General features: G+C 40.8%; 1 protein-coding gene across 1 annotated transcript; it reads right to left on the reverse strand.

Moving 5' to 3' along the window:
- Window positions 1–8,579: 8,579 nt before the first annotated feature.
- On the reverse strand, window positions 8,580–74,642 carry MAP1B (microtubule associated protein 1B; the record flags this gene model as incomplete). The annotated part of the gene is made up of 7 exons (XM_082075596.1): window positions 8,580–9,731; window positions 10,439–10,677; window positions 12,831–19,374; window positions 24,021–24,161; window positions 27,757–27,839; window positions 69,479–69,580; window positions 74,465–74,642. The coding sequence occupies 7 exons, from the start codon at window positions 74,640–74,642 to the stop codon at window positions 9,576–9,578; spliced, it is 7,443 nt and encodes a 2,480-aa protein (XP_081931722.1). The 3' UTR covers window positions 8,580–9,575.
- Window positions 74,643–143,107: the final 68,465 nt, after the last annotated feature.

The following is a 143,107-nucleotide window of genomic DNA, read 5'->3' on the forward strand; positions in this document are numbered from 1 at the left end:
GCAAGGAGGGGTGAACAGAACAGGTGGCTAAAATTGACCAACTGAGTGTTCCATCCCATCCACATCATAAACCCTATAAAAGTGGGAAATCACGAGGGTCTCGCCCTCTTTGACCATGCCAGCATCTGAAGAGGACCCTGCCTGTCGTCCCTGCGATCCGAGGCCTGGTTCCACACCCTGCATCCCTGAATCCAGTTCCAGTTTGCTGCGGAGTCCAGCCCAGCACTGCTGGGTGCCTGCCCTGCAGCCACTGGACTAACGCCAGCTCCTGTGCTGCCCCGGGAAATTCAAGATTGGGTTTTGTATATTTTGTGTTATTTTCTCTATTTACTAATAGCATTAGTAAAGCATTTTTAACTTTTCCAGCTTGCAAGTCTCTCTCCCTTTTCCTCCTATTACCTCTCCTTAGTGGGGAGGGCAGGGGGGTTAACAGGGAGCATCTGCCACAGTTCATTGTCACCCTGCAGTAAACGGTGACACTTTATGAAAGTTTTTGAAAAATTTCCCTACTCATTATCCTGGACTCTCTATAGCTAAAGACAGAGGAAAATCTCCCAGTGCTAGAAGCAATACATTTGCTTGCAATCACTGAGCTGTGCATGCAAACAAGGTGACCAGCTGCCTAAATAATACTTGCCTACACTGGCACTTACGGTACAGCATTGCCAGACTTGCATATGCTAAGCAATGTTAATAGCTCCCCTGTTTCTCCCCAGGTGTGGGAGAGACCCTTCTCACAACAATACTAGCCAAAAGACACAGAAACCAGTACAAATGCAAAGTCTGTTTGGTATGTTAGCTCTAATTGGGCTGCTGTTAGGAAAAAAAAAAACAAACTGGCACTTTAAAAGTTAAACCTCTTCCTTTTAATTCAAAAAGCAGCTTCCCAATTCAAATCCATGTCAGTCACCAGATATGCTGCTGATTAGGTAAGCAAATATGTAACTCTTCCTCCCACAAGTGTCGCTGGCAGAACACTTCCAGTGAAGCACTGAAGGTCATTATGCATTATTCACAAGAGGAAAATTACAAATTTATTCCCTTGCAGCTCAAATAAGTGTTGCCCAAAGCCTTACACAGATGGACCCTATTTATGGTAACACCCAGCTTTATCAAGATAAGGTTACTGGATGCTCTCAGGCCTCCTCAGATGCTTTGTCCTACACACAGCACTGGTATTGAGCCCCTTCCCGCAGCTTCAAGCATCTTCTCCCTCCCACACAGACCTGTCCCAGCTGCCTGCCTGCGAGTCCCCAGTGCTCTCTGAACACCCTAAAACTGTGGGGCAAGCATGATGACCTGCCCTAGATGCAGATGAAGTTTGGCTGGTACAAGGGGGTTTCTGAGCTGAGCAGCTGTCACTGTGCCACTGAGACAGGCAGAAGAGAGCCTGGGACACAGGTTAGCCAGTGTCATCTTTTCTCCCATCTCCTCAGGAAGCTGGGAGTCATAGTTACAACAGGGAATTTGCACCCTTGACTTTGAGGGAGGCAAGATGTGGGTCACTGAACAGCATTTGATTCTGCAAATACTGCTGCTGGTTTTGCTGGGGTTGTTTCTGTAGAAATGACAACTGAATGCAGAAAAATGTGTTTCTACTGAGTATTTAAGCACTTCTGTGGAAAGTAAACTTAAATTTACCTTCCTTCAAATTTAATGATAGCAACAATTGTGATAAGGACAAGGCTCTTTGATTGTAGAAAAGAGACTACTGCTGACATAAGTGACAAACAACCTGAACTTGGGACAGTGACTCTTTCAAAATGAAACTGTGAAGAATGAAGTATACATCAGGCATTAGCGACAAAAAATTAATTTAAGAGTACCTTAAGATACTAAACATGTGATGGAAGAATGTGCCATGTACTCTGGGTCAGTCTGTCCCCATGAAAAAAAATATCTTTCAGTATTCACAAACTTGTCGCTGAACTCAGCTAGTAATTGCATAGTATTAACTCTGTTGCTGCTTTCTGATAAACTCAAGCCCACTCAACCCATTCTAAGTTGCAGATGCCCCAGGCACAGAAATAGCATTAGAGCCCCATTGACAAGGACATTAGATTATCTGGACACATTAGATTATCAGGACAAAATTTAGCTTTCAATATATCTTGTTTATTGCATATTCTGACAAATCCTACCTTAAATGAACTGGGAAAGAACTTAAAAGCCTGTTCTGGTCCTTACACATGCTCATATAATTACATCTTTGGAAACTGTAAACTCTTATTGGAAATACTGACTTGTGCTATAGGGGGTTCATATTAAGTATTTAAGTGGCTCAGTGGTTCAGTTTACCTTCAACTCTTCAAGCTATGAAAGCAACACACCTGGGCTGAGACAAGATGAGGTTTACAAAAGCCCAGTCAAAATTAATTTCCAGACCTCAATAGCTATACAGGGTGTAACCTCAGTGTATATAGACATTGTTATGAATATTTAGTTTTCTTTGTATTAGAATGTAAGTCTCATATGTTTCACCTATCTTTTCTGTGTAACTCAGGCCAAGTTGCAGTATGATGCATAAATCATGGCATATGCTATTGTTTTGGCAGTGAAGCTGGCAGCAGATGCGCAGTCACCCTCCACCCCCACCTTGCTGGCTATTCACACTGAGCCCAGTAACGCTGGAGGTGTTGAACTGCATAGAAGCATCTACATCAAGTGGGAAGGATCCATGAGAACCAGTGAAAAGAGCTCGTGCAGACTACAGCACCTGCTGATTTAGTTCTTTATTTCTCCTTAGTATTTCATTTCTGGTGGAAATGATGCTGAGCATGCAGTGAAAATCCAGCAAATCACCTGGCAAACTGAGGGCATTCAGCATCACTCAGCCTCTGGTGGTTTTGGACTGAATCTGAAGAACACTCATGCAGCACAACGGAGGACAATGCCCTGAGGCCTTCATGCTGCTGTTTGCTGGTCATGTCTGTGGGGGTTGAAAGCAGTGACCACAGCAGTAAGGAGCGCTAAAAAACTGTTCGCTGAATGAAGGACCTGGACAATACTCGTGTAGCAGAAGTACCACATGCTCAGAGATACCTTCTAGAAAGCCAATGAGCTCTGCTGCAATGCTAGGAATGAGCTGTATCTATGAGGTATCACCATGGCTATTGCTCAAGAGACCCCTGGACGTTCCTTTTCACCCTGTTCTAGGAATCATGAAAAGCTCCCAACTACAGGGCACTAGAAATCATTATTAAAGAGTGTCCAGGGCTAGGATTCCACAAGATAGATCCCTCATTTTAGACAGACCAAAAAGGTCTGAGGGACTATCGTTTTCCCATGCCATCTGAAATATTTTGTAAGCAGATTGAATTTGTTCATTAGCAACACTAGCGGAAATAAAATTTCTTCTCCTCAGCAGCTGTGCTGAAGAAAGCTTTCTTCTGGCATCTGGAAGCAGCAAGCCAAACACTATGGACTAGGCTGGGCTGCCTCTATCCACGGAAACCATGGGTGTTCCCACCTGTGCAAATCCAGAACTTCACCCTGAAACTGCAGGTGAATAACGGGTTGAAACCTGACCTGGTCTGATTTGCGCAATCATTTTATTCTATTTTAAGTTGCATCTCGCTACTCTACCACCACAGCTCGAAAAACCTTGATGGAAACGTATGTAGGATTACACTTGAGATATAAGATTTGCAGCAGTTGACTCCTGTCATCTGGTCTTCATTTTTCTCTACTTTGCCATGCTTAGCTCAATTCAAGCCAAGCATAGTATTTCTTACTAATGTCATTAGAAGTTACAAATGAACTGTTTACAACTACCTGAAAGGAGGTTGTAGCATGGAGGGTGCTGGGCTCTTCTCCCAAGTAGTAAGTGGTAGGACAAAAAGAAATTGCCTCAAGTTGCACAAAGGGAGGTTTAGATTGGATATTAGTTTGTCAGGCATTGGAACAGGCTGTCCAGAGAAGTAGTAGAGTCACCATCCATGGAGGTGTTTGTGAGATGTGTAGACGAGGTTCTTAGGGACATGGTTTAGTGCCAGTGTTAGGTTAATGATGGGACTTGATGATTTTTGGGTCCTTTCCAACCAAAATTATTCTATGATTCTATGAAACCTTAGATGTTGGAAATGGATAAGGGCCCACAAAAAAGAAAGACTGCTGTCTGAAGGTGAAGGAAATCCAGCAGGGCCACTGCTTCTCCTGGGAGCAAACACACCTTGCTCCCTGCTGCCCCAGCCTTTACCTGCTTTAATGTCATTACCACCTCCCCACGCTAAAGAGTGTAAGCATTGCCTGCTGCCCTTCATCACGGCAGGCATCACAGTGTCAAGCAAAACTAAAAGGCAGAAAGTCTGATCTTACAGTGTCCCTTTAACACCAGCAGAGTAAAAGTCTGATATTCATAAAGTCAAAAACTAAACTGAGAGCTCATCTTCCCTAAATGCTCTGTCCACTCTCACTGGGATTAATGGGCAGCACTGGTGGTCAGGAAAGGTCCATGTCCACTGGAGACAAGATGTGCAGCCATTAAACAGCAACAACTTCAGGGAAGACCTCTTTTCCAAACTAGGATGGGCACAGTTTGATGTAACTTCATTGGGTATCATCTCTGAAACAGCCCCTTGAATGCATGTTTTCTCATGCTGCTGAGGCATACAAAAATGAGAACAATGAAAAGCCACATCATGGTAGATTGAGGTAATGTTTTATGCCACAAGAAGTAAAAGTAATGCTCCACATTTGTTTTCCAGTTTCTAAATAGAGATTGGTTCTTATCTAGCATTTAAATAGTAATTGATCTTTTGAGAAAAAACTCATATAGTAGGCAATCATGATTGAAGGGAAGGGAAAACTTAAAATTACATGCATACACAAAGACAAGAAACATGTCAACACCACTTTGCCACTTTTGTATTTTATTGTGGAACCAAGTTTGTTTCCTTTACATCAAATATCCTCAATGGAAGAGGGGATATTGCACACAAATATCATAAAAGCACTACATATTACTTTCACTGGAAACTAATTTTCTACATTAGATATGACTGGATAGAATAGAAGTGATGCAGGATTATAAGACATAATACCATACACAGCTGCAGACTGACACAAACACCATTCAGAACAAGAGAGAGGAGGTGTGTGAGGTGCTTCTCAGCCAGCAACAAGACTGTTTCTTTCCATAGTTTGGAAGATAATGGCTGCATGCAAATGCGTGAAAGCATATTTCAGATTTCTTCTTTTACAGTTGTGATTACAGCCCAGTCTTGAAGAGGTAGCTCCTGCTCTCTGGAGCTCCTCGCTAGTCTAGTGCAGAGAAGCTGCTTTTTTTTTTTTTTTTTTTTTTTTTTCCTCTTTTTTTTGCCTTTTATTTTTCCTTTTTTTTTTCTTTTTTTTTCCCCTTTCTATATTTTTATGACATTGTTTTACTTAGTTACTTAATTTTTTTAGATTTTTTTGTAAAGTCACAACAAACAGACTTTTCTCTTTTTTATTTTAAATAGCAAACATTTTTAAACCTGGTGAATAATATAATTGCGTCCTAAGAAATGCTTACCTCTAGTTGCTTTTAGTGTTTGTTCAAATTATTAAGTGAAAAGATGAAAGCTTACAGTTTCTTTCAAGTGTAAACATTATACTTTTTTCTTTTCTAATAAATCCAGACCAAGAAAATTACTATTTCTCTCAAAACATCATTACTGAGCAAGAACCTCTGGCGACAGATGAACAAAGAGAAGCATATGACAGAAATGTCCCCAATACACAGTAAGAGCTCTTTGGAGCTGACTTGCTTGTGGTGGGAAGGATTGAAAATTGGATTAACAAATAGATTAAATCTTAGTAAATGAGCATTGGAACTCTTCTAAAATGCATCAGCTATCATAGACAATTAAAAAAACCCCATTCATCTACACAGTTATCTCAATTCACCACAGTATGTAAAATAAGTAAAAAGAAAATAAATGAAGAGTGATATCTGTGAAAGATGGGGTGAAAATAGAAGTCAATGAAGTCAGGCCCACCCCAGGACTTTGAAAAGGCATGCAAGAGGAGCCCTGTGCAAGTTCAGGAATGGGGTGGGATCCCCAAAGTTGAGCCTTCATTGAATCATATGAAGCAGTATAGTAACAGCATAAAGATCATGACTGGGGATGCTGTTATGGGTAACAGCATCATTTAAATTGAGTGTCTTTTACACTCAAGTATTGAGTCTTTATAATTAGAGTAATCAATAACAAACCATGCTCCTAGAAATCTATGCTGATCAACAGCACTCATCGTTAATGTACATGGTACATTTTGATGACTGTTACACTAAACTAATTGTGTAGTAGTAGGACTAGCACAGTTAGATTAGTTCCACAGGCAGGAAAGACATCAAGGGCAAGAGGAGCTAATGGAGGAGTTCATCGTTTTGTTGCACCCAGGTGATGCTGCCGTTTGAAAGGGAATGGATGGAACAGGCATTACCATACCTCAGAATAGCCAGACCAGGGTTTTGATATTCTTGTAGCCACAAAAAAAGTGAATGTACATTTTAAGATCAGCTGTAATTGTCTAATTATCATTATTATTTTAAAAGAAAAACAAATACTTGAGCCATCACAAACTCATGTGGGGAGACTTAAGGCTTGATTCCAGTTTCATTTACAGTAGGATCAAATAACTGTAACTTCCCTAACTGTAGTGAAATTGCTCCTGATTCGCAGGAATAAGTGGCATGAGATTAGTCTCAGGACCACTGCTGTACCTAACACAGATTTTCTACCAAAGCAGAGATAACACCCATTTCAGACATTTTCAGAAAATCTGTTCCCACCCACTCAAAAAGTTTGAAATCTGACCTATAGAAGAAAGTAGACAAAGCAGAGAGAGTTGTAGAAGTAGTACAACTATTCTGCCAAACATTTTGCCTATAACTTTGTAGACTATGTATTACAAAAGCAATTTTAAGTGAATGATTATGAGCCCAGCAAACGTGTTTGTTTTCACAATACATTTCCATCTGCCTTTTGTGCCATAGTCATTCTAAGTTATTCTTCACGACTTAAAAGGTATAGCAATAAATAAAACAGCATTGCTAGAGATACCTAAAAAAAGATAAGATATTAAAAATAAATCAAAAACCCCCAACAACAGATAAACAGTAATTCACAGCATTAAATGGGCCTCAGGAGCCCACATTTAAAGGACCCCAAAGCAGTATTAAAAAAACCCTCATAAAAATCAAGAGTGCAAACATATACCTGTTAAACAGAAATAACCTAACAATGTAGAATTGAAATAAATTATAAAAAAATAAAATGAGGTCATAGTTCACTACATTGTGAAACTTAATATCAACCATAATGGTAAATCATGCTGACCAGCACATATATGCATTCTGGAGGCCTTTACACTGTCTTTAAATTCAGATTTGCAAAACTCTACAGTGTAACATGATTTTTTTTAACTGGGGTAAAACTTCTGAGACTGAAAAATCTAAACTGTCTTAAATCACAGAACAGTGATGCTGTTCCTCTGCAAGCAGCCTAGAGGAGGAAAGGAAGGGGGAGAGGAAGGAAGAAAGGAAGAGTAAAAGAAAAGGTGAGGAAAGAAGAAGGGAAAGAAGAAAGGAAGAGTAAAAGAAGAGGAAATTAGAGGAGGGAAGGGAAGGGAAGGGAAGGGAAGGGAAGGGAAGGGAAGGGAAGGGAAGGGAAGGGAAGGGAAGGGAAGGGAAGGGAAGGGAAGGGAAGGGAAGGGAAGGGAAGGGAAGGGAAGGGAAGGGAAGGGAAGGGAAGGGAAGGGAAGGAAAGGAAAGGAAAGGAAAGGAAAGGAAAGGAAAGGAAAGGAAAGGAAAGGAAAGGAAAGGAAAGGAAAGGAAAGGAAAGGAAAGGAAAGGAAAGGAAAGGAAAGGAAAGGAAAGGAAAGGAAAGGAAAGGAAAGGAAAGGAAAGGAAAGGAAAGGAAAGGAAAGGAAAGGAAAGGAAAGGAAAGGAAAGGAAAGGAGAAAGGAGAAAGGAAAGGGGGACTTATTTTAGCTTATTGCTTATTCTATCTTATTTTAAGATCTTGTGAGGGTACAAGGTGTAGATTACACCCTTGTAAGTATTAGGAAAGCAACATTTCAAATCCCATTTTCTGTTGTGGTCAATCCATTTTACTACCAGGGTGCCTTTCCACCCCTCCCACACCCCAAAAAAAGGTATTGGCAGTTGACTATTTTCAATAAATTTTACCTCAATATCCATTCTCACTAGAACCTTAAACAACATTAATCATTTATCTTACAAAACTACTAAAAAAATTGCCTTCATCTGAAAAATTTTTCTTTGTATTTTCCTGTAAATTAAAACATTTGTTAAAAATTCATCTATTAAAAGTTCACACAACACTAAAAAAAAGGTTTCTGTACATTTATCCCCATCTTAAATTAAACAAAAAAGGTAAGACAAAGGAAGTTTGAATACTGTACAGGCTTGCAGGTAACCTTTTTCATCACTCTGAATGTTTCACTAAGCATTGTAACTCTGATACTGGACACCATTTCAATCTTGCTTCCGCAGTACAAAAGAAGCTCTCAAAAAAATGCTCATCTTGCCTTACTGAGCTGTCCAGGTGCATCACTGAAGCTTTCACATGACTAACATAAGGAATTCATAGCACCAAGCCACTAGACCAGTCAGATAGGTTTCTAGTACCACACGTGCACACTCACACATCTTTACTGGTGTAACTATGATCCTACACAGATGTTTTATAAATTTGCTGTCTCAACATTAAAAAATAAGTGCATCAAGTTTCTTTGTACATTCAAGTCACTTTCTAAGGCAAATTGTCTACTGTATGTACTCCTGACCGCTTTGGTATTTTGCTTCAGTTAATCAGCAGTGGACATGGGTTTCACACATGTGGACTGGTCATTTCTGGCTGGAGTGAGTGGACTTTCACTGGGAGCATGCCTTAGACCAACAATTCTGCATGTTGAAAGAAAGATTTTAGACTTCGTGCATATTTGGCCTATGATTGTTATGGTATGTCAGTATGCAGAGTTCAAAGTAAAGTGGAAAACTGCTGATGAACATTTAGGTTGTGTGTCCCTTCCTAGCCACATTCTATTTCTTTTTATTTTCCAGCTATTAGTGCTGCAAAATAAGGATCCCCTTGGGACAGCTCAGATTGATAAAAATTTCATTTTTATTTTCATGTAAGAGCATAAACAGACTGCAGGAAGCGATACATCTATTGCCATGAGACTAATGCAGATCTAATTATTTATTACTTTCTCCTCCTACCCATCCCTTTCTCTCTCTTTTTGTTTCTTTAGAGGGCAAATGCCTCTACCTGGTAGAAGTCAGCTGGGGTTGCTAGTGCATGGTTTCCAAATGTTCAGCGGAGATGAAACTGGATCTGTATTTTCACAGTAATTTGAACCATACTATGGGAATACTGTTAATTTCCCTTAGCAATCAGCAAAGACTGAAAAAATATTAGTGACTTGCATCACCATGACACAGTATAACATTTGGCAGGTATATAGTTCAGCAGTTGAAATAGATGGGTCAAATTTTTAGAAAAGGTGTTTGCAAACTGAACAATTTCTGGAAACAAAGTTTTATCTTGTAGAGCATGGTCTCATTTTTACAGCTCAATCTTGCATGCGGGAAAAGATTCATCTTGCATAACAACAGTGCTGCTGCTTGCCAGAACCATGATGTTGAGGTCCTGCTGTTTCTCATGGGTCTCTTGGTACCATTCCCTCATTACTTCAGAGTCATGGGTCGGGATTAAGGTCACCTGCAACAAAAAACAGAAGAAGTCCTGAGGAATGGACAACAGAAACAGCTGATAAGGAAAAACATGTTTGTAAGAAGACCCAGCCAACAAGAATGTTACTGTTTGGAAAACAGTGGGTCTTTATGCAGTAAATACTTGAATATATGGGTGGATTAAAAATAAATAAATAATCACATAGCTAAAATAAAATTACTGCAAAGAATAATTTTATCAAAATAAAACCATGATTTTGTAAGGTGTTGAGATGCAGCTTTCCAGAGAAGCAGTAGTCTCTAATCTGCACTGTTACTATTCAGATTATGACCAAATATTTTGTTTACTTATTGATCATGATGGAACGGCACATGAAGGTTTCCAAGTGTACATGATTAGCATACAATCCATTAAACATTCACACTCTTTCCTACTTACAAACGGCAATGTTTCCAAACTTGGATCGTATACGGTATAGTAACAAGATGAAACAGCCAAGTGGCCCTGTAAATCAGCTCCCAAGTGTTCTATTCACCAGGAACATGTCAGAAAGGCCAGAAATGTGGGAGCAGCTGAGTGCTGATGTCCTCTCACATCATCAGTGAAACAAGGTGCCCAGCTTGGTGACCCCATTCCTGGGCAGCTCTCGCCCACTCCAGAGGCATTCTCGCTTCCTGTAATTGTTTCCCAGAGAAGGTTACCTCTCCAGGTAGGGATACAACTGAAGAGCCTACCTGCAGGTTACTCTCCCACTGTGCCTTGCCCTCCAGCAGGGAGTCCAGAACAGCCCTGCTCGGCTCCTCAGCTGCAGCATCGTTCCCGCTCACCACGTAGTAGGATGACCGCACCCTCTTGAAAAACTCAACATCGACATTCTTGCTGTTGCTGTGGTTGGGAATGTACACCAGATCCAAATACACCGGAGGTCCTGGAGGGACTGCGGTAGATTTTGCCACCTTAGTATTCCCAGGTCCTTCGGAAATCAAACAACAAAAGAAAATATCACAGTCTGGTTAAAAACATGCATTTATTAATTACCGTTATAAACGCTGAGGTGAGATGTGTCAAATTGTGGTGTTACCATTATACATCTAATGACAGGTTCCAGCTTTGTTGTGTCCCAATTAGAATAGTAATGGGAGGAAAAACCTGAAGAACTGTAACTATAGAATACAGTAAAAACTCACTACCACATAACCAACAATTGACTAAACCTTTCCCGGTAATATACTACTATCACCCAACAATTACTGTGTAGGGCTGTTATTACTGAATTACCATTTAAGAAATGGTGGTATTATTTTCCAAGTTAAGAAGTACAGCCTTTCAAAAGTCTCAGGTATGCATGATTATAAAAACTAGGGCCACACAGCGAGCCATACAGATTAGAAGCAGTCCTGAGATTCGGAGTATCACCACATAGCAAGTCATGGTAGCTGTTGTGCTCAGACTGCTTCACGTGTGCAACACGAAGATACTACACATGAGCAGAAAGAGGGGCAAAGAGGAACCTGGGAGGACAGGTTGTAAAGCAATTACTTCAGGGAACTGAGAACAAGTGTTTGTTTGCCTGCTGGATCCTTATTTGCATACACAATTTAGCCACTTATCACAAAAAGTAGAGGGAAGCATGCTTTTGCTGTGGTACATAGTAGAGTACTTGTTGTAAGAAAAGCTTCAGTCAAAAGGGAGTTCAAAATTCAAACAACTTAAAATACTACCTGAAAAAAAGTGGCTTTTGCTATACACTGGATCATGGTGTGAACTGAAAATCAGAATTCAACCAATAATTTTATCTAGATGATCGCCATTTATGTTCTATTAGCCTTCTCATGTTGTTACAGAGGGTGAAGTTAGGTAAAAAAATTATCTGACCAATACGCTCTATTTAGGGTCACATACTGTAAGGTCAGCAAAGTCCATTACAGTTGTCTAGCATGCCCTGCCATTCATCACAGGGCAATGTGCCAAATAAGCATCATGATATAATATTTCCTGAATTAGAGAGTTTTTACTATGGATTATATTACAAAATATTTTAACATCAAAACATCTGTGGTGGATCTTTCTGCATTGTGGATACCAAGGCTGGATACAATATTAGACCTTACATTTCACACTTACATGTCATTATAAAACAGAGGCTTGTCTTCTGCTCTAGTGCATACCTTAGAAGTATGCTTTAAAGAATCAGCATCTCATATAGAGCTAAAGTGATGAAGAAATGTACAGCATGAGGAATTACACTGCTGCTTTGAAATGTATCTGCTAACAGAGATATGAAAACAATGTTCGAGAAAGGGACAATGGACCAATCAAAATGGGGAAGCTAAAAACAGTCGAATGCTGGTTTGTTTGTACTGAATCCTAGACCTGGTCCTTGTAGAAAAGCTTACAACAGAACAACAGTCCTGACAACAGCAGAATCGAAGTATCCCCCAAACACTCTCTAACAATATCTGCCAGAAAAGAGTGGTACAATGCCTCTTTCAGTAATCTAATTAATATTTTATTACTATTTAGAATACACAACAGTCATTCAAAATGACATTAACTTTCTCGATGTTCAGTCATCATTGATGGCCTAAGACTTTAACTGGATTATGTGATGAACATGGTTAGTTCACTGAAAATACCTTTTCTACTGTTATAATTTTTTAAATACTCCTTTTAAAAATTAATGCAGCAAAGTAATAAAAGCATCCCATGGCCGATAGTACTTTTGCCTTCCACAATATTAAACTGCATTAATTTTGTTAAGAGAATTACACCTACTTATTTCTTAGGATGAATATATTGGTTCACTTTGCTACCGATTTCAATTAATCTAAAGTGATACTTTTAATTCTATTAGCTGATTAACAGTTTAGACAGCTAGTGTTAAGTCCTTTTTACTTTGTATGCTCTCTGAGCAAACTGACACATCAAGCTTCTTAGATTACAAAAGTTAATTTAATTAATTTCATGCATTTAAATATGGCCTTTACAGGCTGGATTTATATTTAAAGCCTGGACTTTCTTCAGGGGTTTGCTACAAACCACATTCTCAGCTGCTATAAAGGCAAACTAACTTCACTGCCTCAACTGAGAAAATCCTAACACAACGGAACTGCTATCTGTCTTTACCTGGGGTTGCAGTCTTTGCTGACTTGGATGTTGTTGTGTTTGCTGCATTCTTAGTGTCCTTATCTTTCTCTTCCACTCGGGACTTTACTTCTGGAGTAGAGATATTTTTGGTTGCCTTCTCCACAGACTCCTTCTTTTTTGAAGAAACTGTTTTGGAAATTTTGTCTAAAGATTCTTTTGTAGCTGGCTTTGGTGAAGCCCCTTGTTTTGATTTACCATCACTTTTTTTAACAGGAGAAGATGACTTGGTCTTAGTACCCTGCTTTTTCGTCTTTGTCTTTTCTTTGAGGTCCTTCTTCAAAGGTTTACCCAAATTCTGATCAACAGGCAGAGCCTCTGGATCAACCATGGAAACATCAGGGTGCCTAGGGGAAGGGCTGCGATCCTGCATTGGGACAGGTGGTGGGTCAATGTGTTTGTACGTAATTGTCTTGTCTGTCGGAATGGTTTCTGACTCATCTTCAGAGTCAATGTTAGCATCTGCAGTGATGGAAGGACATTCCTCAGTCTCAGGGGGAACATCTGAATCAGTCTGAGATGGGGCGGACTCGCTCACAGATGTGGGAGGGGTTTCATCACATTGCCGCCCTTGCTGCTTTCCCCCAGAAGGTGGCTGGGCTCCTCCAGATTGAGTTAATGGCTTCTCTTGATCTTGAGACTGTTCTTCACTTGCAAACCACTCAAGAGGGTTTGGGTTGATAAATGAGGGTGAAAGTTCAGTTTTGGGATGTTTATATTCACAAGAGGACACAAGGCACAAGTCAACATCTTGACGGGATTCTGCTAACGATTTTCCCGGAGTGAAATGTGCAGTTGCTTCATAGGAATAGCTAGTAGCTTTGGGTGACCTGGTGGCTCTCCCAGTTGTCTCAAATGAGTAATCTGTGGCTTCAGGTGAACTGGAGACTTTCCCAGCTGTCTCATAGGAGTAAGCTACTGCCTCTGGTGACATGGTGGTTCTCCCAGTTGTCTCATAGCAGGGGCTAATGGCTTCTGGTGACTTAGTAGTTTTCCCTGTTGTTTCATAGGAGTAATCCATAGTATCAGGTGATCTGGTAGCTTTTCCAATTCTCTCATAGGAATAATCTGCGGCCTCAGGTGATTTGGTGCTTTTCCCAGTTATCTCATAGGCATAATCTGTGACCTCAGATGATTTGATAGTTTTCCCTGTTGTCTCGTAGGAATAATCCTTGGCTTCAGGTGACCTCGTGGTTTTCCCGGTCATCTCATAGGAATAATCCATGGCCTCCGGTGACCTGGTGGTTTTCCCTGTCATCTCATAAGAATAATCTGTGGTCTCAGATGTCCTCATATCTTTTGTAATTTTTTCATAGGAATAATCTGTGACCTCAGGCGACCTGGTAGTTTTCCTAGTTGTCTCATAGGAATAAACTGTGGTCTGAAGTGACCTAGGAGACTTTCCATCTGCCTCATAGGAGTAGCTAATATCCTCTGGTGATCTAGTAGTTTTCTCTGTGGCCTCATACGAATAGCTAAGATCTTCCGGTGACCTGCTACTTTTCTCTGAATCTTCTTTTTCTGGGCTGAGTACAGGTTCTGGACTGTGCTTTGTTAGGGGTTCCTGGTAACCAAATGCTTTGACAGAGGACATTTGCAGTGACAATGAAGGTGTGTGACTAGCTGATACTGCTCCTGTGATTTCAGGAGGTGAATCTGGAAAACTAGGAGAGTACAGAGGAGAAGATTCCCTTGGAGTTAATGGAGATAGGTCAGACTTTGGCGACAGCTTTTCTCCTAGGCTCTGAACCTTTTCTGAGGTAAAAGAATGTAGTGACATATCCGTGGGAGGAACAGCACCTGCAAAAGTTTCCTCTGGCAGTGGTGAGGTTACCTGGGAAGGTGTATGAGCTGATGATGTTGAGGATGAAGCTTCAATTTGAGAAACTGAAATAATTTCTGAAATATCTTTCTCCTGAGAGTAAGATGACTGCTCCACAGGGGAAATCTTCCGTGCATAAGTAGGCTCCTGTATATCTGAAGGACTATAATCTACTTCTGTTGGTCCATTTTCAGATATATGTTGCATACTAGTGCCTAAAGTAGGATATTCTGGAGATTGCCTGCTAAAGTCCATTGCTAAAGACTGCTCAGGGGACTCCTGACCAAATTCTACTGACATAGCTGACTGCTCAGGAGATCTGTGGTCATGCACCAGTGTTCTTGATTTTGCAGTTTTAGGTGAGAAATCTGGTGGAGAAATTGACATGGGCCTTGGGCACTCTTCCTTAGATGGAGACATTTCTGTTTCCTGGAAAGTTGTTGGTGTTTGTACAACTGACACTGAAAGGGAATCATCAACTTCTGTAGAGTGTGGAGATCCAACCTCAGCATGCAAGGAAGGAGATACATCATCAGTAGTTGGCTCTGGAAATGAACTAGTAGCGACAGATGCTGTAGAGACAGAAGCTACCCCTTCTATATGGGAATATGTGTCTTCAGCTACAACCTCATCAACAGGAGTTGCAGACTTGTCAGAAACAGTGCCTTCAGAAATGGACATTTTGGTATCTTCTTTTAAAGAACCAAACTGACTGATATCTATTTGAGTAGGTGAGAGATCACCTGCAAACTTCCTTTCATCCAAGGCCAGTGAAGACTGCGAGCTGCTGGGCTCTGTATCCTCCATTTTCCTCTCTAGGCTGAAGCCTTCCTTAATTACCATAAACTCCATGCTTTTTTCATCTTGTTTTTCTTGAAAAAGGCCCACGGAGCTGGCTTCAGAAGATGGGCTCATCTGAACAGGTGATTTTTCTTTTTCAGGTTTGCCCTCAGAAGGACTTTCATAATCTCTGGTGGGAGACTTTAAGTCAGCACTCAAAAATGTGTCATAAGCAGTCTCTGAACCGATGAGTGGTGGACTCCGTAGAGGCGAGAGAACCTTTTCAATAGGAGATTCTGAATCTGGCACAGGCTCATCCATAGGGCTTACTCTGGATTTTGCAGATTCATCTTTGACTTCAGTGAATTCAAAGCTAACAGGAGCTTCTGTTGACTTTTCACTGGTTTCAGAGGGAAGTTGACTGGACTTTTCATCAGTGGGAGACTGATAATAAGGTGTGTGGCCAGCACTACCAGCAGCAGATTGAGAAGGAGATGCTACCTCTAGGGTTTTATCTTCAGGGCTTGCACAGTGCTCTTCAGCAACTTCTTGATGTACATCAGGCAATGTAGAAATGGGGACAGGCTCAGATGAGACCTTGATCTCATTGGGAGTGAGTGAAAAGTTCACGCTACGTTCACTCAGTGGTGTTTTAGCAACAGGTGATGGAGGGGACAAGCTGTCAGCTGGACTCTTGGCTGGACTACGTTTTCCACCAACATCTTCTTGATAGGGTTCTTTGATTTCTAGTTTAGCAGTGCTTTGGATTTCGCTTTCTTTCTGCCGGTATACATCTTGGAATGCAGATTTGCAGAATTTGTCTTCCTCTAATGAAGAGGGTGGTGAGATGGTAGAAGCTGAAGCATTATAATCTTTACCTTCTGTGGCTTCTGTTTTAGATCCTTCAGATAATCCATTAAAAGCATCTGGAAGTGGAGAAAGTTTAGGTCTGCCAAACTCTTGAGAGTACAGTGTTGTCTCATACTTGGTAATGTTCACATACTCCTGAGAGGGTGACTCGCTTTCCTCATTGTTAGTTTCATCACTCATGACATCCCGGGGTGTTGACATCTCATCCATTGGAGTTGGTTCACTGGATATTTCAATGGTAGACTGTGTGTATCCTGAAGTAGCAGTGAATTCCTCGGGTTGATCTTCCCTATTTTCTTCATCAGAAACAGTGGCTTCACTTTCTGAGCCACCAGGTAATGTCTCATCATGGATAGAAGAGGCTGGTTCAACTGCTGGAGATTGAGGTTCTGAGCGTTTTGCTGGTGTAATTATAAGTAGGCCATATTTATCTTCAACTTCACCAGCTTCTGCAGCTTTGTCTACCACAGCCATCACATAATCTTCTTCAGCTTCTACTTTTTCAGTTTCCTCTTCATCTCTGACATCTTCTGCTTTGTTTTCCTCCTCTTCTTCAGTTCCTTCAGTTTCTGCCTTTTCTATTGCTTCTTCCCTGTCTTCCTCAGCCCGTTCATCTGATGCCTCATAATATGCCTTTTCATCTTTAATGTTACCATCTGCTTCAGCCATTATTTCTTCAGACTTCTCATCGGCTTTTCTTGCTTTCTCCATATATGTCTTTGTGCTGTCCAGTGGTGTCTTTTCTTCTTCATCTTCACCATGTTCTTCAGCTTCTTCTGTCTCTGCCTTTTCCTCATAATCTCCTGCTTCAGATGATTCTTCTAAGCCAGTTCCTTCATCTTCAAACTTTTCATTGTCATCAGCCCTGTGCTTCTCCACAGGTTCCAATTCTTCAGGTGTCTGTTCACACTCACCCTCAGCTTCTGTGGTAGTTATGCCTTCATCGGAGGACTCAGCAGGTCCTTCGTTGTCAATTTTTCCTTTTTGTACTGTGCCAGTGAGTTTCAGTTCATCCTCTATAAGTGTAACTTGAGGCTTTGTTTCCTTTATTGTTTCTATTTCTTCAGCTTTTAATTCCTCAAAATCCTTGGTTAAATCTTCTGGTGAAGACATAAGGGATCTCTCTGCTTCAAGTTCCTTTCCACTGGCTGCAATTTCTGCAGCTGCTACAGCTGCTACAGTTGTGGCAGCGACTCCAGCTGCTGCAAGAGCAGCTTGTGCTCCACTGACTTTGATCTCTTTCTTCACAGTCTTAACTTTTCCTTTTTCCTTTGGCTTTCCTGCAGGTACTGCTTCTTTTTTAGCAGGTTCCTCCTTCTTTTGTGGTTTAGGTTTTGCTGCTGGCTTTTTGGCTTCAGTCAAAGGAGAAGGTGTCTTCTTTGTTTCTTTAGGAACCTTTTTGATATCCTTTTTGGTTTCTTTTTCCTCCTTCTTGATTTCCTTCTTCTCTTCTTTTTTAACTTCTTTTGGTGAAGCTTCTTTCTTTACTTCCTTCTTGGTTTCCTTCTTCTCCTCTTTTTTCACCTCTTTTTTAACATCTTTCTTGATCTCTTCTTTTTTGGGCTTTTCTTCTTTTTTGATGGGTACTTTCTCCTCTTTTTTAGAAATCTCTTTTTTTGTTTTCTCTTTGTCCTCTTTCTTTTCTTCAGGTTTTGCTTTGACTTCCTTTTTCACTGGCTTCTCCTTTGACACTTTTGGTTTTACATCTGTACCTTGTTTTTCAGGAGTTTCAGATTTTGCTATTTGTTCTTCTTTACTTATTACATCTTTTTCTGCCACTATGGGTTTGGTCTCAACTTTTGTTGGTTTCTCTTTTTTAACTGGAACTTTTTCTTTGCTTTCCACCTTCTGAGGCTTCACAGGCTCTGTTATTTCTTCTTTAGATTCTTTTCTTACAAGCTTGTTTGGTGTTGTCTTTGCAGCAGGTTTGAGGCTTTCCTTGCTGTCTGCTCGTTGTTTCAGCTTCGTTTGTTTCACAGCAGGACTAGCAGTGGTCCCGGTTAGGTCTTTTTGCGTAACCATTGGTTGTTTAAGAAAGTCTAAGTGTTTGAGTTTTTCTAGTCCTTCTAGGATATTATATTGGGTGCTGTTTCCAGGAAACAGAACTCGGATTATTTTTTCTGCAGGATTAGCTGGGTGCCACACAATCAGAGATGAGACAGAGGTGAAGTAGGATAATGGAATGTCTAATTCTTGGCCATTTGGTAGCAGGAATTCAGCTTTATTTTTGTTAGTACCGCTCCACTGCTGCATAAAATATTGCATCTCTTTGCTATTTTTGACAGGATTAAGAACATACATCTCGAGCTTGCCAACTCCCAATTTCTGAAATAAAATGATGGGGTCAATAGTATTCCCCGCGTTTCTTAAAAGAGGTTCTGGTTTCAAAGACAATTTATTTAAATACTGGAGAGTAAAACAGGCTTCTTCTACACTCCTTTTTACTTTAAGGCTAGGATCCAGATTCTTCAGGTTCTCAGGTACATTAAGGAATACAACTCCTAAATCAGGTGAGATCAGATTTTTCATCCAGTCACTGTTGGTAGTAGACCCTTGGGACTGCTCCTCTTCTAGTTCAGCTATCTTTCGCTGAAGCATGCTATTGATTCCTGGCAGGTTGTCATCTCCGATGTGAGTGAGCAGAATGGAATCTACCCTATCCAAGTGACGAATAAGTTTCCAAAAGCAAGACTTTCTTTCAGATCCTCCATTGATAAGAATGTTGAATCCATTCACTGCAAACAATGCAGAGTCCCCTCTTCCCCCTGGGAAAATATAACAGCAGGGTTTGGAGAGTTTCAAGAAGCCTCCTGAGGTTGGAGGTTCCAAAATGTCGAAGGGTGATGGCACTTCTACTGATTCTGAAAGATACTCTGTGAATTCGGAGAGTCCTTCCATTTCAGGCAATATGGAGGCTGAGTTGAGTTTAATGTTAATAAAATCTTGAAGGTTGTGTCGGTCAAGGTTGGAATTTTTCCAGTCCCCTTCCTCAGGGCAGAAAAGAGTTAGGCTGGCTTTGTTGGCAGGGTGTGTGGTGCTCAATAATTCACCAATCTAGAGTTGTAAAACAAAAACACAAGAAGATGCACGTAAATTCATTTTTTAATGACAATTAGTGTTAGGACATAATCTCTCCTGATCAGATTGATAAAAACTTTTTTGCATTTGCCTCTGCATTGTTTACTATCCATCCTAGAAACTAAAGGAATCTGTTACCACAATTAGTTTGTTGTTTTGTTGGTTTTTTTAATACAAAGAATGACCTTATTTCTGCTCCCTATTGCCTGAAGAACGACAGTAACCCAAGGTTCCCCCTTCCCTCATCCTTCCTTTACAGGAGGGTGGTACAAGCTTTTATACCGAGAATGAATGAGGACTACAAGGCTAATGCTGTCAAAGCTCCCACTATCCCTACCATTCGCTCCTGAGTCTCCCTGCTGTCTCAATCCATCCAGAAAATGCCAGCCAAGTATCTAAGGGACAAAGCACATTCTCTTAATGGGCAGAGAGTAACTGCGACCCAGAAGAGGCCAGCATCCTCCCAGGAGCAGCTGCCTTCCTCTTCTCTCATGGGATATATTCCACCACGCCATCGTTACTGCAGTTTTTTCTGCAGGCTGGCTCCTGATATGCCAGCACAGCTCCCAGATTAACATGACTGACTGCAGGACTGTTTTCCAGAACACTAAAAAATGAGTTATTGCTTCATAAATGCAAACAGCTACAGGTTTTGCATTTCTGAGGCCATGAAGTACATGGCTAAATAAAGAGCCAGAAAAATAAGTGTTAGGGTTAAAGGCTGAGGGAGCTGGGTCTCCTTAGTTTGGAGAAGAGGAGACTAAGGGGAGCCTTATTAATGTCTGTAAGTATATAAAAGGTGACTGCCATGAGGATGGAGCCAGGCTCTTCTCAGTGGCAAACAATGATAGGACAAGGGGTAATGGGATCAAGCTGGAACACAAGAGGTTCCACTTAAATTTGAGAAGAAACTTCTTCTCAGTGAGGGTGACAGACACTGGAACAGGCTGCCCAGGGGGGTTGTGGAGTCTCCTTCTCTGGAGACATTCAAAACCCACCTGGACATGTACCTGTGTGACCTCATCTAGGTGTTCCTGCTCTGGCAGGGAGATTGGACTAGATGATATTCTGAGGTCCCTTCCAATCCCAAACATACTGTGACTGTGAAATGGTCTTGCCATTACTTTGATTTAAAACTATGGACCACAATAGTTGAAGTCTAGAATAACTCCATCAATTTTGACAGTATTTGATAACATACTAATACCAAAACCAGCTTCTGAAATAAAGGCACAGAGAACAAGAAGTTCTATGCCACAGTATGAAGAGTTGTTGTTCTATTCCTGTCTGAACTAAAAAAAAAAAATATTTGATGGTCCCAGATTAGTAGACAAACAAACATAAAAAGGTATGTCGTATTTTATAGCTTGCCCCAGTTCTACAGATACTTTCATTTGATTTTTTTTACTAACAGTTAGGTTACATGTAGCCCATTTCTGTTCTATTTGCGCTTAACAAAGAGACACCAAATGACATAAACTATTTCTTTAAAGGAGTAATTCAGACACAAAATGTCAGAACAAACCATGCCAGCACATCATCATGCAAAATACCTCAACATTCTTTGCAGACACTCAATTGTCAGTTCAAGCTGTAAGAAGAGTTTTCATAAAGATAATATAGATTATGCTACAGCTGAATAATTCTGAGCTGAATCAGCAAAAGAAATGAATATATAAAAAATTAATGATGTTTGATTGTGGTACACTTCATAGGACCTTCACATGCGTATATCTCACTCCCTTTCTTGGTGTTACATAATTTATTTTCAGCATTTACCAAAAATAAAACTCAACAAAGATGCATTGGCTGTTATGCAAAAAAAAAAAAAAAAAAAAAAAAAAAAAAAATCCAACCAATACCTAAATAAAGCAGAAAATAAATTTTTTCTATCTTCTTTTGTCAGCCCTACTTAGTATAAAAAACATCTGACAGGAGTACAAATAAATCTCACCCATATATCAGACATGGCTTTGTCTGAAAAGGAGCGAAGGAGAAAAGAAAAAGGAAAAAATATAAGGAGAAAAGGCAGGAAAGGATGAAAGATAATGAAAATAAGAGAACCATTCCTGTTGTTTATTGCAGAAATAATAAAAGAGGGGCAACACAGACCACAGTTCTGAAATGGATTTAGGATCTCAAGTATATTTCTTATTCTGTGTCCCTGGTTAGGGTTGAAAACACATTATTAGAGAAAGAAAAAGTAGTGAAAGATCACTTCCTCCAGATGAATAAATCCAAGTCTGTTGCATAAATAAGGATATAACTTGAGTTATAGACTATTTCTCACTTAGGGCAAATTTTCTGGCTAGATAAAAACATCATATGGTAATACACTGGGCTAATTAATATACTGGGCCTAGTTTGGGGGTTAGTCCTCTCCAGTTTATACTCTACCATATTTGGATTTCTGCTTAAAACTCCTAAATTCTTTCTTTTCTACTAGAATTTGGCACTCCCAATGCAGATAGTGTTAAGCCACTGGCAGCACAGGCCAATGAAAAGTTGGAGAAAAATTATTGCAGACATAGATCACATCTGTTAGGACTAGCAAGTTCAGGAATACCCCAGAAAAGGCCTCAATGTATTTCCATTTCAAATTCAAAGTCACTCTGGGAGTGAAGAAATGTATCTGCAAACCTGATTGTCTTTTCAAGCACTGGGAGATATCCATTGAGGAATCCTCAAGTGTTAAAGGTGTCACAGCTGGTAAAGGCAAAGAGCAAGCTGGCTGCTCAGAGAAAACACAATATTTTTTTTCCTATCCTGGATCAGAAAGGCTGAAAGAAAGGTTTTCCTCTGCTAGCTGTTGTTGCAGAGGCAGTGGAATGGTACATCTTCAGTCTTATGGCATGGAAGAAGTTGAAAACACCAATTTGAAGCACTACCTGCAGGGAGTTCTTCAGGGTAGAGGTGGATTTCTGAATTAGACTTCATAATACAACCCCACAAAGAGTATTTACTGATTTGTAAGTACGTACCATGATCATAGTTCAGGTTTGATCCAGTGAAGTAAAAAGTGGCAGATGCCAAAAATATCAACTCTACGGAGTGCCTACATGTTTATGGAATTTAGGTTGGAAAAGACCTTTAAGATCATCAAGTCCAACCATAAACCTAACACTGTCAAGTCCCCCAAGGTCAGGACAGGACAGGAATTATTTCCTGTGATCTCTGCTTACAAGACCACTAACCACCCTTTTCTAGCCTTTTTTCTATTTTTTTTACCAGTTTATAGACCACCTACAAATTTCTTGGTCACGAGACCCTTTAAACAATGTCACATACACAGACTGCAGTACACAGACTGCAGTATGGCATATGTGATTTTCCTTTGTTTTTGTGAAATCTTGTAGAAGCAGTGAGAGCCCAAGGCTTCAGAAACAAGAAGCTGGAAGCCAACATCTCCCAAGAGCCAGGCTGGCTGGTGACCCTGGTGCCAGCCGCAGAGACGAGCCAAGTGAGCCTTACTCATCACCCACGGGAGTACGTCCTGCACACCCACCACTGCGGCAATACCTTGTCAGATGTAACTCATGGCCAACCACCACCCCCGGCTGCTTTCCAGCCAACAGTTTTGTTTCCTAATGATAATGGCAGAGTTGGCCCCTAGTTTTGCATGTAGGCATAAATGTGTCACTCATTAGCCAGAGCTGCAAGGAACGTGGGTTTGCAATTCCATAGAAAAGTAGCTTTGCAAACTGCCAGTGAGTTTTAGACATTGTACGTGTATCAGTGAGCAGGAATCTAGCTCCTTTCCCAACCCTACAACCATAGGCTGAAAAAGAGGCTTTGAGAAAAGGATCAAATGGATACAATAAGGTCAGGCTGGAGCTCATGCAAACTTTGTTTTTTCAGTGCTGAACTTTAAGATCTCACTCCACTGACATGCTCCTAAATGATTTTAGAAACAAAATTCCTAGGGATGCAGCCATACAGTTTATTTAAATATATACCATGTACAGCCGCCAAATTAAGTGTGACAGCTTGTTTACTATGGGTTCCTGCCCTATGGGAGCTTTCAGACACAGTACATTAAGCAAGACAGCAAAATAACAAGTCACAAAACAAATGGCATTAAATACTGGTATACTTCATACTTATCTCTTTGGTACATAAAAATCACAGGATTTACAGATTTCACTGGCCAAATTTTAAGCACTACAATAAAGAAACATATCAGGTAGGAGGTGCAAAAACACACAGCTATTCCAACAGGCAGCCTCTGTCTTATTTTATGTCACCTATTCCTTAGCTGCCACCAGGCAAGAACCTGATGTCAAGATCAATTTGACTGCTTTCTATGTGCACCTTAGATTAACAGCTTGTATATTTTAAACACAGCATTATTTCCTTCCACTGTAAAAAAGTTCTCTGATTTTCTGTTTCTGGAAGTAACAATTTAATTGCTCAAATTAATATTCAATACTTTAGTTAGGTAGCTAAAATCAGATCTAAATTAAATTAAATAAATGTTCCAAAAGAAAGCCTAAAATGAAGAGAAAAAACCATCAGCATCTAGCTGCCAGCCCTAAATCTGACAACACAGAGGCCCTTTTTAAGTCTTGTAGAAGCCTATGCCATCACATGACAATGGATGGAAGAAACTTTTCTGAACTCACCTCTTGATCTGTGAAAATCTCAATGAAGTTCTGAAAGGAGAATGACCCTGACTGAAGAATGAGTTCGCCTGTGTTTTCAAAGCATTGTCCAGTTAGTACAAGGAGCTTGTGTCTTGCAGCATCTGTGATCATTAAACGCACCTAGAATGAAGGAGAGAAACACATTAATAATGGAAGTAACCATGTGTTTCTGTATTCCACTGAGAATGTGTAGTTTATCTCTCCTAATTTAAAACATATTTTGCACCAGAGTCTCCAAGGACTGTCAAAACATTATCAAGTTTTAGTGTTGTTTACAAAAGACAATGAGAAAGGGTAAAAAGGAGGGACAAGAAGCAATTAGAGAGAAGGTCCGATGAATAAACCAAACTAATGACAAGGAAAACAGAGCAAGAAACAGAGCAGAGTAAAATTTGAATGCAAAAAAAAAAAAAAAAATTTCAATGAACAAATACATTCGTTGTACAACTCTTGACGAATTTTAATATCACTGTATCAGGACAGCTTTGGAGAACTGTGTCCCATGTGCTAATGAGGGGCAAATGCATGTGTCAGACTCAGTTTTTGGAATGGTGATCTTCTTTTTCTAGAGTTCAGCATTATTTGCCATTCAGTTGCAAAAACATCACTGAAACATAACAGCCACAAATCACAGACAGAAGTGTCATATTTGAGCTGTCGTTCTTTTGTAACCTGGATCATCTACAAAGTTAAGGGACAATTCTGCCTTACAATAACCGTAAGCTTGAACTTCGAGTACTCAGTAAGTCACATGCACCATTTAAATCTAATGATGTCCCTAACTATGGACACCATAAGTTTTTAAGGTGTATGAGCCCGAGACCATTTTCAATATACAGTAGTAAGTAAAGTGGATGCCTGATGGCACAAAAGAACTTGCTACTGAGAAATAACCTTCCACATTATGAAATAAGTCTTAACTACTTTAAAGTAGAAGCTCACTACTTTAATTGACCCTCACTACAGCTACAAATAATCCAGGGGGAGATTTACTTGCATACTAAGAGAAATCCATATACTCAGAATACTTGTGTTGCCTGAATTCAACTTAAATTTAAGAACAAAACAAAACTAAAAACCTTTGTAAGATTCTGTACTGTTGCGTAAGTTTTTTGCAAATACTTCTAAAATCTTGTCCAACAATAAAAAATCAATTCAGCCTCAGCTAAAGTGTAAATTTCAAGCACACTAATTTCTCTGTTTAAGGAGCAACTAAGCTAAATCAGAATAGTGATTCCAGAACAAGCCTATCCACACACATATTAAACTAAAAGAGTAGAGTCCATCTGGAACAACTCCACGTGATACTGCATATAAGCTCTATCTCCATGGAGATGACATAATCACCTCAGCTCTCCTAGCAAGCTATTCTTTCCATTTTTTATATTGATTGTTAAGCAATCAGTTGTTCTAAAGAGCTCCTGCTCATGCCAGGGAGGCTGAGCCAGGGAGGCTCGACCTGAATCTCTGCTTAACAGCTCATGTTTTCAGTACAAGTAGAAAAGAGGCACTGAATAGTATGTATCTGGAAAAAAAAAATCCCAATTCTACCACATTTTCATTGTTATTTTATTGAATAAGCGACCCTGATGCTGAGCAGCAGAAAGCTCCTTTAACTAAACACTAATGCTGGTCTGTCACTAATTGCGCTAAATAATTATAAATACAGCAATATCCTTGCTGGATCAAGTATATCTATTTCTGTTTCAGACAAAAATATAGATAAGTGTAGCCAGCTGTCTGATGTGTGTCACTGAAATCTTGTCTCTCTTAGCTGTATTAAAACCATAAAAGAACTGGCTTCCTCTTCTATGTTTTCTCTCATTGTTGGCAGCAGTGCTGGGCAGTCTGCCAGCTTATGTGTAAATTCACCAGGTTTTCCAGCACTAAAATTATTTCCTGACTTGTGAATCACTGATATGTGACTGTCACATAGTTTCCCTTCAACCTATTTTATTAATCAATGATGAAATAGGTTCTGCAGAGCTAGCAAACTATGGCAAGAAGAAAAGTAAAAAAATGCTTGCGGATTACAGAGCATAATATATGATACACATCAAAGACCTTTGAGAGACACATAAATTCTATGTCTGGGTATAATCAAGGCTTCCTGGAGGACTACCAGAAATTCATCTCCCGATTTCAAGACCACTCAGTTTCAGAAGAAATACTGCAAGGTGATGATTCTGTTCAGCTTTGCCCTTGGCTGAAGTCCCAGACTGTTTGGATGAAGTGAACAGAAAGATGTGGCCTCAGTCAAAATGGAGGTAAAGATGGAGTGTGAGCAGAAACAGAAGCATCAGCAGATACACAGTTCTCTAGACTTCTGGATAGGTTCAAATTCCTCTTCTGCTGCAGTCAGGACTCCATGGTATATCACTGTCTCCCCAGATGCAACCTGGAAATCTCCTGATCTGTGAAACTAAGTTTTCTATTTGCCATAATGAGTAGAGCACATCTATTCCAACCTCTGATTTCATTTTCTTGCCTCTTTCTTATCATCTTTTTCTGGCTTGTGTCCAGTCAGAGTCTTGCTTAGCCAGTCAATTTAAATCTCAGCTTGTAACTCTGGCCATGACCAGTTTGGCAAGATGAAAGCAAATAAAAGATTGCCTCCCACTGTCTAGCGAGAGGAAATTAACAGTAACCTAGCTAAACATTTTCCAGAGCCAAAGGAGTAAAGCCAGTGTTCAAAAGTCATTAATGGACCTCAGACTCTGTTCTTCCATGTGGTCATCCATCAAAGGTATGACAAGCAACAGCAACAGAAACAGCATTTCCCTACTTTTGGAAGGTTTTTTGGCTCTTCTCCTCCTCCACACACGAACACACTTTATAGCTTTTTAGCCTGAATGACTGAGTGTATTAACAGCTACTACCCAGCTGGCCCCTTTGCTCCATACCAAGTACTTCTAATGCATTGTAAGAGATTTTCATACACATTATTTTAGTGAATGAGCTGCCATTAACTAAGGTGACTTATTTAAACTTTCACAACTTCAGAAATTTCATTTGTTTCAGTGTGCTTCCTCCTGTTTCTGTTTAATATCACTTAAGGCTGGTAACAAAACAGATTTTTCACAATGTACTACAAAGAGAGATGCTTCATTTCCCAACAGAGATCATACTATGTCAGTGCTCCCCAGCACTGGCTGGCAATGCAATTATCCCTACTTTTTCAACCCTCAGTCTCACTAGTGAAATATGTCAGAATTGTCTTTGAGCTACACGCTCAGCTCTTTGACTCTATGGAGTTCATGAGGAATTGTCACCCCTCTTTTGGGGCACTGTCCAGAGTCCATTGATCATGTCACATGCTTTTTGAAGAACAGATAGAGCCACCTAGAGTCACCACCACACATATGACAATTCTTCTTGAAGACCTAAATTTGTCTCACAGCACCTGGTTTCTTTTCAGGCCCTTTTTCATGTGTAAAATAGTAAATAATGAAGGAGCAGAAGGCAAGCATGTGCAATTTCATCACAGCAGCTTCCACTTCATCAAGAAAGAAATTTGGTGCACTTTGGGGAAAGGAATGCTTTTATCAGAGGTGTGTTTCCATCCTATGCCTCTGAGGTTTTATTAGGAGTCTGGGAAACTAGGGAGAAAATCAAGGGATGGCTGATGTTTCTGATGATATTTGCTCCTAACATGTCCTTTCATCCACAGTTATGACCTGCTTTCATCCTGCTTTTATGACAGGTCCAGACTTACCTCAGTACTAACTGCTTCATCTGAGGGGTTGATCAGGACTACAGTTTCTAAGACATCACTTCTGTGGTGAAGAATCTTCTGACCTGCAAGCACAGAGAGAAAAAAGAGAAAATAAATTAAATTCAACCATAGTGTTTTAAAACAGCACTTTCCATCAGCTGGTTCTACATCCCGCTGTGTGACAGCTCTCTGGTTACCCAGAGAAGCACACACCAGCCAAAGCAACCACTGCACGGCTCATCTCTTTAGAAACACCAGCGGCACATGATTATGCAGGCCAGGAACACCACTCCAGAAAGCTCAAGGCAAGGAAAACATACTAGCTACAGCACTGGGTCCTGTTTCTTCCCCTGGCAGCATGAGTTCCTGTAGCTCACCTTGGTCTCACAGAGCTGGTGCGCATCGGGGACTGGAGTAACTGTCATCAGGTGAGCATCTGGACCTGTATTTCATGGGTGTATCTACACCACAGAGCTGAGATTACTCCATCCTGTAACATGCCCAGGTGGTTTTAAATAAGCTTTTCCAGGAACTATCAGTGGATAATTGCAGCAGCAGGGAAGTCAGCACGTGCTGCAAACCTCCCCTGCAAGAGCGCAGTGAATACTTGGGCTGCACAGCGATGTTGCCCATCACGCTAACAAGCACAGTTTGTGAGACCAGCTCCCCACCATCACCAGCACCATCCTGCATGACATGAGTGTGCTCCCCATCACGCATCATGGGAGTGCTCTGGAGCCAGGCAGCCCCTGTGCAGAACACAGGTCTCTGGTTGCACCAAACCAACCAGGTGAAAGCTGGGACCTACACAGCCAAAACTCCCTTTTCAACCTTCTGCTAATAATGATTAACACCAGGACACTGCGAGAAAATCCCTAGTGGGATGGTCAGACACTTGCCACTCTGCCCTGCTTCATCTTTCTCCTTATTACAAAAGCTATAGCGAGCAATGTTAGGCAACAAGAGTGAATGGACATACAAAGTACAGCTGCCTCCTACATAAATAACATCTGGGCAATTTTGGAGAAGCCTCACAGCCAGCTTTCATACTTAGCATGTAGTCTGTCTCTTTACTTAATAGCGATATTCATGTGACTGGGAGTGGATGCCAGAAAAACACAACAGGACTCTTGACATTTTTGTCTTCTTATGGTAATTGGCAAGTTCTTATCAGGGTCTTTTTCTGTGAGAACTGCAGTGAGATTAATTAGCAGCCGTATTGTCATTCAGAAATCCAGACTGGTAATTAGTCCAAAAAAAACAGAAGAGCTGTCTCTTCTGAGCAAACTGCTCGTTTCAATATTAATCAATTAAAATAATTAATTAGACTTAAAAGGAACTACGAGGGACACAGAACAAGTCACCTATTTGCGAACTGAGGAAAAACTCCTGTAAAGAGACGCAAAATAAGGAGGCTGGGAATGGCCAGGCTAAAAGGAGCTCTGCATTCTTGGGAGAGGCAGACAGGCGGGGGCAGGCTGAGAGGGTGGGCAGCCAGCCTTTCCCACCACCCCGGGGCTCCCTCCCTGCTGCCCCTGGCCCCCCCAAAGGCAGCCCCCCACCAGGCAGCCAGCCCTGCCTGCGCCAGTGACGCCCTCCTCCTCCTGACCCACCAGGCTCGCAGCGTGCTTCATCTTTTGCTGTCGTTCTGGGGAAGCTCTGCATTTATAAGCGTAAGAGTTTGCAATCAAATAGTAGAAAGTGAATGAGAAGGAAAACATTTTCTCAAGTAAAATGTGAGATCAGGTTGTAGTTTATTGTCTTGTGTATGACGGTGCCTAGACTTGTGGATAATAATGTAATTTGTTTGAGGAAACCTGGTTTTCTTAACGTATATTCTTTTTGCTATACTTGAAAGGAGACAGACTGTATATTAGGAAAGGGGAGGAGGGCAGGCCCCTGTCTGCAGCATTACCCTTTGTAAATCAATTTATTCTAATAGTGCTGCTTTCTTGCCTAACAAGAATGCATATATAAGGATACATTCGATAAAACATCCAGATGGCTCTGTTAATGCAGACTCCTTCAGAAGATGCTACGTGATCTGATGTTTTAGTTATTTCCCTCAAATGAAGAGGTTAGGCAGTTCATCGAGTTGGGAAGGAAACAAAATAAATCATCACCTTCAGTTCCCACAGAAATTTCTCACTTAATAGTTGGTGACACGGAGCACAGACTGCTTCAGGCCAGACTAAGCCTCATATAAGATTAGATATTAACACATTAAATTCGGGTAGAAAATAAATGCAATTAACCACATGCAAAGTTAGACAAAGATGCATAGTGTCCACCTGACTCAGGGCACCCACTTTGGACTTCACTGAAGCTGCTCCCAGTCATGTATCTGAGTAGCTGGGAGGGATGTGACCTGAGGAGTCACAACTCTTGCTGACCAATAGGGTTTTTACTTACACCCTATGCTCCCATGGGCCAGATGCCCATCTCCAGTGGTTGCATTGTTTCATGCACCTTGAGATTGATCTTGAGAGGCAAGCATAGAGGTCTGCACCATGTTCATGTTGCCTGTTTAGAGCTGTATGGGTGACTGCCTCCCTCTTGGACTTCCCAGTATCAACATGTGTTATGGCTTATCAGAGGCTTGGGACCAAGCACTGGTAGGGTGTGGGTCACTACAAGGACTCCCATCCCATGTAAAACTTTGTACATTGGTGGCAATTTATTGCCATCTGTAACATGGTCCTGTGTCACTCCTCAAGAAACAAAAAAATATGTCTTTTATTAAAACTGTTTACAATTTTGTAAAAGCAGCACAGGCTTACCTAGAGTTCTTTCTTCAACTCTGAGAAAGGGTCTTTAACAAATGCAATCACTAAGGAAATGGTATTTTCCCAACAGGACATTGTGTTGCAGAGCAGTAGTGTGCAACCTTTTTGCTCAACATTTCTGGGTATAGATGGCAGGGAAGGCTTGATATATTTTAATTCCTACTCAGGACAATAGCCTGTTTATTGATAAAAACACATAGTCCCCACTGCCTTTGCATCTGTGGCAAGCAAGAGATGGATGACTGAAAATATTACCAGCTAAGGATTTCATATATGTCAGCATATAGGAGGTCTTGGGAGCAAAGTGAGAGAAGAGAAAAGGAGTTTTACATTCTATTTCTATGCATCTAATCACTAAAGGTCAAGGCATGGGCTAATCAGTCAATCTTTTACATTTAATTAAATTGGTAGAAGAAAATAAACCTTTTGCAAAAACCAGAAGTAATAAATAGCCTAAGGAACACAACAAAAGTCTTGACCACTGAACAAGAAATCAGATGGAGCATGGTCCTTGAGCTGCTAAGACTCTGAAAGACAGTATTGGGGTTTGTCAGCCACTATGCTGGAAAGCAATAACAGATGTTCAAGAATTGTTTCAACTACATCTGTTTCAGATTTATTAACACCATGTCTGATGAAGGTTATCAGAAGTTATCACATCCCTTGCACATGATATATTTAAAGCAATACATTCCTTTGGAATAAAAGGAGCTTTTCGCCTGCCCAAGATAAGTGCAGTAATCCATACTCTTTAAATAAGTTCAAACTGCTCATTATTTTGCCTTATTTTTCTAGTGGGAACTTCAAATTTGTCCTCCAAAAAAGACATGTTAACCTTGTGTTCAGCATGGTTGTTCTATGTTATCAACAGAGTATTCAGAGTTCTAGATGACTGGTCATCTGATGGTTGCTATTTCTTGTACTAGCAGAATAAATCTATATTTCCTTATTTTCAATAGAAAGATCAATGGGCATAAATTGTCAAATAATGATATAAGTGTGACCTGTCCCAAACCTCCTCACTGTCAACCTAGAGGCACTACATTGCAACAAGTCCTCCAGACCAAGGAGAAAGAATCAAGATCCCCCTCTACAGTAGATTACTACTTATGTGAAGAAATTATATGGAGCACTCCATCCCTTTCACCTTCTCTGTTGAGACTGGACCACCAGAACATCTTAAGTTTCCTGCTGACCTAAACTGCATGCTGGAGAAACAGGTACGTGTACAGCATTAAGCAAGGTAGTGGGTTTTACAGAGAGTTGTCAAAGCAAATTCTGACATTTAAAAACTTGGAGTTCTCTATCTATAAGTAAGAAGAAAATGTTTTGCAGACTTGATGAAGAAATGGCCACACAATGCCCAGGCACTGGACTGTGAGAGCAGAACTTCACAAAGCCCCTTCCAGACATGGTCTGAAATCCCTGCAGGTGATGCTGGCGGTGCAGAAGATAATCAGTCAGTCTGGTAACCAGCTGACACGATGGGGAGTGCATAACACAAGCATAACTCCATTTATGTCAGAGAAGATAGATTCACTGCCTCTAGGGTTCAGTTCAGCCCAATGACTTTCTAAATTTAAGCAGGGTGCAAGGAAGGTATAGTCGTTTTTTCCAACCAGAACTCATACATGTACAAATATTGGAATACTTTACATATTTCTGGGTGAAAATAAAATCCATACCTTCTAGGATGATGAGTTGGTGTGACAGCTGTTAACAAAAAGTCAGCTCTATTAACACTGCTGAGCCATCTGATGGTGACCAAAATTTGCAAGAGTGACACTGACTGCAAAGTGACTGTTTTCTTTGTAATTATTTAAACCTGCTTGCTCTAAACACAATGGTTAATTCAGATTCATATCTAATGTAACATGTTTTTTATAGAGAATGATGTGTCATCTCTGCAAATTCATGTTACTCTTTCTTGCATCTGATCTGCTGGAATGCTGAACTTTGTTGTGACTCTGCAGAAAGTATAAATCCTTGTTTCATCTTCTCCCTCTCCCTACATAAATGGAATTCATATTCAAGTTTCATATGGTTCAGCTGCAACCCGGTGACAGTCAAATGTTTTTCGCACTCACATCTGACTTGCAACAATCTATTAACTACAAATCCTGAGAGGCAATGTCCTGCAGCATATTGTAATTTAGGATTTTTAAGCTCACATTTATTTAATGAAATAAGGTTAGTTGTATATAATTTCATTTTAGTTCTTGGATACATCCTTATCTGTCAGATCTCATTTGGTTTTATACTTCTAGGTAATAACAGAGCCCTGAAAATAGAAGGCTAGACAGATGATGATGATGCAGCCTGAACAGTAACTTCAAGATTCAGCCTCCAGTTACTGTACATGAACTCAGTCTGCCAGCCCTTGGTCAGGACTCTTCTAAAGCAGAGAGGGAAAGAAAGCTGACCTGTTTGCACTATTATTCATCGTTGGATTCACACCTTCCCCCTCAGACTTTAATACTTGCAGACTTATGAACTGAGCTGTGCTAGGAGCTGCTGCAAGAACTCAAATGATTGCAGGAGACTCCACTGCTTTGAGACCCCTTCCCACTGAAATGTCCCGAAGTATATTCAAGGCATTAAATCGTGTTTTCACATAGCCTGCTTGATCAACATACTAATTGTATCGACTTCTGACACTAAACAGTGATTTCTTGCAGTATTTGCCAACTTTGTGTGACATCTAATTTGTTCTCAAAACACAGCCATTGATCAAGCAGAAGCAAACTGCTGGCCTTTCACTCCTATCTGCTCCTGACAGGGCAAATTGTTACCCTCAACTGTCATTCCTGACCTTCAGAAACAGTATTTTTTACATAATTCTCGATGCTTTACTATCCCAGGGCTCTATGAAGGACTGCTAAAGCACTAAAAATCTCTTCTGAACAAAGGAGTACTATGAAAAGTACCCTGAAAAAAAAAAAAAAAGTTGAAGCAAATTAGTCTAAAGAACAACATCAATAAAAATTTATAGATTATATTTTAAATGCCAACTCAGATAGGTATATCTGCCAAAAAGGGGATAGGCCACAAAAGCTGAACCAGGTTCCCTAGGGATTTCATTATTGATTTCACTGTGACTCTGGACAGGAGCGAAGTATAAAACCATGATTGCTGAAGACCTCAGTAAAATCAGAGTAAAATGGATCAAGAAAGGACCTCCTGTTTGTATACTGAACTTGCAACAGTAGTAGAATCTGATACTCCTGATAAATGGGTCCACCTTTGACTTTGCTTAAGGAAAAATACATCCACTGGTCATTCAACAGCACCAATCTTTTCGTCACTCGTCCTAGGATAACCAATTATTCCCAATACCTAAGATTTCATATTTCTACTCAATACCCCAGTCAGCTGTTGTAGAGACAGTGGGTCCCTGGAAGCATCTTTGCTTTCTCATTTGCTGCACAGTTGTCACTGTAATCAGACACAGGTGTCTCTGAACTCTGCCACTTCTATTTTGTCATCTACTATTCACATGGTGAATAAAGCTCTAATCCCAGAAGCCATGTCCACTACTATTTGACAGCACTGTAATTTCAGTGAGAGGATGGCAAGCAAAGGACATAAATCTGAAATGGCATAGCTGGAATTACACTTTGCAGACAGGTGAGTGCAGCTTTATGACCCTACTCCAAGAAATAATCTCCTGTAATTGTAGGATGAGGCGTGGGCAAGGAAGAGTTTAGAGAGCAGGGCGGTTCAATATCTGGGCAGAAAAACAAAGAACAATGGTGGCTGTTTACCAGAGGGTCATGCAATGTCCCAATGAGAACTGCCTTGTTCGATAGCCTGGCTGCAGTCAGCATGGCTTTGAGAAGCCAACACCCCATCCCACCCCATCCCATCCCTAGTGTCTGACACAGGTTCTCACAATTCCTTTACCTGAAGTCACCACCTCACCCAGGAATCACCCTTTGAACCTTGAAATGACAGGTTTCAGAGACAGCTAGAAGACTGCCACACTAATCAACATGGAATCTTCATATACAATGTTATGTCTTATTCTTCAACTGTTTTGCCCTTAAAGTCTTTTTGCATAAATTATGTAGTCTTTTCCACTATATTCAAGGCAATACATAGCACTTATTTATGCTCCATATAGCCAAACTTAAGAATATTCACTGTTCAGAGTGTCCTCCTGAATTGCATATTTTAGTCTTGTTTAGGAATATTTCCACATATTGATTTTGTAGATTAAAACACTAGAGACACTGTGATTTCTGAACAACTACTTTAACAACTAGTATTATTTTTAGAACACATCTGATAGGTGTGAAAGGATTTTAACCCATAGATATAAGGAAACGATTTCCAAAGTCATACAAAACCAGAAATCTGAAACTTTGGAAGCCAAGCAGAGCTCTAGACACACAGCCCTTTTGCTTCGGCAAGGCACATCACTACGTTGTGCATTAGAAAATACTAAATAATTAAAAAGCTATGCAAAATGGATTATATTTTTAGAAGGACATCCTAATGCACTTTTAACTACTTTTCACAACTGAAATTCTTCCACAAACTGCTTGCCTGGCTATTAAGTTATCTATATTATTTAACAAATAATAATGTTATCACTCCAGATCTTGAAACTCTAGCTACAGGTGGCAACAGAAAATGGAAACCAACACCCACTGAAATTCATGAGAAATCTGTCTAGTACTATCTAACAAAAGCAAAGCGTTTAATCTTTTCCTGTCTTAGTTTTTATATTTCATTAGCTTGATGTAGGCAAGTAGTCAGATGTGAGATTCTTTGTAAGCAGTTGTCTTGTGTTACACTTCTCCAATACTAGTAATAATCTTAAAAAAAACAGTTAACAGCAAATTAATAAATTAATGGCTTGCATACTGTGGTCAAACCTATATTTTTTGGCTCTAATCCTTTCATTGTCTCATTGTAGCTGCTCTCCTATCCTTAAGTTTCAAATGCATAGACAATGGCAAGGGCAGCTCCATGGTACGCTGCAGAACTAAACTGAGGATCTGGAGCTTTATTTTTCAGCTGCACAGCGTGTTACTCTTATACTGCATAGAAATTGGCAGCCAACACACGCCACGATGGGAGACTGCAGTGATGCAGAGCTGACTCATCGGTCCTGAAGGTCAGTGGAAGTCCTCATCTGAGCCTGCATTTGGGACAATTACTAACCAGGGACGAGAAACAGAACTGCGCAACATCAGACATCTTCCAGAAATGACCTTCTCTGTATAGAAATAACTAAATTTCTTCTTTTACTACTTGAAAACATCTCAGCCCCAGAAACTAAAATAATCCTGAACAAAGATGACCATTTCCCAATATAACTTATTTGCAGTAGTCCCGACAATGTGATGTTTTAAGTTTGCTTAGTTACTCACAAAAAGAGTCTCTCTTTCCCTTCTCAACATGGTGTTAACTGTTAAACAGCCAAACTAAATCTTCTTTGGAAAAACAAAACTTCTTTTTCAATACCTCTGTGGCTCATTACCTCACACTCCACTGTTTATCAAACAGCACCATATATCATAATTCACAGGACTGGTTAGAAGGTTAAGTGTTCTTTTGTTTATCAAGTGCCCAGTATACTCACATTACAAACAAAACCATTTACGGTGCTGTTGAAGATGCTACGCAAATTTGTGAATCAAAGAAAAAAGGCTTGGGATGTTTTCCAAGGGCTGCATTTTTTGGAAAAAAAAAAAAATATCAGATTTATTTTAATGATTGCTTATGACTGAGCATGATTTTTCCAACCTGCATTAAATAACATTGTATCTAATTCAAATCCAAGTGCACTCCATGGGAAAATTGCCACTGACCTCAATGAGGAGTGGAAAAGGTTCTCTGATTGTAAATATCAGCTGTTGAAAACAAGATAGGGAATGTCAGCATTATGGAATTTAAGCAAGTAGCCAAAATCCTTCCTGTATTTAAAGAAAACACGAGCTTAGTTCAACATACCTTATCTCCTTTCAAATGTTACCATTGCTTAAACCTCCTTTTAAGATCCTTCCATTTTACCTCCCTGTGTTGCAGTGCCTGGCTGTATCATCCTGTCCTCACCATCTCAGCTGCCAGGGGAGGGAAGTTTGCTCATAGTTTTCCCCTTTCCTCTGCAGCACTTTCTGCAGATGCTTCCTTCCACTGCACTGCAACTCCCACCTTCTTACGGAAAATGCAGCACAGCAGCATCAGGGAAAAGCTGATGTAAATGCAAAATGTGCAGCAAAGGGATAAATACTGAAGAGAATATTTCAGAAAAAAGTAGTCAGAAGCCTGACTTTCCTCTTTTCAGACGTCTCTACCTGAATACATTTTTATCTTGCTCCCTCCATTCATGGAGAAGTCTCTGAATTTTCATCACTTCAGAAGATCTGTGTTAATGTTTCCAAATTGCCACAGACTACTTACTAATGGGTTTTCATCACCATAGCAGCTGAAGCCAAATGCAAAGCTCCAATTAAAACCCTCTGGGGGATATTGCTGGTCTTGGGGTCATTGCTACATACACAATTTAGTATTAAGCTCGTCTGCCATCTCTGTCAAAAGTCGGACAAATCGATACAATCTAGAGGGGTTTCACACATAAGAAAATCATTCTTTCCTTCAAGCAGATCTTCTTTGACATGTACTTATTAAAATATTACCATTTCTTAGTTTATATATATAATTTCTGTCATTTCTTCTAGTTCAATTCAGAGAATAATTTCATTGCCTTTGCAGCCCATGAATAATGAATGACAGATCTGTTCCCAAGCACTAAGGGCTGTTTCAGGGAGAATAGACACTTAACTTTGCAGTACATAAAATAATTTATGGCTGAATCTTCCTGCAGTTTGGCAATCAATAAGTATTCTTGGGGAAAAAAAAAAAACAACACATTACATAGCCTACCCTTGATATTTGTACTGTAACATTTGTTACGTACAATAAAAATTCCAGATTTTTGCCAAAATACCTCCTTAAACATAATTTGGCTAGTTCTGGTATTTGGAGAACTGTGAAGCTCTTCTTTCACAAGTAACATCACAGCTATATTGCTGTTTTATGAACAAATCACACAATTATAATAGCTGTGTTACAGCAGAAGAATTACATTTTTTAATAGTTGTGTTTTACTTTTGTGTGCTTTAGAAACTTCTCATTCTGTCAAATGTATTTTTACTATCAACTAATTTACCAGCTGTGAAATGTCCCTGAGCCTCTTCAACCACTGCAAAACCTAACAAGGTCCTCTGTTTGTGAGCCTTTAATGAGAACGGGGTTTAAGCTTTTCCCCTGGCAACCATCTGGCTTCCCAGTCCCATGTGACAACTTGCCCAAAGTTGCTTTACATATAAAAAGTGAAATAAACCCATGATGATAAGCAGTGTTGCTAACTATTTTCTGAACTCAAATTCACTGTCCTATTCCAGCTGCAACCACTTTCCTGGTCTGAAAGAGCAGAATAACTGTCCTACCTGAAGGCAGAGATCTTGCTCTGCCAGGAGAGAGACTCATTTGAAATCTTCAAAACACCTTAACCCTCCAGTTCCTTACTGAGTGTGTCCAATTGTCTACTGTGATAGTTTTACACAAACTGCAAATGTAATATGAAATCAATTGCCTCTGCGTACCATACCAGCAAGTAATACTAATTAATCCCAGGTTTTACAAAGAAGAAAATGAGAAGGCAGCATACCTGCTAGCTAGAAGTTTCAGCACAAAATGAACACTCTTTTGGCTTTCATTTCTGAAATTAAAACAAGCCATTAAACAGTCCCTGAAGTTTTTTGCCTTAAATTTTCTGATTATGTGCCTAGGTACAACCAATTGGACAATATTATAAGACTGAAAAAGTCAATGCTATCCTGTAATTAGAACAGGCTTGGAAATCAGAAACTAAATACAGCAAGTGTGAAAGCAAAAGCTGTCCCTCTAAATGATAAAAGCGGGCAGACTCCAGAGGCCAATCAAGAGCCTAACTTGCATAATTTTTATTCTTTACTGTCCCTGTACACTCTCCCTGTACCAATTTCTGCATGGAAAAATAACTGAGGAATGGATCTAGTTCTGAAAACACTTATTTTAATCTTCGAGTATTTGAGTTACCATTTCTGATAACCCTTCTTACTCCCAGTCTTCTCCCTCAGAAGAAGCAGAGGCCCCTAGAAATAGTTCAGACAGCCTCTGAGCTGGGGAGCTGAGGACTACTCTTGCTGACCCACAATGGGAGAGTACTTAATGCTTACACAGCCACAGCAAGTTTTTACAGCTGAGCACAGAAGATGCAACTGGCGAAACAGCTTCTTCCTGCACATGCAAGAACAGCTGTGGAGAACTATGTCATCTCTATCTAGACAAATGTCCATGCAACTCACAGGAAGTCCACCTCAATGCTCAGTGCACATCAAAACCAGTTGCTTTAAAATGAAAGAAGGTGAAAGTTCACCCTGTCATGGAAAGGAAAAACATGTAAGTAAGTATGAGCTTTGCTTCAGGTTCTGTCTCTCGCAGCTAAGTTTTCTTACCTTTTCCTAAACCCTCATTGGTATTTAGAAACCTCTAATCACCCGTTATGCCTCAAAAATACAAATCTCTGAAGATACATGATGTCACTCAGTGGGAACAGTCCTAAGATTTTGGCCTGGTCTTCTGTGAAATTGTTGGAAACCTTTAGCATACCATGATTACTTAACTGTAAGGTCTATTCTTCCCTTTATGGGCATGCTTAACTCCTATTAATGCTGATGAGTTATATGCACACAACAATGAAAGATTAAACTCCTCATTGTTTAAGAGGTGGTGATCAGCCCTGTGCTGCTTTAGGGAAAAACCTCATGGATATTGCAAGTGCTACGGGGAGTTAATCTCATTACACACTACTAATAGCATTTGTGGCAGTGTTTGCTTCTTAAATCAACCATAGGTGACCACCTGGTGCCCTGGAACTGGAAAGCTGCTTCCACAACACATGCACAGACCAGTCTCTGCTTAGGAGATTATTCTGTAGGATGCTGTGAATCTGTTCTCCTGACACTTTCTCCCCCACTGACAACAACATGTGGTTTTATTTTCAGTTTGAATATTTGTGACTAAACAATAGAGCATTTTGAATTTATTTTTAGCTACACAAATCTTTAAAAAATTGTTTTAAAGAATCACGGATTCAAATACAAAGGTGTTTAGTTAGGAATGAATAAATTGTGGTGCTTTTCAATGCAAACTTCACACAGGCTCGTCTTCTTGAGTTACCATATGATTGGCTTCACCTAGTACTTTCCAAAGGCAAAATTGCTGCATGGATGATTTAAAGTACTCTTCAAGACAGCAATCAGAGAAAATAAAGACAACTGTAACAGAGATACTAGTACACTGAAACTCAAATGTATTTTTAACTAGGTTGACTTAGTGCATACCAATTAATTTAGCAGAGTCATGTTGACTTAAACCAGCTAGTGACCTAGTCAACAAATCAGTTTTATGACAGAGTTGAACAGAAAGGCCACCAATCACTAAGCAACTGTTTGCAGACACCAACTGAATAAGTAAAGGTGGTTTCATCATACAAATTTCATCATGCTAAGAAAAAAATTTACGATTGGCCACCCCTTTTTCTGTATCTAAAAGCTAGAAATTTACAGAAGTCAAACTTCAGAAAGAGACTTGTTCACACTAGGTTTGGGATCAAAATTAATTCCTCTGGCTTGCGTCCAGGTGCGATGCTTTAGGGTACACACAGGAAGAATGGTGACCACCAACTTCTTAAACAAATTTCATCTTTCTAATTACTTTTGGCCATTAACATCAAGTAGCCTCCAGCGATGAATTGCCAAGATGAGACTTTAAAGATAATTAATACATTTACAAATATATCAAAACTGAAATCTAGCAATGTGTTAGCAGAATATTGTTAATAGAGCTGAAGTGTTGATATGGACATAAGAGAAATGAGGGCCACAATTAAAATGGAAATACCAAAGAAAGAAATGTACCCTATTTTTATTTCATATGTTTTAAAAGATGTATTCTATCCATATTCCATCAGTGGATTTCATAACAATTGACACTGATAATTTATCTAAAGTGTTAACTCTCAAGTAACACTGGGTGGATGCTAGAGATATAAAGGTCCTGTTTAAATCAGGGGAGCTAGAACAGTTCAGGCTCTCAAAGAGAGCCAACCCACTTTCTTATTTATAAAGGAGGACCCTCCAAGTCTCTGGCCTCTGTCTTCAGCAGGCTCCAGGCTTTGCCTTTATTTCTTGTGCACTGATTGCCCCTGGAAATGTGCTCCAGGAGTCCTCCAGTTTGGAGGCTCTCAGCTGTAGATTGTACTGTTGTACTGTTGCAATTATCTTTATGCTGTGTTTCCCCAAATAAAACAACTGGAGAACACAAGAGCCAGGAAAAAAAAAATTAAAAAATAAGAAGTACAAACCAGCTCTTGGGAATTTCTTAAAAGAAGGTGACATGCAGAAAAAACAGATAACAGAGAAAAAAAATCTCAGGTCTCATATAAATGGGAATGACGGGTTGTGGTAAATTCAGTAGTTAGAGTAAGGACAGTTTTGTAAAAATTTTCTAAGTATAAATCATTTATCAAAAACCAGCATCTTCATTTTGATCTAGCTAGTCTCAATAATTCCTGTAGGGTTTCCCTCCAAAAATTCTGCAGAATCTAGAGAGCAAAAGTGGGAATTTTATAGCAAGACTCCCTGAGATATTTATAAGTTTGAATACCATGCCCTTGGACATGCAGACACACAAGGTGGTCCATTCCCAGCTACCTTGAAGAAGACCATGAGGAAAATCAAGAGAAAAGTGTTTTCCAGATTCAGATACAACTGTGTAATGTTGTGTGTTGTCTAAGAGCAGACGCCTACAGGGTAAATGAAGAAAGTCAAGTCCAAAAGTAGCATTAGAACAGTCAAGTGCTGCACAAATTCAGACTGAACTTGCCTCAAGCCACATTTGTCTTATGGAGAATGGTACACAGTAGGTCTGGACATTTTCCATGTAGCTAGGCAAAATCACCTTTGCACAAAGCACAAGATTTTACCTTATTTTAGTAAGAAAAAGAGCATTCTATATTACCTACATTTCTTAACTCAGTTTCTGGAGAGTTCTGTTCAAAGTACAGTCAGTTCAAAGGGATTTTTAAATTTTCAACTGGTACGTAAAATGACTCCCTCATCCAACTTGTAGCCCACACAGTGCCGCAAGATGTGCTCCATATCCCACACCTTCATTACTACACAGTGCTACCTAGACTGATGAAAACTTCACCCAGTCCTGAGAACCGTGTACCTTCTGCATTTGGAACAGAACTGACACAGTACAACACCAAAATAGCTGATTTATAAGCACCTGGAAAAAATAAATACTCAGCGATTATAAAACCAGCTGTTGGTTACAGTGGCTTTCAACACACAAGCCTAGCAGTGTAGGCTAAATATACACTGCTACTCAATTTTTAATAAGTCATTTGGTAAAATTTCATTCATTTTTTATGAATGCTCAAGAAAGAAGTGGATATGACTGCTGGTAGGCATGGGGTAAGCGATAGTATCTTTACATATAGAGATTAGCTATTTCTTCCTATAGCTATGAAAGACAAAAAGAAAAACATACATTCTTATTCTTACAGTGGGACTGCACCACTGGGAACACTCAGCACTTATCCTAAGACTGCTCGTGTATGGCCAGTGAAAGCAGAGAACCAGAAGACTCATTTACTGATCTGAAAGGCTTGGAGGTTTTAGAACCAAACCAAGGTCACCCTTGAGGAGAGCACATTATCACCCAGACTTGAGAAGGCCTTGTCACAACCTTAGGACAGCTGACATTGTGAATCCACAGGAGATTGTATCCCAGTTTTAGGAGCCATCCTCTGTGATGGTAGGCACCAGGCTTGGCTGAGATCAGATGTGCCAAGGTGGGTAAGTTTCTTCCACACCACTTCCAGGAAAACCTTGGAGGTCACAGCCATGCTTTCCAGTGCTTTGAGTAATCACTAACAGGGTAGGAATAAATCAGATGTAGATTTCAAAACAATGTCTCTGGCATCCTTTAGTTCCCAGCTTGAAGGTCTCAGAAAGATTCTCAGATTTCCAACAAGGTCTTCCTTTTCCTGTTTTCCATAAACATTGTGAGACAGCACATGTGCTTTCACTTTTAATTTAGAAGATGATGGATCACAGGCTAGAGTCCAATCAAATTCTAAGTACAGATATTTTCTGCTATGAATATTACCCTGGCAATAATAATTCATACATTCATCAATAAAATCCTCATAATGTTACAATCGAGGGAAATATTTTACTTTTCATTTGCCAAAGAGTGAAAAAAAGAAATTAAAAAAAAAAAATCCAAGAAAATTGGTACATTTTTTTACAAACTGTCCTTGCCTTGGTGGTTATGAAATAAAACACAAGTTCTTTGACAGAACTCTCTTTTTTCCTCTTTAATATATTTGTTGTTAGTGAATATTAAATCTTGATATGCAACTGTAAACACATCTCTGCTGTTCCCTCAGGTCAAAGCATGTGGGCTTATATTTTATAGATGTATCATCAAGCCACAGCATGCTTGCTGTTATTTCAACATATTTATAAATTGTCCCATGCCACACTCCTTTGAATGCTGTAAATTGCTCCCATGATATTTTTAGCAATACTGAGAATTCAGCTGGCATTGCAGTAATTCTTTTAGTGAATGAAACTCTCAGAAAGACTGTATAACATTCACCTAAGTGAAATTAGACATTTCTTAATAATATTAAGGAATCATTTTTATTTTCAGTCTATGCATCATTTTTCAAGCCACATGAGTTGTGTGTGGAAGCTATGTTGGGGGAATGATATATTAATGACCATAAAATCAGTTAGTAGGTCTGACTTGAAGTTTTAATTACACTAATACAGTTCTATCCATCCCATATAGAATTTTTTTTCTTCCTGTTGACTTCTGTATATTAACATTCTTGTACAGAAATACCATCTATGAGATGGTATTTCTTTCTCTTTTCTCTGAAGGTTGATCTATGCCAGTATTAATATGCCCACACTTTCCCCTTCTACTTCAAATATCTGAGCACTTATCACCTCACCATTGTCAGACTTACTATATATGCCATTCTACATCCAGGCACATATCCACTGTACCTATACCCCCTCCTTTCTGTCATTTTAATCTCCAAGAAAAATACTTGTTGCTTATCTTAGCATTAGATAATATATTAAACAGTATGTTCATTTCAATTACGGACTGCAGTACATCTTCATAGCTTGTATGGCAGTAAATTGTAGACCTCTCTGAATAATGAAAAATCTTGATTCTTGTTCTGAACAACTAATTCCAGCATTTGCCTCTCTCCTGTTTGTAAACCCAAGGTCTGAACACCCATCAGAGGAACCACTGCCATTGAGGTGTCCCAGAAAGAAACAGGAAAGCTGTAGGAAAACAGATTCCTCTGGGAAAGTTTGGTTCTCTTACCTTACTATGAGACTAAGGTAGCCCTCCACTTTATGCTGTGATATTTCATTTCCTTGGCATCACTGTCATTGCAAAATGTTGAATAAGTTTGTTCACTTGTCCTTTTCTCCTTTCTGTCTTAATTGTAATTTTCAAGGAAAATCTCTTGTGAGAAGTAGGTGAACTGACACAAGTGTGCAATATAATAATATAAACGACTAACATGGAACAGCACGTGCATCTCTTGAGGACAGTGTGCATTAGGTGCATCAAGGCAACGTACATGTCCATGACATCCTCTGGCTGCAGGTCCCTCAGGGAAGTGGACATGGGCAGTATCAGCACATCAGGCCGCAGATGTCACTACTAGTTACCTAAATACGTGTCCATGGCTCAGCTTTGCAGACTTTCCTCCTTGACCTCCCTCCCTGAACAGACATGGGGAAGCAAACCTTTGTACAAATGTCCCTGATAGTGCCAGTCTTGCACTGTATGGAAAACAATGCATTTCTGTTGATTTTTTTTTAATGGGACTGAATTTTCACACCATGTTCAAGTTGGAAATTTTGGGGAAGGCAAAAAGAAGATGAGATTTGACACACTTCATCTACATCTGAAAAATCCTTCATCTAAGGAAAAATAAAAAAGACATTTTAGCAGAATGTAAATTTTATTGAAAGGGTATTTTCAATAAAAATACGCTTAACTAAAATCTTTTAGCAGCTTTGCACTCTTTAGTTTTAGTGACAGAAGTAAAAACTCTACTTTTGGTTTCCTTTCAGCACTCATTCCAGCTCACTTTTCTGGCTCCTGGGAGCTCTTACTTGCTTTATTCCTGACAAAACCCCTCCAGGCCATGGGGGTGGGGGTTAGTCCCTCTGTGCCGCATTTACATTTGGAGTGAGTGCTATGTTTCACAGCTGCAGCTGTCAGCCTACCCTTTCTGCTGTTATTTGCATTTCAAACAGAATCAATGGAAGCAATGAACTACAAAATAAATTGAAGTTCTGCATAGAAAACAAATTCCTTTTATTAATCCAACTCCGTTGCTAAAGTACTAAAACATGGAAAACTTGGTAAGATTGCACAGTCCCTAATGCTGAGTACCATTTCAGGGGAGATCAACAGTTTTTATATGTCAAAAACTGTAATTTAAAAGGGAAGATTTTTCTACAGCTGGCAGTAACCTAGTTTTTAATAGGTAATCAGGTCTGTTGCCCATCTTAAACACATCAAAATGTTATTCCAAAACCAGTCCAACAGAAAAGAAATTGAGGCTTAATAACTCTTCCTCTTCCACCAAATATCTTAAGCTGCTCTACCAAATGTTTCACATGTTATAGAAGTCCGCATCTTCTAGCTGGAAATTAGATTTGCAATTCACAGTCTGCTACCTATCTCAGCCCTATTCCAATGTCCTGTAGGATATTTCTCACTCACAATGATTCAGAACTTGAAAAAGTACTTTGGAGGCTAGAATCTGCACATAACACTGCAGGCAGTGTTATAAAATAGAGACTCTAGGGGGAGATAGAAAAAGGCTGCAAAATCAGAGAGAGGCTGCAAAATCAGAGAGAAGCTGCAGCATCCCTATGCAAACTCCATAGACATTGTCTATAACAGCAGTTGAACACAACCCCAGCTATATGCTTCACTGTGGCATGGTAGCATGTCTGCAAGGCATTCCTAGTGTGGGTCAATCTGTGGGGAACAGAACCAAAGAGCACTCTCCCATCTCTACCACAACTAACCACTCTGGCCACTCCTGCTGTAAAGACAGCATTCAGTCATGCTCCTCATAACAGCCTCGAGTGTCATTTAATCCATTTGTTCCCCCTTACTTCCAAACAGCACTGTGATGCACACCCCTCTGTACCTGCAAATGATATATACCATTGCCTGTGAATATCAAAGAACATTTCTGGGGGAAAAAAACAAAAAAGTATTCCCAGGGTACCAGGGTAGTGTGGGAGCATTGGGATTTGAAATGGCCATACTGAGCCTGTGGCTATGACATCAGACCTCTTAAGCTGATGGCTGGGACACTAATAACAGGAGTACTTTGTTTCTTAATGGACCTCTGGTTTCCTCAATGCACCCTCAAGTGTGAATAGTTAGGCGCTACTCCTCCCCCCTGACCCTTCTTCCCTTTTTTTAACTCTTCAGAGTAAAGTTAGGCCTAGACAAATCATCTTTGCAAAATATTGGCAGAACCCTTCTTGTCTGTGATGGGAAATCTTCAAAGAATAGCTAGATCCTGCAGGGAATCAGCTCATCTCTCTGTAGATGCTAGGGTGCACTTACAGCTGTGGTGACTCAGCTAGACACAAAACCACAGACCTGTCCACAAAGAATCTCTCGATATCTTGCAAAATAGTTTTTGTGTTACAAGCGAATTCCAACCCAGAATTAGTTTGTTTTCCACTTGCTTAGTATCTCCCTGGCTAATGTATTTGCTAGTTTTTATCACAATTTTCTGGATGCTGAATAAAGTCATCACACATTTTGCTCCACAGCTGTACTTTGAATAAAGCAATGTTTGTATACTGGTTGTGTTTCTGTTTATAAAGTTGTTTAATTAACACTTTGGAAATACTTGTGTTTTATAACTTGCTGTGCACAAGGGTCTTTGTTCCAGTTTTGGCTGTTTTGTATGATTTGTAACAAAAATAGCAGAAGTACTACAGAATATAAGATATTGTTCTTCTATACAGAGATAATTTGATGGTGTATAGTTTTCATGCACCATATATCACAGATGCTGGGAACAGGAAAACACCCTAAGTTACTCAGAGTAAGGGCTGGTCCAGCTGGCCTTCAGACAACAGGGCATTTTCCACTGACTTCAGTGGGAGTTGGACAAACTTACTAGAGACAGAGAGTAATTAAAAACAACAGTCTATAAAATATGTTTTGCAAGATAAAAAACAGGGTTTTTCACAGTGCCAAAAATATTTTCACTTGCTAATTAGCAATTCCAAGGAAACAATGTTGACAGACTTTCAATGAATTAATACATTCCCCATGCACTACAATGTGAATTTTCCCATGGTTTCAAGAATAAGTTAATTGCGAGTTGGTGCTCGGTCTAATACTGTGAATTCAGGCATAAATTATTCATCCTCTCTCATATAGCTCTATATCCCATCTGTAAGTTAAATGGAAACTACCCCCACTCCCTGGCTCAGATTCCATCTAATGTAGATCGGCATAGTAACAGTGAATTCACTGTTATTCTGTGTTTAGCATGCACTTAGCAATAGGCCTAAGAAATCCTACTTGAGAATGTCTTTAGTAACCGAACAGCTCCTGTGGACTGAGTTTTGCAACATATGCATGCAGAACCAATCCCAGAATAAATTCTCCGGTTTATCTACCAGACGGATTAAGAGCTGTAGCAAATAGTACAAAGGAAAAAAAAAAAAAAAGGTATTTCAGTATAATGTTTAAAACCAATTCAAATAAAGGCATTAGTCTAATTTTACTAATTTAGGTCCAAGTATCGATGGTTATGTGTGTACTTTTTTATCATCTTATTCGAGCTTTTCTCAACCAAATCAGACTAAGGAGACAAATCAGAAGACAAAGGTAAAGTTTAACAAACTACACACTTCAAAGTACTAATTTTAAATCTCCGTAAAATGATTATGCTAAAGCATAAGTAAGTCCCTAAATCTTTGAGAGACAGGATCCAGGCAAACCTGTAAGTTCACTGAATGAGTAAGAAGCTCAGAAGAAGACCCAACCATGTAGTAGTATAGCTATTGTGATTTTAAAATTGTTCTAAACATTTCAGAAGACAACCTCTTGTTTTCATATCTATTAACCTCATCTTTTTATTGTGTCTTATGATAATGCTTAAAATGTATTTTTAAGAAATTTATTTGGGAAGGTGGTAACTATTTTAAATCATTACATTTTAACTCTCACAGGTGCTTATGTTTCTAAGTGTATGTGCAAATCACCACCCAGGTTGTCACCCTTCTGTGGTCCACAAAGAAACAGTACCTTCTAGTTTATGTTATCTTCTGCTGTTGAAGACAAGTCCTATCATATTAGATACTTAACCAGTGACAACTTAAGGACAAGTGAAAGATGAAAAGAAGAGTTATTTCACTTCTGTCTCTAACCTCCCAGCATGTCTGATTCTATTCATGCCTGTCTTTTATGATCGCCTACTGTACAGCACACAGCTTATCAACTGACACAAAAAATAAATGCATAATAAATATTTTACAAGAGCAGAGAGTGGATTTTGCTAAATATAAACGAACTGCCTGGTCAGACTTCTACCCTCATCCCAAAGTGTAAATACTGTAATCTTCTGACATCTCTCAACTTCATGCAGTGCCATCTCAAGCACTACTAGCAACCAGTAATTAGTCTGGTTCCCGGGTGCCTTGAATGTCAACAGAGAAAAAAAAAGGCAAAAGTTCCTACACAGAGATATGTTAAAATCAACTGCTTCAGTTCTAATATTTACTAAATTGTTTGCAATGTTTTAATGTGCTGCTGTACTGGCAGCATACCAGAAGCATAAGGTTAAGCAGTTGCCTGAGGCATTGAAGAGATGGCTTGGCAGAAGCCTCAAACATCTCACATGCAGTATCAGTTCAAGCAGGAGACATGAGGACCAGATGAAGAGAGTGATGTCTGGGAGGAGAGGACATCCAATGCCAATGGAAAAGAAAAATAAAAAAGGGAAAACAGCATAAATGGATATTAACAATATTTTTTTCCTTAACTGCCCTATCAAAGGTCAATGAACACTGACTGCAGAGTCAAAAGCTTCCAAATCTGACTTTCAGGTGGCTTCTACTTGCCCTAACAACCAGCAAAGGGTACCTGTCTTTGCTCTAGGGCATGGGGGAATAGGACATAAGAAGGAAAAAGCTTTAGTTAAAGAATTTAAGACAATTTTTGATTTCAAATTTTTTGTGTGCTTTCAGATTTCCTGTCTTTTCCCACCTGACCTTAACAAAAAGTGAGGAGAAGAGGGTCTCCTACCTGGCTATTACTAATAGATAATATCTGATTTAGAGAAACAGGTACATTTAACATATTTTGCAGAGGATTGAGATAACAAAAACAGATCCAATATCATCCTGATGGTTTAAGCTTTCCTTTAAGTTTATATACTTTCACCTTGCAATGGAGGACGCAATAATTCAAACCCTTGGATAGTGATAATTTTTATATTTCTAGACTGGGAACAGCCTGAAGGTTGCATTTTCCAAATAATTGATCAAAATGGAAACATATTTTCACCCTTTGATATGTATTTAGCTTACAAGGTCAATCATTGACACAGATTTTATTATTTCTAAATTTAAACTAGCAGGATTAAGATTTCTCACAGAAATCATGTCTTGGATCAAGAATATATTTGTAAGTATTATTCTGAAGGAGAATAAAACAAGTGAGATGAAATCACTAGGAATGTTATCAATTTTTATGGAAGCAAAATCTCATTTTTCACTCTGCTATTTTCCTACATTATGTATCTTTGCTATTATCACTACTGTGAGAAATTTACCTGCACTGCTGCTCAGACTTCCAAAAAAAAGGTACTTAAGATCTCAGACAACCATCAAGACTGGATATAGTTAAAAATACTTCTCACTCTTTCTGTACTTTTTCTGTGCTTTTGCACAATGCAGATACGTCATTTGTTCACACTGTTCCTTCTTTTCTGCACTACAAGAGGTACAGAGTCTAAGATACCAACACTGCATGGGACTTCAGAAGTAGAAACACATTTTATCTGTAGCATGAATAAAACATAATTTACCATCAGCAACATTTCTGCTAAAAAGCCCCAAGGCTGATTGTCCCTGTGAGACCGGCCAGAAGAAAAGACCCTCCATGACATGGAATACCTTCCTGTAGAGAAAAGAGTATTGGTCAGCTATCTCTAGAATACCACCTGCCACTCTTTGAGGCCTAGCATAGTTCTGGATGAATTCAGAGATGTGTGAGGATATGCTTCTCCTGGTCTCAAAAAGAGCCCAGGGACAATTTGTGAAGGAGCCAATAGGGTCTGCAGCTGGAGTGTGAATTTTCCATGTGGACAGACATGGACACAAGCTCAAGGATGAACACTGTACTCATGCCACTGTTGCTCGGGAGCCTGAAGAGGTGTGGAAACAGCCTTACAGATAGTAAGAGACAGCAACGCCTCCAAAGACTTGACCTTCTCATCATGGATCTTTCACTGCCTCTGAAAAGGGCTTTTAAGTTACAAGGGAATAACATTTTAGCATATCAGAGTGCTGTTTAAACTAGCATTGCCATTTGGTTCTTATGAACTTGCATCTCACACTCTCTTCTTGCAGATCGTCAAATTCACCCTGATCTCTTTAGCTGAAGATACATAATTAAGTACTGTCTGTCTAATTTCACTAGTTTTGTTTTAGTTACATTTCTAGTGCCCAAGTTGTTTTTCTTTCTTCTACAAATGAAGAAAAAAAATGAAACTCTCATTTAAAATTATGTCCCTCCACTTAAAAGTTTCATGTGAATCATCTAGTTCTGTCCTTTACAATAATCTGATGGCCTTTTCTTTTATGAAAATTATATATTTCCTATGTTGACAGGCTTAGAGTCTGACTGGATGGGAAACCCACAGAGGAAGTGGAGCGACATAAGAAAGTTATGAGAGAATCCAAGGAAGTGTTGAGAAAGGGCAACACAGACAGAGAGCGCTGAGACAGGGAATCCTCTCCACAGAAGAGGAACCAGGTTGGCAGCTGCCAGGGTAAGGATCCGGCAGGCCTGGGAGTGCCAAGGGTTTCCAAGAGGACCAAGGACACACCATGGGCCTGGGGAGTGCCAGACTCCTGCATCCAGAATGAGGGCACACCTGGTTGCTCCATGGTGGAAACCACCTCCCCTGTATGCCTTTATTTCTGTTAGCATGCACTGTGCTGTGGTCCACATGACCATATGGGCCATGGGATTGATGTGACATCAGCAGAGTTATCTGTAGTTATAACAGCTTGTAGCAGCACTGACTAGTCATAGTTGATAATACATGGACCATCCTGAGTTCCTCTGATATTAATGACAATTTTCACAGCCTTCTTTCTACACAGATTCAGAATGAGCACAAAGGGAAAGCTTGGCTTCCCATCTCTTACATTTCATTAAAGAGGGAGGGAAAGAAAGATCAACACTGAAATAATTTTTAAGGCATCTTGTGTCAACTTTGGCATTTACATGGCTTATGAAAATTGTACATACATGTATAAACTGCTAACTGTTTATGTAGATTAAGCACTTCTATGCAAGATTATTGGTAGCATGTTTGGTCTCCCACTTGGGGACTTAGTCCCTGTTTCTGCATTTGATTTATTTTTTAACAAATTCAGATTTCTTTGTAATTAAACCAATTATTTAAAACTCTGAAGTATGTGACCGTGTCTAGATTTGCTGCAATTTATCCCTAATAATCGAGTTAGTACAGTAGAAGGAAGCTGTTAGCAAAGCAATGAGATAACAAAAATGCCCAACTATAAAGAAATTAAGAAATACTGTAATATCTCTACCCTCCAATATTATTGCACTGATGACTGGTCTGAAAAGATTGTCTCACTAGTGAAATGCCACTCACCTAGTACGATTTTAAAGGTTTAAGTGTTGTAAGGATTCTCCTTTAGTAATCATTAAGCTAAAAATGATGTTTGAAGAGCACATGTAACATGGAGTATGTACTACACTGCATTTTTTTCATGGTAACACAAAAGCAATTTCCAGGTCTGATTCCAGTATAGGCTATTAATAAGTATTGCCTCCAGGGGAAAAGAGATGTATTACTTTGGAAACAGCAAGATTTCCCTTGGGCTGATATAAGGGAAGTAATTTTCGAAAGGTCTGGATTCAATAGATTTTTTTAAAATAGTTTTCTCAAATAACAGTGAAATGAAGACAATACTAGATATGTTGCAGTTTGAGATAACCAACAAAACATTTTCCCTAGTAAGAAATAAGGCCCACTCGGTGTGTCTCTGACTTATACCCAGGAAAGGAAAGTTACCTCTAGTCTCCCTCATCATCTGCTTCTCCTCTTCTTCTCAGTCAGGATTAGCCCAGTTCTCTTCTAGGGCTGGCTGCAGGGTGGATGGACGTTCCAAGTCAAGTGATTTGCTGTCCTCTTGTTTTAAAAGCTATCTCAAAATAAACTTGGCACAAGAAACAAATCCATAATGCCCAGAGTGATTCTGGAGCTCTCTTCTTGCAGGCTTACCTGGATGATGTTTGACTAGAAAACACGGAAAAGTAGTGTGAAAACCTGGCTCCCATTTTGATGACTTGTGGGATCTGTACTTATCACTGGGAGAGCAAGAAAGCAGCTGGTAGCTGTGAAAACTGGGGGTGTCTGACTAACCCCATCTTAGGTAGCTGACCATTCTAATTAAATGCTTGAGCCTGTCAGTAAATATAGCTATATGGCCAGGTACCACAGAAAGTCTGAGCAGATAGCAGCCCCTGCCACACACAGAGGTGACCGGGGGCATTTTGCTGGAAAGACCACCCTTAAAGGCAGAAAAGGATGCATAAAATCCTCCTGTCTCTCTTCAGAGCTTCTGCTAGCAGCAGCACACCCACCCCCTAAAAAAAAAAGGTGGGAAAAAAATCATGACATTTTGACATTAAAATATTGGAAAACTGGAATTGAAAGACATTCCTTCAGCCCATGTACTAGTAAATGATATGACAACAGTAAATTTCTGCCATTTTATTTTTTCATAGCCATGAGGGACATCCAGACATTTCATAGAAGGTGAGTAAAAGCCATCCAGTCTGTCTGTTTGCCACTGATCTTCCCCTTGATATATTCCTCAGCCCCTGTCGTGCCTCCCCTGAGAGCTGCTGTCACTAACCCATCACTCCTGTGCCTTAGAGGACAGTATCTGCAGCCTCTGAGAGGCTGCACTGGTGCTGCTCTATTCATCATCTGGCAGACAGTGCTCTCACAGGCAACTCCATTAGCAATATCCATCTCAATGACAAAGTATGCCTTTTATGCGTCTGGTTTCCGACCACATAGATCTAAGTGTTTTGCTGGGCCCCTTTTTTTGACAATGGAAATGACCAGCCTAGTGCAAGTTGTGTTTATTACTCATTTTTGTTCAAACAGTTGGGTTGTCAGAAAATTTACCTTAAAAAATGGCCTGTATCCTTTGATGACAAGCACACTGCTTTTGCAGAACTGAGAGAACTAGTTATAAATATTCAATTTTCCACATAAAGTAAAAAAAAAAAAAGAAATCTGAAGCTGTATTTTAAAAGATTTATCTTTGAAAATTAGGTAATAACTACTGGAAAGGGACATTTGCAAGCTACTGGAGTTTTCCACTTATTGTTTTTTAAGGGAGAAAAGTAATCCAGTGAAAATTAAGTGAGCAATTTTTATGTGGATGCCTCCAGACATTATTAACATTCACAGTACAAAGTGTCATGATGCTTCATAATAAATTGATCTGAACAAAGCAGTAAATATGTACTGCTTTTATAATGGAGGAAGCATTTTGCGTTACCAATGTTTCTGAAACGGGCTGGCTGAACTGATTTTTTCCCTAAACACATAGTCACAGGTTAAATAGTCAGCATTTTCCAGTGGTATCCTCCTATACAACATCAGGCAAAATAACCCTGATTAAATTAATCAGTGTCTTCAGCTAATGTTGTTCTCATTATCAATCCTCTAACATTGTATGTTCTGAAGATATATTCTTAAGTGCAATAATTGTAGGCATTGGTTCATTAGCAAGTATGATCAACATGGGTTATCAAAAGCATTTTTCATGCATAACAAACAGAGCAAATTACTAAAATAATAAAAGAAATATCTAAGATCTACAGCAGGTCAATCTACATGATGTGATATTTCATTAACATAATTAGAAGCAGATTTATAATAACTTAATTTTCCACCTTCTTTAGTCTAAAGGAGACTAGATTCTCTGCTGCTTCCTGCAGAAAGCTTGTGCCCTGGCTGGCAAAATGTCAGGTGAAATTAGACTATGCAATGAAGAAAATGTTATTTTAGATGTGGTACACTCTCTTTAGAAATCTTGCTGATTGCACACAGGCTGTGTAATTACAGACACTCATGAATTGTACTTCATTAGAATGACAAAGTGTCGGCATTGGTGAGACATTTAACTCACCCAGAATTAAATGAACACAACTCAAGTACAATTTTAGGATCATCATAATCCCAAAAAAAAAAAAAAAAAATGCAAGGAGACGCTTAAAGGAATATGATACCAATATATCTGCATTTCCCTTCCCCTCCTCCCCCCCGCCCCCAAGACTAAAATAACTCAGTATTTAATTTATTTTCTCTTGTTTTGGGAAGAGGAATTCTGTGAGTTTTAATGTTTTCTCTTGACAAAGAAATGTAAAGACTGCAATTAGATGTCCATTGGAAGCTTCCGTTGTCTTGTATGATAGGCAGAGTTGCATTAATTTTGGTTTTTGCATTTGAACCGTGAAACATTTTAAGTCCAGCACACTTAGTTTTCTGAGGGAGTTATACTAAAAGGTGAACTCTTAATAGATGTTAATCAACTAACCTATGTCCGATGACAGTTCTAAGTTGTACAAATGCACAATTATTGCTTCTTAACTTAAGAAAAAGGTACTTATCCTGGAGAACAGGAATAATCCATAATGTTGGGGTTAATCCTGCCTTCACTGGAATCAAGAGCAAAATTCTGACTGATTTCCAAAAGGATCAATTTTGGATACAAGACTTTTCTTGCTACAAATTCCATTTATATTTGAAGACTCCAGCAAAGAAAAGGAAGATTCATTTATGCTGAATTAGTCAAATCAGCTGTATTTGCCAGTTTTAGCATAATTTTTAACTTGGTGATTGTGGTTCTTACTGCATTTTTTTGAAATGGTTACAGTTTTACAAAGTTACATTACTGTGTAGTTCACAAGACATTAACCTGAAAAATGCAAATTTTAAAACACGAATCTTTACAATATATAGTTTTATAAACATATATTAAATAATATCATATATGAGGAATATGTACAATAACATGAGTATCAAACTCAACCATGCAGAATACAAATTCCACAAAACCTAGAAAGGGAAATGTTTGTTTTCTGTACAAATTATATAATTTCTTCCTATTACTTGATATCACAAAGTCATTCACCTTGACTTTTTCTGTTGAAAAGTTTTGGTTCATGGTTTCTGTTTCAGGTCTGTTGTGAATCCTCACAAATGAATAGATTTTGCACATTCTTCCAACATCTTTCCTAAAGGGAAAACTGCTTCCCCTGCACACAGCACTAAAATTAATTTGAAAAATAAAAAGAAAAATCTGGGGGAAAAAATGATCAACAATGACCTGATCATGCAAGTTCTCCTCATGTGGCATTTGCCGGATGGCCACTGTAGACCTGGCTACTCACACAGGTGTTGAGAAGGCTGGACCACTTCATACTCACCTCTCACATCAAATTTGGATAATCAGGATAAATTTTATGGAGCTAATATCTTCCCAGCACAGAGACTGTATACGCATCTACAGCTGCATGTTTCTGTTCAGGCTTGATCATTTTTAGGCAGTGCCTTAACCCACTTTACATTCTCCCTTTACACTGATGCAAGGGATGGGCAGTGGCCCCTGAACCCAACCCCGTCTATAAAACCTACATATCAAATGAGAATAGCAAGGCACAGGAACGCAGTCAAAACCAGAGAGAATACATGGTCTACCAGCGTTAATCCTTTTTAATATTCTGCTTCACACCAGAGAGGGTTTAATTGTTTCTTAAATGGCTCTAGGGCTTCTGAATGAGCAAACCTGCCTAACGGAGCAGACATTTATTTGAAAGAATCTTTGTAATAAATATTGATCTATCGTATCCATAGATCATTCTGGAAACACAGCAATCTCTCCTTGACTAATTAAACTATGCTAATATGAAAATGCAGGCCAAGCCCATAAGGCACAACAGATCTACCAGAGTATGGAAATGCCCTGAAGTGGTGAGCTCTTGGAAGAGAGGCGGAGAGGAGCACGAACTCTGCCTGCATGCTAATGAACTCCACCAGATCATAATCCAGACCGATCCAATTTAAATTCCCTTTCACAACTTCAGCCTCCAAGTCTTCTAACTAACCCTCAGCCATGAGATAAGCAACCACACAGCAGAGTGGCACAGCAGAGGTGACAAAAGGTAAAAGACTTCTCCTTGCCAATTCTCTTCCCTCAGGATTTGAAGGTTCTGTCAGTCACTAAAGTAAACTCAGAGGGGTAATCAAAATGTAATTTACTTCATCTCCCCATGACATTTTAACTTCGACCCTGTAAGCATTCCTGGATTTAGGACTGGCAAGAATGTTTTAGTAATTGTAAGGCACACATTTCCACAGACACGTGGCGGCGCTTAGAAGCATTTCACTCTCACTTGACATGGAGCTTTGTTAGACATGGCAGACCATATTTCACCAGCTTGGCTTACTCTTTGCTCAGACAATCAGCTTCCAAGAGGTTTAGGCCTAATGGAAGTCTGACAATTTATAGCTAACTCCAGCACCGCCCAGACTTGCAAGGAAACCACTGGACAGAATTGACGGGCTTTATTTCTAGTGGCACCACAGCAACCCAGCAGTGCTGCATTTCATTTTATGTAGAAGCCTGTTCCAAACTGTAGACTGGCTTCCCACAACCACTTCCCTCCAATTGTCTATAGATGGGATCTACAAATTGAAATTCTGCAACAGCCCTTCAACATTTCCCTAGCATACAATGGGGTAGATCTGGAGGGATTATTCTGTTTTCAGTAGAATTACTCATAATTTATACCTGTTAAAAGCAGAATTTCTCAAAGTGAGGTAGTAATCACAATTTAAGACAAACTACTGGCTACGTTTTGGGCATTTTGAGGGTTTTTCTTTGTTGTTTGGGTTGGGTTTTTTTTTGATAAGTGGTAACAGACAGCTGCTCCCAGGGAGCATCCGAAGCCCTGCTGCTTTGCCCACAATTACATCATCTGAAAAGTACTTGAATGTCCATTTACCCATATTTGCATGCATCAAAAGGTTTTACCCATGCAGATGTATGCAGGTGTTCAGTGTCATAAGATGGTCCTCATGTTGTTGTTTGGTTTTGTTTTGGTTTTTAATGAACTCAGAAATCTGAAGGAGTTACACAAATTGGTGAATGGCTAATCTCAGCTTTTCATCTTTAGTGTTATCAAGTTGAGTGATCCCTGTAGTGATTACTTTCTAACATCTGGCTGGTAGCTTATTTGAAGAGAGTTGGTGGCCTCATTTTGAATTCTAATGAAGACCATGCTGTATAAATCACTAATGTTATATTCCCTACTGGCACACTTGGCAAAGCAGTCCTCGATGGGAAGCTGAAGCACGACAAAAGGAATTAAATGTCATTATGTCCCTGCAACTGAATAATCCAGATCAGGGATTGTCCACAGCATCTGAGTGTGACACTCATAGTCAGTCTTTATGTAGTTGAGGGACAGAGTTGAGGAATAAATTTCAGGTCTCCTGATTTAGGACATATCATGTGTTCTACAGTCACTTAGAAGGCCGTGATTTTTTTTGTTGTTGTTCATCCCTAAGAATGGCAAAAGGCCATACGGGGATTTAACTTGTATGAACAGGTATTTTTAGACAGACAATACTGAAACGCTTTGTCAAACTACATGCTACTGTATTCCTATATTCCTAACAGACAGTCAGCACAGACTGAGACGGGAAAAACCTGAGATACACTAAACTTGACAAGTGAGTCTGAGTCTACTTGCATAGGTCTCAGGTCTTTTATTCCACTCTGTGCTCAAAATTCAGCATGGGAGAAGAGGCACTGCTACATGTCTCGGTGTGATTATATTGCAGCTTCAAAACAGAGGAAGCTCAGGTCTGTTGGAAACATCCTGAAAATACAGAGAATACATGATCTGTAAGGCTGATTTCGCCAGATGTATCTTACAGCATGTGTTAATTTATGCACAGATGTAGCTATGTGTATAATGGTCTTGCTTTTCCCCCTACTGGCTATGCAAAGTTAATGTAGTGTTATACATTATCATCAATGACCACTATCTGTGATCTTCAAACTGAGACAGCTCTTGTCCTGCATGAGCTATACTCTGCTTTTCCTCCATTGACTATGAGAGACCTGAAGTTTGTTGAGCTCATTTCACACTGAGGGATTCGTCTTTCACATTCAACAGAGAGAAAGTGCCTGAAATTTAAACTCCAAGTGAGATCCCAAAGCAAAGAAGCATATGTCTCACATTGAGTGCTACTACCCAAAACCAGTACAGAAGTATTCATTCTGACTTTAGCATGTGCTCGTCTACTGCACTGAAGTGAGTATGGACATTGAGAATGCCATCTACTGGCAAAATGAAGCATAAGGGAGCATAATTCTGTGGCAGGCAATTTCCAAATAAGGGAAAGGGTAAGAAAATATAATGTGGATTGTTAGTTCGTTTGGGTTGGGGTGGTTTGTTTTTTTTTTTGATTGCTTATTTCAAGTTTTTTAGATCAAGTAACTGAATGATATGAAGCTGAATTTTGTGTGAACTAATTTCAGAACCTGAAGAGTATAACTACAACTTAATTTTGTACTGGAAAAGGATAATGTTTGAAAAAAATAACTGTTTAAAAGATAGAAATAATGAGAAAGTATGAATAAAGATGCAAGACTGCAATTGTTCATACTTTCCTATGCTTTCTTTTATTTCATGGGATCTCAAAATTGACTCTCAAGAGTTCTTTAAATATTTGTGAATATAGAATATTCAGAGTCTAAACTTCTGACACTAAAATCTGAAAAAGCATCAAACCCTGCAGTGAGTCTGTTTGTTATTGTGCTGTCAGCTACAGCAACCATGATTCTAAGCTTTACTCGGCCAATGTTGATTCAGTCACGAATATTAATCCCAGTGGAGAATATCTGTATTATTAACTCCACTTACAAAGTAACTGTTGTCCTGGTGGTATGGCAAAGCAGATCCACATAAGCTATATCTCTGCTGGTGTGAAAATATGTCTTTTTTTCCCCCCAGTGATCGTTGGTGAAATTTTTTATTGTGTCCAGTCTACACCTAGCCAACAGCCAGGTAACCCAGTCTATCTAATGAAAAGCAGTTGGTTTAATATTGACCTAGTGTTCTCTGACAGCGTCCCATCTTTGTAAGTAAGTCAAACATGGAATTGTACAGGGAGTAATATTTGGTGGGGTTCAGCAAAGACTTTGGTCTAAATCTAAATTGATCATTTCCTAGATTAAGGTAACAATCACTGACAAAAAGACAGCAATCTGCTCAAAAGGAAGACCAACAAAAAGTTAGAAGTGTCAGAAGTAACATCCAAGATATTTAATAGCAGAGAAAAAAACAGAAGTAGGAGAAAAAACTACAAAACATCATTTGTGCATTTGTGAACAGAGACATATCTGACCACAGCTTTTTCTAAACTTTTATCTCAAAAAAGTAAACATTCCTTTGTTGTGCTGTGGTGTGACTCCAAGAAAGGCAGCAATCCTTGAAGTGCCAGTTCTGACAATATGCCATTCACGTCTTACCATTAGATTACTGTCACTTACTGTGACATGTAGGTAGACTGCAGGAGGAACAGCATGTGGAAGGGAAGAAAAGTGTCATCTAGGATGAATCCAAGCTTCTCTGTAGTCTTGAAAACATCTGCTAATATCAAGACTCAGCATTTCAGTCATTTTAGGAAAGCAGAAGGGAATAGGATACAATGTTTAAAATAAGCCAAAGAAACAAACAAACAAACAAAAATCAGAAAAATTGGAAAAATAGTTTTGGATTTTAGTGTCAGAACATAAAGTTTTTTGTTCTATGCTTTGTCAATGCAAAAACTGCCCTTGCAGGGACACCAAAGCTCTCTCCGAAAAATGGCAGTAGGGTCCTGCCAACTCAGAGCTGTGGCGAAGCTAAGGGCTGGTGTGATTAGACCCTTCTAATGCTCTTCTGAGAGGCCTGTCACTGAGATCATTCTGCTCCCAGGGACTAAAGTCTGGGGCTGCACTGTCCTCATAGAGGCACCAGCTTGTCTGGAGTTGGTCATACTTAGCTGCCTTGCACCACCACCCTTTCACTTCCAATGGTGAAAGCAAGCTTTTAGCATGGCCTCTTCTTTAAAAAATCATCCCTGCTTTTTTTGTGACTACAAGTCAAGACAGTAAAGAAGAAGGTATTACTGTGCCAGGACCAGGACATTGCATTGAGCTGAACATACCATACTACTACCCACCTGAAAAGAGGCAGGCACTGTGTTAAAAACTCAAAGCACTCTAGGAAGGGCTGAAAAGCATGGGAGGACACAGGTGATTTTGTAGATGCCCAGCTGCCTCCAAGATAATCAGGGAAAAAGACTCAAGTTAGGAATGGACTGGAAGTTTGAGGAGCATCAACTCTGCAAATCAAGTAAATCTCTAAGTTTCTTCCAGATTCTCTGCAAGAAACTGGTTCCTTGGCCTGGGATTTGCTTTCAGTTCAAAGCAACTTAATTACAAAGGGAGAACACAGGCCATTGATCAATCTTGAAGTCAAAACTATACCTTTTTTGGTAAATACAGCTCTAATCATTGTATTATGTCGTTCAGTAGACTGAACAATAAGTCTATACTGTTTAAGGAAACCTGAATGGTTTCCATCTCCTCTTTCCTGACATTACTGTCTGTGAATGGTTGTGGAGCACCCACACCTATTAGCATAGCCCAGTAAATGAGTTTCCCCAACTCAACAGCTCCTCATAACAGAATAATACTATCAGACCCCCTTGTTCAACACAAAATGAGAATGTCAGCAAGGTCTCCTTCCACGTGATAATCCTCTACTTGACATACAGTGACATTATCCCACTAAAGCTGGAGACAAATTTTAATTCTTGCTGTAATTACAGGCTTTAATAGTTATAGACGGTTGCTAGATGCAGAGCAACTATTCCCACTAGGGACTTTTCAGGAATACAGTTGGTGCAGACAGACTATTTATGCATTTGAGATAGTGCTATGATCAAAGGAGCCCATTCTGACTTTTAAAAAGAGTTATTTAAATAATACACTATCTCCATTTGGATTTCTTCTTGGTGACTTCCATGTCTTCCACGTGTTGTGTTGAAAGGTGGTATGTTTTTCATTTGACCCAGCAATACATGTTGTAGGACACAATAAAAGGCAAATTAAAAAAAAAAAAACACACACATTTCAAGCTTTTTTATAAATAGTAGATTAAATGTAATAAGAATGGCATCCTGTAACACAATTATTGAAAAAATGTACAGAAAGATTAAAATATACGAAGTTGCTAGGAAATGTTAAATGTACAAAAACCTATTTAGTATTGAAAAATATTTAAATCTTCCAAGTCTTTTAGAATCTGAGCTTTGCAGTTACTATGATAAGTTTGAAAAACTCAGTAGTCCTAGATAAATTACTATTAAAAATGCCATTAAATTATTAGCTTGCGACAAGCATTAAATCCTATCCAGAGATACTCTGGAAGGCATTGCCTTCTATATCTATTTAAACTACTGGTCACATAGGAAATATTTTTTAATTCATATTTTTTCAGCTTGTCTAAACTCTGAGCAGGTTCTGGAAGACCAAGAAAACTTCAGGACACAGTCTGAGGTTAAGAAAGCATGCTGGGTGGCCGTCATGCCCATGCCAGGATGTGCACTGGATGTTTCAAAGTCCCAAGATCAGAAGCAATAGCCCTCTAGTTGGTGTGTTTTCTTAGGGGTCTGTCAAACTTCATCTTATTTCCCTGAAGCTCAGCAATGGTGCCAGCCAAAAAGCATGGCTTGAAAAAAAAAAAAAAGCCAAAATCAAGGCTTCCCTCATCCCTGTTTTAATATTTTTTCTAGTCTGCCTTGTCTGTCTCGGGTGTCTGGGGAAATTTTCATTATGCCAATTTCCTCAGATCTACAAGGATCCAGGAAACTTCAATCCTTTCATAAGGGTCTTTTGAAAGGACTCATCCAAGACTGGAGTCCTGTTCTTGTTAATGGATACACATATAAGATATTAAGAAACAAGCCTTTCTAGAAGAGTTTACAGGATCTGACTGAGACGGACTTAACTTTCTTCACAGCCACCAGTAAGGTGTTGTTTTGCATCTGTGTCTAGAAGAGTGCTGGTACCACACCAGTGTTTTGTCTGTTGCTGAGCAGTGCTTGCACAGCATCCAGGCTTTCTTTTGCCCCACTCTGCCCACCTGTGAGTAGGCTGGGGGTGGACAAGAATTTGAGTGGAGACAGAGCTGGGACAGCTACAGCAAGTTGGCCAAAGGGATGTTCCATACTATATGATAACATGCTTGACAACAAAACCTGGAGTACAGGAAGGAAGTAGGGATTTTTGTTTCCAAGGTGGGTGTTCTTCAGATACTGGCTGGGCATTGCTCTGCCTGTGTGAGGTGGTAAGTGATTTCTTTTGCTTTGCTTGTTGTTTGTTTTTTTTTTTTTTCTTCTTTCCTTCACTTATTAAGCAATCTTTATCTTGACCCATTAGTTTTCTTGCTTTTACTCTTATGTCTCAGGGGTGGGAGGGGAACCCAGTCCACCATAAAGAACTTCAAAGATCTAGAAAAGGACATGGAAGCCGAAGCTGGGATCAGTCTTTTCTCCAGAAGAGCTATAGAATTGCACTAGCTTCCGAAGGCTGCCTTTGGCAGGGGAGAGTTTACTTCCAGGTGAGAGTCTCCGTACCTCATTAGAATCACTTAGAGATTACACAGACTCAGAATACAGCTTATCTCATTGGAAGTGGGTTTTTTGGCTGGTTGGTTTGGATGGGATTTTGTTTATTTGTTTTAAATAAAACCCTCAACTTACCAGAGTTCTGATGGGCAGAATCTCCCACAAACAGCTATGCAGGAGATTAGGACATAGGGACAAAGGACAGTGACTCATCTCACCACTACAGAAAAGCTCTCAAGTACCAAAATACTTAAAGTTGCAACATTAAAATAATACTGAAATTCACACAAATTTGTTTCTGAGTTAGTTATTATTTTAATACTTTTTTTTTTTTTAATCTTAATTTTGTCTTGTATCAGCAACTAGTTTTGAATCATGAACAGACCAATGCCAACCAGTAGAGGAAACAGGAACCAGAAGATTCATGTCCTTGCATTCCTGAATCTATGCTGCACACACAGACAACATGCAAAACCCAGCTCATCTGAACCACCGGCTTTTCTTCTCAACTATAGGAACAGATTGTCACCAGCAATCATAAGTCAGAAGTAACCATCATGTCTTTTTGGTGGGACCATCTGGAGGTTTCGTGTAAAACCATGGGCCTCTGTTACAGAACTATACAGATTTCTATTTGTGACTATTACTGACTAACGTGTGTATCTTCCCTATCTACTCATAAGGACTGTGAGGTACTATGAGACACTCGCAGCAGCGCACAAGACAGGGGCACCTGGATCTGCGACCAGCACTAATAAACCTCTTGCATTTGTCTCTATGAGGTAGATGACAGCTGGAGCTCCTCATGCTGTTGGAAGGCTGATAGCACCAGCCACAGTGGAAACTCTCATTCTGCATTTGGCAACAGGGATGAACATGTGCTTCCCATTCCACCCAGAGACAAGCAGTCACTCAACTCTTCTTCCCTGGGTCTGGTCCTATTACTGAATACTGCGGTGCAAATAAAGCACAATTTTTACCCGGCTAGAAGGAAGATGAAATGCTCACTTTCTCCCTCATTATGTGGAAATTTGGTCCTTGTTCTATCTTAAAAATACTAGATATTATATCCTCTAATCCAAAATCCAATCCAATTATATCAGCAATCTTTGTATCAAGTTTTTTCTCATTATGAAGTCCTGTTACAAACATTTAATATTTTTCTAAAGTGACTCAAACTGTACCAGAAAGAAGCAGAAAACAGAGACAACTTTTTTTAAAAGCAAGCCTCAAAAATAGGAAAAACATACATTCAAGAAAAATATTGCCCATGACAACCAGAAACTAGATTTAAAAAGTAGCAACGAAGTTCTGGTTACACGTTTATTATAAATCCATGATGTAAGAGATGTGAGGTAGGTCATCTGTAAATGATACTGGGCAAGGGTCAAAAATAAAATATCATTTAAGTCTTCAGTTTCTGACATCACACATAGACAAAACGTTAAGAAAGATTGAGCAGTCATGTTAGGAACTAGTTAAGAATTATAATTCTGTAAGCTTTTGTTAAACAACACTTAATAACCCTTGTGAATATGCCATTAGATATGCTAAATTGCCATTCTAATAAAGAGGAATGGGATTCAAATTTCATAATGGAGTTAAAATTTTATCATTATTCACAACTAACTTAATCCCATGTCTCTGGTAGCTGCCTTGCACAGGCCAAAAACCTTTTCCCATGAAATGTGGGCTATTCTAAGACTGCTGAACTCATTGTATGTACTTGTGATCCAAGACATTTAAAAATAACCTCTCAGTCATTTTGCCAATTCACTCTAACAGCTTAACATCAGCAGGTACTGATGTTTTGGCAGAAATGTAAATTCATGCTAATTTTCTTTGAAATCATTCCTAAAAGAACAGAAATGGAAGTCAGTGCAAAAATAATTGTCACGTAAGTGCAACAACTTATTCACTGAAAAAAACAAAACAAAACAAAAAAAAAGAAAACATAATATGAAGTCACTTATTAATCTATCCCTGGAATTTTCATTGATGCTGAGAAAGGAAGGCTTTGACAATTCATGCATCCAAACATATAGGCTGTTGAACTGTAATCCTCTCCTGCACCACCAAAATCCTAGCATACACACCAAAGCTCATGAGTGGACCGCAGCCCATTGCCCTCACGCTGTGGGGCAGCCCCATGGCTTTGGCTCTGGACTGTTGGCAGCAGTGCCCCTCGGGGACACCATTCACAGCCACAACAGCGTGAGTCAGCTCTATTCCCTATTCAAGCCCTGTTCTGCCTCCATTTTCTCTCTTCCAAGGCACAAATACTTTGAGACACAAGAAAAAGTCTGGTAGCCAACTGAAATTAACCTCTCCAAACATATAATGAGATAAAATGACTCCACTCAATAGCTATTACAATCCCTAATAGCTGAAAACTCATATTTAGAACATGTCCTAAATGTGTATACCAGACTACTTGAGATTTTAAGCAAAATTAATTTCTAGGTGCATAGTGCTGGTGCTACCAGCTGAAAACTCCAGTCCTGACTTGTCAGCTCTTTTCATGTTCATTTTACTTGAGCAAAACTTATGCCCTCTTAATTGACAAATCTTAATGAATGGCAGTTTTCAGTAAGACAGCACTAAAAGCATGCCTTTTTGGATTTTATCAGCAACTCCACGAGCTCTCATTGCGAGCTGCTAGGTGTGATATTAACTGAGTTTAGATCTGCTTTAACAAAGGTAATGGGACTACACAACACTTTGGCAAAATATGAAGCTCTAGGTGTTAATGACCAAAATTCCCCGATAAAAAAATTTTCCCCAGGATGCTAACAGTCCTGAACAGTAACTTTTGAAGTGGTAACTTCCAGAATGAAAGCTGTTAAAGCTTGTGGGTGTAACGACAGTTTCAGATAACAATGACCTTATTTAGGAAGCCTGAAGAAGGCAAGCCTACAGCTAATGATGCAGGTGGTTGCCAAGGGGACACCAAATACGTCTTACAATTTGCCAAGGTCCCCCTGGCCACGGGCAGGCTTATAAAAATAAAGCCTTGAGCACAGGTAAGGAAGGATTCACTTAAGCCAGTGCAGTTACTAATTGCTGAGTTATGGGCAATGGGAAACCTCCTGGTACTGGTCAGAGAGAAGACATGTCTTCCGCAGATACATGCTCTTCATACCAAAAGGACAAAGTATGAAGTAACCACAGTGCATTGGTTGAGCAGCATTTCTTAGAAGGTCAAGGGTGAATAGCTACTGAACAGCTATTTAAATAATAAGAAAAGCCCAACAGATTTCATCTAGACAAGGGCTTGAATATGCACCAACGCAACAGTCAAGTGTACCCAGGTGGAAACTGAGGGACAAAACAGCAGGTGTGGAAGTCTTGCAAAAGGACCCTCAATGGCTTTACCCTCCCACACCCCCACCCCAAAACCTATTTACTTGGTCTTTTGTGAAGCTGCTTTATGCAGCTGAACTTTTTTTTTTTTAAAATTAAGATTGGTAGATACAGCTGCAGTTTCAACAGAGCTTTTCACAGGTTTCTCCACTTGCTCTGCCTCACTACCAGATACACAATTCCTTTCCCAGCATGTACATGTTACAATTCATTGTCTGAAGTTTTTGTCCTTGTGATGTTAACATAAGATGGAAGTTATCAGTACATGACAGAAAAAGAAGAGGCAAGCACTGGAGTACCCATTTTAAGTCATGCTGCCTGTTGTCTTGGCAACCAGTTAATAAGCTCTGTTACTCATTTTTCACCAGCACCTGACAGCAACATTTCTGCAAGATTTGGTATTATTAATGAGACTGCTAACTCAGCTGCTTTACAAGGTATCAGAAAAGATCTGCTGCCATTTCCATTCTGAATCCTATTTTTCAGGGATCATAAATCATCCATAAATTGCCCAGCAAACAAATATAGGATGCACAAATACCACTGACAATCCATTCCCTTGAAAAGAGCACGAAGAGACTGTTGGGTTCCAGTCATGCTTCCTGCAGTATCAATATGTGCATTGCTATTCACTACACAGGGAAAAGGATGAAACCTCACATTCCTCAAGTGAAAACACACAAATGCTTTGACAGATATATTCTCTCACATGCCCCTCCTTTAGCATGGCAGGTGTATGGTGTGGGGACAGGGTTGGCCCCACTTCCTCCAAGGTTCCTTTTGGAGAAAAGTCTTGCCCTTCCTATTGCTGGTGTGTGTAACCTCAAGCTGCTTGGGGAAGCATACAAACACGTTCTGACCCAGCACTGCAATTACCATAATTAAACATGATAATCAGGCTTTAGTTAGCAGTCAGACATGACTACACCAAGAGCTGTGCAGACACAAGAGATGACTCTGCCCCTTCCTTGAGAGTAAACTCTCCTTATGTGGGACTCACACAAAGAGTTCAGTCTCAAAGGACTGAAAAAAAAGGCTGGTTTAATTACATCCCACAGACTACCCTGTCACTTTGGAGGAATACTTTCCTTGAACAAAAGATCACCTAGTTACCCAAATTCCACAGAATGTCTGAGTTTGGGACCATAGGGGAATATGTACTTAGAATCATCCCATTAGTATGAACATTGACCACTTCACTGGTTGAACACTCAACATTCAATCTTTGGGTGTTGTAACAGAAATCAAACATTCTGACATTTTATTAACAAGTGGCAACAAAAAAACCATTCTCCCTTCCAAACAATAGAGAGGATACAAAGGAGCCTCATGCAGATTCAACATCAGAGAACCACAGAGAGAAACTAAAATAAATGATCCTCTGATCTGTGCAGTGAGATTCCGGAGGTGCCAATGATCCTCCCCACAAAAATTTTAGGCAATTAATTGTTCAAGAAGGCTAGCTTTATTCCTCGATGCTCCCTTTATCCAAGTTTCAGGCTCCCTTAATGCTCTTTCAACGTAGATTTTGGAAGCTTGTTGTTTAAAGATTGAGCAGTGGTGAGAAAAAAAACATTCATTACTGATTGTCACTGAGATGTTGATGAATTCCAGTCAAATGCAATTAAGCTGTAATTCAACACAATGATAGACTAAACAGGCAAGTCTAGAAAAACAAGAAAAAAAACCCCAAACAACCAAAAATACAATTCCTAGAGAAAAATTCCTAAATGATTCTATAATCTTTCTGTTGAAAAAAAAAAGGTACATAATCTTATTTTATCATACGAAAGCAGAATATTTGATTTATTTTAATTCATGCAATGATATCAGGAAGTGTCATCTAAACAAGACAGAAACAGATATTAGGCATGCTAGAATATTTTTTGCTGAAGGAGAGGTGTGGGATCTTTTTTCTCTCTGCAGTTTTGAAGAAAAACACATACGTGTTAAAAATGGGATGCATAGTATCTTTCATTCCTTAAAGATGAATTCTGCTAATCCCACTTATCAGAATAGCTTCTCTGTAAAACAAAGCAACTAGGGTCACTGAGAAGTTCAACTGGCTTAATGACATTTAAATTAAAATTAAATATATATATTCCAGGCCTGAGTTTACTTCCATGTGAATGAGGAATTACATGCTTTGACTTTAAATCTTCACACTGAGTGTTGTTATATTGGTTCTGTTGCTTTTCAAACCAGTGGAAGAATCATAGAGGTAGATAGTTTTTTCTTAACTCTGGCAATGTTTTACCATCTATAAACATGGGAAGATACACCAAAACCTGCTATAACTTATGCTGCCAGAGGAAGAATCAGTTACAGAATACATTTCAGTACATTATTCAAAACCATCAGGTCAATGCTGTCATGCTACCAAGATATCAGGATCTCTTTGTCAACAGTGTATAGCCACTGCCCCTAGGAATGTGATGTAGTAGCATGATGCATTTCATAGCCCTTTTCCATCACACTTAAAAGATCTTCCCAAAGCTGAAATTTATAACACTCATCAGTACCAGGTTGTACTGCTCAATGTGCACATGGCATGATGATTTCACCAATGAAAGCAACCTCTGCTCCTTTGATAATGTGATTTATTTTTACATGAAAACAGTGTTGCTCACTCAGCATTTGTGTTAAAGTAATGAGATGTTAAAAAACTTACCAGTTGATTCCCATACAACCAGAACAAAATCAAAGTTTATACTTCACAAAACTGGGGGTTTTTTTGTTTTGCTTTATTGTATGAATCCTCTAAAGGAAGGACAGGCTTGAAGAAAAGGCAGCAAAAGAGATTTAGTTTTATGAGCTATGCAAATTTCTAATTTCCTCATACAAGCCAAAGAAAGTTCCTGTGGGTATAGGCAGACCCTCCATCCCCCACCTTTTCATATCAAGAAAGCGAATTAAAGCCTTTTGGGAAGAAACACAAGGCTCGAGCTGCACTTGCGCAACAGCCCTGATTCCATTTCTGGTTCTATCAAACTGTAGAGCTAATTTTTAAGGTTAGTTTTTGTATGTGTTCTACCTACCACAATAAGCTACAGTCTCTGGAACTACTAGGTTGGTGCTACATAGAGAAACTGTTCAGCCGAGAAGTGAGTTTTGCTTAGCTTTAATGTGGCCCTAAAAACTAGTATCTCCTACCAAATTCATCATGGTGATGTACATGAAGTTAACCTAAAGGGCTGATTATGTTTAGGTTGTGAGAAAGTTAAATCAAATTGTAATTTTTTGACTCATGCTTTGAAATAAAGGAAAAAGCATATTCATTGTAAAGAATCACAAATGAAAGTGGGCCATACAGTTCTAGAACATATTTATTAATACTGCTCTTAAACCAACAAAACACCTTTGCCAAACACTTCCCAAAACTCACCTCGAACTTCAGGAGAGAATCGAGCTGAATGGCGAGAGACAAAAAGCTTCAGTTCTTGATCCAAGTTGCATTCGACCAAGTTTGTGTCCCATGATCGGATTCCTAAAATTCAAAATACAAAACATGTCTAGCTTGATACATGAGCACTGGAAGTTTTAACTTTGCATTCAAGCTATTTGCATATTTCTAAATTCCAAACCCAACTTCTCTTCTTTTCAAGGTATATAGCTATTTTTTGAGTGCTGAGTGCTCAGAAGGAACAGTCTGGACAAGAACAAGTCACAAACAAGAGGAATTCTCCTTGACAAAGGGTGACCATTCTTTAAGGCCCCAGCTTTGAGACTGCTGGTCCCACATCCTAGTAGCCACATTATGAGAAGTTACTGTTGTCCTTGATTTGACTTTAAAATAGCAATAAACTGACTTACAAAACTGAAAGGGTGAATCAGTCAGAGGACAATTTAGTCACATTGCAGAACCATTGTATTTGTCCCTCTGAGGAAAAAAGACAGCATCACCTAGCATGTTGCAAATTAATATTTAAATATAAAGTCATAAATTGCTGACTTCTTCACCCAAAAGCTTTGAAGCATCCTGCATTTTAAATTAAAATTTAAGTGATCTTTTATTTATGAAGTATCAAAATTCTAGTTTTGAGATTTTAAAATGCTACATTTGATCTTTTTTTCTTTTAAAAGCTAAAGAGCATGTCTATATTCCCTACCATTTTCCCCCCAGCTACTTAGAAATTGAAACACATGACACCCATGATCAAAAAATAGATTATCCCAAAATACATTTTTAAGGATTGAAATTTGATCAGGAAGGAAAAAAAAAAAAATCATTGCAACCGAAAGAGAAATTTATAGTTTCCTTCCATATAATTTTGATGACAAAATTTAAAAACAAACAAAACAACAAAGAAGAAACTACAAAAAACAAAAACAAAAAAATATAAAAAAAATAAAATAAAAAAAACGCACAAACCAACAAACCAACCAAACAAAAAAAAGCCACCTCAGGAGAACACGCTTAACATTTTTCTATAATTTTCTTGGTTTTAAATTGTTCTGAAAAATCTTCTAATTTTGAAAAATAATGAGCAGGCTATTGCGCTACAGGTAAGTCGAGGCACTGCTGTGATTTTGAGCACCAATAATAGAGTGATTTTTTGTTTGGTTGGTTTTTGGTTTTGGTTTTTTTTGTTTGTTTGTTTTTTCCTAAAGGAAAGCCATTAGACTTACACAAATTATCTGGCAAGTGCAGAAGGGACTGCAGGTGGGGAAATGTCTGGCAGCCCCTCCCCACATGCCTCCCTGTGCCTTAGCATCAAATTCTTGAGTTAAATCACTTTGGGGTTTGGCGAGGAGATGCCTGAAGAGGTGTGTGGCCAACCCCTCACTGCGAGACTGGCATTAACACACCCGCTGGTAAATCTGTCAGGTTTCGGGCTACGAATGTCAATGCCACCTCCCATGCTACATTCTCCTTCAAGCAGTGGAAATGTCAGGACTCAGGCTGGCAAAGGCCATGTTTTAGGGCTGAAGGATGAGGAGGAGAAAGTGAGAGGGAAGAGGAGAGAAACTAGATCTGCAGTGCTGGTCTCCCACTGCAGCTCTGGGTAGGTTCTCCATGCAAATAGGAACATCTGCATTTCAAGAGCCTGACTCCTCTTCAGGGAGAATTCATGGAGGGCTTTTCTTTGTAAGCAGCCCAGTCCAGGTAGGAGCATGCTTACTACTGGAATATGCTACCAGCTACTAAGTAGTTGCTATTTGAAACTCTAAATAAATTTGGAAATACAGTACTACCTGTGTGTTTCATAACCACTCAAGAGAAAAATAACTGAATTACCAGCCACCTCCACTTCCTGACTGATGCATCATTTTTCAGAGGCATAAGTAGTGAGTCTCTTCCACAAGCCTCCTCATTTTCGTTTCTCAAAAACATCTTGGCCACATGGTGCATTTTTTGGGGGTAGTTTTGGCAGGCAAATACAGCTCAGCAAGCTTTAATGTTTTCCAGGTGTTCAGATGTTTGAGAGCAAGAAAGATGATATAATACCACACATGTACAGCACTTACAAAACTATGACTGGTAAACCGACATCAGTCATGAAGTTGAAGTATTTTGAATGAATGAGTGCTGAACTTCAAGAAGCTAGAAGATGAACAGCTCACCAGCCTCTGATAACAAGCTTGTGTGGGGAGAGTACAAAGCTTTCTAGAAGTCAGTTGAACAACATGGACTATGATTCAGCAGTGTTGCTAATGACAGGGCCTGTCCACCCTCCCTATCTGCTTTTGTTGTACTAGCTGTATGGATTAAATTCTGCTTAGGTATAGTCAAGACTCCTGAGCCCGTCAATGTCCAAAATGCAGGACTCAGTGCAAAATACGTGGGCCGGGGGCGTGTGGGAATCGTAGCCATCCCATGCACATAATAGATCTAGAAGATGAAGCTGGGATTTGGATAGAATATCCTAAATCTGCAGCTGCATGATTCAGCAGTCTGGATGCAAAAATTATACATGTAAATTATAAAGTAGCATAATGTATTATATACATTATATAACAAAATCAGGTTTGGCCAGAACAGAGGTAAACCTGGAACTAAATTCCAAGGTCAATCCAATGATGTAGATCAGTAACAGCATGAATGTAAATACTGGAAGCATGGCTGAACTGGAGCTATTTCTTTCTTTCTGCAGTCTTAGGAGTGCAGTGCCACTAGACACCAGACTAATCAGACAACAGGCAGGGCACACCCAGTAGCATCTGCCGAACCAGTGGAAAAATCTTGAAGGTCTCTTCACTCTCCTTTTTTGGTGGATGGTGGGTTGGAGGATTGCCCCCTTAGCAAAGTCACATCCCTAACATTATTACTTAAAATGCATCTCGCCACGCCATTCCCTCTTCATAATATATTAAGAAATGACTCTGCATTCCACCAGGTTACGTAGCATCACGCCACTGATGTGTTATCAGCAGATGTTTTCTTTGACACGTTGCTCTGCAGTTTGGCGCATGAATCCACAGTATTCAGTGATGGTACTTGGAAGATGTATCAGAGAAGACAGTGAGGCAGAGTTATCAAGAACCCAAAACACATTTAAGGCTTTGTTGAGAATAAAGGTTGAAAGAAACAAGATTTTTCCAGACTACAGCACACTTTCCAAAGAGAATATCAGTTGAGCCCATATTTGCCTCATGCAGATAGAGCTTCAGACTGCCAGTATAGTCATCCAGAACAATGCACCTCAAAATTTCATCAAGTTTTTTTTGTTTTCCTAGCAGACAAAATCTCAATCAGATTGTCTGACACCAGGAGCAGCAAGGTGATTTCTAATCCAAAATGCTGAATAAAAAGGTCAAAGTGTTCCCTCTGAACATCTAAAACTGTAAGTGGGTGTTATGGTTAGTGGCAGCAGGTAGCAACAACAGAGCTATGCAGCAGCAACTGTACAACAGAAGCTTCACGAAGGGACTGAAGACCATCTCTTCAGAGGAAGGATGACATCAGCTGTCTTGAGGACAGCTTTATCCATTTGCTCTATAATTTTTAATAATTTAATTGAAATGCAGCCAGTTCACTTCTGGCCCAACTGAAAATTAGATAGAATTAGGAAAGTGCAATGCTTAAGAGGCTCTGAATGACAAAGCATCTGCCTCAGTAGTTCTCCCTAGGAGACAATGGTAGCAATAAAGATGAACAGGTCATGGTGAAGCTGGTTAGCTGTGATGAGGCAGCCCATTACCACAGTCATAAAGAAGATGCACGAGAAATAGCTGACTAGAACAACAGTGCTAGAAAAAGCAACAATAGAGACAAATGAAGTCCTAGCTGGACTGCTGAACCACACCTACATGACAAGGCTGCTACCAACTCCCCATTCCAGGGTCTCTTCCTCCCCTCTAACAATGGCAGGTTTTAGAAATCTCTGCTTTCACCAGCCCAGAACAAAAATATATGTTACAAAATCAGTTATCAATTGACTTTAACACAATATAGGGTCTGACAATAATTTTCTTTGTGCTTCATAACACTATTATTGCAATGAGGTTGTTTTATTATTTTTTTTTCCCCCCTCCTGCATTCTATTGTACCAGAACCAAACCAAGAACTTATAAAAGTGTCATTTTACTTGCAACACCTTTCTATACCACCGTTTCAAGGAAAGGACAAGTAAACAGCAAGTCAAAGCAGCCTGTAGCCAGACAATAATGAGGCTGGACACTCAGGTATTAGCGTCGTTACTCACATGGTTTTTCTTTATTGAAATATATATATTTGCATATAAAGCTTGGATCCTGAAAAATCCTCCAGCCGAGAGAAAAGTCTCACCGCCCAAAGTTAGACACAAAGGCAGGGCTGCGCTCCCGCTCGGGCAGCCTTTGCCGCCGAGGAGGAAAACGCCCCGCATCCCACCGGTTTGGTTCGGCGGCGGGGACGAGGGTTTGCGGGGGGCAGCCGCCCCGCAGCCCCATCCCCACCCATCCCATCCCATCCCCAGCCGCGTCTGCCGCCGGTGCCGCAGCCGCCCTTTGTCCGCTCCGGGCTGCCATAGGGACCGCAGTGCGGACTGCGCCACGCCCACCCGCCGGTGCCTCCGGGCAGACGGGCTCGGCGGCGCCGCGGGCGCTGCGCTCCCGCCTCGGCCCCTCCGCCCCAACAATGGCGGGCGGGGGTCTCGCTGCCGGGCTGCACACCAGCCCGCTGCGGCTCTCTGCGCGGGGCCCGGCCCGCAGCCGTGGCTCCGCAGTGTCCGCACCCCACCGGGGGAGGGTGGGGCCGGGGCTGGTTGTGGGGGCGCTGCGGCGGGACCCTTGGGGAATAAAGAACCGCAGACCGCGACTTGGCGGCTCGTCTGCTCGTGCCCCGAGCGGGAGCGGGGTGGGTGAGCCCGGGCGCGTCCCCGGGGTCGGGAGGCACCGGCGGGGGAAAACGGGGCGCTGCCGGCGGTGTGTCCGCTGCCCGCAGCCTCACCTCTCTCGATGTTGGCGATGGCCCGCCGCAGGTGCTCCTCGGTCACCAGCTCACCGACGACCACCAGCAGGTAAAACTTGCTGTCCAGGAAGCGGTGAGACAGGCTGGGCGACGGGGAGGTCAGGCTGGGGATGCTGCAGGACGGCTCCGAGTCCACTTCTACCAGCACGGTGGCCATCGCGGCTGTCCCGCTCCGCCCCGCGGCTCCGGGGCGCTGACGGGAGAAGAGCCGCTCGGCAGCGGGTCCGCAGGCGGCAGAGAGTGAGCGAAGGCGGGCGGGGAGGCGGCGGCGCTTTTATACGGAGACGGTGCAGGGCAGGGACCTGGCGAGGAGGAGGAGAAGGAGGAGGAAGGGGGGGAGCCGGCGCATCCCCGCGCCGCCGCCGCGTTTCCAGCATCCACAGCTGATGTCATCTGCGGCAAATCCACCCCGCGGCGGGCCCCGGAAGCAGGAAGGACGCGGGGGGCGAACAACGCCCGAGGGGTGCGCTCCGGGCCCGGGTCCCGGTCCCCGCCCGTGGGACACCTCGACCCGCTCCGGCCAGCGCGGGTCCCTAGTCCAGGGGCGCCCCGCATCCCTTGCTCCCAGTGCCCTTCGGGCGTCACCCTGCCGGGCTGGTCAGCCCCGGGATCGGGCTCTGCTGCCTCGGCTCCCCGAGGCCCTCCTGAAGTCCCAGCCTTGAAGGACGGCAGTGAGGAGATGCAGGTGATGACCTGGCAGACCTGGGGAGCTCGTCTGTGAAAGCCAGTGTCGGGGTTCCAGCCACACCCCTGATTCCAACAGAAAAATAAAGTGGTTCCACTGTCCAAGACCAAGGGTCCTGTCTCCTGCGTCTCACTGTAGCACTGCAGCAGAATTTGAGTCATAATTCCCCCACAGACACAACTGGGCAACCTAAATATTCTTGCTACCATTTTTTTCATTTGAAAGCAGTTCACTTAATAAGGTACCTTAAATATAACCTTTCTGCACATATTGAAGGCCATGGGTATATGAGTTATACCAGAAAAGCACTGGTTTTAGACAAGCTGCTCAAACCCATACCCTTAAGGCTCCAGAGGTTCAATGGGCTTTGGGTAACTAATTTTGACCAGGCTCAACCAACTCCAGGGAGCAATGGTATTGAAAAACATCTACAATTACAAAAACAAAGGTTTCATTCCTTTCCACATATCTGATCCCCAATACTGACTAAGACCAACTTAAGAGGGAAACTCCATCACCTCCCAGAAGTGTTCTGTCTTCTCCTAAAATGGGATACAGCAGTCAGATAAATCAGCCTGTCCGAGATGTTTCTCTCACTTTACTGACAGAAGCCAGGCACTGTTTCATACTAAGTCTCTTGTTTATACAGCAAAAGTGATGTGGGAGAAATCTCACTGTGACCTAGGAAAGGATATAAACTTCTACAGCCAGGTTTTTAAGATAAGCTCTGGCCCATGACTGAGAAGACATTTCTTCTGTGTGCAGCTCCTTCCAGTGCTGATTGCTCAAATTCCCTGCCCGCTGCTCAGAAACACAGTACTTGTCCGGATGAACCAATATCAGACCTGTTTTGTTGTAATATGTACTTTGTTCCTGGACACACCAGATTCATTATAATTAACATGCAGGTTGTCACTGCTAAGTTATTTGTTTTACTTGGCTAGAGGCATCCGCAAAGATTGAGACACCATTGTTGTAGGTGCTGGTCCATAATGTTGTTTCTGCCTATAGCACCTAGTGTTTTTAATAGTAATAGTTCCTATGTATAAATACAGCATTGAGAGCCTTGACTAATATGGCATGAGGTATTTGCATGTTGCATCCAAAGTAGACTATTTTTCTGAGCTGCCATTAGTCTGAAGGTTGTAGAGTGCAGACAAGCATTTTTATAGCCGTGTCAGGTGGCTGAGATGACACAGTGGAAATAAGCAACAGTGCTCGTTCTTCACTAGAGCTGACACTGCTGATAGAACAAATGCAACTAGGAATGGTTCTTCAAAAGTTGGCAAGGTAGTCATAGGTACAGGGTACTTCTCTTTGGGTACTCCCACTCACCTGAGTCCAGCTGTGATTTTGGTGTTTCCCTGCTGATCCTGGCAGTTTCCATGGGGTAGTATAGATGCCTATCTAGAAATAATGTCCACTCCTCTGTGGCCATGCCCTGTATGACCCCCACCCTAATAATCTATTCTAATAATGGATAGCCTCAAGAATTGCCACGCGGTCCACAATGGGGGAGGCCAGCTTCTTGCTTGTCCTGCTGCAGTATGTAGCTTTGGGATATGTTTTTATTTCAGTCACTAACAAGAGCAGGTAGTCCCTGGAGTGCGGAGGGCATTGCCATGAGGACTTGCTGCCCAGCGGCAGAAGAGACTAGAAGTCATTCCTGGACATAAAGGTAAAGCAATTATTTGCCTCACAACCACAGCAGATTATATGCATTACTCTCAGAAATGTACACAAAATGCATTATGTGTGCTTTTTAGCACTTTCTTATTTTAAGAAAACATGAAGACATACATAATTAGAACAGTGCCTGTGGAACTGAAAAGTAACAAGTGAAAAGAATGTATTGTACCAAAGAAGAAAATACAAGCAGGTAAGTAATACAGATGTACCTGAAATAGCCTGCTGAGGCAGTCCTCTATTTTATATTCCACTGTAAAATAATATGCAGCTAGAATATGCGTGATAAAATGTGAACAGTTACAGTCAAACTATATTGTGATGGTAGATGTGTCACACATTAAAACCCTGAGGACAAGAGGCTGCCAGTGGAAGAAAATGGTCTTGTGCTAAACTCTTTAGGGGATGTTGACCTCTGCTCTCATGTATTCACAAGCATATGCCACTTCATCTGAGATGGAGGTCAGGCAAGAAAAGATGCTGTAACCTCCTGGATGTGTCTCTGAGGAAGCTGCAGGTTCCCAGCTCCATGGTCAGTGTTCATGCTGAGACTTGCCCTGTCAGTACCTCACTTGGGCAGTTTTGTTTGTCATCATCTTTCCCTATCTGGAAACTCATTTAAATTCTGCAATATGGAGCATATCAACAGATCTACTGCTGGATGAAATGTGGAGCTGTGCTGTATAAAGCTGACTCAGTGCCATGTGACCCTCAGTGCTGGAAAGTGATACCAGCTTCTAGTGCAGCTCAGACACATTTCAGCACAAGAAACAGCAAAACTCATGCAGAATACAGAATATGTCTTGCTGTTTTAAAGAAACAATGATTGATACCCGCTGTGTCTGGCTTTCTATTTGCTTTGTTTTGGCTTGGTTTTGTTCCTTTAGTATGTTCAATACCAAACTGGTGTCCCACAACTGAATATAGTAAAACATTACATGCAGAACTGTATTTTTCTTGTGGATCTGGTATTTCTTTTAAGTAAACAGGCAGTTTTAAACAAAGTGCTTGAAGTCTAAAACTAGAACATACTTCTTGGTGGTGCATGCCATTTGTTACTCACTAATATTCAGGTTTCATACAAGTCCTATCTTCAGGTTTCAAATGAGGTTTCAGTGATATGCAAATCCTCAGTCTGTCCCTTTGTCGAAGGTTAAATGGCACCTCTAGAATAAAAGAAATGCATATACATATGCATTACTTCAGACCAATTTAAGACCTATAATGAAAGTGAAGTGGTTCAGAGGGCTGTTGAATTTTCTGTCTTCATTGAGAGAAGCGTCAATATGAGGACTGCACAACATGTCATGAAGCAGCTTCACGAAACAGGTAGGTTTTCATAAGGAGAGACAGTAAGGCATAACATATTTTAGAGATGAAGCTTTGCCAGCCTATACCAGAGACTACAGAATGGTTGAGGTTGGAAGGGACCTCTGAAGGTCACCTGGTCCAACTTCCCTGCTCAGGCAAGGTCACCTATGACTGGTTGCCCAGAACAGCATCCAGACAGTTTTCTAATATCTCTCTGGGTAACCTATGCCAGTGGTCCGTCAGCCTCATAGTGAAGAAGTATTTCCTGATGTGTGATGATGTCAGGAATATGCCACTAATATTACAGCAGATAATACCCATAGAATTTTGCACCTCACCTGATGCCTTCCCAATATGACCTACGCTCACTCTCAATACTCCCGTAAGTGACCCCACACTCCTGTTTCCTGCACTCAGCAGCTACACCAACCTCATGTGGTCCAGCATTTGCCTCCCAGAGTCTACTCTGCACAATGCTTCTTTAGGACAATTCAGCAGAGCATGACACAGCAGCACAGGCATGGAGGGACAGTCACACATTGCCCCGATCCCAGCAGAGCAGAAGTGTCGTCCTGCAGCCACTGGCTATGACGTGACTAGTCAGGAAACCTGCACATTCCTGCAAGAACATGGACCTGTGGTTCATAAAGACAAGTCCCCCATTTATTTTAGACAGGGAGGCATTTTTATCCTGAACAGAAGCCACATCAAGGTAGCACTGCTGGAGGAGCTCCTCCTGCAGCAGTGACATGGCAAAGGACAGTGGTACCTGGCACCAGAGAGAGCTGCACCTGAGTGTGTAGCCAGGGACTTGGGGACAGACGGTTTAAGAGAGGAAATACTTACTTAGCTTTTAAAGATAGTGAACTTCACTTTTAAAGATAGTGAGCTTTATGTTTAACTACATGCTAATTAAAAATTACTTGGCCGACATTAATTTCAAGTATTTTAAATTACATTACTTCAATTTTAATGATTACTTTTTAAATAGTAAAAGCAGGAAAGTTTTTATTTGCTTGTGGTGAAATAGTAATTTCATTTGGTATTTCATCTGTTTCCTACTCCTCCCACTTCCCTTATAGAAAAGGAGGAGTTAAATATTAAAAAAAAAAAAAAAGTGAGGAAAGTAACACTGTTGCTTTTAAAAATAACAGTTTCTCTCGCTGTCTCTTGAAGTGAGAGAAGAATAACACAAAGTAACATTTTGCTTTAGGTTCCAATGGAAAAAGTTAATTATTTTTTTTAATCAAAGTAGAGTCTACCTTTTTTTTTTCAGTGGGAAAAGAAGCTAAAAGTAAAAAACTGAGGTGAGTGGCAAATAATTTATTTAATTTTATTGAGAATTAATTTTTTTTAAAGTTTTTTCCTCTTAGCTATTAAAAAAAAAAAAAGCCCAAATTAGAAATTAACGACTTTGAATAAACTTATTCTGAAATTTGCTATGAAAAAAACCCAAAACATAGTTTTTCAGGAAAATAAAATTGTTGCTTCTCTGCTGTTGGAGAGAAAATAGAGCGGTTTTAGTAATTACATCCTGTTTACTAATTAGGATGACACTTAAAATTCAGTGATGAATTATAATAAATCCATGGAAAACAATGGTATCCATAGTACTGCAAAGTTGGATGTATAATTGAAACATCAGCAACAAAACCCTTGGTAGCAGAATGTGAACCAGCATCAAACAGTAGTTTTGGGCTTCCCTTGAGCCATTGCTGAAAAGTATGATTTACAATACAAAAATGCAGCTCCGCAACCAAATTTCAAAATGCAGAAAAGAAGCATTATTTTTAATTATCTTTTCCAAATATTCAATTCAGTTTTACTCAAGATAGCTTGAGCTTCTTTGGGGTTTGTGCTGTTTTTTTGTTATTGTTTTTATTTTTTTGTTGGGGTTTTTCTGCAGTTGTTGGTTGGTTGTGGTTTGTGTTTATTTGTTTTTTCCCTAACTACCATTTATGTTTATTCCAACAACATTTTGAATTCCAAATTTAGAAGGTCACGGCTTAGTTTTCAAAGCTCAAGGAAGGCAAGATTTATATTAGCTGGATCTGACATATTTTACTCCAGTCACCCTGCATACAAACTTTTGAGATAGCAGCTATTGTATTGTCACTATGTAGTAATTTATATGTATTACATGTATTTATAGATATTTATAGATTTATAGATATATAGATATATTTATAGATATATATATATATCATGTACAGGACAGATGTCAAGTCTCTTTCTCCAGCTGGTAGCTCTGCAATTGCAACTTTTTACATACAGAAGTATACTGCCGTTGCATTCACTTTTGTGAAAAGACATGAAGAAACATATCCTTTCCAAGCAAACTCATAGAAGTGCATTACACAGACAGAATGCAATCCCTGTTTTGGGGTGATACGAAGGCTCTGGATTTTAGCAACACTCAGAGCTGTTTTTTTCACATTTCACTGAGAAAACCCCAGTTCTATAAGCCATAATATGTCAGCTGTCTAATAGGAAATAAGTTTACTAATAAATAAGGGAACAGTGTTTCTTTTATAATATCTGGACATCCTTACCACAAACACTGAATGTTTTCTTTGAAGGATTTTCACTGGGTAAGTTCAGTCACAGTAGCTTTTGTCATCATTGATAAAAAGCACCCGAACAATTCCTTGTGACCCAAGGTGATAAAATAGTTCAGTGTTATATTCCTGCATTCGCACGTTCTATTCTTAAGAGCATTAAAATAGTTGTAGATGATTCATTCAATGAAAAGTTTTGTTCATCTCCAGAGGAGTCTCTGGTTACCTTTTCACTTGCCAACATCTCAAAGCTCTACACTCAGCCTTCCAGTCTGACCACAACATTTTGCTCAGGCTCAGTTGTGTCTCAGTCTCATTTGATACTAATAAACTCAGCGGGGAATATAAAGCAGCTGTCCATAGCGATTTCTATGGAAAAACAAAAATTAACACTATGGTAGAAGGACCAGTAAAACTCCTAACTTCCAGGAGAAAACAGCTAAAACCCGCTTATAGTGCAAAGTACTGAGAAAAGTTATGAATAGAAAAAGAGCCATGAATGAAAACAAAAGATCGGGAAACAAAGTACAAAGGGCATCGGTGAAGTTATAATGAAATGGACAGAGAGCTATTTTCTCCCTCAGAAATGTTGTCTCAAATTTACATTTTTGTTTTATACTCCGATCATGATCAGGGTTGATAAGCTAGTGTGCTGGTCTTGGTCTGAAGGACATTTCCAACAGGTAAAGCCCATGTTCTGCTAGCATCGTGCAGAGAAGCGTGGTAAACATCAAGGACGGTAAAATATTTTTAAGAGGAAAAGTTTCTGACCAAGAATCATATGAAATAAAGAAAGAAACATGTTTGTTTTGGCTGAGAAAGGTGCCCCAGGTATCGTGCAAGTTTCTCTGGTAATAAATAATAAATACATGGAAAACAATGGTATCCATACTACTGCAAAGTACCTGCACTCAAGCTGTGGGCACTGGGGGAAAAGTAGGGTAAGAGTAAAGGGGTGACTAGTAAGAAGGCCATGCCATTGTCAATGGAATTTTGAAAGCCATTAAATAAACGAAGGATGGGCAGCTGTAGGGGGAGATTTGGATGCATATAGTAGGAATCTAAACAAATATTAAACCTGGTCATGTCTCTTCCCATGCACTCTCAACAGGAGAATCAGTGTCCCAGATGAAGGATGGGAATTCATCATTTGTGGAAAAAATGGGGAGAGGGTGGATTCTGTCAGGATTCTTCTTCAGCCTCCACCTTGCAAAATCCAAGGGACTACAAAAAAGGTAAGTCAAGGTGGGCACTGTCCAAAAGGGTTTTAAGACTGAACAAACAAGTCCTTATGACTTAAATCCAACTCCAGTTTTTATCAAATGTGTGGGCTGTCCTGTGGAGGAACAGATTACTACACCAAGTATTTAAATCTATTGATGACAGACTAGATTTTCGGAGTTGCCTTCTACAGCCCCTGAGAGGGCACCTACAGATCACATGCAAATCCCTACTGTAACCAACAGGACTGTTTGTCCAAAGCAGGGTCACAGCATCGTGTTGCAGGCTTGCTATACAGTGTGCTTTTCAAGTAGTGCCAACATGCTCTGGCTCCAAGTCCAAAAGACAATGGGATGCTCTCATGAGTAAGCATTTTCCAGACTCCATGCACTGCGATCTCTCTGAACTCCACTTATTTTGGGGGAAATTTCTCAATATAGCTTGCAGACCCCTCCCTCTTTCTGTTTCTGCATCATGCCACTGATGGCTTGGACTATCCATCCAGTATTGCACCAGTAACCACTGCATAAGGATTTATCCGGGACAACTAACCTATCTCAAATTTTTTATCGCCTTGCTGTCTGACCAGTGGTAGCCACTAGAATTTTCATTCCATGAGAATTTTTTTCCAGTGGCTTCTAGACAATTTTCCATTTAAAAGCTTTTTTTAGAGTTTTGTTTTGCTTTCTGAGCATAAGCAGGAAAACATACACCAGAATCTAATAAACACTGAAAGCCAAGCTTGGTTATTTTGGGCTGATGCATCTACAGTGATATTTTGCACAGAGAATTTAATTAACAGTTCTTTTGATGATAAATAAACCAGAATAAAATCCAGCTCATTTTCCAAGAGCTGCATTTGTTCTCTACTGCTAATGGTAGTAAAAAATAATAAAATCTTATTTTAGTGAGGATAGTAGGGTAGGATAATAGGCTTGTGTAATTCTGAAAGAATGAGAGAAGCCCACCTGCCAAGGGAAAGAATGTATTAGAATGTATTTAACATTTGTCGCATAAATGTATTTATATTAAATCATGTTTGGCCTTCATTAGTCACCTGTTTTCTCATTTATAAACTACATATTTTTTTGGTTCAGGATAAGTGTTTGAAATTCATGGGAGACAAGGTAGATATAAGAAGGATGAATAATTTTTTTAAATTATAGGCCATGTTTACTTTTGTTCTCTTCTGCTTGTGTTTTTGTTTGGTTGGTTGGTTTTTTGTTTTGGTTTGTCGTTGTTGTTTGGGATTGTTGTTTTTTTGCTTGGGTTATTTGTTGGGGGTTTTTTTGTTGGTTTTGGTGTCCTGTTTTTTTGTGTTTTTTTTTTTTTTTTTACCTTGAGCATTTATGCTTTTGGTGTCTTTGGTTCAAAAAGCAAGAAGATGTTGTCCCTATGCAAATGAGCGAGGGTGAGATTTCATAATATGAGAGGATGATCATTCTCCCTTTACTTTCCCTTTTGCTGTCTCCTAGCCTGAGCGGTCTCCTCATCAACTCTCCAGATACATTTCAAGCATACTGTGATAATATTAACAAAGGGATTTTATTGTATCAGCATATCTATCATTTGCAAAGAATTTGAGATCCGGGCACACTGAAGAAAAGTCTACTGTAAACTGTTTTTTTCTCTAGTCAAAATAGACAGAGTGAAAAGTTTACTGTGTTGTAGTAATAATATATCCAGTACAATATAGTAGTGTAGCTCTCTCTGTTTTTGTGTTACAATGTCTCTGGCTTAGTATAACCTCATTATGCAGAACGCCCAGTTTACTGAAATTCTGGAAGGTGATAACAATAATTAAGCAATAAGACATGACAAGTAGTATTTTATTATGCAATCCCAGAATGCCTAGGTGAGTTCCTAGGCACATGGCCAAGTGCTTTGAACCACCTGGAAGAGTTATTTCTATACATTTCATAGGTAGTCATAGAGAATTATGTGATTTGCCTGCAGCTATGCAGTTATCCCATCCTAACCACCCTGATAAGAGTTCATCTGCTTTGACTAGGCTGATATTGACTTAAGTAATAATGACCAGTGATGAATACTGCTGCTGGTTTCATGGCTGATGGGGACAAACACATGGCCCAAGACATAGCAATAGGCCATTTGTCCCCAAGCAGAGCCCTGAAATGCAGATGTGGGTGTTATTATAAGCTGAGACTGACTACAGGTATTTCAGGTTTGGAGGAAGCACCAGAAAAATGCAGCATCCTTGGGTAAGTGTAAGCTATGTCTAAGCAATAAGATGTGCATGGGCCACATGATTTAAATGCATGCTCAACATTTCATAGAGGCTGTCACAACGTGTAGGCTTCTAGTCTTCTTTTTTGAAATATTTAAGATTTTTTTTGCATTTAATTGGGTTAACCTGTCCTAAAAGGTCACATTTCCAGAAAATGGAATATCCTCAATATTGACACCTCATCCTCTGATATGTAGCTTAATCAATTATTGCTTTGATTTTCAAATTTGGTTGTGCACCTTTCCAAGCGTTAGCTCACACTGGATCTAATCTGGGGAATAATGAAGTCACTGCAAAATTACCTCTTGGTTTAAAGGGGTAAGAATTAAAGTCCAGTGGTTTTACAGCTTCAGGATACTACCAGATGAAAATTTGTAGCATTTCTCTAGTCCAGGCCACAGTAACTGCAACTCTTGTCTTCACTGCAGCCTTAATAACCTAACAGTCTATGCTTGTGCATTACTACTGATGCTGCATACGTGTGGATTGGATAACAATCACATCAGGATTTCCCAACAACACTCATTACAAGTTAAGTCGTGAAACTGCACTGTGAATATCGGGAAAAGTCATGCTAAAAGCCAACAAACTTTGGTTTCTATTTTGGGGAGGAAATCTCTGTCATCTCCCTGTATCGTCAGACAAGGACAAAATGTTGTTCAGAGCAGCAGCCTAACTGGGGTGGTCAGAGCAGCACACTGCAGGAGCAACCCTTTCACCCTTTTCCTCCCCTCCTTACAGTGGGGACTGAAGATGCTGAGCCTTTCCATTCAGGACACTAGATTAGATGCCTAAAAATTAACTGTGGTAACTAAAGTTTATAATGTTAACATTTTATATCATATATGGAAAGTGACTGAGTTACTAATTTTGACTGAAAGCTTAAGTATAATACTTTTCAGTTGTCAGGCAATAGCAAGTCACTGGTTCTTAGAAGATACTGGATATCCATCATTGTTGTGTCAAGGAAGCCCAGCTGAAGAGAATGAAAGCTTTTTCACTTGTTCAGTGGACTTACTGCTGAGTTTCTTCTAAACTTAACTGTCTAAATAAAAAGGTAGCTGGAGATGAATCTCCTGATTCTGCTTCTTGAAATATTCATTGACGACCAGGATGCCCTGAGGGAAAAAACATTGATGTATACTTTATGTGAAAGAAAGCTCATTTACTTTGCCTTTTTTCCTCCTGCCCTCATGTCATATTGGTAGACACTGACCCATAACCTCATCCCATAATATTGGTTTTGCTTTGTTCTCACCGAATGTCACCTGGTTCTCCAGCAACACACAGAGCTCACAGCCATTTTGCAATGCAGGTCATTCTATAAAAGGTTTGCTTTCTATCAAATAAGTGTCACTGGTATAAAAATTGAAATATAATGAAATAATGGAAGGTACCTCAAATGTGCAAACAATATCTGAATAATTAATTGCTGCATTAATATCTCTTCAGTACAAATTATTTCCCTCAGACATACCAGCACTGCAGTTTAGTTCTTCCTGTTTTCAAGGTGGGGTCTGCACCACCACTTTGTCATCACTATGGTGCATGGGTCAACTAGAGTATCAATAAAGGTTACTTAAATATTGTTAGCAGCTGGGGTGGTCAGGGAGTTGAACTCAACTCTGCAAGAGCTCCTCTGGCCTTCACTGCCTCGACTATATGGAAAGGTGAGAAAGACATACCTTATAGCTGAGGTGTCTGATAGAGTGAATATGTACTGAGCAGTATGTAAATTATGCTGGATTTCTAAAAATCATTGTCTCAGAGCATGAAAGACAAAGTTAGCCCAATCCCAGAAAATAAGTAGATTGTGTCATGTGTTTTTACTTTCTCAATAAAAAAAGTTTGACAGGACTTTACTAAGCTTTCAGCTAACTCCAGTTCTGTACAATGAACCAGCGACTCACAGTACAAAATCATTAATAATGCCTTATTGGGATACTTATGAGTACTGTCCAATAAAGTGTTTGAAGGAAAATTGATTTTCTGTTCTTAAGTCTAGGGTCTATGAGCAGTTTTGCCTTGAGTGTTGCCTCTGGAACATTATTTTGTACTGCTTTTTCTACACTTCAGAATGCAAATTTAGTAAATGCATTAACACAAAATTCTATGCATCGGTTACAAATGAGCGATTGCAGATTAGGTTTATTTTCTTTAAAAATATATCTAACTAAAATTGGAATGGAGTCGTTTTATAAATTAACAATGTTCATGGTTAAGCAAATAGCTGCAACTCAGCTTCTTCTCCTGCCTATGATGTTACCCTTTCAGAAAACCCATCATGTTCTTTTCCCATTTTTATGCTAAGTGCTAAATGAGAGTAGTAATCATCCTTACCCAGGAGGCCTGACTGGGTCCAGTATTGACGTTATTCCCTTTGTGAGTCTGTGACTGATGGTGAATATGGTAGATTCCTTAAAACAATGTATTGATCAACCTGGTGATAGGAACAGAGCAAGATATAAAAGAAGAGAAAAGCCTCTAGACAAGCTGTCTAATTCCTGTAAGAGCTTCCAAACAACTCTTGCAAATTAGTCACTTTTTACATAGCAAAGTTTTGTCTTGGCAGTTTCCTGCTCCTTAGCCCGCAGTTCACCACCTATTTCCTGAACTTCACAGGAGGTCGAGCTTTTGGACCAGCTGCTCACCAAGTCATCTTTGAACAAATTCCCAAGAGTTTGTGGGAAGGTCTTTCATCTTCATTGCATCATTTTTGTTCATTATTTCTTTCCTGAGATTCCTGCTGATGACTCCTAACATAGTTACATATTCCAAGGTCTGAATACAACATTAATAAATTTCAGACTATGAGTACAAATTTTAACTCGTATCCAGTTTCAGGACAATAGAAGTGTGTTCAGTCACAGCCACAAACACCCAGGCAGTACAAAAGTATTTTCTGATAATATTTCAATTGCTTTATGTAAGGATTTGGATTGCAGGCACAGCATCCCCAGCTGTGTCCAGCTCTGGGACCACAGTGCCAGATGTGACCATCAATGCTGATCAGCCTGCTGACTCATGGGTCTGCGCACACACTCCTTAACAAAGGCAGGAGCCAGCAGCTTTGGGGGATGATGGCTCTTGACTGAAACCTCGGCTTGTCACCTGCTCCTGTGCTCTGAGCCTCATGCACAGGTTGAGGAAAATGGTGAGCATCTGCAAAAGCAAATATGTGTGTCAGCACCCATAGATGTGTGTGCTGAGGGGATTTACTGTGATTTCATGCCAGTGTAAAAAGGACCAAGTTTGCTGAAAATATTGGTATATACTGATGCAAGTCAGGCCTTTGTCAAACTCCAGGAGCATGAGAGCAGAGATTTTGAAACACGAGCTCCTGAAGACAGAGATCTGTATTTGTATCTAAAGCATACTCTAACTTTTAAGTGGAGTTTCCCAACTGGCTTCCTATATCAAAGGAATCTTACTGTAGATACCTAAAAAAAAATTCTGGCTGTACATATGCCAATATATATCTCAGTTAGAGAGCAGAAAAGCAGAAAAGATTGTGTGTTTAATGTATCCCACTGCCAACACAGTTGTCTCCTTGCATTATATTCTCTAAACTTTTTTTTCTTTGGAATTTTGTAAATCTGTTATTCAGGTTTAAGTTAACATAGACTAAGTAACTGATCAATAATTGGTATGTCATGTATCCACAGGACAATGTATAGTAAATTAAGAGTCTCTCTTGAATTAGTTTCCCACAACATTCTCCTGGAGAAACTAGCAGCTCATGGCTTGGACAGTTGTGCTCTTTGCTAGAATTCACTGGATGGCCCAAAGAGTTGCGGTGAATGGAGTCAAATGCAGTTGGTGTCCAGTTCATGAGTGGTGTTTCCCAGGGCTCAGTATTGGGGCCAGTTCTGTTTAGTATCTTTATCAATGATCTGGATGAGGGGATCGAGTGCACCCTCAGTAAGTTCATAGATTACACCAAAATGGGTGGGAGTGTTGATCTGCTGGAGAGTAGGAAGACTTTACAGAGGGATCTAGACTGGCTGGATCATTGGGCTGAGGCCAATTGTATGAGGTTCAACAAGGCCAAGTGCTGAGTCCTGCCCTTGGGTCACAACAACCCCAGGCAGCGCTACAGGCTCAGAGAAGAGTGGCTGGAAAGCTGCTTGTGGAAAAGGATCTGGGGGTGTTGATTGACAGCAGCTGAACATGAGCCAGCAGTGTGCCCAGGTGGCCAAAAAGGCCAACAGCATCCTGGCTTGTATCAGAAATAGTGTGGCCAGCAGGAATAGAGAAGAGATTGTCCCCCTTTACTCGGCACTGTTTAGGCTGGTCCTCAAATCCTGTGTTCAGTTTTGGGCCCCTCACAACAAGAAAGACATTGAGGTGTTGGAGAGAGTTCAGAGAAGGGCAACAAAGCTGGTGAGGGGTCTGGAGCACAAGTCTGATGAGGAGCAGCTGAGGGAACTGGGGCTGTTCAGCCTGGAGAAAAGGAGGCTGAGGGGAGACCTTATCGCTGTCTACAACTACCTGAAAGGAGGTTGTAGCCTGGATGGTGTTGGTCTCTTCTCCTGAGTAACAAGTGATAGGACAAGAGAGAATGGCCTCAAGTTGTGCCAGGGGAGGTTTTGATTCGATATTAGGAAAAATTTCTTCACAGAAAATGTTGCCAGGCATTGGAACAGGCTGCCCAGGGAAGTGGTGGAGTCGCCATCCATGGAGGTGTTTAAAAGATGTACAGATGATGTTCTTAGTGACGTGGTATACTGATGGATTTGGCTGTGTTAGGTTTATGGTTGAATTTGATGATCTCAAGAGTCTTCTCGAACCTAAATGAATCTACAATTCTAAAGTAACTCCCAAATGAAATGTAGAGAAATATAAATTCCCACTCAATGCAACTGAAGCACGAAGCAACTTTTGAACCTTCCTGAGTCCCAACTCTTTCCCACTCTTGCTCTCCCAAGCATCAGAGCATCTTTGCAGTTGTCCTTCATTTGTTATACATCCTCCCTGATGTTTAAACAATAACATAATAAAATATGAAAGTACTTAGCTGCTGACTGAAGTTCTGGTCTTTTAATATACTGTCTGTGTGCTTCACTGTGTGTTGTCAGTGAAGCTCAAGGGGGAAAACTGAACATGCAGTATGGGCAGTCACTGACAAACCTCTGCATCACCATGCTGGTGAAGGAAGCATCAGTGAGTATCAAAGAAACAGGTTTGGGGTTTGTGCACCTACAGTGTTTTGGGACTCTGACTCAACTGCCTTCGAGATGTTAATATGAACTTCACACTTCAACTGTACTGTCAGCAGAGATAATTAATAGTATACATGGTTCTTGCTGGCAGCAAGGCTTGTCCTGCACTTCATTGCATATTTTGATGTGGTTTTATAAATTTGAATTGCATGATAAATTTTGTTCTTTTAGTAAAACCATGTTAAATAGCAAAATCCAGAGGAAATACCACTGAAAAGTGAATGTGTGAAATGAGAATGTTAAAAGTAAACTCCTTTTTTTCACTGCTTCTAGACTTACATGTACTTTGTTTTTATGGATTTCTATTTCTAAGCATACATAAAAACTAGAAAAAACATATAGACTTTTTGGCATGTTCAGTCTTCAGATAATACACTATGAAAGCTGGAAAGGCTTTTAAAATTTCTAACTTAAAATCAGGCCACACATAAGAAAAATATTTTTTCCAAACATGAAGTTAAATAAAGTTTAAATGTAATAAAATATGGTCTCTAACTTTAGAGCCCAAATTGCTGATATTTTAGTTCATTATTACATCTATATACAGGGCTTGGTAACCATAAGCATTATACTGATGTTTTATGTATAAGGTTTATTGACTTGCTTTCTCACCAACTCATTAAAGTGTTTTGTTTTGTTTTGTTTTAAAGAAACAGATCTGAAAATAAACTAACTACTTGCTTTACATTTTCCTTCTCATGGTCAGCTCCTCGGATATCTACTGTTCTACTTGTAGAGCAGCACACAGGATAGCAGGTTTTAGCTCAGGGAAGTAAAGGAGCCAACAGTTTGACTGCAGACTTGGCAGAGCATTAGATAAATATCTTGACTTATGAAACTGAGTATATTTATCACATTAGGAAGAAGTTCTGTCCTTTCACCTCCAATCATGAGATTTTTTAAAATACAATGAGGGTTTTTTTTTCTTAATTCGATCTTTGAAACTCATAGGTCTTGTTTCCAAGCTTTTCTCAAAAAACTTACAAGATAGAAACTATTGCTAAATTAAAGCAGAGAGTCTCATATTCACAGTATTCCAGGAGTAGGCACTTTCCTTTGCAAGATGCTAAATATTCCAAGAGGGGTGATTTCCTTTATTTTGATCCTGCAATGATGAGACTAGCTTTCCCTTGCTGTGTTTTCTGCAGCACTGCCACCTGACTACACCTACTGAGTCTAGTCAAGTGTTATACATACTGTTGAGCAGGACACAGTCACAGGCTCACTACAGATTACAGCCAGACAGTGTACAATAATCACATTCTACTGCCTTTCTCTGTAATGGGGATGATAATTTGTCTGTCACTTCCTACCCTGCCACTAATGCTCATAGTATGTCCAAGAATTTCATTGTATTTGCAAGAACGTAACTGTATTTGCAGCATCATCTGCTCTTCTCAAACTTGGCTGAAACCTGCCTGTAAGTCCAGAAGTCACGGGGAGGAGGGAAGCTGACAGACAGACAGCACGATCATGTCAGTCTCATGCCCTTTGAAACCCAGGTGGAAACACAGCTCAAATTCCACGAGTCCCTGCAATTCGCTGTAGCACAGAAGGGCATTTGCAACATGCAATGGTAATTTTGGCTGCTTGGCAGAGCTGCAGACCAGTTTGGGTGGCATCTAACAAACGCTTGTTCTTGCACAGGCATTGCTCAGGTGAATTACAGCAGAGGGACCAGCTGGGGACAGAAGATGCTGTTTGATTTCTCACCTGTGATTATATGGTCTGTTGGCTTGCTTGTATTGTACTTGATGTAGCATTTATTAAAATAATTACCTGGAAACCAAAAACAAACAAACAAACCAATCACAATATAACTGTGATCAGTAATTGGGCTGCAGTAAAAACAGTTAAGTGCTACAGACAGAGAGCTGTGAGCCCATACAGGGTCTGGGGTAGTACAGAATTAACCTGTCATTTAAATCAATCCTGTGAAATAAAAAATTCAAGCAGACCTGACATTCTGCTTTGGGAAATCAGAAACTTGCAAAATTCATGGGTAATGATTAATAATGAGACCGTGTGTATGTATATTTACATGTCATATAAACCCTCCATCTTAGGGAAAACACTTAGCAGAAATCTCCTGCCAGACTTTATTCATGCAAGTTGCTGACTGCAGTGAAAGGGTGAGTGGCAGAGGACATTGTCTCTATAGTAACACCGTCACCAGAGGCTTGCGAATGGTGTTTCCAAGAGCCGAGCTGCACAAGATAAGTGGAGCTATCACAGCTCTCCTCTCCCCAGCTTTGGTCCTGCCCTGAATAGCTACACTGACTCTTGCTTTTCTGGCAGCTTAGAAGAAATGCAGCCTCTGACTATACTGCTGCCAGCCCAGCATGGCTTTTGCTTCTTTTAATCAAAATGTTCGGCATGGTGTGTAACACTGGAGAGCATGGACAAACACAGCAAACACCTTGCTTTAAGTTTTAATTTACTATTATAAGCCCAGAGGAAATTGTCATCCATGAAGTCTTCCATAAGGCAAAAAAGGGGAATGGAGTGGAAAAAAAGAATACAAGTGTAGATTTTTCTTCTCCTTAGTGGTATAATGATCCCAAAAGCTAGTTTGAAACCACAGCTCTGCAGGTGCCCACAGAAGACAACTACAGCCTGTACCACCAGGTTTTGAAGAAATTTCCACTTCGATTGCTGAGAAGAAAGTTGCCCTGAAAGGTGCCACACCATCAGCAGCTGCAGCCAAATATGCTCCTTCTCTGGAAGTTTCAGGCTTTTAGCTCTAGGACTCCATCCAACTGGAGGCTCAGCAGTGATGATAAAGCACAGGTTACAATCAGCTAAGCTAGATGGAGAGTAATCTTTGATACAGGCAAGGAAGGTTGTTTGTCTCAAACAGCAGCACTTAAGACTTCTTTTGTATTGTTTGCTTTTTTCACACGTTATCTGGACCAGAGAAAGGTGGGACCTTGAGGCTTCTCATGTGCAACTTGCTATGAAAATAGGTTAGTGTTGCATTCCAGCATCAGTCTAGTACAAAACAAGGACCATCTATTACAATGTTTTCATTCTTTGCCTCCTAAAAATATTGTCACCTCTTTCTGTTTTCAGTCCTCAGTCTTTGTTAATCCTAGCTGTTATCAGAAGGCAATGCTGGAGGATGGCTGAGCTCCCTCATGCAGCACAGGGAGCTATGCCAGAACAGATTGCAAGGAGAGTGATGCAGCACAACTCAGCTCCCTCCTTCCCTCCTCAAGATAGAAACTGTGCTTTGGAAAAAAACAAGCTTCCCCACTAGGCATGCTCAGAAGCCACCCACCGTCTGCTAATTATTGTCAGCATCCATTTATGGCCTGAAAGGTGAAACAAGAAGTCAAGCTTCAGTCTTTTTCTGAGGTACAATAGAGTGAATCACTATTTTTGTAGTCTTGAAAAACATAAATACTTCATGAACTACAGATTACCATTGTCTCCCAGCCCCTTTTCCTGCACTATGTTTATCATTCAGGGACCAACCTAAAATCCATCACATATCCATCCCTGTGAAATGAGCTGTTAAGCTAAATGCATTTAGGTGAATCCCAGATTATAATAAAATTCCCAATATACTATACTTTGTATGAAAAAATACTTTGCTATCACTTACATATTTTCTCCTGTAAGAGCCAATTTCTTCAGCCCTTTCTCTTGGATTTTTAAAATGTCATAATTTTTCAGTGCTGTTAGTTTAATTCACCATTGGTAAAAAAAAACCCTGAGAAGTGCTACAACAGTGGTAAATCTTATCACCTCCACCAGAGTGCTGAGGGGATTTGAGACTGGACAAGCAGCCTCCAGGTTATTCCTGAACACAGCAGAGTGTCAAGCTGACAAAATAGAGGTAAAGGTAACTTTAAGGGTAAGGTCACAAGTAAGTGTGAGGACAAAAATAGCACATTCAGAGCAATGCAGAAATTTTAGAAGCCAACTAATTAGCTGAACTGTTGAGGAAAGACTAAAAACGACCAAATTAAAACAAACTTTTTTTTTTTCCATTTTTTAAATTTAATTGCAGTTTTCTAAAGCAGAACTTGGCCAAAGGGTGTTTTTGAGAAGGCTTATTCAAGGAGCTTGTAACTCCATTGTAGTCACTAGCAGAATAGGAATATTGTCTGTCCATTTCAACACATGAGAAAAATCAAAGCAGTCTTGACATTAGGGTCAGCATATTAGGAGGCTCATCTGATAATTCAAACTACATGGGTTTTGACAAAGAATATTCACTGAAACTGATAGTAAAGTTTGTTCATTGTTTGCTCTGTAGCTAGAACAATTCTCATGTAAATTCTTCACTAAGAGCAGTTTACTTTCTAGTTTTCAACGGTCCCCAGTTGTGTTAGAAATACCAGCCCAACACTATTCTGCTATTCCATGGAATGCAGCATCTTCACAGCTCACACATGCTTTTAGGTGAATACATTTATTTAGATTTTTTTCAGCTGGCACAGAAAGAATTATTTTAACATCTCTTTGATGAAGAACAGTCTGTTGCAATGCACAAAACGTCATTGCATTTGGACTGCCTCACGCGGAACAGCCCCACGACAGGACACGATCCTCGCTCCATACCTGAGGAGACACCACACAGCTTTGACATTTCATGGCTTCAGATGCTACTAATAAGCAATAAAGAATATTCCATCTGCAATCATGCATTACATTACTCCAACAGGCTGGACAGTCTCAATTCTATTCACCCTCAGAATAAATATATTAAGTACACAAATCTCCAAGCCCCCTTACTTAGGAATATTTAGGGCCAAATATTTCTCTTCGGTAATGCTCCTGTAGTCTCTTGAATTTGATGGATAACCAAGGGTCACATTCTGTGAAAACGAATGGGAGAATGAAAAGAGACATCAAGTAAGAGCCATGCAGCCCCTTTCTTTTTTGTCATTGTCATGGACACTTTCACCCCCAAAAAAGTAATTAAAATAGTATATTTAGCTCTGATCTCTCACCTGGATTGTTTCAGTTACTGGGTCTTATTTTTTCCTAATCAAAGCACAGTGACCACTTTGATGAATCAACTTTTGGCTAAGAATCAACTTTAGTCAAATAACAGCTTTGAGTTTCTAAACAAGTTCATGCAGACTGGGGTAAATACAACTACAGATGAGGACCAGAGCTATCCCCAGGTCCATTAGCGAAAATAAGAACAATCCTGTGGTGATCAATGGAGTTATTTTGCTCCAGATGAAAATGGTTTGGCAGGGACACTGCAAAAGGATGTTAACTGAAATGTTTTTTAATGAGATAAACTATGAGAATGGTTTCTGTATTGTTTTAAATGCATGTTTGTTCACTTCTGTTTTCCAGTATGATACCTGATGTACAGCTTTATAACCAGTTGCCCAAGCACAGTATTTGGTAATCAGGACACATTATATCCAGAATAGTGATTCAGTAGCTTGCCTCTACTGCTGTCACCTGAAACTGGAAAATACAGTAGAAATATAAATATAGAATAAATATTCCATTACTTCTTTTGCCAAGACTGCATTTAACAAACTAGAGGCATATGGCATTTTGCCTTCACTTAAACCCATTATATTAATTATTCCCTCTTTTCGACTGAAACAAAAAAAAAAAAAAGGGACATACTGGTGATAGCTGAGCTAAAAACATGTTTTTAGGCTGCCTACATCCTTGATATGTGTGTACAACAACATTCAATGTTCGAGAAAAATGAAGTGACATGAAGTTTACTCTGTATAAATATAGGCTTTTAAGACAAAACAATGGTATAAGATTGCGTAGGATGTTTTTTGACAGCTCTCCTTTAATTTGCAACCTGGGTGGTGCTGGAGCTGTTGGATGGATGTAATCAGTATAACTCTGAAAATGACTATCCAGATCATTTCAATCTTGTTCTCAATCAGTTTAATGATATCCCAGGAGGCTGATAATGTGATTTCTTATGGCTGTGGCATGTGACTCCTTGCAATTTTGATTTTCATACCCTGCAGTCATGAGCTTATGGTCTAAGGTCCTGGAATGGAACACTTCCATACTTCTGCCATTATAGGTGGGTTTTTTCCTTTTCTTTTAAGACAGACTCATGGCCTTTGCATTGTCATTTTGCATTTTTGCATGTCATCTAGCACTTTCTTGCATACATATACTAGAATTGGTGTAGGTGGTGCTTGCCAATTCACAAAACAAATAGTTCACAGATGTGGTGAAGGCTCACTATTTGTTCATTTTGAATGAAAACTTTGAACCACAATGAGACCTTATTGTTTGTCCTTTTTCTTTATTTCTTTAATCATTATTTTACTGACTTTGCTTTCTTTCACTCAAAAATAGCCCATTAACACAAAGTCTTCAGTGGTGTGATCCATTGTTCAGTACCAACGTAGTGAATTTTTCCACACAATTTGGCAAAACCCAGACATCTTCATTTCAGTGGGGTTCACTTTCCTGTCTCAGCTGGCAATACTGGTAATGCAATAACAAAAAAAAGTTAAATGCATACAGAGTTCTTCCTATAAACAAGAGATATCCTTTGGCTATCAAAATGGAAAATCATATTGTGTTTTATTGATGAATGGTGTGTACCTTTCATATGTAATGTATGTGGGATAAAAAATAAAGGGTTTTTTAATGCTATAACTGACAAAATGAAAAAGAAAATACAAAGGAGAAGTGCTTTCTTTCAAAGCATAGCCATATATGCTTCATATCACAGTAGTGACACACTGCTTCACAGCAGCTACAGCATCTGTGTCACGCTTCTGGATTAAAATAATACAAAATAAATGCAATGTTTGGATTCCAGAATATTGGACACACCTTTTATGTCTTAATTTATGTACAAAAATCTTGCATTTCAGCAGATGCAGGAGAAGACTGGTGGGCATTTGGATATGCAGTAATGAAACATCAGGAGCAGAATTACAAAGCAGTCTTTCTTCTGTCAGAAAAAACATTGTCACCATCTTATTGTCCAGATCCAATCACATCAGTGTGAGACTGGGCACTGCTTTCAGAAGACATCGTGCTGATTTATATTAATTTTTTAATCCAGTCCTTTGAGCACGCATTATTTAATTGCACACACAGACAATGTTTACTAGTGATCGGGACAGAAAAGTCATGAAAGAATCATGACGGGGTTGGATTTGATCCTAACATTTACACTGCTTGTCAAATTCTTATTCATGAAATAAGAAATGGTACAGACTTTCCACCTTGTGATGCTGTTCTGAGACTACACTGAACTGCTGAATTTTAGGATACTGGGCAGAAAAAACCCCTCTGCTCTTTAGAATTTAAGGCCTTCAGACAATAATGGCTCTTTGAACCATCAGGTGAAATAACATGCATTTAGCTGTCTGCTGTGTTAAAATGTCATGTTCTTTGGGAACGACCCTGGTCTACTCAGTGCCATCTCATCTCCATGCATATCCCCTGAAAAAAAACCACACAAACTCAACAGTTGGAAGGTTGCCCTACAGCAAAGGCCTCTGATGATCACCCATAGCAGGCAGGACCAATGAGCCTGGTATGGGTAAAGAAACTCATTCTGACATGCGCACTGAGAAGCTCCGAGTGTCTCTACATAGGCACAGACATCCCATCAGAGGTACTGCTCCATATACATGGCATCACATATGTACAAAACCTGGGCCCAAGGCCCTAGGATTAACTAGGGTGGCCCTTCTGCTCTTTAGGTTAAGCAATATTTTAGGAGTATGCAACCAGTAATTAATACCTGACAGGTGGTAAATAAATGAGCACACTGAGCTGTCAGATTCTCATTGACATCAAAGCCAGTGGACTTATTCTGGATTCATACCATTACAAGTGAGATCAGCATCCTGCCTGCTGTACGTGAAGCTACAGTAAATACAGAATGGAATAGCATATGAAAATGAAACATATGCCAGCCTTTTATATGCAGTTTGATTAACTTCAAAGTGGCTTCTGTAGCACAGAAACCGTCTCACTTACAAAAAAAAAAAAAAAAAAAAAAAAAAAAAAAAAAAAAAAATAAATCAAGAGCAAGTTCATTTGCCTGGATATGTATATGCTAGTTGCAGTGTGGTTCTAAAGATAAGAAAAATAGCAGTCCTGTATGCACACTTTTTCATCCTGCACATTGATGTTCTTTATAAGACACATTTTATTTCACAGTCTTCCAATATACCACTTTTTCCATACTGTCTGAGTGGCTGTGTGCCTGAAGTCAGGCACGTCCTTTGTTCTACAGGATGCGGGGGGAAGGGTATGCAAAATATGCTCTGTGTTGCCACACACACATGCACACAAGCCCTGCTGCTGTCTGGCAGCATGAGAGACCCCAGTGGCCACACAGACCCCTGCCTGTTCCCCTTGCATCCACCCTGCAGCTGCACCCAGGCTGGACAACAGCCTTTCTTTCCCACCCCACGACCTCTGTGGAAGCTCCACCAATGGCAACAACAGAGAATTGGGAATGAGTATCAAGTGATGTCTGATGCACGGTATATCGTGGGCTCTCTGGGTGTGCATGTGGGGGGACAGCAGGAGTTTGGTAGTCTGAATAACACCTCCTGGCAGTGCTTTTCTGCATTTTTTTGGGATGCGAGGCTGGACCTTGCCCAGCTCCCAGTCTAGTGTGCATGTGTGTGGGGGTGATACCCACCCAATATCCTGGGAAAGCAGAGAATCCATCCCCCAAAACACTGCAAAGGGGTTGGGAATAAAAATTCCCAGTGAAGTTCACCCTGTTTTCATAGTCACACTGAAGTCATAACTTGCTTAATTCCCCAATTTTCAAGAAAGTCTGCCGGAACAAAGAAAATACAGTTTCTTAATGTAGGAAACAAGTGCATTGTGCTATATAAAGCAAAGACACACTCACACAGATGTCACGAGCCCTTGCTGACTCCACCTGGCTAAAACTATATGTTTTCCTTGGAAAATATTTGGTTGGATTATTTAGTTTTGCTTCATCAATACACAGGAATACTTTATAATTATTATTATAATTCATTTGCTTTACATCATTACCCTTTATGCCAAATCTAGGGTGAACAGTTCAGTGCTGGATGCTGAAGAAATTTGAAAGGAAACAATGGTAACTACTGCAGGCAGATGAAAATATTGTTCTCTGTCTCAGTCATGACTCTTACTATAAAAGCCTGAATTCAAGGCCAATGTTTTCCCGTCAACAATTGCCAGAAACACATAGATACACGAGGAGGAGGATGATAAAGCAGAGATAATCTGAGCATGTGTTTACATATGTTATCTGTGCCCACAGTTTAATGCACCACATGCCTCCTTGTTACCTGCATGTTCAAGATAGCACTGGGTTTCACAAAGGAGAGAATTTGCCCGACATATTTGGCTGAAATGGCTGTTTCCTGTACAATGGTTTACTAATGGTCTTCTTTCTGCCCCATCATGATGGCTGCATTTCAGCTATACTAAAAATATACACCACACACTTGCACTGTGGTTCTTGAAATACGTATAACGTATATGCTATGTAGAGAGACTAATATGTATGTCTACATGTGTGTGCTATCTCTGCACACATACATAAATGCACATGCACACAAACACTTTTCTCTATAAACATGTCCCTTCACAGTAGGGTTGTTTAGGATGAACAGTCTTTTAAAGATGTATTAACAGCACATATCTAGACATTAATGAAAGAAATCTAGCAATAGAAATTCAAATTCTGGTTTCAGCACATTAGTTATTAGTTACTATAATAATAACCTTATGTGTAAGAAAAATTCCCTTTTGCAGGATCAATGGGAAACTAACAAGTCTTTATATATTTCATGCATGAATTGCATATTCAGCTTTGTATCAGAAGGAAACAAGCATATTGACTAACCACTATTAAAACTACATTTGCAAGCAACTGCTTAAAATAAATCAGTGGCTAAAAATGTAATGGATGATGTCATTTTCACTTTTATGGCTATGGATTCTGTTTGCAACCTTCAGACATGGACCCAAAGCACTCTCCCTGGAGGAGCTGAACCCATGGCTCCTTGGGCTGCTGGCTTCCAGAGGAAAGGGCTTCTCCTACCCTGAAGAGCCAGCTCTCCCTGTCCCACCCACACATCTCAATCTTGTCCCCCCACCATCGACATTTTACGTAGCAGAGAGAACCATCCTCTAAGCTTTGAAATATGAATGAGCAAGAAGGGTCACAGACACATTAGGGTCCCCCAGCCCTGCAAATCCCAAACACAGTAGCCCAGGTTTGCTTCCTATTACATGCACTGATCAGCAGTGTAAGTAAATCATTTTCAGGAACGCATGATATCCCAGCTCTCCATTCCCACTGTCATAGCTTTAGGGTTTTTCTAAGCAACCATGAAGCTTTGCTCTGAGTTTTGAAGGCAAAATTTAGAGCTGAATAATTCAGGGCCCGTATGTCCATTATGACATTTCAGAATTGGCCCCATCTATGTTTTTGACTGCTGATTTATGGTCCACAGCACCTTTTTGGCTTCACAAGAATCCTGCAAGATAAGAGACCACAAACATGCTACTTCCAGTTTTTCTGTTACACATAAGCAATCATGGATGTCCTGTCCCTGGCACTGTACTTTACCCAAGGTATTCATTTATGCCCCCCAAAAAATCTCCTTTAAAAGCCATGGTGGGAAAAAATATGGAAATCCAAAAGACTTCAGGGCATGCAACAACTGACAGGTCTGTGTGGAATTTGGGAGAACAGTTGAACTGGTCGCTTTGCTCATCACTTAAAAACAGGAGAGTTGCAGAGTCCATTCCTTGCACATAAATACAGAGGTGATCTCTGTAACAGCGTGCAGGGATGTCCTCCTTTACTCCAGTAGCCTCCTAGATGGCCTCTGTCTGCAGAAAAGCCTTGGGTTTCAGTTTTGTAAATGTCACCTTTCCCATTTCTGCTGCTTTGTTGTGTCTTACTGTATTTGATTTTTTCTTTGTTGAATCAATCTTTCATAGTCTCGCAATGTTGCTTTCCTATGTTATCCCTTTTTTCTTTCCTAACCAGACACTTCCAAGATGCATTTTTTTTTTAACTAGCCTTAGATACAGTCTACGGTGTCTTTTCTAACCACTATCTATTCGTTTGCATGCTTACTGTAGGCAGAATTTGAGCACAAAAACATTTGTGATGAATCAGGGATTTTAAAAATTGATCAAACCTCTCTCTCCCCCCTGTTTTTTAATGATTTACACCCTTATTTTAATATTGCCATTTTACTAAATGAGCTTCTTGACTTACTTTTTGCTGTCTATGGTTTCTAATGACTTTCTAATTGCCCAAATTTGTAGAGCAAATTTTGTTTAATAAAACTGATGATTGCTTTCTCAACAGAAGAGGACGTTTGCTAATAAGAGGGCATTTAAATAATCAGCAACACGGTCTTCAGGAGCAATGTGAGAAAACAGGGAACTGCAAGTCATCATGAATTTGTGATGAAACATTACCCTTCACCCAAATACTTCTTGTGACAGGAGAACCTGAGCTCTACAAAATCAGCTCATCAGGGCCATGGAGACTTTACTCACATGAAACAAAATCAACACATAAACAGCATCTCAGGACAAACTGGGAAAGCAAATTAATGAAAAGGGAAGATCTTAAGCCTGTGGCTGTAGCCTTTTCCAAAGCAAGGGCCTTTTTTCTGTAGGTCTTCAGAGAAGCCCAGGCAGCTCTCACACACTGCCTGAATGCCATCAGAAGATGACTCCTATTTTCCTTCCCTTAGCTGTAAAGATTTCTCACATACTCTCCCCCTCTCATTTCAAAAGTGTTGTACTTAATTTTGGACGTTCTGGGCTCATTTTTCATCATGGTATTTAGTGTCATCTACCAGAATCTTTGCAAACTCTCAGGTTTTCTTGCTTTATATTTTTTGGGAATTGCAAAACTGAAGATGAAGTATGTCCTAGAATATCTCTCACAAAGACTCATTAAATGATTAGCAGCTGGATTTAAATCCCAGCATGCTTAAAGTTGCTTGATAAAAAAAAATATGATTTTTCCATTTCTGATATTTTTGGGATGCTGCCACCTGCCTCAGAGCCTTTGGCCATTTGCCATCACCCTGAAAGTGGAACTGCCACAAAAGTCAACGGGAGATTAGCATAACACTCAGTGGCAGACTTATCATGTTGCATCTCTAACATTGAATTTGCTTCAAGGATCATAAGATTTAATCACTGTTCATATCAACCACCCTTTGGCCATGTAACAGTATACTCCATGACTGACATAGCATCAAAAACTCTTTTTTTTGATGCTCATTACTCACTGAACCATCCATAGTAATTTTGCTATCACTCACCCTTATGCAACTCAACTTTGGTATCGTAGATGTGGTTTCATGGTAGCTCTACAGTTCTTTGCAGTCATCACATCAAGTTGTCTCCAGCCTCTTTCCCCTGCTGCCTACTTTAAGGTTCTATTTGCAGTACTGTTTTCTAAACTCTTGCCTTTAAAACTGTACGTGAAACATACAAGCATGTATTTTTGCATGCAAGTGGGTATTCATTCATTCAAATTCATACATTCATCGTTAGATACTTCCTAGCTGGCCTTTGCATGCATACACAAATGTTAATTCTGGAAAAAGAAATAAAGGAAGGTTCAGCATATGTACACATGAACTCAAATACCAGTTTGAATCTCACAGGCATTTTGACCTTTAACACTCACCAGCTCAAATTCAGAGGCAGAAACATGAAAAAATAAAAAGTGGGGGAGGCTCTGTTTTCATCTAAAATATGAGCAGTAAGTGCAACTACTGAAATTGGGCAATCATTTAAGCACCAAGAGAGTGAAACTATGTCAGATTTATTTTGCATGAAAGCACAAAGTGTTTATAGTTCCAACTGAAACACAGAAGACACAATTACCATTTGGAGAGATAAAACTGAAAATTTACCAAATTTTTTTTTTACAAACTAAGTGAAAATAATAACTGAACTCTTGCAACTGAATCCAAATACTCACATCATAGTGTCTAACTCTTAATAAGCAGAGAATAACCTCTAGAACAAATATTAAATAAACTCTAAACTTGGCTAGTGAGCATCCTCAATCCACAGTGGGGCTGATAACTGGGATGTGCACCAGGGGCTTTCCGCTGTCGTCTGTGGGCTGCTCCTGGGAAAGCTGAATAAGAAAAGCAAGGACACAGTCAGATGCACAGACACAGACACACAGACACAGAAACACACACACATGACATTTACCCAGGGAAATGCTCCTCCAGCACAGAACAGGAAGCATGTCTGGCTCTGCACAGAGTAGCCTGCAAGTCCATTTCCAGCTCACCACTTATTATCCCATGTTATTTCACCCTTACTTTCACAAAGATACTTGCTACACCTTCCCTTCTCATCTGCCTCACTGTTCAGTGTCCATGGGAAAAAATAACTGTATGATGTCTTGCACTGTCCCTGGCAGCACAGAGATGAAAGATGTCCTTTTTAAACAAGAACCCCTGCTGCTGCAATTCCAATCCATTGGGACAAAACAGAGGCTGACAAGCTTAAAACTCTTTCCTGCAGTTCCAGTTCTTCTTTCAGCATTTTGCCAGCTGAAATGCTGCTTTTCTATCTTTGTTATTGGGCTTGCATCCAATGTTTACATTGCATTACCAATATCTGCTCTATATTGCTTCTGTCACAGTGTTTCAGATAGCATACGTTTTCATTTTATAGCTCTCCTGCTTCCCTTTAACTTATGACCTTTATTGAAAACGAATGCATTTGTCTGCAGACTGTCAGGCAAAAGGGTTGAATCACATGGACTTGGCATCTGTGAAATGCTTTGCAATCCACTGCAGCTGTATCAGGAAAGCAGTGATAGGAAAACCATAAACCTTCTGAGATTAGAACTTTATTTCGTACAACCCCAACTTTTATTTGGAAAGCCAAGCACATTTCAATCCCTCACCAGAATAAAAACAAAGGCTTGTTGGGAATAGACATCTTGATGCTTCCCTAACACATTTCTGTGTTGACTTTTCAGTTTTTCAATCATTTTCTTCATACCTGTCTGTCCTTTTCTTCATACCTTTACTGCTCATGCAATTCAAAGTCCTCCTTAGCGGGTGCAAGGTACTTGCACAAAGTGTATGAAGAGCCAAACTGGATGAGTTCCAGAACTCAGCAGCATTTGGCAGTGGGGACCTGACAGCAGTGCCAGGACATCACGTATTACAAAACAGAGGCAAAAAGCCATTTTGCTTTTATTTCAGCAATCATTAAACCCCAGCCACTTAGGTTCTTATGACATCTGCGTGGTTTCCCAGCAACTTAAACTCTCAATTTAAGAAATGCATATTCAGCATGTGTCTTATGTTCAGAGAGGAGCAAGGTGAGCTCTGCACCAGTGGCCGTGACAAGGGGAAGGGTTTAGCACCCTTACCAGGAGGAGGATGGACAGGTGTGATACTACTATGTGCGTATGCCATTGCTGCAGACATTCCCCTAACAAAAGCCTCTACACACCCAGATCTGAGGCTAAGCAAGCCCTTCCTGAGAGTGCCGTTTAGGAGACTGCACAATTTTCCAGGGGGTTATGTGGAAGCTGCCACTGGTTTAAGTAATTTGTGGAGGGAAACGGCAGGTTAAACCAATCTTCTGCCTGCTGCTCCCCACCTCCCTCCACCCCAGTAATGCTCTGGTAGTGTGAAGTGGCAAGGTTATGTACGTTTGCCCTCATTGTGGGCCACAGGAGGATGTCTTTTCTCCTCTGAGTGCAGCAAAATGGATGGTTTTGGGGTTTTTAGGGTGGTTTCCCCTAAATGGGCACAGCCTTCAGAGTGGCAAAAGGCTGAGACATGAAAAATAGCCAAGACCAGTAGCACGTGCCTTCCTGTATTTACCTGGCTATTGAGCTAGTGCTTAGGCACTCCTGCCAGCTGTATGCCAGTTATTGACTGTTCTCACAGGTCCTGATGGCTTTGCACTGGTCAGAACAACAACAGCAACTTTACCAGATCTGAAGCTTTGGAGTTGGAAGGCCTTGAGATTCTGGGATAGGGTGTCTGGAACATGTTTATGTGTAATATTCATCCTCAGAACTCAACTGTGATATTAGAATCAATGTTTGTCTTCCATTAGAAAACTATGCAGGTTGTTTCTGGTACTTCAGGAAAGAAGTAAGATTCAGGAAAAAAAAAAAAAAGTGTTATTTCAGTGCAATCCTCACTCGAATTTTCTGATAAACAGAAAATTTTATTTAAAGCCGATAAACAAGATTACTTGTAGGCTGTGACATATTTTGTGATCTCTTCTTGGACTCTCAAGCAGCTTGATCACCTTGTAGCAAAATTAAACTTCATCTCTAAAGCATATTTATTGTTACTTGCTCTGCAGTTGAAATACCTAACCTTGTCTTCTCTCACTTTTTTTGTCACTGCATAAATGACATGCTTCTGGGCAGGCTTGTATTGATCTACAAAGCCATCATAAATTTTCCAGGTTCAGATTCAAGTTACATTAACTGAATAAGGCAGATCATTGTAAAATGCAATATTCTCAAGAATCAATAGATCTTGCTACTGGAACAGAAGAGGGTTTTCACTGCCTTCCTCCCTCTTTCCACTCTCCTCTTCAGAGGAAAGCAGGCCAGGTCACCACACAGAAGGAACAGTCACAGACTGGGTCCTCACTGCACCTGCCAGTGTTGCTTCTTCCCATGGCAGCAGCATCCCCAGTCTGGCTGCTGGACTCTGTGCAGCTGCAGGAGCTGGAGAAGGGCTGGGATTGGCAAGTTAATTCAAGTAGCATTGACAGAGCATTTCAGGCCTAGCAGGCATCTCCCTGCCTTAATAGAATTGAGATGTGCCAGACCTGCATCAATCACTTGCCCAATTTCCTTTAGCATTCCCATTTTTAGTAGGATTGAGTGTTAAAATTCAATGATGCATGCCAGTGTTTTCTAATTTAATTCCCACAAAGGATTTTTGTTCTTACAAACAGCCTTCAAACATCAAGAAAAACAAGAGTGCTATTTTCATTTTCGTCCTCTTTGTGCATATTGTTCATTATAAAATCACTACTGCGGGCATCTGGTCACAACAAAATCTCATTGCAAGACATGTTGCTGCATTGGACTTACTGCTAGTGCTTTTGCCATGAACAGCTGGTCACAGCAATTTTATCATGCAGTATGTATTCCATGGCATGGATCTGTTTCCAACAAGTGGAGATGAAGTTTCACTGCAGTTACTAAAGCTGCTACAGTTCTGCAGCTTTTCACCATACAGAGGATTCATGCAAAGACATTTTTCACTTGGCCACAGCAGTCCAAGTATTCTGGGTAACTGTGAAATGATAAAGGAACTGGTGCTTTACAGAGAGATTGGTTAGGATGAAATCACTGATTCAAGTGTCTGAACCCTACTTGTTTGCTTCAGGGAAGAATTTTAACCAAGACTTTCAAAGCCATTTTTCTTTTATTCTTAACACAAGGAAAATGACAGTTCTCACAATGGTACTGGTGCCACTGGCAAGAGGAGTTACATATTTAACTCTTGTTCCTTTGGTCCCAGTGACTTCAGAAGTGGCTCTGTAAGCATTTGCCTCTCTAACGATCGGGATAATTGGTTAGAAATCTCACTCCATGTATTCCTTTGCCAGTCCTATAATAAGCACCTATCAATGAAGAATGGTACATTTCTTTTGACAACTGAAAACACCAATTTAAAAGTAATGTCTGACTTTACTCTTAGTTGCCTTTATCACCTGGGCTAAGGTCTGGCATAATACAGTCCCAACAAGCACTAATTGAGTATTAGCACCAGCAGAGCAGCAGCACAATTAACTCACACTAACTGACAGTCCTAGTGGGATGTGTTCTCCCTTCCCCCAGCCATCCTGCCAATGCCTTCGCTGGAGGAAGGACTCCTGCATCCAACAGCAGCTTTGCTGCCTCAAGGACCAGTAGATCAACCTGCCCTGGACCTCCAGCCATGACCTGCCGTCAAGGATTTCCCCCATATGTGGAAGTGGCCAGTGTGACAAGCTGATGAGAAAGAACGAACCAGACAGTTGGGTCAGTATCTCACGTCATGAGATGGAGACAACCAAATCTGGTTGTGGAGGCTGGTCGACACCTCTGGATGTCCTCTAGTTCCACACCCAGCTCAATCAGGGTCAGGGGCAGCAGGTTTCGCTAGAGCATGTCCATTAGGGTTTTTAGTATCTCTAACAATACAGAACAACGTTGTTCCATTGTTAAGAAAGTAAAAGTCTCCACAGAGAGACAGACTTAGCTATAAAACTTGCTTACCAGTCCAGTGTGTGAATGATTTTAGAAAGTACTACAGGCTGAGACAAATGATGTCTCATTAAAAATTTGAGAACTCCTTCTTCTAATACCAGGATATTTCCAGCTATTGCACCTTTCTGTCTAGCCTAAGACAAGTGCTTCTGTTTTCTTTTTTGGGACAGAAAACAGTTTTCAACGCCAAAAATTAACTTTTTTCATGGACAGGGTGTTTTAACAACCCCCATGATGCGAAATGTCATTGCAAGCAGAGTTTCTTATAATATTGGATATTTCTTTACTGGATGTATCAGACTGTATTACTATACTTCAGGAAAGACAGCTTTGGGACACAGTATCTTTGGTTATCTGTACGTGCAGGTTAGTCCTATATGCTACTTCCTACTCACATTGATAGGCTACCAGCAACCTCTGTTTCAATATTTCCTCTGCGCTCAGAATGACTCACATCTCAGATTTTTGCTCAGGTTATTCTCTGCAACAAGTAAGATTTTACTGAGGTGGAAGCATTCATAGAAGTGAGTGTGCCTCCTGTGTCGTATCAGTTTATTATTTGATGACCCCCAGGCTCTAGGCTTCTCCTTGTGACATACAACATGGTAGAGCAATTATCTGTGAGAGGTCTGGACACTTACCTGCAGCTCAGGAAAGTGCTCTTTTAATGAGCCCTCCTCCCAGGGTTGCCCCCCGCCCAGATATACATCACTCAAGCCATATATACGATCTTTTCCTGCCCTTGCCTGAAGCAAGGGTTGCCTGTTTTGCATCCCATCCGACCTGCCTGCAAGGTCACTGGAACATTATTACTTGGATGAAGTGATGTATTTGCACAGGGCAACCTGCAAAAGCACATTTCGTAAGCTGAAAAATCTTGCTATCGTTTTTCCTCATCTGGTTTGAATTTATGACAAAACCTCACTAGGAATTCAAAACTCAGTTCTACAACATGGAAACAAATGAGATTTAATTGAAAATGGGCACTTTTGTACTTGCAAAATGAAGCCTGAAAAGTGTGAAAATGCAATCGGTGAGGCATTATTACCTGGGGGGGAATGAAACAGACCCTAGACCTGGGGAGTGTTTGAAGTCACCAATCCTCCTCTACTACACATTAGAAATGTGTAGATACAATTGCAATCAGCACAGTGAGGCTCAAATATCAAGAACTAAACTAGCTCAGTTCACTACCTGCCTGGGACTGGTGGGTGACAGAGCACTATGCTGTGCAAGGAGCAACAAGGAGTGTGAACAAGGGGGAAACAAGCTGGAAAACCCAACTCCTTACGGGTACAGAAAATGCTGAAGTGGCAGCTTGCTCCCGTATAGCGGAGAGCATGGGGTTACAAAGCAGACAAATGAGTCACAGCAGCAAAGTCTGTCGCTGCTGTCATCTCCTGGGAAGACTGGTTGTGTTTCAGGAAGGTGATTTCTGAAATGAACACGCTGTTTCACATAAAAGCCCGCCTGTGCATCTTGAAAAAAATGCAAGGTCTCTCCAAGCTCCTTTCCAGCCTGCGTGTAAATCTCACAAACACGTCTGTGTTCAAATAAAGTCAGCTGAGGTGATAAATGTTTCAATAAATCACATGGCTGACTTCTTTTTCAGTGTGTCCATTTACAACCTGTAAACAAACCCAGCAGGTAGTAAGCCCACAAACTTTGGTATGAAATTCTTTATTTACATTCTCCAAATGCCCTTACGACGACAATATAAAAATCACAAAAATTATACGAGTGGCATTTTCTGTTCCTATTGCAACCAAACCAGGTAATGTTAGCAAAATTGTTGAAATGACACCATAGGGCTAGATTTCCAAAGCCAGCTTGCATTACCTTGATTCTGATACCACAGACAAAAGCTAGGCAGACTCCAAGAAATACTGAGAATCCCAGCCATTAACACTATTGCTTTTACCCACAAAGTATTTTCACCTCTGAGAAAGCATTAAGCCACTGAGTACGAAGCACCTTATTCCTGCCTACCTTTAGACCCTTCCCTGTGGATGGCTACAGGAGTGAGAGTATTCCAGCCCAGACCATGCGCCACAGACTGCTTTGTGTTGACTGGGCTCCAAGAGTTTGTTCGAGGCCCCAGGGAAAGTCTGTGTCAGAGTCAGGTATTAAAATCAGCTTCTCTAATTTCTGGGGCACTGCTGTAAACACTGTTTTTACCAGCTTGTCACCCTTTCTTCAATATTTATGTGTGGGCATCTTATTAATCTATGGTGCTTCTTTGTGAAGTGTGTCTAGAACAGGTGGATTTGTCATAGATGCAGAAGCAAAATAACACATCAGACTGAAGATGAGTTACTGAGATAATAATTTCATCCACAACTCAATCTCATCAATTTAAAGGCAGTTAAGATCTACTTGGTTAACACACTTTTAAAAATTATTATCTAAGTGCATTGTATGTTTAGAGCAGCAACAATTTTGGTGATGCTTCTCTTGCCAAAAACCCACTTTGCAGCATCCCTTTTTCCTTTTCAAAGCTTTTGTCTTATCCTGTATTAGAATATTAATACATCAAAACCGGAATTGTCCTTCCAAAGGCACAATATAATTGTACTCAGTTTTAGCAACAGAACATCATTCAGCAACAATGAAGCTAATTACCACAAGAACAGTTCATGGCCAATGTGCCAACTTATCTTTTAAAGTGCCACTAGCAAAGGTATGCACGTTTTTCTCTGACTATTCCTTGAAATACACTCTTTCCTTTTGTCCTCATTTCTCACCATTATTGCTGCAATTTCACTTTATTCCCATGGTACCTGCAGAGAGCAAATTTTACATTCACATGTTGGATACCTAAAACTCCCCTCTCTGAACAGAAGTATCCGCCCAGCTTTTGATCACAAACTATATCCATACAGAAAAGGCATGAAACGCAAAACACAATGAAGCGATGCCATGTGATTATTGCTGCAGTCAATGTGCCTCTAGTCTTAAGCACTGAATTCTCACAGCAAAATATTTGCCAAAAATCCAGAGTTCAGGAAGGAGGAAATTTTACTGCGAAACAAATATAGGAAAATAGGATTATCTGAAACAAATCAAATAAATCCTACACCACTCAATTATTTACTCAGAACTAGCCAGGACGTATTTGGAGCAGTATTGCTTTAGAGGTGAGGTTAAATTCAATGTTACTGCATCCTGCACTGTCAGGAGGGTCATATCTCTTTGGACACTGTTTTTTTGTGTTGGTGGTGGGTTTGGTGGTTTTGTTTTGGTTTTTTGTTGTTGTTTTTCCCTGTGACTAAAGTGCTTATACGCACTTCTTGTCAGTCAGCCATAGGGGACAGTCTGGTAGCTCTTGAAGCACTGAGTGACAACGTCAAGGGGGACACCGCTAACATAGTAGGAGCAGCCACAGAGAGGGGGAATTAAACTTGCGCTGAGACTTTCTTTATTTCTCTATTCTCTAGGAATTAGTGCTCAACAAGGCATTCGTAAAAATCAGCTAAAAACTAACCACAGGAATCAAGCACGGGATTTTGCTCTGTGCTCTGCCATAGAGTGCTCATATCACAAAGCAAAAAAAAGTGTTGCTGTTAAACCCCTATCAAATAAAAGTAGGGCAAAGATGCTGGAAGAGAACAAAGGGCTTCAAGAAAAAAAAAAAAAAAAAAGAAATCTTTTCTTTTTCCTTGAAACTACCAGTGTTTATCTCTCTCCCAAGGTCTGTAACTGCACTGTGTCACCCCACAGCACTACCCAGGGGTTTTCAGGAAGCCTAAGTGTAACACTGTGCTTCTGTTAATTTTCTTAACGTTATTCTGCTTTGTGTTTTAGCTCCAAGGACAGAGAGGCTGAGACAGCTGCAGTGCCTCAGAGGCAGGGGGGAGCATGCCTGGTGGGCAGGGTCCGCCCAGCGTCTCACCGAGGGTCCCACCAGCGCCAGCCAAGCAACAGACCACAAACCAGGAGCCGGTTCAGCTAGCTGACGGATTTTCTACTCTCCACACCGCTGTTGAGCCTTTTCTGAACCCTCCCCCTCCATTCTACAACAAAAGCTCTTTCACAGGGAGGGGCATTTCCAATTCAAGTGTAGAAAATCTGTGTATTCAGTATTTTTCTTTTTCTTTTTTTTTTTTTTTTTGGCGGAGGGGAGATGGAAATAATCACGCATCACCTCTGCCAGTTGCTCTAGTTTTGTCTGATTGCTGAGGAAGCTTTCAAAGGAAAGCAAGTAGTCACTATAGAAACTGCTCCATCACACAGTTGTTTATGCGGCCTCTGAGATATTGAATATCTTTTTAATTAGATATTTGGGGTTTTTTTTCTGCCTTTAGGAGACACTCCACAGTAGCAGCTGGGCTTTGTTGTGTGGGTCTGTTTATTTGTTTGTTTGGGCTTTTAAAATTATTATTTATTCTGTTTCGCTTTTTCACCATTGAATGGGGGACAATATACAAGGCTTTATTTGGAAATGCATTTCCACAAGTGATAAAGGAACAATTGTCTCAGACTGTTTGAGTTTCATTTTAGCAACAACATAAGTTCTCATCACTGTGGAAGAACTCAGATTGCAGGAAAGTTATAAAAAAAGATAAGACAAAAATAGCTGTATTTAAGCAGTCAATTCACAGCTCATTGAGAAGAAGGAGAGGTGAAGAGATCACATGCACAAAAGTCCAGCAGGTCCCAGTTTGATGACTAGTAATTCAAAACTCAATATCTGCAGAGAAAAAAGCCCTGACTCTTTGCATTGACTTTACGGATAATTGAACTGTCACATAAAAGAGAAGCCCTCACAAAAAAACCACTGATATGTGCAAAATACCTACAGACAATGAAATTTTCCATAAATACATTAAGAAACATACAGTATAGGTAACCTCCCAGGGATCATTCACCTTTAAACCACAGTGAACTATTTCTGTTTTATTATCCTCACACAATAAAGCTCAGAAGATATAAATCATTCGATGGCACAGTTGCTTAGAGGGCTGATGACCACAAACCCATTGAACTTACCCTTTGTTCAAATGCTCACCTCTCAGTACCCAGGTCTAGTTTTCTTTTATTTCTCCCCACTGAAAGGATGGAGGAGTATTTACAGCCTGGACTTCCTCTTTTCCCACAATGAATGCCTTTTTTCTGTCAAGTGTTTCCGGGGACTTCAATATTTCCATTTGCATGGATAAAAGTACTACATATTCAGAAGTGCGGGATTATTTCATGAAGTGCTCTGGATGTTCTCTACCACCTCAGCAAAGCCTCCAGCTCAAAACCGCCTCTTCCACCACCACCCCCAGCCTGCTCCCTGACCCTGTGCGCTCTTGCTCCATCACACAGGCTCAAGCACCCTTGCTCATCCTCAGACGGTAGTCCCCCCATCACTGCTACTGCCTCTTTATCTTTCCCAGTCCCACTCTCTCCTGAAACTCTCCAGTGTGCCAGCTGCCCTCCCTGGCTCAGAGCTTTTGCCTGCTTAGCTCTGCCAGAGCTACCAAGACTTTAGTTTCAATAGAAGCTGCAGGCTACCCTCTGCATGCCCTGTGCCTGGTGCAGAAAGCAGCAGGCAGAGTGAGAAGCATCCTGGGCCTGGGACAGGCACGTTGTGCCCACATCATGGGGCTGGGGGCAAAGGGACAGAGACAACTGCCTTTCCTAGCACCAGATACCTGGGTGGCAGCCAGCCCAGGAGCTGGGCAAGGAGCTCTAGTCAGTAGGTGTAAAATCAAAGCAACCAACAGAACCACTCCACATAGCTGGCAACAGCTGGCCTAATGAAATGTACGTTTATTTATATTTCTGTCCTGCCTATGAAGGTTGTATTTCTATGTTCCACTCTTCCTCAGAGCCTCAACAGTTCTCACTCTGCTAACACCAAATCCAGGAATGGCTCTTTTGAGAGCTTTTGTGTCTCCATATTTTGTTTACATTCATCTATTTATTAAAAAAAATATAAAAAGACAAATCAAAACACGAAAAAAAAGACCACAACAAAACAAAACAAAGGCTTCAGAGAGTACTTTGTAGTTTAACTTCTCAAAAATTACCATTAATCAGCCACAGGGGACTGGCTGTAGTTTGAATACTAGAGTGAAATATGAAGTACACAGATCCTGAGTCTCTACCAAGCATTACTTCAGCAGTGTTTTCGGTCCAGTTTTCAGTCACCCGCTGCATAAACCCTACCTATCAATATAAATGTAGCCAGGTAATACCTTTGTGGGTCAACTTGGCACACCCATATTCAGATGCCTGCCTGCTGTTAGATCTCAAAGTTATACAGATATATGCTAGATGCAGGCATTTCTGGTGGGTCAAAGGAGTCTGTTCACACTCCAGTGTTATTTGATTTATTTTCTTCAGATGGTGACAAACATATAGTCAGAAAAATTTGAAAATGAGACAGAACTAGTGGAAAAGTTAATAGATCAGGTCATGACTACTGTCAGATCTGTATCCCAATGGTAAGACAACTTCCCGTTAACATGTTGCATTATGTCTATAGATATGCATGTAGGAATGAAGGCTACAGGACACATAAATGCAGTCATAGTTTGGAAAGCCAGGATTAAAAAAGGTTCAGAGTCAAGCAGGTTAGTCTACTGACACTTCCCTGCCAGCATACCTAATGACTAATAAACACAAGATTATGACCAGAAGAAGCAGGTAGGTGTTATCCTGCAGGTACACATGATATTTGTAGAGCCACTACAGAATCCCACACCTCTGCCAGGAACCTGCATGATAGACACATTGCAATGAGCTCAGAGGAAAACAGGGAGAATGATGGGAGGTCCAGGAAAAGATATTTGCTAAAGCAGCACAGTCTAGTCATCCTACCCAAGGAAAGGTTAAGAGGTGACTTGCTCCCTGTTTAGGAGTAGCTGCATGTGGAGGCTGTTACTACTAGCAGAGAGCTCTTCAGCAGAGACTTTAAAAGGTCAAATAGCTAGAAGGAGAAGCCAGATGAATTCATAGTAAAAAAAAAAAAGACCTCCTTTTTAAAAAGTCAGCAAATGTAATTAACAAATAGAGCAGTTTTCTAGGCCAACACTCTTACCTCAGTGTTTTAAATCAAGACTCTCTGTCTTTCTCTAAAGATGTGTCTGGAGTTAAGCTCTTGAGGCAGGAATAACTTGCTTAATTCCTATGGCCTAGTTACAAAACCATGATGGCAGCTGATACAGGTCTGACTTAAAGGTCCATGTAACCCATCTTTCTCCATGAGAAGCCAGTGCAGACGCCCAGAAGAGGCTATGAAAGAGGCCAGGTACAGCATAGTGCTTCCATAGGACAGGTTCCACAGCCCCCATGGTTGACAGTGCCAGGAGCCAGCCCAGAGGGAGCTGCACACCCTTGAGGCAAGCCTTTTGCACCACAAGAAGAGGAGTGGTGACCAAGACACTGAAGATTAGGACAGATAGTGAACAGAAATGCCATCAGGAAACAGGCCAAAGTGGCAAGCCTAGGAAACACATCAAAATGCAGTGAGAAGTGTGGGAATGAGCACACAGACTGCATACCTTATCCTGCCTCACAGAATCAAAGAACGGTTGGGGTTGGTAGGGACCTCTGGAGATCATTTTGTCCAACCCACCTGCTAAAGCAGGTTCACCTAGAGCAGGTCACACAGGAATGCATTCAGGCAGGTTTTGAATGTCTCTAGAGGAAAAAGATTTCACAACCCACCCTGGGCAGCCTGTTTCAGTGCTGTGTCACCCTCACAGAATTTTCTCTTTTTATTCAGATGGAACCTCCTATGTTTCATTCTGTGTCTGTTGCTCCTCATCCTATAATTGGGAACCACTGAGAAGAGTCTGATCCCATCCTCTCAACACCCACCCTTGATATCTTTATAAGCATAAATAATAAAATCATAAAATCATTTTTGCTGGAAGACCCTCAAGATCATGAAGCCCAATGATAACCTAAATCTAACACTAAACCTTGCCCCTAAGAACCTTGTCTAAACGCCTTTTAAACATCTCCAGGGATGGTGACTCAACCACTTCCCTGGGAAGACTGTTCCAATCTGAACTTCTCCTGGCGCAACTTGAGGCCATTTCCTTTTGTCCTATCACTTATTACTTGGGAGAAGAGCCCAACACCCTCCATACTACAGTCTTCCTTTCAGGTATCTGTAGACAGCAATAATGTCTCCTCTCAGCCTCCTTTTCTCCAGGCTAAGTAGCCCCAGTTTCTTCAGCTTATTCTCATAAGACTCGTGTTCCAGACCCCTCACCAACTTCGTCACTCTCTGCGCTCTCTCCAGCACATCAATGTCTTTCTTATCATGAGGGGCCCAAAACTGAACACAGGATTTGAGGCCTCACTCAGCCTCACCAGTGCCGAGTAAAGAGGGATGATCACTTCTCTAGTCCTATTGGCCACACTATTCCTGACACAAGCCAGGATGCTGTTGGCCTTTTTGGCCACCTGGGCACACTGCTGGCTCATGTTCAGCCAGCTGTCAATTGACACCCCCAGATCCTTTTCCACCAGGCACTTTCCAGCCACTCTTTCCCGAATCTGTAGCGCTGCCTGGGGTTGTTGTGACCCAAGGGCAGGACCCAGCACTTGGCCTTGTTGAACCTCATACAATCGGCCTCAGCCCATCAATCCAGTTGGTCCAGATCCCTCTGTATGGCCTTCCTACCCTCAAACAGATCAAAGCTCCCACACAATTTGGTGTCATCTGCAAACTTATTGAGGGTGCACTCAATCCTCTCATCCAGATCATTGATAAAGAGATTAAACAGAACTGGCCCAAATACTGAGCCCTAGGGAACACCACTCATGACTGGCTGCCAGCTGGATTTGTCTCTGTCCACCACAACTCTTTGGGCACAGCCATCCAGCCAATTCTTTATCCGTTGCAGAGTACACCCATCCAGGCCATGAGCTGCCAGTTTCTCCAGGAGAATGCTGTGGGAAATGGTGTCAAAGGCTTTACTGAAGTCTAAGTACACAACATCTACTAGGCAAGTGACCTTGTCATAGGAGGAGATCAAGTTGATCAAACAGGACCTGTCTTTCATAAACCCATGTTGACTGGGCCTGATCGCAGCATTCTCTTGTATGTGCCATGTGATGTCACTCAGGACGATCTGGTCCGTAACCTTCCCCAGCACCAAGGTTAGACTGACAGATCTGTAGTTACCCAGATCCTCTCCTCTCAGCTTTCTCTTCTCCAGCTGAACAGACCCAGCTCTCTCATTCTTTCCTCATAAGAAAGATGCTCCAGATCCCTAATCATCCTTGTATTTCTCCGCTGCACTCTTCCCAGCAATTCCTTGTCCTTCTTAAATGGAGGAGCCCAGAACTGGATGCAGTACTCCAGATGTGGCCTCACCAGGGCAGAGTAGAGGGAGAGTAAAACCTCCCACAACATGCTGGTCACACTTTTCCTAATGCACCCCAGGATACCATTGACCTTCCTGGCCACAAGTGCATATTGATGACTTATGGTCAACCTGTTGTCCACCAGGACTCTCAGGTCCTTCTCTGCAATGTTGTTTTCCAGCAGGCCAATCCCTAATAAGTGCATAGGGCTGTCATTATCACCTGTCACCTTTGCCTCATCAGGCCTCCACCTGCTCCTTATCATTGTCCTTCTTCATCTTCCCAGTCTTCCCTTTCTTTACTGAGCTCCTTTTTCCCATACCTGTTTGTGATGTGCAGTGTGATTGTTGGGGAATAAACTGCCTTAGCTTATTAAATTACTGAGTATACTGCTTTTTGTAGAATTTGTTTAGAAACTGCTAACATAGAATTCACTTAGCATAAGTTAGCTTAGCTTAACTTCGGTAAGCTGTGAAGCTTTGAAGCTTTCTGCTTTATAAAGTGAGAAAAAGGCCTGAGAATCTTCAAGCTAGAAGATAAGGGGAGCCGCTTCCCTGGAGATAAGTAAAGAAACACAACAGTGTCTAACAGATTAATTTTTTGGCTATTGTCAAGAACTTATTTTCCTCAGTCACAGGTGAAAAATAGCAACTGAAGGTCAGAGCTTTACTTGACAGCCTGCCTGATGAGAATGAAGAGATCCAATGAGGAATGGGGAGACTCCAGACTCTAATTTCGGAACAGGTCTGGAGTGATGCAAGGGGTAGAGGGTAGGGAGTCTTTGATTGTGGGGGTACATTTGCCAAAGATTTTTTTACACTGAGGGCCCCTCTTCAGGAGGCACCCAGTTCAAGCTGCTCTATGCTGTACCTTGCAAATAAATTATTTATTTTAGAATATTTTCTGGAATCTATGCCTGAGTGCTACAGGAAACCTAGGGTGAAGGAACTTCTCTAACAGTGATGAAGGCTTGAGTATGCAAACCCTTAAGCGTAAATTGTCCCTGCTGTGTGAGGGAGAGAGAGGGAAAGAGATGAGACAAAGCCACATTCCTTCAAGGAGCTGGACTGTTTCCAAGTGTAGTCCCCCAACAAGGACTTCAGGTAAGAAAGGAACTTAGCACAGAGCTTCTGGAAAACCTAACATAACAAAGATAATTAAAATACATAAAAAGGAAAATACAGTCAATGTCTGGGACAAAAAACTAGAAATCATCCAGTGCTGTCATAAAAACTGACGAGCACAGAAAACACACAAAACAAAACATTTTCAAAGCAAGTGGTTATGTGAGAAAAAAAGAACAGGTTTAACAAGTAAACAAAGGGGGAAACAATACTTACAATAAAAGCAAAAATGGGTGTTGTAAATAACAAGAAGACTGTAGCAGTCACCAGAACTATGGACCTGGTCGCACAATATACCTGGGAAATGCTAAAGCTGAGTATCCTTTTGTAGTGAAGACAACATGGGGAAGCTGAATGTTTGCACTGTCCGTATATAAATCCATCAGCTCTTCAGAGCAAAGACTGACTGAGTTTAAACATGAACACTTTCGGGACCCAGTAATTAACTAGAGTAACAAAATGCAATGTGCAGCTCCCTCAAGAGCAGGTAACTGTAACGAAGCGTGGTCTAGAATTCTGCTGTTCATGCATCATTGTTTTTTGCAGAATGTTATCAGAAGAAAATTCTACCTTCATTAAGAAGGAAGGCTGTCCTGGTTTTGTTAAAAACAAGTTTCTCTTTTAGTGAATTTGCCAGTCAGCTAAAGCCTTCTTATTAAATGCACTCTCCTGAAAGTTAGATACGTATTTTGGTAATGGACATAGGAATGGAATGTGAGGTCATTGATAAGGATAATGATGCATCTCACAAGATGTGCAAGCAGGAGGTGACCAAAATCTGACTATCTGAAGTATTATATCCCATTCACGTGATACTTCATATAAAAGTGGGAGATGACAAGGATCTCGTCCCTTTTCCTTATGGCTGACATTAGGACAGGACCTTGTGAGTCATCCCTGTGAACTGAGGCTTAGAGACAGACTGAATCCAGTTCTGGTTGGCTGCAGGGTCCAGTCTAGGACTTTAGGTGCCGGCCCCACATCTGTCAGAGCAGTTGCTGTGACTTTCAAGATTGCTTTTGTATATTTTGTATTATTTTCCCTATTTTTATTAGTAGAATTAGTAAAATATTTTCAATTTTTCCAACTCTCTTCTCTCTGTCCTTCTTTCCCTCCAAATCGCCCGTCCTTAGTGGGAAGGGGGGGAGGGAGAGGAGCTGAAGCGGGAAAGTGGGGGAGAGTGTGTTAACAATACATCTGCCATGGTTTTATTGTCACCCTGCAATCAAACCCTCAACAAAGGCATTTCATCTTCCTTTTAGAATTGTCAGCTACTTTTCTTTGGTTCAGAAGTGCATCACATAAGACCATAAATCTCAGTGACCAGGCCATAGCCTTATGCTTCTCTGGACAGCTGGCCACCAGCCCTCTCAGAAGCAGTGAACATTGTCATCCACCTCCAAGATTTTCATCATTGCTCTTCACAATCAAACCCAGATGGCATATGTAGAAGACTAGGCAGGAATATGTGCCAGTGGAGGGTTAAGTTGGACATTAGGAAAAGGTTCTTCCCCCAGAGGGTGGTGGAGCACTGGAACAGGCTCCCCAGGGAGGTGTCACAACCCCAAGCCTGACAGTGTTCAAGAAGAGACTGGACAACATCCTCAGACACACGGTGTGAACTGTGGGGTTGTCACGTGCAGGGACAGGAGCTGGACTTGATGATCCTTGTGTGTCCCTTCCAACTCAGGACATTAGATGATTCAATGACTACTCCACACAGAACTGCATTAGGGTAAATCCCATGGGGTTTGTTAGTCAGGCTCCTAGGTCATTTTCATGCCCACTCAGGTGACCTGTGCTACCAGCCAGCATGGGACAGACTCCTAGCAGACCCTACCCCAACATGAGTGAGAAACAACAGCCTCAACTCTTTGCACCCCTGCAGTTGAAAGCCATGCACTACCCTTCAGCAATAAAAAGATAGGTGGACCTGTTTCTTGTCATCTGTAAAAGCAGGATGCTCTCTGTAGACAGATGACAGGAGGCAGTTTATGGTGTGATTTCTGTTCCCCTCCACTAGACACAGAGGCTTTTAATTGCAGACTGTATTGCACAGGGACTGCCATGCCCGTCCCCTTGGTGAGGCAAGTGCTGTTTACACTGCTCACCCTCAGGATTTTTCCCAAAGAAAAATAGCTCAGTAACAACCTTCTTGAATAAGTCCAATAGGAAGCGCATTGATGAGGATATGAGCATGCGATCCTGTCTCTGTCTCCTTTCTTACCAGTCTGAGAGATGCTTTATCTGAATTAACAAATTACAGTCTATAGATGCACACAGCTACTTTCAACAGGCTTCTTTAAGTGCATTTCATGTCAGATAGTGAGCTGTGCCTGTTGCCGCGAAGGTAGCCTGGTGTGGGTTTATGAGGCTGCACCCTTAATGGTTTTGTTAGAGTTCTTTGTAGTGATCTCCCCCACAGTGTAGCAGCAGTTAGAGCCCTACGACCTCTGTGCATGCTGGATTCAAGAAAATTTTTTGATTCTACAAGGAATATAGGATTCCCATTTTGGTAGATTTCTGTCTTTTTCTTTCACAGTCAACCAGTGCAAAATTACTGACTGGATATCCTGTAAGTTCAGCTTTTTGTGAAGAACGTACACCTTGTATTCTCCAGTTTACACAATTATTGTTTTAATGCTTGGTATATTTCATATTTGTGTGTCGCAGGGGCAGTTCAGCTTGTAGCAGTTCCCAGTACTGTGCATGCAGAAAAAGGTACATGCATTGAAAAAGCAGAGCTCTGTAAATGGAGAATTGCTTACTTCCATTTCCTATTAAAAGCAAACTACAGTCCTTTGTGAAGAAATCTGATTTACTAAGAACTGTTCAGTTTTTAATAGACTTTTTAATCCTAAATGTTCAGGAATTAAGAAGCCTCCAGCATGCCTGATCAGGTCATTACAGCATCTCATGCAGTCCTGCTCAGCTGGATTACAGAGCATCTCCTTGACACGGAGGACAGATGTGCAAAGAAATAAGGGTTTCCTTCAATGCTAAGAATTAAGACTGGCATTTTCTTGTGTTCAAAGGCAGCAAATAAGGCTGGTCAATTTATCAGACATTGTCAGAAGAAACTATGCTCTGGATCAAGCAGAAGTTCTTGGTTTTATAGTTTCAAAAAGTTGCATTCAGATATCAGCTGTTTACTTTTTTCATTTAAAACTTCCTTACACTTTGAAACAAAAAATATCTCTCTTCAAAACCTATACTTTCTGTTGAGGAAGCATAAAAAATAAAGCAGGTAAGGAATTTTGAAAAAGTATTGCGTGTCACCTTGTGTCCCATCATTGGCAGTTGTCAAGAGCCAGTGCTTGCGGCAGGACGGACCAAGTGTGCCCTGAAGCTGCCCCTGAACATTGCCTCAGCAGCAGCCCAGGACTTCCTCAACCAGGGCAGTGGGGTTTGTAATTAGCAGCTTCCAGTGGCTTTTGCTCCAATCAAGCTCAGTGCCTTTTACATCACTGTGGGTTTTTAGTTCCAACCATGTCCTGTGTCCGGGGAATTCCCTGGCTCAGCTGCAGGTCATGTGAAGATTCGTGTTCTGGCAGTGCAGCACCTGCTGGAAAATGCATTGAGGTGTTGTTTTTCTCCCCACACACCCTCAGCTCTCGGGTGTCTACAGGGACCTCTCATCTCTACTCTGTCAGCTCATGGGCACTCCAGGGATTTACATAGCATCACAAGTATGTTTCCTTTATATCCTCTTTCCTAGCAATTTGGTTTTCTTCCTGGACTGCTCCTGTTTTCTTGTGCTTTCACAGATCTAGTACAATGTCATGATCTCATTTCCAAGTGGACATACCAGCAATGCCTTGAATCCAGAAACTAATGGAAGCTACCTCTTCCTCATGCAGGACCCAGCACTTAAGCCTGTTGAACCTCGTAACATTGGCCTCAGCCCAGTGATCCAACCTGCCCATATCTCTCTGTAGAGCCTTCTTACCCTTGAGCAGATCAACACTCCCACACGATTTGGTGTCATCTGGAAATTTACTGAGGGTGCACTCAATCCCCTCATCCAGATCATTGATAAAGAGATTAAACAGAACTGGCCCAAATACCGAGCCCTGGGGAACAATACTTGTGACTGGCCATCAAATGGATTTATCTCCTTTCTCCACCACTCTTTTTTAGCCAGTGAAGAGTATGGTCATCCAGGCCATGAGCTGTCAGTTTCTCCAGGAGAATGCTGTGGGAAACAGTGTCAGAGGCTTTACTGAAGTCCAAGTAGACATCACCCACAGCCTTTCCCTCATCCACTGAATGGGTTGATCAAGCAGGACTTGCCTTTCATAAACCCATGTTAACTGGGCCTGATAGCTTTGTTGTCCTGTATATGCTGTATGATGGCTTTCAGCATGAACTGAATTAACCTTTAATTAACACCTCTGTAGGCACATAACTTCCTTTCTCAGCAAACTGCACCAGACAAGACAGAAAACTAACTGGCCTCGTAAAAGTTAAGGATTAAGAAACAGTGCTAAATAGAAGCAAGGACAGCAGATGCTGGTTTTATGGTAGGTTAGTTTCCAGTCAGAAGACATTAAGTGAAATGCTGCATCATCTCCACAAGTCAGTAACTTTTGCTGTAACAGGTGAAAACAGTAACTACAGTTCAGCCAATAGGTCAAGAGGAAATAAATATATTTGAATGGGTAAGTGAAAAGAGTACCATGGAGCGTTTCTAAAAATACAACCAATATTTATAGAAAGACATGAGCTAGCAGTTTAGCAACAGACAGGGGAGTCAGCGGCTCCTAATTTCCAGCCACAGCATCCTTTGTGGGCTTCAGCAAGCCAACCTCAGTATCAATATGAGGCATTTATAAGACTCTGCCATTTCAGTTCTTTCCACATAAATCAACAAGTTTGTACCCTCATGCACTTTCAGGAGTTTCTGGCATATCTTCATTTTGTGTAAAAATAGCAGACCACTTCAATGGGCATTTTTGAACTTATTTCAGTTTTAGTAAAGAGGATCATTACGAGTTCCTTGGTAGTCTTGGTGGTGGTGGTTGTTGTTGTTTGGTATTGTTTGTTTGTTTTGTTTGTTTGGGTTTGGTTTTGTTTGGGGAGTGTGTGTATGGTTTTGTTGGTTGGTTTTGATTTGGTTTGTTTTTTGCTTTGTACATGTGTGTTTTGGTTTGGTTTGGCTTTGGATTAAATAAGTAAAAATGAAATGAAGAAATATTAAGCTGTCATTATTTGGGGACTGTGCCATGTCCAATAGATAACACTGCTCATTACCTTGCTGGATGTATAACTGTGAAAATTTGTGCACGTTTCTGAACCATGACACTGATGACAAATACAGTTCAGATTGTGATCGGTTGATTTATTTGACCTCTGCTGTAAAGGAAACATCACAGGACAGGGGGTGAATGCTGCCCTTGTGCATCCCCCAGACCTCCCTGTAGTTTTTGCAAGGGTGGATGGACCATGGGCCTGAAGCCTGTTGGCCTGGTGGAGTTCAGCCTTACCAGCTCCCCAGCTGGGCTGCGACAGATCCCAGTTTGCCCTCACCATCATGTTATCTTTGACTGGAAGCTTGTAGCTGTATTTTATTCAAAAGGCTCAGGCCAGGTACCCAGACAAATAATTTGGAGCAAAAAGCTGAACATGAGGGTCATTAGTGGCTATCCATCACCCAGCTGCACATTCTTACCTCTTGCTGCAAGTGCAAGGTGGCTTACATCTACCATGGGGCAAGCCATTACAAGTATCTGCAACCGCTAAAATCTCTCTGAGGTTTGTATTAATTTATCAAAGCATCTATTTATAGCTGAAAAATAATCTCCATATTTTTAGAGACACATTTGCTGGACCCTTTTAGTGACAGCAGTCGGAGCTAAAATAGCCATCCACTTAAAAAGACAGGGAGTTTTTTCCATACCCCTCAAGTGAGGCAGTAATTTTTGCACATATTGAAATTCCATCTTAAGAGAATGCTATTCAGAAACTGCAGGTGTCCTATTTCAGTCACATCCCATCAAAAAGACTGTGCCAACTCCTGCTCTGAAGGTAGCTGTGGACAAGAAGGGTAATCAAAAGCTAGAGAGAAAATTGTCTGATGGATAAAGAGTAACTTAGAGTAAAAACAAGGTTAAACCTGGCTTGGCTTTATGGTCACACCTGGGATACTTCTAACTTTGCAATGTGAGACTGCAGTAAATTTTGTAGCAAAAGCCTGATGCTGTGAATCAACATGTATTTTCTTGCGAAAGGTGACGGGAAAATTTTTCTGAAAAAGGTGCAAGATCTAAGCAGAAGTCCAAAATTTTCTAACACCTGTGTCAGATATAATAACAAGGATCAAAAGACAAGAGAAATGGCTGATTATATCAGCAAAGAACAAGTATAGGAAAAGGATTTTTTTTCTTTCTTCTGGAGTTTCCTGCAGAATTGGCTAAAATTTGTGATGACAGCTGCTCAAATGCAGGTGAAGTTACAAAAGTTCACATGTGTTATGCATAAACAAAATCTTTGCAAGATTTTAAACATGGTGGTTTATTGTTGTCTTCCATTGTAAGGTACTTGTAGGTTTTAAGGTTAAGTCCTAGAGAAAAATTACTGGATTTGAATGTACTCCTACAGGCAAGGATAGAAGTCAATAGATTACTTGGATCTAACTTGAAACATTTTTGTTTATTAAGAGTTATCAAGAAAAAAAATTATTATTGAGAGGAGATAGACTGGAAACAGTGGCAAATGAGAAGGACGGCAAACAACCACATCAGTTTAGCAAGTAACAGAAAAGCAGTACCAAAAATAGAAGTTAAAATAGAAGCTAAGTGAGATGCGACATTCTTAAGTGATTATAAATTACTTTAAAAGGTTACACAGTGGCAATCTTAAAGGTAGGTCAACTCCAAACACTTGTCTGAAGGGATTCTTTTTTCTTGCTATGCTTTTACCATAGGCTTTTCTCTTTTTTCGCACCAGTGCTATCTCAATAAGAGTCAACCCTGTGTCACTTTGTTTCTGTCACCAACCCTGACCCCTGTTCTTGGCTGCCATATATTTAATGTAATTGAATTAATCCCTTTTACCAGTGGGAGCTGAAATATTGTCCATTGGGGATTACTTTTGCTTCTCCTCTCTCATTGTGAGCTTGGCTGACATGTCTTCAACAGAGGGGTTTCCCATGAAGAAAAAAAACATAAAAATTCTGAAAGAACAAACGCCAGGATGGGGAGATTCACATGCAGATAACCACCATGGCTTATCTTCATTAAGTGGTTCATACCAGTTGCTGTTGCAAAAGCTGATTGACTGCAGAGTGATTTTTAGCAGTCAAGGTGCAGGCATTGGGTGGACTGATTTCAGATGTAATTCAGATGTTAATACAAAAGTATCATTGTTAAATGTTCAATAGGTAGAGACAGAGAGATAGAGAGATAGAAATAGACATTTACATATTCTTTCTGTGCTCACGTTCGAAGTCTTGCCATTTGTGGGTTGGTGTGATCTTGGTTCATCACTTTCCCAGTAGATTAATAGCTGCATATCTGAAAACTTGAGCAAATGTGTTTTGTGAAGTCAAAGAGAGACAGAAAACCTACTACATGCTTCTCCACTGTTTCACAACATCTTCTTTTCTTGCTCTCTTGGGGAAATCTTCCTGAGTACACTCAAAAAGATTCAGTCCTGCTTGAGAAACTCAGACCTATTGCCCTTGTCCCACAGATACCTGAACTCTTAGATTGAAAGAGCAAAAGTCAAACCTTGAATTCTGCTGCTGAGACACCTCATCAAGGCATTGCAGTTATATTAGTGTTCTGAAGCAAAAATTGCACCTACTGTGTATCTGTGATTTGTATTCAGCTGCATTTGAAGTGTTAAACCCCAGCTCCACAAATACCACCTGGAAGACTGGAGAGGGTGAGCCTTGCACAAAGAGCAAACCTCGCTCTGAGGAAGCCTCTGTGTCAGGGACACCTCTTTGAGTGCACACAGTCCTGGGGAGGGGCAGAGGGATCAGTCTCCCATACACGTGCTGCACTGAGGACTGCAGAACAATAAACAGAGAACCTGTGTGAATTTAACTTCTAAATAAGGAAGTGAAATACTTTGTACATTTAGGTCTGAGGCACAGTGGCATGGCTCATAAGTTCAAATATCAGAGAATCACAGAAATGTTGTCTGCAATGGCACTCTTGAGACCTCTCCTCTGATCTCCCACTTGAAGCAGGACTTTTTGCAGCCCTCTGACAGGTTGCAGGGACTTTGCCTAATGAAGCCTTGAAAGTATCCAAGGATGGAGACCCTTCTGTGGGCCACCTGTGCCCATGCTGCACCACCTCCTAACGAAGAAGGTTTCTGATCTGAGCTCTCAAGCTGCAGCACGGTGACCTCACCTCACTAAATGACGCTACACAGATGCTGTCAGCCCCACCACCTTAGCAACCACCCCTTGCACAACTGCAGGCAACTCTTAGGCTGCAGTTTAGACTCCTTCTAGCAGACTGAGCAAGCCCAGCTCCTTCAGCCTCCCTGTGTGCCTTAGTACCTGAATGTCTCAGAAGCTCTCTGCTGGACCCTCACCAAGCTCCTCACATCTCTTCTGCACAGGGGGCTAAAACTCCTGCACAGCACTCCAGTTGCAGCCTCACCTAGGGCCATGGAGAGGGATGTCATAGCTCCCTGGGCTTCACTGGCCATGCTCCACCTTATGTGGCCCAGTACATTGTGTGCCTTCATCATTTACTGTCCACCAGAAAACATAGTAGGACAAATCTGAGAGAATGGAACACATTTAGCTGGAAGAAGAGTTCTTTTCATACAAGCAGTATTCACTGATAAGCATGTTTTCTGCTGCTACCTTCATTCCAAAGTTCACCTGACAGGGGACAAAGACAACAAATTGCCTTTACAGAAGATATCAAGAGTGTGGGAATGTACACAGTCCTGTAGACTTGTGGTAATCTCAGATAAAACCATTCACAGCTGTCTTTCTGTTGTATTTTTAAATGATCGTGGAGGACGCATGGATGTGACTTCTGAAAAACAAAATCCTTCAGCCAGGTAGTGCTCAGGAGAGTCCAGATTACAAGACCATGGAAATTATGATCCACAGCCAAAGCAAAAATGTCACCTGCCATTGTTTTCAAAGATTCAGTATGGAAAAGGTAGTTATATATTTCTCTAGTGAACGATACCTAACTGGTGAATTACTTCAGTTTTGCAGAGACCGAGAGCTTTGGTGAAGAATACAGGGAGACCGGAAAACACTAAAACACTAAATGCTTAGTCCCAGGGTTGCTGAAGATAGCAGAGGTTGCCATTCTCAAAGGCAGGGCTAGGCTGTCTCATGCATGTGTGGGCACCAGACATGCTTATAACTTTGCAAAACCTCATCATCTCTCTAAATAAATGGTACGCATGATAAGAAAAGATCATGGTATTTCCTTGTCTCCAGCAAGAGCTCATTCATCTTATAACTGTACAATTCCTGTGCATTAATGATGGACCTTTGTGGCTGCCTGATAGAAACAGCACTCCTGATTGGGGTACAGGTGCTATTCAAAAGAGATGTAATCACACTTTTTGTGTTTGTGGAAGACCTGTGCACCAGCAGCAGGATATAAAATATTTGATTGTGTTTTTCAGTCATGCACTCACACTAGGTGTTACAAATTGTGTGCACACGCTCGCTGGAGAAAAAACTCTCCATCAAAAAGTGATTCACCAAGAGAGAAAAAAAATCACTTCCTTCATTTCTTATGCCAGCAGAATGTGGATGTGATGTCAGCTGCCTGGACTCACATGCCAGATGTGACCATGTCACAATTGCTCTGTGTTCAGTCTGATATTACCTGTCAGAAATGAGAGGCTGCCTGGTAATTCTTGAATTGAGTGTGTGTGCGTGTGTTGTGTGTGCACATACATGTGAACGTTCACTCGATACATGTACGTGTCAAAGTTTATCAGTCCCTCAGAAATGTTTTCAGGGCAGAAAGAAAGGTGTTTTAAATTGAAAGTCTCATGTTTGAGTGTTTGCAACTTTCTGAATTAAATGTAATATTCAGAATGAATGTTTCACGTTCAGAGTCTCACCTTGGTGGTTTCTTTTCCCCCAGACATGTTGGTAAGTTTTCACGAAGTTTGGAAAATGAGCTTGCACCATTCAACCAGGTTCTTCAGAGGATTTTTCCTGTTGACTTCAGCTAAATTTAGATTTTAATTTTCCTTCTAAAAGACCAGTGTGCCTTGGTCATTGAGGATGAATTAGAGCCTATCAACGCTTCGGTAAGTCAGGGCTCCAGCCCCATTCTGAAGGCTACAATAGATTCCTTAGGTTCAGTGCTTATTAAATAAATCCATTTGTTCCTAAGGAAAGGATACTGAAAAACATGAGAGAAAAGAAACTGGGCGGCAATGGGGAAGGGAGACCCACAAGTTGCAGCCAGCACTCAGGGGCTTTCACTGTCGCCTGTTCTGGGAAACGGGCACACACGAGAGCAGCACGGGCTTGCCTCGCTGCGGGCACGCCAAGAGCTGCCGACAAAAGGTGCCGAGCCCTGCAGGCTGAATCCCTGTTCTCTGCTGTGTGGAAGAAAGGGATTATGTGCTTCAATGAAGTGTACGTTTAGCAGAGAATAAAATGTCCTGGGGCTTTTAAAAATAGCTTCAGGCTGGGGGTTTTTGCAGCTCAAGGGAAATATGCAAGTGCATTTCAAATTTTGTGATTCTGGTGTGGTGAAAGATATCGGAGAACTTGCCACTTTCTCTAAAAGAGAGTTCCACAAATGCACTCAATATTTTTGTAAAACCTTCATCCTGAATTCACAATATTTTAATATTAGAAGATGCAATGTCCTAGGGTAAAATAAGTTTTTACTTAGTCTGTTATCAGCATAATTTATGCATCACATGTGGGCTCTATACCAAACTGATTACCTCTCAGAAATTACGACTTTACCTATTGATATGGATTATGTCAGACTTTTAGCTCCTATGATGGGCATCATGTTGTCAGTCTAGGAAGCAGCTTTCCGACGGACTTGTAAAAGAGCAACATTGTGTAGTGTTGCACACAACCATCGCGTCCAACACCCCCCATGCATTGCCAAGCATTGATTAATGACATTTATGAAGTATTTATACACATGGATGATTAAATGTGAAGTAAAGATGAAATAAAATGCCTGGTAAGCACCCAAGATTTCTGTTGCCTAGATAGATTAATTAGAGGGAATTGCACCTGTATCTCAAATGGTTATTTTAAAGTCACATATGCTTGAACAAAGGAAGAGTCCAACAGTCCAGAATTGATGTTAAGGGAAATATTGCTATGTACTCTAAATTTGAAGCTTAAGCTGACAGAATGCAGCCTTGAAACAGTTAAATATGGAACTGTTAACCACATTTTAAATATAAGATAGAATTGTGATTTAAATTTTATTTTACTAATACTCTCTTGTTGCTAGACATTCACCTGGAAGCTTCAGTTTTTGTTTTGTCAGGAAAAAAATCCAATGGTCCCATCTGGGGTTCCTAGAGAAAGGTGTACAAGGTGCGAGGGGCACACAGGGTACACAACCTCCATAAGGACACTCAGGATGTATGATCCCCAAAATACTTCCTGTGGATGGAAGGGCTGGGGCCTGAGACTTGGTAAGGAGCAAAGGAATACCTGCATGTGCTGACTTTCAGGCAGGTTTTCCCCCAGGCAATCATCCATCTTGCTAGAAGCAAATGGCCAGGAGACACATCATGACTCCAGGCAAGAACTGAAACATCACATCTGGAGTCTGATTTCTAGGTAATGAATAAAATATTATTTCTGGTCTACTTTAAATATATGTGTATCAGTAAAATACAGAGGATTAAATTGGGTGTAGTCTCCTTAGCACAAATGAGATATTCCCTTCTCTGTGAAAAGCCAAATATCATTGGCATGCTGCAGTTATGTAGGGTTTACCTCAAATATTGGTTTTTGTGGGGGTGGTGGGGGGAACAAGGGGAAGAGAGAGAATATGTGAGAGCTATCGGTGAAAAAAAATCAGGCATTTTTGTCAGAGTCCAAGAAATCATAGCCCAGTTCTATAGAAAGAAGTATGCCCAGCAATCTATTAGAATACAACTTAAAAATAAAAAGCTAGATAAATAGTACCATGTTTCACGACAACAAAAATTGCACAAACCTTGTTTTCTTTTAATAATGAAGGTTATTTTTGAATAACACCCTTTTAGCTGCCTGTTATGCTTGTTCGCACTCAGACTAGTGATCATGAAGCTATTTTCCCAGCAGGTGACTTTTCAGTAAGGCGTTCCTGTGTGAAATCTCACTTGTAAATGAGGAAGTGGATCTATATGACCATAAATTTTGTGGGAGACAAATTGCTGGTGGTGTTATTCTGCTGGTTGCTCTCTCTACACAGCCCTGGTGTGAGACAAAGCATGGTGCATCGCTTATAGATTCAGTGCAATAAAGTGTAAATAATTTAAAGCTTTTTGATATTATCCTGTCTTCTTTTGACATGTGCCTTCAATAATTGATTCATTTGTATCTTAAAAGTGATTGTTCCATATCTTCAGTCATTTCCACAGTTTTGCTTATTAACCTTGGGATAGCATGATCTGCTTTGTATATACCTTTTCCCTGTTGCGTTACTCTATTTATGCTCTGGGAGTTTCCCTCTCTCCTGCTCATCATTTTCCACATCACGTGTGAATCACTGTGTCTACTGCCTCCAGTAGCCATTGTTAGCAATAATAGGTAAACAGGATTATAACATTCAGTATCTTAATTAGGATGCAGATTCAAGACCTGCGTTTTCTTCCTTCCTGTTACTGAGTGTGTGCTTGCTGTCCCTAGGGAATTCAGCCTGCCCCTCCGGGTGATGCAGAGCACCACAGCCTTGATGCTCAGGTGACATCTGACATAGGTAACATCCTTCATGAGGCCAGACTGGTCCCTGCTTCCTTAACCTCACTTTACATTCTGTCGCATTTAATAAAAATAAAAGGGGCAAAAAAAGAAAGCAAACTGCTTTTTAAAAGGTTGATTAGTCTTCTTGCAAAAATAAGCTTATACAGATTTTGTGGGAGAGCTTTTCCAGGCTAGAAAATTCATTTCAGAGTAAACATGTGTCACCTCAATCAATAGATGTAGATTTCCTTCGTTCCTCATAATGATTTGATTTACTGGGCCTGTTTCTACTCCTATTTCAGTCACCAAAATCTGCTGCCTAACTGAATAAGGATGGGCTCAATCCCTGAAAACTTATTTTAAAACTTTTTTTGCCACCCCCTGTTGATTGATTCAGTTGTGTGTTTCTTCGAACAGAAATGTTACCCTGGTTTAGCACTTCAGCGATACCCTTCCCCTGAATGGTTTTATTTTGCTGAAGCTCTTCTAGTTCTTATAAAACTGTTTCCAAAAACCACAAAGGAACAATACTGAAGAGGGTAAATTGTGGAGACAGTGGGTAGGAGGCTCAGGCTAAAAATGGTTTCAATATAAATTCTGTTAGGAAATGGATTGGTCCTCATGCTTTGCAATTAGCGCTATGCTAACCTTTGGGAAAAACAGACCCAGAGCAAGGCAGGATTCAGCTTTCAAAGGCAGAAAGAGAAGGCATTTGTGATTTTTCCTAAAATGTCTCATTTACATGTTTACTTTGTTTCATATTGCGCATTGGATATTTCTGTGATTTGCCATAGGGGTCATTCTGCCATGTTATATCTATTTGCCTAGCTCTGTATGTGTGTGTGTGTGTTTATATAAACGCACCTGAGTGCACCAGCTTACGCAGGTATTTTTACATATCCAGCCACATTTCTTAGATATCAAATGTATGGTTTATTAAGTAAGTACATATTACACAGCTTGAGCATACAATTTCTGTCTATTCTTATGAGTAAATGTAATACATATGTTTCTGACACATACGTTTTCTCTAATTTGGCACCTTTGTTCAGGCTTATCTACAGGAGCAGATAGCAATATCTTTCTTTCATTATCTTTATGGGGCTAAAAGGATCAATATTTTAATATTTATCCCATGAACTGTAAGATTTAATATATAATTTGCAAAAATACATGCATTTTAATGGGTAGAATAGGAAGTCTACTCACTGTTTCTCTCAAGCTGGTGCTTTATTTACTAAATCCAGACTGAAATGCAGGATTAATTTTAAGTAAGATCTTCCTGACTGTGAATCTTAAGATTCTTCAAAATGCATAATTTTGTAGTGTTAGCTGCTGTGCCTATGCTAATGGGTTCATGTTGTTAGGCACACACAGGTATTTCTATTTAGCTGAACAGGTTCATGAAATATGCCAGCTCAAACACTAAGTGTATGATCTGCTGAGTGAGACTATTGTTTACCTGGTGCCCTAGACTTGACTTTCTTCCCTTAACCTGGCAGCTTTTATTGATCAGAGGTGGCTCCTGCTAGACGTTTGGAAATGCTACTGTTTCTAGAATACAATTATAAATTAATATTAGTGATACCACTAAGTAAAATACTTCCTGACATACACTGGTGCAGAAAAATCAGGTGTGCAAAAGCAGCAATAGCGAAGCAATGAGGATGAAGAATATCAGTACATGTCAACATTAAAATAGGACCTGAGACATAGACAGTTTTGCAAAAGATAGCTTGATCTTGGATCCAAAGGTGTTTGCTGATATAATCTTCTACAGAGCCAAGATGAACTGCAACAGGGGCTTTGAAGTGGTCTGATTTTTTACACTTATCATATAAAAGAACTGTGCTGGTCTTACAGGCACAGTGACCTTGAATCAAAAACTGAAACAACATCCACACCAGATAGAGTCAGTTCATTTATTCCCCTTCTTTAAGCAACACATGGTGGAGGGGAGAAAATTTATTGATTCTGATCCTTTTGTAGACAATTACATTGACTGGTAGCATAACATGAGCGAGAAAGATTGCTATCAGTCTCACCTATCGAACACCCAGAAAAAGGCAGTTAATTTTGAAGAGAAGTCATCAGGATGAGAGGGAAAGCAATTGTGGTAGCAACCCACCCCACTCCCCAGAAGACCAAGGTCCTTAGGGGTTACAAAGTAGTGTTGGCTTTGAGTTTATGACATTTTGGAAAAGATTACCAAGCGGTACCATCATCGGTCCAAGTTTTGCTGCACTGTTGCTACACAGACCCATTTGTGGCAACAGATCTGCAGGCTTGGTGAGGAGGGAGAGGGATATCAGCCTCACAGGTAGAGTTTGCAGTCAGGGTGCTTCAGAAATAGTCTTCCACACTGAACAGGAACGTTTCCACAAAAAGTTTGTTACCACGTATAACCAGAAGCACCTCCCATAAGATGAGCACCATGCATGCAGCAGCTACCCAAACTCACCATCGGTTATTTCACATTTCACTGTTTGTAAAAGAATGAAACTGAGGAGTTTATAAAATATGTGATTAAAGGGAGAAATAAGAGGTACCAACACAGCTATAGATGTGCTTACTAAGCAAACCTAATGACATGAAGTAGAAATGCCTATCGCAGCATCTGGACAACAGAACCGGTGTGGAGGAAAACAGAAATGAGAAATGCCACTGTGAGCGAAGAAAGCTGGTTTGGAGGCGATGCAGCATGAGCTATGTAGTGCTGCCCTTGCCTGTCCCCTGGGGATGCCAGCACCCCAGATCTCCTCAGGCAGGGGGGCACCAGTAGGTGGGGCAGTGGAGAAGACCCTTCTTGATAAGTACAATTGTAATGAAGACCCCTGTTTTCATAACTGTTTCTGTGATTGTCAGTATAAGTTTTGACCTTTTTCGATAGGAAGCAGCACACTTAGTCTCTTCTCTCTTTCATTCATCCCCAAGAAACTGAACACAGACTACTCCACAGTCAGAAGGTGGCAAATGTGTCAGCAAGGGGTGGATGGCTCTTGAAGTGCTGTGCACACTTTTTGGTTTAGGAGACCCAGCAACTCTACAGTGTGGTCCTTTATTAACCTACAAGGCCCAGTTTGTGGACTGGTAACAGTGCACACCAAGGCTTTAAGGAAATCTTGAGATGCAGAGGTAACTCCAAACTCAGCACAGTTACCTACAGAAATAAAATCTGACTTTACATTGCTAATGCTCCCTGGGCTTTAAAAGAAGAAAAAAAAAAAAAAAGTAAAAAACCCACAAACAAATCCCACCATACTGTTCATAGTACTATAAAATTATGTGTTTGATAAACAGTTTCCACACATAAAACTACAAAATGCAGTAGGGACTACAGGTGTGGCAACACAGGCCAGTTTCCCTCTTTGGGTTCTCCCCAAAGGACCTGAGTGTTTACCTCTGAGAGCTGCACTAAGTCCTTGCTTTCTAGCTGACTTCTCATGACCTTGGGCAAGTAACTTCACTCCTCTGTGCCTCAGCCGGCTATGAAATTATGTTCTCATTCTAAATCCTTTATTGACCTTGTTCACTTACCTTGTAAATTTATCAGAACAGATGCTGCTACTTGCTATGTTTTTGTGCAGCAGGTAGCAAACAGAGAGCCTGGTCTTGGCTGGAGGTCACAGGTGACCAACCATGCTATGAGGAAAAAGGACCCACGGGGTGAATCTTATCAACAGGGAAAAAAACAGTGATTATCTCTCTCCAGCCTCACAGTTCTATATTCATGAATTCAAAACAGTACACCAAACAGCTCAACAGCATGTTAGATATCCATGGACAGCATGTTTTTCTCTCTGAATTCCTGTATTTACCTCTAACAGGGAAAAGATAAGACAGTGGCTTTGACTTCTCCAGTTTATGGGATATTTATTACATTCAATTTTTCTATTTCAACGGCAGCTTTGGTTTGGCATGAATCCTCTGTTAGATGACTTGTTTCAGTTCAAAGATCTGTAATGCACTAGTACTCCAGGTTCTTGTACTAAATTTAGAGAGGATATTCAGTACTATAGTGCCGTTGTCTTGTCAAAGGCATTTTAAAAAAAAACCCATGTGAAGCAGAATATTACCATGCCTCTGCCTGTTGGCTCAACTGAGGATGGAGGCCATGAGTGGCTTCTTTCAGAGGATACCATGGGACAGCTGGTGGCAGACATGTTTACAGCTCCAGAAAAGCAAATTCCAGCACTACGTAGTGAGAGCTCCCATGTTCACACACACAAATGGCTCAGTTTGTGCCTTTATTGCAGAGTAGTCATGGCACTGTCCTGCTAACCTCAGGTAGCAAAACCCTTTCCCAACTGCAGAGACTGCAGGTTTCTGCACACAGCATGTCCTGAGGTAATTGCTGCTCTTTGCTGCTTTAAACGCCTAATCTCACCAGGCCAGAGCAGGTTTTGGTCCGTAAACACATGTTGCTCTCTCTCACCTCTCACAACACTACACACAAACCTAAAAACGCATCCACTCTAGTTTTTTCCATGAATTTTAGCAATTGTTTTGCCTAAAGGCAGTTTTTTATTATTTGTAAATGCCATATATGAGGAGTTCTTATTTCAGAATATCCCTGAGTACATCTCAAGCTCACAACAGGCAATGCTAGACTCACAAGGGAGGGTAAAGCCTTTAACTTTCCTCTACAGCAAAGTAGCAGTGCCCTGATGACCCAGGACTGCACAGCAGAAGTAGGGAGAGACTCTGGGTTTCTCAGGGACCAGCTTTGCACTAGGTGAAATAAGGATTAATTTAGCCCCGGTACTATGGAAGCAACAAAGAAATGGTGGACAGGCTGGAAAGCAAAGCACTACAGGAGGTGGACAAAATCTCTCCACTATAAAAAATAACTCTGAAAAAATATTTGAAGCAGTATAACTGGGCTCACTGGCATTGACAGTTGTAATTTCCGTGCTGCAGGTTCAGGGGCATGCAATCTGAGACAAGCAAAGCAGGTTAATCAGAGATGCTTGGCATATTCATTGCAGTCAGTAGCTGCCAGTTGTGTTTACCATCCGCTTTCCACAAGGATGACCAATCCTTCTTTCTCCTTTCATCAGTAGAGAGTTGAGGTTTGCAGTTACAATGAAGATTCCTCTCCTTTCTAGGATAATGAAAACCGCCTCCCCCAAATTCAATGTACACACCTGCCCTTCCCAAGCAAGCCCGCTGTGCAGAAAAGATGTGCTTGCTGTATGGTTGTCCTTTACTGTACTCCCCACCGAGAGGGGCTGCACTTCTCACTGACCCTCAGTCCTACCAGCTGAAATACAGCTGGGTGGGCAAGCAGGAGCACGGCAGCAATTTGACAATTCATCTGCATGTCCGTAGCTCTGTGCCAACATTGTGTACTGCACGGCGGTGTTTGAGTCTGGCAGCGAATGAAACCAGACAGAGGCAGAGGTGCGTCACCTCCACTGTTCTGCAGGCACTTAAGCTGACAGGAGGACACTGCTGGAGCTCCTGCTTCACCAAGGGTCTTCTCCTGCCTTGCTTCTGAGAAATCACACCCCTCTCTGCCAAGGCACCCAGCTCTTTAACACATCCCTCGCTTGCTGGGAACTGGTCAGTTTGGAGCCAGCTCTGTCCCCATGACTGTATACCTTCACCCAGACATTCAGCCTCACCTAGTTTTTGCTCTGCTCGTCTGTGAATATTGCAATTCCTGGCTTCCCAGCTAAAATATGGATATGCTGTGTTTGTACATCATTTGCCACCAGCTGTACCTTGTGGAATATGGTGCTGTGGAGAGGAGTTTTTAAAGTCATCAAGGTGTGGCCCGGATGGCAAACGTCATGTTTATAGGTGGCCACTTACAGAGAAGGGCCCTATGTCATAGAGGGATCAAAGCAGGTATTTCTTTAAAATTCAGGGGAACCAGAATCCATGGAAAATATAGACAATAACAAAGCAGTTCACCATGGGTCAAATTCCTGCAGACATAAGACATCAACAGCTATCAGGGGAAAAGCCCAGGAGAGGCAGCACATGCAGTAGGGCTGCAGAGCCTTGCCAGGGGCTGCCCCTGCCCCTGTCCCTGCCTCTTGTCCCCACAGGCAGCTGGGTTCTTGGGCAGTGCCTGGAAGAGGCAGCCCCAACCCAGGCAAGGCTCCAGGAGCCCTGGTTGTTTGCAGCCAGAGGCAAAGGCTTGTGAAATCAGACTGTGCAGCTGAAAGGCAGCTATTCTGCTGTCTTTAGTTGTTCTTAAGACAGGCAAAACATCGGTCTACAAGCTAAAGAGTGCTGTACCATGCTGGCAGCATTTCTTGTGGATTACCTCAGCATTTGCTCATCTGACATCACTGTCAGGAGAAATATAATTCAGGCAGGTGTCCTGTGATATGCTCCCTGGGCAAATTTACAAGATAAATAAGGGCATGTGCCCTTCTGGACAGTGAGCCACTCTGCTTATCTTTCCAAACTGTCTGTAAACAGAATGAGAAGGGTTTGAAACACTCCCTTTCATCCATTGAAAAATGCACTGCTGATCATTTCCAGTGCATTAAGCAATAAGGGGCCATACCCAGAAGCCTTCATACAATTTTTAATAGTTTGGGGTTTGAGGGTTTTTTTGTGTTTGTTTGGGGTTTTTTTTAGCAAATTCTGGAGCAGAGGTTTTCAAATAATCTCAAAGTAATTTTCATCCTGTGCAGAATTAAAAGTTTGTTGTTCAATGATTGCTCTATGAAAGTCAACACTTGCTATTTTCTGAAACAAAAGGGAGTGAACTGAGCTCTAGATCTCCATTTTGGTAAAGCCCTTCTCTTCAGACAAATTTCCAGCCTTGACTGAGTGAGCATTGTATCGCAAAAGAAATGAGGACATCAGAAGCTGGACTGAATTAATTCATACAGTACGGCAAACATACTGCACGAACATGTTGTGCTAGTTAGCAGAAGATTAGCATTTATGTTATTAATAGGAACTGTCATGCACTTTTTTTGATATCAAGCACTGAACACAGCACAGCACTGTACCTGTATTTCAGATAACATGAAACGAGTAATTCAAGTTGCAGTTTAATAACATTCAACTGAAAAATCAACCTCTTCAGGTCACAAAGACCAGTACCTCTGCAAGAGCCAGGGGAGCCATGCCAATTTATGCTGCTGGAAGACTGCTGTTGTATTTCCTTCATAGTGAGCAAAATGTAGATGCCATTTAACTTCATGCAGAAGTAAATAAGGAGAGGAGTTTAAGGTATGTCAGAACATTTCCATTGCAATTATTTTACATCCAGAGGCAACTAAAAAGAGCTGATAATTGGGGCAAAGACCTCTCCAGCCACCACCCTTTATGCTACATGCCAAGACACAACTTGCTTAGGAGAAATCTCAGTTCCTGTTACGGGAAGAGACTCCTCCTATTTATTGATCCAGCTTTGAGATGTCTATTCTCCACAGTCACTTCCAGATTTCAATAAAAATATACAGCTGACTAAAATATATGAAACAATGGCTTTGGTGACTATCTCAAAGGTATAGCAAACACGTGACTGCCATTAAACTAGATGACTGGGTATGATACCAGCGATAAGAAATTCAAGGAGATCCAAAACTTCAGTAGTCTTTCAAACAGTTTTCAAGCTTCCAAAGACTTACAATACTGCTCTAAATTGCTTACAATCCTACTCTAAGTTTGCAAACATTATGTAGTTGGGCAAAGTATACTACAGTAACCTCTAAAGTGATTTCTTTAAACAGGAGTCAAGTTCCATACATAGACTTATTCTATACTGCCATAGCTATTGCAACATCAAAAAAAAAAAAAGCTACATTCAGGTTATAGCACCTGCATAATTGTACAATTGCCGTCACTTCCGTAGGTCAGTGGAGGAATTTTATTAGGGGAATTCTATCCACATGTGCATTCTGCTTAGAAGTCTGTGATACAAAAGGAAATGTTGTTTCTACTTCTCTACAGAATATATTGAAAAGTCACTTGCTATTCAGTATAACTGTAAGAAAGCCCAGGTAAAATACAAAGGTGAAACTTATTGAAAATTATCACCTAAAGCAACCCACATATTTTGCTGGTGCTTCATTTTTACGGTGCTTATAATACCCCTGTTGTGCTTATAATAGTGCTGTGGCAACACAGCACTGTTAAAAAGCAAGAGCTAGAGGCTTCGCCTTGTTTGGTTTTTGTTGAAGTCAGTGCAAGTGATGTTTGAAATGAAGTGGGGCCTTAGGCAGGCAGGAATAGTGCAGGATTTCACTATGGGATTTAGGGACACATAACACACTTCTTGCTTTGCACAAGCCATAGGGAGCCTGGTGTGAACCTGAGGATTAAATACAAACTTTCCTCCCTGTCTGCTCACTCACACCATAGCCGGGCACAGACTAGGATTCAGTTATCTGAGGCTGACCTCAGTCACAAGATAAGTTGTGAGAGATATTTTCAGGCAGGGAAACAGGCATGGTTTTAGTCCTGTTAAACAAACAGCCTGTTGTTTCGCCAGTGTCAAACTGGGTGCAGTCAAAATACACTTCCCACGTGAAGCTGATCTACCAAACAAAGGAGCAGCTCCAGTTTTCTTGCCACCTGTGGTAAATCAGAAACAAAAAGGCTGAGCTGTAATCAGTTCCTCTTCTGTCTTGTAAAAGCTGGTCATGGGCCTACTTCATACCCAATGCAGTTTTATATGTATCAAAATGCAAAGCACCTTATGTTACTTACTTAGATTCTGTTTTGAGGTGCTGTGGGAACAGGTAAGGGCAACACACTCTCTCTGGTGTTGCTGCCAGACAGATCACTGCAGAAAGCTTGTGGGGCAGGCTGCACTGCCTCTCCGTCCTGTTCACCACAGGAGGAGGCTCTGAACATGTCAGACAACATGGTTCCAGTGCCACACATGCTCTTAGGTGGATGGGATGCTGGGACAGCAGGACATGGAGTAGTACCTCCAGTCTCTTAAACCTTTTGTGGTGTTGTAGAGTTTTCCAAACCAAAATTTAAAATCTCATAGGCTTCTACAAACTGGAAATCCAGAAACAATTTTGATCTACGTCAGCTGAAGCATTTTCTATTTCCATCACTGAATATGGCTGCCATTTGTATTTCAGACATTCTGTATGGTTTGCCTTGTTTTACTGCAATTAATATTGCTGTACAAACAAGAATACGTTTCAAAGCAAAAAAAGAACATATATTCTTTTTCACTTGAAGATACCAAAGCAAAGTACGAGGTGAACCATCAGAACTAGCACTTTCCCACTAGGAAAAGAAAAACAAAATCCATTTCAATGAAAAGCATGTAGTCCAAAATTTTCTGAACAGTTTTTAATGTCAGCACAGGGGATTCCATTATGTGAGTGCTAGAAGTGAGTAAGACTTACACACTGTTTCTAAAGGAGAGAGCATGGGCTTCTCTCCCATGCTTTGTCCTCAGTGCACCACTGAAGGTCACTAATGCTCTGCTGTCCTGCAGGAATGGTCAGGCCTGACCACTGCCAAATCCTGCTTCTCTGAAGGACAGAGGCTCACTTCCTAGATTTGCACTGCCCCAATGCTTGGCTGAGCCTGGGATGGGGCCTGAGACCAAACACAGGCTGAAGGTCTGGCTGTAATTTAGCTTCCACTGGTTTTGTTTGGTTTTCTGATTGTAGTTGTTACTGTTGGGTTTTTTTGTTTTTGTTTTTGTTTTTTTTTTAAACTAAAATAAGCAGAGGGAAATCAGTTACAATTCTATAGTGCAGGTCAAAGTTTCAAGTGATGGGTAAGCCAGGGGACGTCCAGCATAAAGCAGCCTGACTCACCAGCAGGTGTCTTGGTTGCAGCAAGAAAGAGGGAGGACTAAGACAGAAATGAGAATGAAAAAAAGGTGACCCTCTGTAAGTTAGGTGGACACTCATTTGGAAACATCCAGGATTGCCACCATGATTCTTGTGAGTGGAAAGTTACTGAGCTATTTAATGTAGAAGGACTTATTTTCACTATCTTCATAGACAAAGCAAAACTGTCAGTAGAGCAAAGACAGTTCTAGTCTTCACACAATTTTTTCACCTCTCTTGGGAAGTAAAATCTAAGGTCCAGTAGTCACACCCTGCTCATAGTACAAAATGTCCTTTCAGCAGTAACCCTGAAGCTAAGATGACCCTGCAGACGAGTGGAGACTGTGTCCATATCCACACTGACGTTCATGCTTTCTGCTCCTTTCAACCATGTTCCCAGCAGCGCAGATCTGAGCAGTTCACAGCTCTGAGGCAGCTCCTGCACAAGAGAGAGGAAGAAAAGGAAAACTCCTTTCCTACTTGCCCTCTCTGTTTAGAGGTTATGCCAAATCTGCAAGAAATTATATATTATAGATTTTATACATATATGAATACATATGTAAAATTAGGTCAAAGATGCTGCATGATATGATAATACTGCCAAGCCTGCAACTGTAAATCCTGTCATTAAGGGTAGGGCAGTGTTTCAGCTTTAAGGCCTGATTCTGTACTGTGAGCCATATTGCAAACCTTCTTGGTGTCTGAGATCTTCTTGGAGAGTTTTAGTTCAGCCTCCGGTAACTCAATATATGCTTTCTTTCAGCACAGTCATTAGCTGGAGAGCATAGCAGGTGCCCATCTCTTGCTTAACAGCAAATCTCCATCATTCATTGCCCTAGCTTCCTTTCCATTTGATTTCAGGGGGCATCTCCACCACCTGCAGCCTGCATGGTGTCAGCATCTGGGGCAAAGGGAGAGAGTCTTACATTCTATGTCTCTGACTCAGGGCATCAGGGCTCTGGGCAAATTCACCTCCACTTCAGAGGTGCAAGATCAGTCTATGTCAAGCTGTTTGTGATTGATCACAGTAGTCACAGGGCCTGGCTTCCTGTGCCTGCCTGAACGGCAAACTTGAAAACAGGTTATTAACTAACCATGAATCTGGAACTGAAAGTAGGGAACATTTGGGTATGAATTTTCAAATGGATGTCACTTGTACTTGGCCTTGTAAAACTTCTCAGTTTTGCAGACATGCTTGTGAATACAGCACCACAGTGTACTGTGCTTATTGTAACCATATATGAAGCAGCCAAGCCAAAATGTCCTTCTTATCTGCCAAAAGACTTTGGAGACATCTTTTCCATTATTAGAATATTTGTTGTCCTGGCTCAGATCTGAATTTTTAGGCTGACGAGGGACAGTACTCATTTTCTTTATGTCACCTGTCATCTATGGATTCAAGCTGTAATTACATGTTATTGCTTAAATATCTGAAGAGAAAGAGTGGGCGACCAGTAGCACTTAAAGCCAAGATAACCTATACCCCAGGCACTGGATCAGTGCCCTCCACATAGACAGAAACTGGACATCCCAACTTAGTTTATTCCCACATCATCCCAGATGGAGGTGTTACAAGATGGGACCTGTTTCTGAGCCAGACTGGAGAGGTTGAAAGTTGCTGAAGTTCAGAGGTGACAGAGAAAAAAGCACATCTACCCTCCCCATGTGCTGCCCAGCCCTGGCACCACGAAGTGTCAGTGCAGATGTGGCCACCACCAAGAGCCCCGCAAATACATCACCTGAGTGGTGTCAGATGCTGGCAGCCCCCAGAAGCAAACGTGGCAGCTGACGCTCTCACCTGGCCGTTGCCCTTTGCCTGCCAGTGAGACACAGGGGTGCAGGGGTGTCTCCTGTAGGGCACCCAGACACCTTAGAGATCTTGGAGCTTCAGGGTTGCGTGAGACAACTACCAGTCTGAATATAAATGAGCAGCTTATTTGCAACATGGTACAGTTGTTAAATGGCTTGCTGAAAATTTCCATGCAAGAGGAGAGAGGGGAGGAGAGGGGAGGGGAGGGGAGGGGAGGGGAGGGGAGGGCAGGGCAGGGCAGGGCAGGGCAGGGCAGGGAAGGGAAGGGAAGGGAAGGGAAGAGGAAGGGAAGGGAAGGGAAGGGAAGGGAAGGGAAGGGAAGGGAAGGGAAGGAAGGGAAGGGAAGGGAAGGGAAGGGAAGGGAAGGGAAGGGAAGGGAAGGAAGGGAAGGGAAGGGAAGGGAAGGGAAGGGAAGGGGAAGGGAAGGGAAGGGAAGGGAAGGGAAGGGAAGGGAAGGGAAGGGAAGGGAAGGGAAGGGAAGGGAAGGGAAGGGAAGGGAAGGGAAGGGGAGGGAAGGGAAGGCGGAGGGAAGGGAAGGGAGGGAGGGAAGGGAGGGAAGGGAAGGGGAGGGAAGGGAGGGGAGGGAAGGGAGGAAGGGAAGGGAAGGGAAGGGAAGGGAAGGGAAGGGAAGGGAAGGGAAGGGAAGGGAAGGGAAGGGAAGGGAAGGGAAGGGAAGGAAGGGAAGGAAGGGAAGGGAAGGGAAGGGAAGGGAAGGGAAGGGAAGGGAAGGGAAGGGAAGGGAAGGGAAGGGAAGGGAAGGGAAGGGAAGGAGGAAGGGAAGGGAAGGGAAGGGAAGGGAAGGGAAGGGGAGGAAGGGAAGGAAGGGAAGGGAAGGTGAGGGAAGGGAGGGAAGGGAAGGGAAGGAAGGGAAGGGAAGGGAAGGAAGGGAAGGGAAGGGAAGGGAAGGAAGGAAGGGAAGGGAGGGAAGGGAAGGGAAGGGAAGGGAGGAAGGGAAGGGAAGGGAAGGGAAGGGAAGGGAAGGGAAGGGAAGGGAAGGGAAGGGAAGGGAGGGAAGGGAAGGGAAGGAAGGGAAGGGAAGGGAAGGGAAGGGAAGGGAAGGGAAGGGAGGGAAGGGAAGGGAAGGGAAGGGAAGGGAAGGGAAGGGAAGGGAAGGGAAGGGAAGGGAAGGGAAGGGAAGGGAAGGGAAGGGAGAAGGGAAGGGGAAGGGAAGGGAAGGGAAGGGAAGGGAAGGGAAGGGAAGGGAAGGAAGGGAAGGGAAGGGAAGGGAAGGGAGGGAAGGGAAGGGAAGGAAGGGAAGGGAAGGGAAGGGAAGGGAAGGTGAGGGAAGGGAAGGGAAGGGGAGGGGAGGGGAGGGGAGGAAGGGAAGGGAAGGGAAGGGAAGGGAAGGGAAGGGGAGGGAAGGGAAGGAGGAAGGGAAGGGAAGGGGCAGGGGAGGGGAGGGGAGAGGAGGGGAGGGGAGGGGAGGGGGGAGGGGAGGGGAGGGGAGGGGAGGGGAGGGGAGGGGAGGGGAGGGGATGGGAGGGGAGGGGAGGGAGGAGAGGAGAGGTGAGGAGAGGAGAGGAGAGGAGAGGAGGTGGGGAGGG

The sequence above is a fragment of the Streptopelia decaocto genome (genome assembly GCF_964273445.1).
Source record: "Streptopelia decaocto genome assembly, chromosome: Z".
In the NCBI taxonomy this organism is placed as follows: Eukaryota; Metazoa; Chordata; class Aves; order Columbiformes; family Columbidae; genus Streptopelia; species Streptopelia decaocto.